The sequence below is a fragment of the Spermophilus citellus genome, assembly GCF_964194105.1.
Source record: "Spermophilus citellus genome assembly, chromosome: 8".
In the NCBI taxonomy this organism is placed as follows: domain Eukaryota; kingdom Metazoa; phylum Chordata; class Mammalia; order Rodentia; family Sciuridae; genus Spermophilus; species Spermophilus citellus.
The window spans coordinates 78,547,522-78,691,700 of NC_138189.1; positions in this window are offsets into that span (position 1 = coordinate 78,547,522).

Below are 144,179 nucleotides of genomic sequence, written 5' to 3' on the forward strand. Positions count from 1 at the left end.
CAGTACACTAAGGCGACTTGGTTCCTCAAATTTAGTTCTTCTATGTTGAAGCATTCGTTTCCAGTAACAGTTTGAATTTTTAGGTTTCACTCTGTTTTCTTCTATATTGATAGATGTATTTGGAACTCTAATTCCAACACGGTTTCTGCTAGCTTCTTGAAACTTGACACAATAAAGTAGTTTTACGTTCTATCTCTATGTTTTGTTTCCTCTTGATGTAGCCCTAAGCAGTGACTGGCGAGAAACACTTTCATGGAAAGGGGTTCGCAAGCTTCCAAAAATTACGAATCTCCAGAAATATCAGCAAATACTTTTTCACCCAAACTGGATGATACTTTCAGGTAATGATCTGTACACTAAGGCAACTTGGTTTCCCAAATTTCGTTCTTCTATGTTGAAGCATTCGTTTCCAGTACCAGTTTGAATTTTTAGGTTTCACTCTGTTTTCTCCTATATTAATAGATGTATTTGGAACTCTAAATCCAACACGGTTTGTGCTAGCTTCTTGAAACTTGACACAATAAAGTAGTTTCACGTTCTATCTCTATGTTTTGTTTCCTCTTGCTGTAGCCCTAAGCAGTGACTGGCGAGAAACACTTTCATGGAAAGGGGTTGCCAAGCTTCCAAAAATTACGAATCTCCAGAAATCTCAGCAAATATTTTTTCACCCAAACTGGATGATACTTTCAGGTAATGATCAGTACACTAAGGCGACTTGGTTCCCCAAATTTAGTTCTTCTATGTTGAAGCATTCGTTGGCAGTAACAGTTTGAATTTTTAGGTTTCACTCTGTTTTCTCCTATATTGATAGATGTATTTGGAACTCTAAATCCAACACGGTTTGTGCTAGCTTCTTGAAACTTGACACAATAAAATAGTTTCACGTTCTATCTCTATGTTTTGTTTCCTCTTGATGTAGCCCTAAGCAGTGACTGGCGAGAAACACTTTCATGGAAAGGGGTTGCCAAGCTTCCAAAAATTACGAATCTCCAGAAATCTCAGCAAATACTTTTTCACCCAAACTGGATGATACTTTCAGGTAATGATCAGTACACTAAGGCGACTTGGTTTCCCACATTTCGTTCTTCTATGTTGAAGCGTTCGTTTCCAGTAACAGTTTGAATTTTTAGGTTTCACTCTGTTTACTCCTATATTGATAGATGTATTTGGAACTCTAAATCCAACACGGTTTGTGCTAGCTTCTTGAAACTTGACACAATGAATTAGTTTCACGTTCTATCTCTGTGTTTTGTTTCCTCTTGATGTAGCCCTAAGCAGTGACTGGCGAGAAACACTTTCATGGAAAGGGGTTGCCAAGCTTCCAAAAATTACGAATCTCCAGAAATCTCAGCAAATACTTTTTCACCCAAACTGGATGATACTTTCAGGTAATGATCAGTACACTAAGGCGACTTGGTTTCCCAAATTTCGTTCTTCTATGTTGAAGCGTTCGTTTCCAGTAACAGTTTGAATTTTTAGGTTTCACTCTGTTTACTCCTATATTGATAGATGTATTTGGAAATCTAAATCCAACACGGTTTGTGCTAGCTTCTTGAAACTTGACAAAATAAATTAGTTTCACGTTCTATCTCTATGTTTTGTTTCCTCTTCATGTAGCCCTAAGCAGTGACTGGCGAGAAACACTTTCATGGAAAGGGGTTGCCAAGCTTCCAAAAATTACGAATCTCCAGAAATCTCACCAAATACTTTTTCACCCAAACTGGATGATACTTTCAGGTAATGATCAGTACACTAAGCCCACTTGCTTCACCAAATTTCGTTCTTCTACGTTGAAGCGTTCGTTTCCAGTAACAGTTTGAATTTTTAGGTTTCACTCTGTTTACTCCTATATTGATAGATGTATTTGGAACTCTAAATCCAACACGGTTTGTGCTAGCTTCTTGAAACTTGACACAATGAATTAGTTTCACGTTCTATCTCTATGTTTTGTTTCATCTTGATGTAGCACTAAGCAGTGACTGGCGAGAAACACTTTCATGGAAAGGGGTTGCCAAGCTTCCAAAAATTACGAATCTCCAGAAATCTCAGCAAATACTTTTTCACCCAAACTGGATGATACATTCAGGTAATGATCAGTACACTAAGGCGACTTGGTTCCCCAAATTTAGTTCTTCTATGTTGAAGCATTCGTTTCCAGTAACAGTTTGAATTTTTAGGTTTCACTCTGTTTTCTCCTATATTGATAGATGTATTTGGAACTCTAATTCCAACACGGTTTCTGCTAGCTTCTTGAAACTTGACACAATAAAGTAGTTTTACGTTCTATCTCTATGTTTTGTTTCCTCTTGATGTAGCCCTAAGCAGTGACTGGCGAGAAACACTTTCATGGAAAGGGGTTGCCAAGCTTCCAAAAATTACGAATCTCCAGAAATCTCAGCAAATACTTTTTCACCCAAACTGGATGATACTTTCAGGTAATGATGAGTACACTAAGCCCACTTGCTTCACCAAATTTCGTTCTTCTACGTTGAAGCGTTCGTTTCCAGTAACAGTTTGAATTTTTAGGTTTCACTCTGTTTACTCCTATATTGATAGATGTATTTGGAACTCTAAATCCAACACGGTTTGTGCTAGCTTCTTCAAACTTGACAGAATGAATTAGTTTCACGTTCTATCTCTATGTTTTGTTTCCTCTTGATGTAGCCCTAAGCAGTGACTGGCGAGAAACACTTTCATGGAAAGGGGTTGCCAAGCTTCCAAAAATTACGAATCTCCAGAAATCTCAGCAAATATTTTTTCACCCAAACTGGATGATACTTTCAGGTAATGATCAGTACACTAAGGCGACTTGGTTCCCCAAATTTAGTTCTTCTATGTTGAAGCATTCGTTTCCAGTAACAGTTTGAATTTTTAGGTTTCACTCTGTTTTCTCCTATATTGATAGATGTATTTGGAACTCTAATTCCAACACGGTTTCTGCTAGCTTCTTGAAACTTTACACAATAAAGTAGTTTTACGTTCTATCTCTATGTATTGTTTCCTCTTGATGTAGCCCTAAGCAGTGACTGGCGAGAAACACTTTCATGGAAAGGGGTTGCCAAGCTTCCAAAAATTACGAATCTCCAGAAATCTCAGCAAATATTTTTTCACCCAAACTGGATGATACTTTCAGGTAATGATCAGTACACTAAGGCGACTTGGTTCCCAAAATTTCGTTCTTCTATGTTGAAGCATTCGTTTCCAGTAACAGTTTGAATTTTTAGGTTTCACTCTGTTTTCTCCTATATTAATAGATGTATTTGGAACTCTAAATCCAACACGGTTTGTGCTAGCTTCTTGAAACTTGACACAATAAAGTAGTTTCACGTTCTATCTCTATGTTTTGTTTCCTCTTGCTGTAGCCCTAAGCACTGACTGGCGAGAAACACTTTCATGGAAAGGGGTTGCCAAGCTTCCAAAAATTACGAATCTCCAGAAATCTCAGCAAATATTTTTTCACCCAAACTGGATGATACTTTCCGGTAATGATCAGTACACTAAGGCGACTTGGTTCCCCAAATTTAGTTCTTCTATGTTGAAGCATTCGTTTCCAGTAACAGTTTGAATTTTTAGGTTTCACTCTGTTTTCTCCTATATTGATAGATGTATTTGGAACTCTAAATCCAACACGGTTTGTGCTAGCTTCTTGAAACTTGACACAATAAAATAGTTTCACGTTCTATCTCTATGTTTTGTTTCCTCCTGATGTAGCCCTAAGCAGTGACTGGCGAGAAACATTTTCATGGAAAGGGGTTGCCAAGCTTTCAAAAATTACGAATCTCCAGAAATCTCAGCAAATATTTTTTCACCCAAACTGGATGATACTTTCAGGTAATGATCAGTACACTAAGGCGACTTGGTTCCCAAAATTTCGTTCTTGATGTTGAAGCATTCGTTTCCAGTAACAGTTTGAATTTTTAGGTTTCACTCTGTTTTCTCCTATATTAATAGATGTATTTGGAACTCTAAATCCAACACGGTTTGTGCTAGCTTCTTGAAACTTGACACAATAAAGTAGTTTCACGTTCTATCTCTATGTTTTGTTTCCTCTTGCTGTAGCCCTAAGCAGTGACTGGCGAGAAACACTTTCATGGAAAGGGGTTGCCAAGCTTCCAAAAATTACGAATCTCCAGAAATCTCAGCAAATATTTTTTCACCCAAACTGGATGATACTTTCAGGTAATGATCAGTACACTAAGGCGACTTGGTTCCCCAAATTTAGTTCTTCTATGTTGAAGCATTCGTTTCCAGTAACAGTTTGAATTTTTAGGTTTCACTCTGTTTTCTCCTATATTGATAGATGTATTTGGAACTCTAAATCCAACACGGTTTGTGCTAGCTTCTTGAAACTTGACACAATGAATTAGTTTCACGTTCTATCTCTATGTTTTGTTTCCTCTTGATGTAGCCCTAAGCAGTGACTGGCGAGAAACACTTTCATGGAAAGGGGTTGCCAAGCTTCCAAAAATTACGAATCTCCAGAAATCTCAGCAAATACTTTTTCACCCAAACTGGATGATACTTTCAGGTAATGATGAGTACACTAAGCCCACTTGCTTCACCAAATTTCGTTCTTCTACGTTGAAGCGTTCGTTTCCAGTAACAGTTTGAATTTTTAGGTTTCACTCTGTTTACTCCTATATTGATAGATGTATTTGGAACTCTAAATCCAACACGGTTTGTGCTAGCTTCTTCAAACTTGACAGAATGAATTAGTTTCACGTTCTATCTCTATGTTTTGTTTCCTCTTGATGTAGCCCTAAGCAGTGACTGGCGAGAAACACTTTCATGGAAAGGGGTTGCCAAGCTTCCAAAAATTACGAATCTCCAGAAATCTCAGCAAATACTTTTTCACCCAAACTGGATGATACTTTCAGGTAATGATGAGTACACTAAGCCCACTTGCTTCACCAAATTTCGTTCTTCTACGTTGAAGCGTTCGTTTCCAGTAACAGTTTTAATTTTTAGGTTTCACTCTGTTTACTCCTATATTGATAGATGTATTTGGAACTCTAAATCCAACACGGTTTGTGCTAGCTTCTTCAAACTTGACAGAATGAATTAGTTTCACGTTCTATCTCTATGTTTTGTTTCCTCTTGATGTAGCCCTAAGCAGTGACTGGCGAGAAACACTTTCATGGAAAGGGGTTGCCAAGCTTCCAAAAATTACGAATCTCCAGAAATCTCAGCAAATATTTTTTCACCCAAACTGGATGATACTTTCAGGTAATGATCAGTACACTAAGGCGACTTGGTTCCCCAAATTTAGTTCTTCTATGTTGAAGTATTCGTTTCCAGTAACAGTTTGAATTTTTAGGTTTCACTCTGTTTTCTCCTATATTGATAGATGTATTTGGAACTCTAATTCCAACACGGTTTCTGCTAGCTTCTTGAAACTTTACACAATAAAGTAGTTTTACGTTCTATCTCTATGTATTGTTTCCTCTTGATGTAGCCCTAAGCAGTGACAGGCGAGAAACACTTTCATGGAAAGGGGTTGCCAAGCTTCCAAAAATTACGAATCTCCAGAAATCTCAGCAAATATTTTTTCACCCAAACTGGATGATACTTTCAGGTAATGATCAGTACACTAAGGCGACTTGGTTCCCAAAATTTCGTTCTTCTATGTTGAAGCATTCGTTTCCAGTAACAGTTTGAATTTTTAGGTTTCACTCTGTTTTCTCCTATATTAATAGATATATTTGGAACTCTAAATCCAACACGGTTTGTGCTAGCTTCTTGAAACTTGACACAATAAAGTAGTTTCACGTTCTATCTCTATGTTTTGTTTCCTCTTGCTGTAGCCCTAAGCAGTGACTGGCGAGAAACACTTTCATGGAAAGGGGTTGCCAAGGTTCCAAAAATTACGAATCTCCAGAAATCTCAGCAAATATTTTTTCACCCAAACTGGATGATACTTTCAGGTAATGATCAGTACACTAAGGCGACTTGGTTCCCCAAATTTAGTTCTTCTATGTTGAAGCATTCGTTTCCAGTAACAGTTTGAATTTTTAGGTTTCACTCTGTTTTCTCCTATATTGATAGATGTATTTGGAACTCTAAATCCAACACGGTTTGTGCTAGCTTCTTGAAACTTGACACAATAAAATAGTTTCACGTTCTATCTCTATGTTTTGTTTCCTCCTGATGTAGCCCTAAGCAGTGACTGGCGAGAAACACTTTCATGGAAAGGGGTTGCCAAGCTTCCAAAAATTACGAACCTCCAGAAATCTCAGCAAATATTTTTTCACCCAAACTGGATGATACTTTCAGGTAATGATCAGTACACTAAGGCGACTTGGTTCCCCAAATTTAGTTCTTCTATGTTGAAGCATTCGTTTCCAGTAACAGTTTGAATTTTTAGGTTTCACTCTGTTTTCTCCTATATTGATAGATGTATTTGGAACTCTAATTCCAACACGGTTTCTGCTAGCTTCTTGAAACTTGACACAATAAAGTAGTTTTACGTTCTATCTCTATGTTTTGTTTCCTCTTGATGTAGCCCTAAGCAGTGACTGGCGAGAAACACTTTCATGGAAAGGGGTTGCCAAGCTTCCAAAAATTACGAATCTCCAGAAATCTCAGCAAATACTTTTTCACCCAAACTGGATGATACTTTCAGGTAATGATCAGTACACTAAGCCCACTTGCTTCACCAAATTTCGTTCTTCTACGTTGAAGCGTTCGTTTCCAGTAACAGTTTGAATTTTTAGGTTTCACTCTGTTTACTCCTATATTGATAGATGTATTTGGAACTCTAAATCCAACACGGTTTGTGCTAGCTTCTTCAAACTTGACACAATAAAGTAGTTTCACGTTCTATCTCTATGTTTTGTTTCCTCTTGCTGTAGCCCTAAGCAGTGACTGGCGAGAAACACTTTCATGGAAAGGGGTTGCCAAGCTTCCAAAAATTACGAATCTCCAGAAATCTCAGCAAATATTTTTTCACCCAAACTGGATGATACTTTCAGGTAATGATCAGTACACTAAGGCGACTTGGTTCCCCAAATTTAGTTCTTCTATGTTGAAGCATTCGTTTCCAGTAACAGTTTGAATTTTTAGGTTTCACTCTGTTTTCTCCTATATTGATAGATGTATTTGGAACTCTAAATCCGACACGGTTTGTGCTAGCTTCTTGAAACTTGACACAATGAATTAGTTTCACGTTCTATCTCTATGTTTTGTTTCCTCTTGATGTAGCCCTAAGCAGTGACTGGCGAGAAACACTTTCATGGAAAGGGGTTGCCAAGCTTCCAAAAATTACGAATCTCCAGAAATCTCAGCAAATACTTTTTCACCCAAACTGGATGATACTTTCAGGTAATGATGAGTACACTAAGCCCACTTGCTTCACCAAATTTCGTTCTTCTACGTTGAAGCGTTCGTTTCCAGTAACAGTTTGAATTTTTAGGTTTCACTCTGTTTACTCCTATATTGATAGATGTATTTGGAACTCTAAATCCAACACGGTTTGTGCTAGCTTCTTCAAACTTGACAGAATGAATTAGTTTCACGTTCTATCTCTATGTTTTGTTTCCTCTTGATGTAGCCCTAAGCAGTGACTGGCGAGAAACACTTTCATGGAAAGGGGTTGCCAAGCTTCCAAAAATTATGAATCTCCAGAAATCTCAGCAAATACTTTTTCACCCAAACTGGATGATACTTTCAGGTAATGATGAGTACACTAAGCCCACTTGCTTCACCAAATTTCGTTCTTCTACGTTGAAGCGTTCGTTTCCAGTAACAGTTTGAATTTTTAGGTTTCACTCTGTTTACTCCTATATTGATAGATGTATTTGGAACTCTAAATCCAACACGGTTTGTGCTAGCTTCTTGAAACTTGACACAATGAATTAGTTTCACGTTCTATCTCTATGTTTTGTTTCATCTTGATGTAGCCCTAAGCAGTGACTGGCGAGAAACACTTTCATGGAAAGGGGTTGCCAAGCTTCCAAAAATTACGAATCTCCAGAAATCTCAGCAAATATTTTTTCACCCAAACTGGATGATACATTCAGGTAATGATCAGTACACTAAGGCGACTTGGTTCCCCAAATTTAGTTCTTCTATGTTGAAGCATTCGTTTCCAGTAACAGTTTGAATTTTTAGGTTTCACTCTGTTTTCTCCTATATTGATAGATGTATTTGGAACTCTAATTCCAACACGGTTTCTGCTAGCTTCTTGAAACTTGACACAATAAAGTAGTTTTACGTTCTATCTCTATGTTTTGTTTCCTCTTGATGTAGCCCTAAGCAGTGACTGGCGAGAAACACTTTCATGGAAAGGGGTTGCCAAGCTTCCAAAAATTACGAATCTCCAGAAATCTCAGCAAATACTTTTTCACCCAAACTGGATGATACTTTCAGGTAATGATGAGTACACTAAGCCCACTTGCTTCACCAAATTTCGTTCTTCTACGTTGAAGCGTTCGTTTCCAGTAACAGTTTGAATTTTTAGGTTTCACTCTGTTTACTCCTATATTGATAGATGTATTTGGAACTCTAAATCCAACACGGTTTGTGCTAGCTTCTTCAAACTTGACAGAATGAATTAGTTTCACGTTCTATCTCTATGTTTTGTTTCCTCTTGATGTAGCCCTAAGCAGTGACTGGCGAGAAACACTTTCATGGAAAGGGGTTGCCAAGCTTCCAAAAATTACGAATCTCCAGAAATCTCAGCAAATATTTTTTCACCCAAACTGGATGATACTTTCAGGTAATGATCAGTACACTAAGGCGACTTGGTTCCCCAAATTTAGTTCTTCTATGTTGAAGTATTCGTTTCCAGTAACAGTTTGAATTTTTAGGTTTCACTCTGTTTTCTCCTATATTGATAGATGTATTTGGAACTCTAATTCCAACACGGTTTCTGCTAGCTTCTTGAAACTTTACACAATAAAGTAGTTTTACGTTCTATCTCTATGTATTGTTTCCTCTTGATGTAGCCCTAAGCAGTGACAGGCGAGAAACACTTTCAAGGAAAGGGGTTGCCAAGCTTCCAAAAATTACGAATCTCCAGAAATCTCAGCAAATATTTTTTCACCCAAACTGGATGATACTTTCAGGTAATGATCAGTACACTAAGGCGACTTGGTTCCCAAAATTTCGTTCTTCTATGTTGAAGCATTCGTTTCCAGTAACAGTTTGAATTTTTAGGTTTCACTCTGTTTTCTCCTATATTAATAGATATATTTGGAACTCTAAATCCAACACGGTTTGTGCTAGCTTCTTGAAACTTGACACAATAAAGTAGTTTCACGTTCTATCTCTATGTTTTTTTTCCTCTTGCTGTAGCCCTAAGCAGTGACTGGCGAGAAACACTTTCATGGAAAGGGGTTGCCAAGCTTCCAAAAATTACGAATCTCCAGAAATCTCAGCAAATATTTTTTCACCCAAACTGGATGATACTTTCAGGTAATGATCAGTACACTAAGGCGACTTGGTTCCCCAAATTTAGTTCTTCTATGTTGAAGCATTCGTTTCCAGTAACAGTTTGAATTTTTAGGTTTCACTCTGTTTTCTCCTATATTGATAGATGTATTTGGAACTCTAAATCCAACACGGTTTGTGCTAGCTTCTTGAAACTTGACACAATAAAATAGTTTCACGTTCTATCTCTATGTTTTGTTTCCTCCTGATGTAGCCCTAAGCAGTGACTGGCGAGAAACACTTTCATGGAAAGGGGTTGCCAAGCTTCCAAAAATTACGAACCTCCAGAAATCTCAGCAAATATTTTTTCACCCAAACTGGATGATACTTTCAGGTAATGATCAGTACACTAAGGCGACTTGGTTCCCCAAATTTAGTTCTTCTATGTTGAAGCATTCGTTTCCAGTAACAGTTTGAATTTTTAGGTTTCACTCTGTTTTCTCCTATATTGATAGATGTATTTGGAACTCTAATTCCAACACGGTTTCTGCTAGCTTCTTGAAACTTGACACAATAAAGTAGTTTTACGTTCTATCTCTATGTTTTGTTTCCTCTTGATGTAGCCCTAAGCAGTGACTGGCGAGAAACACTTTCATGGAAAGGGGTTGCCAAGCTTCCAAAAATTACGAATCTCCAGAAATCTCAGCAAATACTTTTTCACCCAAACTGGATGATACTTTCAGGTAATGATCAGTACACTAAGCCCACTTGCTTCACCAAATTTCGTTCTTCTACGTTGAAGCGTTCGTTTCCAGTAACAGTTTGAATTTTTAGGTTTCACTCTGTTTACTCCTATATTGATAGATGTATTTGGAACTCTAAATCCAACACGGTTTGTGCTAGCTTCTTCAAACTTGACACAATAAAGTAGTTTCACGTTCTATCTCTATGTTTTGTTTCCTCTTGCTGTAGCCCTAAGCAGTGACTGGCGAGAAACACTTTCATGGAAAGGGGTTGCCAAGCTTCCAAAAATTACGAATCTCCAGAAATCTCAGCAAATATTTTTTCACCCAAACTGGATGATACTTTCAGGTAATGATCAGTACACTAAGGCGACTTGGTTCCCCAAATTTAGTTCTTCTATGTTGAAGCATTCGTTTCCAGTAACAGTTTGAATTTTTAGGTTTCACTCTGTTTTCTCCTATATTGATAGATGTATTTGGAACTCTAAATCCGACACGGTTTGTGCTAGCTTCTTGAAACTTGACACAATGAATTAGTTTCACGTTCTATCTCTATGTTTTGTTTCCTCTTGATGTAGCCCTAAGCAGTGACTGGCGAGAAACACTTTCATGGAAAGGGGTTGCCAAGCTTCCAAAAATTACGAATCTCCAGAAATCTCAGCAAATACTTTTTCACCCAAACTGGATGATACTTTCAGGTAATGATGAGTACACTAAGCCCACTTGCTTCACCAAATTTCGTTCTTCTACGTTGAAGCGTTCGTTTCCAGTAACAGTTTGAATTTTTAGGTTTCACTCTGTTTACTCCTATATTGATAGATGTATTTGGAACTCTAAATCCAACACGGTTTGTGCTAGCTTCTTCAAACTTGACAGAATGAATTAGTTTCACGTTCTATCTCTATGTTTTGTTTCCTCTTGATGTAGCCCTAAGCAGTGACTGGCGAGAAACACTTTCATGGAAAGGGGTTGCCAAGCTTCCAAAAATTATGAATCTCCAGAAATCTCAGCAAATACTTTTTCACCCAAACTGGATGATACTTTCAGGTAATGATGAGTACACTAAGCCCACTTGCTTCACCAAATTTCGTTCTTCTACGTTGAAGCGTTCGTTTCCAGTAACAGTTTGAATTTTTAGGTTTCACTCTGTTTACTCCTATATTGATAGATGTATTTGGAACTCTAAATCCAACACGGTTTGTGCTAGCTTCTTCAAACTTGACAGAATGAATTAGTTTCACGTTCTATCTCTATGTTTTGTTTCCTCTTGATGTAGCCCTAAGCAGTGACTGGCGAGAAACACTTTCATGGAAAGGGGTTGCCAAGCTTCCAAAAATTACGAATCTCCAGAAATCTCAGCAAATATTTTTTCACCCAAACTGGATGATACTTTCAGGTAATGATCAGTACACTAAGGCGACTTGGTTCCCCAAATTTAGTTCTTCTATGTTGAAGTATTCGTTTCCAGTAACAGTTTGAATTTTTAGGTTTCACTCTGTTTTCTCCTATATTGATAGATGTATTTGGAACTCTAATTCCAACACGGTTTCTGCTAGCTTCTTGAAACTTTACACAATAAAGTAGTTTTACGTTCTATCTCTATGTATTGTTTCCTCTTGATGTAGCCCTAAGCAGTGACTGGCGAGAAACACTTTCATGGAAAGGGGTTGCCAAGCTTCCAAAAATTACGAATCTCCAGAAATCTCAGCAAATATTTTTTCACCCAAACTGGATGATACTTTCAGGTAATGATCAGTACACTAAGGCGACTTGGTTCCCAAAATTTCGTTCTTCTATGTTGAAGCATTCGTTTCCAGTAACAGTTTGAATTTTTAGGTTTCACTCTGTTTTCTCCTATATTAATAGATATATTTGGAACTCTAAATCCAACACGGTTTGTGCTAGCTTCTTGAAACTTGACACAATAAAGTAGTTTCACGTTCTATCTCTATGTTTTGTTTCCTCTTGCTGTAGCCCTAAGCAGTGACTGGCGAGAAACACTTTCATGGAAAGGGGTTGCCAAGCTTCCAAAAATTACGAATCTCCAGAAATCTCAGCAAATATTTTTTCACCCAAACTGGATGATACTTTCAGGTAATGATCAGTACACTAAGGCGACTTGGTTCCCCAAATTTAGTTCTTCTATGTTGAAGCATTCGTTTCCAGTAACAGTTTGAATTTTTAGGTTTCACTCTGTTTTCTCCTATATTGATAGATGTATTTGGAACTCTAAATCCAACACGGTTTGTGCTAGCTTCTTGAAACTTGACACAATAAAATAGTTTTACGTTCTATCTCTATGTTTTGTTTCCTCTTGATGTAGCCCTAAGCAGTGACTGGCGAGAAACACTTTCATGGAAAGGGGTTGCCAAGCTTCCAAAAATTACGAATCTCCAGAAATCTCAGCAAATACTTTTTCACCCAAACTGGATGATACTTTCAGGTAATGATCAGTACACTAAGCCCACTTGCTTCACCAAATTTCGTTCTTCTACGTTGAAGCGTTCGTTTCCAGTAACAGTTTGAATTTTTAGGTTTCACTCTGTTTACTCCTATATTGATAGATGTATTTGGAACTCTAAATCCAACACGGTTTGTGCTAGCTTCTTCAAACTTGACACAATAAAGTAGTTTCACGTTCTATCTCTATGTTTTGTTTCCTCTTGATGTAGCCCTAAGCAGTGACTGGCGAGAAACACTTTCATGGAAAGGGGTTGCCAAGCTTCCAAAAATTACGAATCTCCAGAAATCTCAGCAAATATTTTTTCACCCAAACTGGATGATACTTTCAGGTAATGATCAGTACACTAAGGCGACTTGGTTCCCCAAATTTAGTTCTTCTATGTTGAAGCATTCGTTTCCAGTAACAGTTTGAATTTTTAGGTTTCACTCTGTTTTCTCCTATATTGATAGATGTATTTGGAACTCTAAATCCAACACGGTTTGTGCTAGCTTCTTGAAACTTGACACAATAAAATAGTTTCACGTTCTATCTCTATGTTTTGTTTCCTCTTGATGTAGCCCTAAGCAGTGACTGGCGAGAAACACTTTCATGGAAAGGGGTTGCCAAGCTTCCAAAAATTACGAACCTCCAGAAATCTCAGCAAATATTTTTTCACCCAAACTGGATGATACTTTCAGGTAACGATCAGTACACTAAGGCGACTTGGTTCCCCAAATTTAGTTCTTCTATGTTGAAGCATTCGTTTCCAGTAACAGTTTGAATTTTTAGGTTTCACTCTGTTTTCTCCTATATTGATAGATGTATTTGGAACTCTAATTCCAACACTCTTTCTGCTAGCTTCTTGAAACTTGACACAATAAAGTAGTTTTACGTTCTATCTCTATGTTTTGTTTCCTCTTGATGTAGCCCTAAGCAGTGACTGGCGAGAAACACTTTCATGGAAAGGGGTTGCCAAGCTTCCAAAAATTACGAATCTCCAGAAATCTCAGCAAATACTTTTTCACCCAAACTGGATGATACTTTCAGGTAATGATCAGTACACTAAGCCCACTTGCTTCACCAAATTTCGTTCTTCTACGTTGAAGCGTTCGTTTCCAGTAACAGTTTGAATTTTTAGGTTTCACTCTGTTTACTCCTATATTGATAGATGTATTTGGAACTCTAAATCCAACACGGTTTGTGCTAGCTTCTTGAAACTTGACACAATAAAGTAGTTTCACGTTCTATCTCTATGTTTTGTTTCCTCTTGCTGTAGCCCAAAGCAGTGACTGGCGAGAAACACTTTCATGGAAAGGGGTTGCCAAGCTTCCAAAAATTACGAATCTCCAGAAATCTCAGCAAATATTTTTTCACCCAAACTGGATGATACTTTCAGGTAATGATCAGTACACTAAGGCGACTTGGTTCCCCAAATTTAGTTCTTCTATGTTGAAGCATTCGTTTGCAGTAACAGTTTGAATTTTTAGGTTTCACTCTGTTTTCTCCTATATTGATAGATGTATTTGGAACTCTAAATCCAACACGGTTTGTGCTAGCTTCTTGAAACTTGACACAATAAAATAGTTTCACGTTCTATCTCTATGTTTTGTTTCCTCTTGATGTAGCCCTAAGCAGTGACTGGCGAGAAACACTTTCATGGAAAGGGGTTGCCAAGCTTCCAAAAATTACGAATCTCCAGAAATCGCAGCAAATACTTTTTCACCCAAACTGGATGATACTTTCAGGTAATGATCAGTACACTAAGGCGACTTGGTTTCCCACATTTCGTTCTTCTATGTTGAAGCGTTCGTTTCCAGTAACAGTTTGAATTTTTAGGTTTCACTCTGTTTACTCCTATATTGATAGATGTATTTGGAACTCTAAATCCAACACGGTTTGTGCTAGCTTCTTGAAACTTGACACAATGAATTAGTTTCACGTTCTATCTCTATGTTTTGTTTCATCTTGATGTAGCCCTAAGCAGTGACTGGCGAGAAACACTTTCATGGAAAGGGGTTGCCAAGCTTCCAAAAATTACGAATCTCCAGAAATCTCAGCAAATACTTTTTCACCCAAACTGGATGATACTTTCAGGTAATGATCAGTACACTAAGGCGACTTGGTTCCCCAAATTTAGTTCTTCTATGTTGAAGCATTCGTTTCCAGTAACAGTTTGAATTTTTAGGTTTCACTCTGTTTTCTCCTATATTGATAGATGTATTTGGAACTCTAATTCCAACACGGTTTCTGCTAGCTTCTTGAAACTTGACAGAATAAAGTAGTTTTACGTTCTATCTCTATGTTTTGTTTCCTCTTGATGTAGCCCTAAGCAGTGACTGGCGAGAAACACTTTCATGGACAGGGGTTGCCAAGCTTCCAAAAATTACGAATCTCCAGAAATCTCAGCAAATACTTTTTCACCCAAACTGGATGATACTTTCAGGTAATGATCAGTACACTAAGCCCACTTGCTTCACCAAATTTCGTTCTTCTACGTTGAAGCGTTCGTTTCCAGTAACAGTTTGAATTTTTAGGTTTCACTCTGTTTACTCCTATATTGATAGATGTATTTGGAACTCTAAATGCAACACGGTTTGTGCTAGCTTCTTCAAACTTGACAGAATGAATTAGTTTCACGTTCTATCTCTATGTTTTGTTTCCTCTTGATGTAGCCCTAAGCAGTGACTGGCGAGAAACACTTTCATGGAAAGGGGTTGCCAAGCTTCCAAAAATTACGAATCTCCAGAAATCTCAGCAAATATTTTTTCACCCAAACTGGATGATACTTTCAGGTAATGATCAGTACACTAAGGCGACTTGGTTCCCAAAATTTCGTTCTTCTATGTTGAAGCATTCGTTTCCAGTAACAGTTTGAATTTTTAGGTTTCACTCTGTTTTCTCCTATATTGATAGATGTATTTGGAACTCTAAATCCAACACGGTTTGTGCTAGCTTCTTGAAACTTGACACAATAAAATAGTTTTACGTTCTATCTCTATGTTTTGTTTCCTCTTGATGTAGCCCTAAGCAGTGACTGGCGAGAAACACTTTCATGGAAAGGGGTTGCCAAGCTTCCAAAAATTACGAATCTCCAGAAATCTCAGCAAATACTTTTTCACCCAAACTGGATGATACTTTCAGGTAATGATCAGTACACTAAGCCCACTTGCTTCACCAAATTTCGTTCTTCTACGTTGAAGCGTTCGTTTCCAGTAACAGTTTGAATTTTTAGGTTTCACTCTGTTTACTCCTATATTGATAGATGTATTTGGAACTCTAAATCCAACACGGTTTGTGCTAGCTTCTTCAAACTTGACACAATAAAGTAGTTTCACGTTCTATCTCTATGTTTTGTTTCCTCTTGATGTAGCCCTAAGCAGTGACTGGCGAGAAACACTTTCATGGAAAGGGGTTGCCAAGCTTCCAAAAATTACGAATCTCCAGAAATCTCAGCAAATATTTTTTCACCCAAACTGGATGATACTTTCAGGTAATGATCAGTACACTAAGGCGACTTGGTTCCCCAAATTTAGTTCTTCTATGTTGAAGCATTCGTTTCCAGTAACAGTTTGAATTTTTAGGTTTCACTCTGTTTTCTCCTATATTGATAGATGTATTTGGAACTCTAAATCCAACACGGTTTGTGCTAGCTTCTTGAAACTTGACACAATAAAATAGTTTCACGTTCTATCTCTATGTTTTGTTTCCTCTTGATGTAGCCCTAAGCAGTGACTGGCGAGAAACACTTTCATGGAAAGGGGTTGCCAAGCTTCCAAAAATTACGAACCTCCAGAAATCTCAGCAAATATTTTTTCACCCAAACTGGATGATACTTTCAGGTAACGATCAGTACACTAAGGCGACTTGGTTCCCCAAATTTAGTTCTTCTATGTTGAAGCATTCGTTTCCAGTAACAGTTTGAATTTTTAGGTTTCACTCTGTTTTCTCCTATATTGATAGATGTATTTGGAACTCTAATTCCAACACTCTTTCTGCTAGCTTCTTGAAACTTGACACAATAAAGTAGTTTTACGTTCTATCTCTATGTTTTGTTTCCTCTTGATGTAGCCCTAAGCAGTGACTGGCGAGAAACACTTTCATGGAAAGGGGTTGCCAAGCTTCCAAAAATTACGAATCTCCAGAAATCTCAGCAAATACTTTTTCACCCAAACTGGATGATACTTTCAGGTAATGATCAGTACACTAAGCCCACTTGCTTCACCAAATTTCGTTCTTCTACGTTGAAGCGTTCGTTTCCAGTAACAGTTTGAATTTTTAGGTTTCACTCTGTTTACTCCTATATTGATAGATGTATTTGGAACTCTAAATCCAACACGGTTTGTGCTAGCTTCTTGAAACTTGACACAATAAAGTAGTTTCACGTTCTATCTCTATGTTTTGTTTCCTCTTGCTGTAGCCCAAAGCAGTGACTGGCGAGAAACACTTTCATGGAAAGGGGTTGCCAAGCTTCCAAAAATTACGAATCTCCAGAAATCTCAGCAAATATTTTTTCACCCAAACTGGATGATACTTTCAGGTAATGATCAGTACACTAAGGCGACTTGGTTCCCCAAATTTAGTTCTTCTATGTTGAAGCATTCGTTTGCAGTAACAGTTTGAATTTTTAGGTTTCACTCTGTTTTCTCCTATATTGATAGATGTATTTGGAACTCTAAATCCAACACGGTTTGTGCTAGCTTCTTGAAACTTGACACAATAAAATAGTTTCACGTTCTATCTCTATGTTTTGTTTCCTCTTGATGTAGCCCTAAGCAGTGACTGGCGAGAAACACTTTCATGGAAAGGGGTTGCCAAGCTTCCAAAAATTACGAATCTCCAGAAATCGCAGCAAATACTTTTTCACCCAAACTGGATGATACTTTCAGGTAATGATCAGTACACTAAGGCGACTTGGTTTCCCACATTTCGTTCTTCTATGTTGAAGCGTTCGTTTCCAGTAACAGTTTGAATTTTTAGGTTTCACTCTGTTTACTCCTATATTGATAGATGTATTTGGAACTCTAAATCCAACACGGTTTGTGCTAGCTTCTTGAAACTTGACACAATGAATTAGTTTCACGTTCTATCTCTATGTTTTGTTTCATCTTGATGTAGCCCTAAGCAGTGACTGGCGAGAAACACTTTCATGGAAAGGGGTTGCCAAGCTTCCAAAAATTACGAATCTCCAGAAATCTCAGCAAATACTTTTTCACCCAAACTGGATGATACTTTCAGGTAATGATCAGTACACTAAGGCGACTTGGTTCCCCAAATTTAGTTCTTCTATGTTGAAGCATTCGTTTCCAGTAACAGTTTGAATTTTTAGGTTTCACTCTGTTTACTCCTATATTGATAGATGTATTTGGAACTCTAATTCCAACACGGTTTCTGCTAGCTTCTTGAAACTTGACAGAATAAAGTAGTTTTACGTTCTATCTCTATGTTTTGTTTCCTCTTGATGTAGCCCTAAGCAGTGACTGGCGAGAAACACTTTCATGGACAGGGGTTGCCAAGCTTCCAAAAATTACGAATCTCCAGAAATCTCAGCAAATACTTTTTCACCCAAACTGGATGATACTTTCAGGTAATGATCAGTACACTAAGCCCACTTGCTTCACCAAATTTCGTTCTTCTACGTTGAAGCGTTCGTTTCCAGTAACAGTTTGAATTTTTAGGTTTCACTCTGTTTACTCCTATATTGATAGATGTATTTGGAACTCTAAATGCAACACGGTTTGTGCTAGCTTCTTCAAACTTGACAGAATGAATTAGTTTCACGTTCTATCTCTATGTTTTGTTTCCTCTTGATGTAGCCCTAAGCAGTGACTGGCGAGAAACACTTTCATGGAAAGGGGTTGCCAAGCTTCCAAAAATTACGAATCTCCAGAAATCTCAGCAAATATTTTTTCACCCAAACTGGATGATACTTTCAGGTAATGATCAGTACACTAAGGCGACTTGGTTCCCAAAATTTCGTTCTTCTATGTTGAAGCATTCGTTTCCAGTAACAGTTTGAATTTTTAGGTTTCACTCTGTTTTCTCCTATATTGATAGATGTATTTGGAACTCTAAATCCAACACGGTTTGTGCTAGCTTCTTGAAACTTGACACAATAAAATAGTTTCACGTTCTATCTCTATGTTTTGTTTCCTCCTGATGTAGCCCTAAGCAGTGACTGGCGAGAAACACTTTCATGGAAAGGGGTTGCCAAGCTTCCAAAAATTACGAACCTCCAGAAATCTCAGCAAATATTTTTTCACCCAAACTGGATGATACTTTCAGGTAATGATCAGTACACTAAGGCGACTTGGTTCCCCAAATTTAGTTCTTCTATGTTGAAGCATTCGTTTCCAGTAACAGTTTGAATTTTTAGGTTTCACTCTGTTTTCTCCTATATTAATAGATGTATTTGGAACTCTAAATCCAACACGGTTTGTGCTAGCTTCTTGAAACTTGACACAATAAAGTAGTTTCACGTTCTATCTCTATGTTTTGTTTCCTCTTGCTGTAGCCCTAAGCAGTGACTGGCGAGAAACACTTTCATGGAAAGGGGTTTCCAAGCTTCCAAAAATTACGAATCTCCAGAAATCTCAGCAAATATTTTTTCACCCAAACTGGATGATACTTTCAGGTAATGATCAGTACACTAAGGCGACTTGGTTCCCCAAATTTAGTTCTTCTATGTTGAAGCATTCGTTTGCAGTAACAGTTTGAATTTTTAGGTTTCACTCTGTTTTCTCCTATATTGATAGATGTATTTGGAACTCTAAATCCAACACGGTTTGTGCTAGCTTCTTGAAACTTGACACAATAAAATAGTTTCACGTTCTATCTCTATGTTTTGTTTCCTCTTGATGTAGCCCTAAGCAGTGACTGGCGAGAAACACTTTCATGGAAAGGGGTTGCCAAGCTTCCAAAAATTACGAATCTCCAGAAATCTCAGCAAATACTTTTTCACCCAAACTGGATGATACTTTCAGGTAATGATCAGTACACTAAGGCGACTTGGTTTCCCACATTTCGTTCTTCTATGTTGAAGCGTTCGTTTCCAGTAACAGTTTGAATTTTTAGGTTTCACTCTGTTTACTCCTATATTGATAGATGTATTTGGAACTCTAAATCCAACACGGTTTGTGCTAGCTTCTTGAATCTTGACACAATGAATTAGTTTCACGTTCTATCTCTATGTTTTGTTTCCTCTTGATGTAGCCCTAAGCAGTGACTGGCGAGAAACACTTTCATGGAAAGGGGTTGCCAAGCTTCCAAAAATTACGAATCTCCAGAAATCTCAGCAAATATTTTTTCACCCAAACTGGATGATACTTTCAGGTAATGATCAGTACACTAAGGCGACTTGGTTCCCAAAATTTCGTTCTTCTATGTTGAAGCATTCGTTTCCAGTAACAGTTTGAATTTTTAGGTTTCACTCTGTTTTCTCCTATATTAATAGATGTATTTGGAACTCTAAATCCAACACGGTTTGTGCTAGCTTCTTGAAACTTGACACAATAAAATAGTTTCACATTCTATCTCTATATTTTGTTTCCTCCTGATGTAGCCCTAAGCAGTGACTGGCGAGAAACACTTTCATGGAAAGGGGTTGCCAAGCTTCCAAAAATTACGAACCTCCAGAAATCTCAGCAAATATTTTTTCACCCAAACTGGATGATACTTTCAGGTAATGATCAGTACACTAAGGCGACTTGGTTCCCCAAATTTAGTTCTTCTATGTTGAAGCATTCGTTTCCAGTAACAGTTTGAATTTTTAGGTTTCACTCTGTTTTCTCCTATATTGATAGATGTATTTGGAACTCTAATTCCATCACGGTTTCTGCTAGCTTCTTGAAACTTGACACAATAAAGTAGTTTTACGTTCTATCTCTATGTTTTGTTTCCTCTTGATGTAGCCCTAAGCAGTGACTGGCGAGAAACACTTTCATGGAAAGGGGTTGCCAAGCTTCCAAAAATTACGAATCTCCAGAAATCTCAGCAAATACTTTTTCACCCAAACTGGATGATACTTTCAGGTAATGATCAGTACACTAAGCCCACTTGCTTCACCAAATTTCGTTCTTCTACGTTGAAGTGTTCGTTTCCAGTAACAGTTTGAATTTTTAGGTTTCACTCTGTTTTCTCCTATATTGATAGATGTATTTGGAACTCTAAATCCAACACGGTTTGTGCTAGCTTCTTGAAACTTGACACAATAAAATAGTTTCACGTTCTATCTCTATGTTTTGTTTCCTCTTGATGTAGCCCTAAGCAGTGACTGGCGAGAAACACTTTCATGGAAAGGGGTTGCCAAGCTTCCAAAAATTACGAACCTCCAGAAATCTCAGCAAATATTTTTTCACCCAAACTGGATGATACTTTCAGGTAACGATCAGTACACTAAGGCGACTTGGTTCCCCAAATTTAGTTCTTCTATGTTGAAGCATTCGTTTCCAGTAACAGTTTGAATTTTTAGGTTTCACTCTGTTTTCTCCTATATTGATAGATGTATTTGGAACTCTAATTCCAACACTCTTTCTGCTAGCTTCTTGAAACTTGACACAATAAAGTAGTTTTACGTTCTATCTCTATGTTTTGTTTCCTCTTGATGTAGCCCTAAGCAGTGACTGGCGAGAAACACTTTCATGGAAAGGGGTTGCCAAGCTTCCAAAAATTACGAATCTCCAGAAATCTCAGCAAATACTTTTTCACCCAAACTGGATGATACTTTCAGGTAATGATCAGTACACTAAGCCCACTTGCTTCACCAAATTTCGTTCTTCTACGTTGAAGCGTTCGTTTCCAGTAACAGTTTTAATTTTTAGGTTTCACTCTGTTTACTCCTATATTGATAGATGTATTTGGAACTCTAAATCCAACACGGTTTGTGCTAGCTTCTTGAAACTTGACACAATGAATTAGTTTCACGTTCTATCTCTATGTTTTGTTTCCTTTGGATGTAGCCCTAAGCAGTGACTGGCGAGAAACACTTTCATGGAAAGGGGTTGCCAAGCTTCCAAAAATTACGAATCTCCAAAAATCTCAGCAAATATTTTTTCACCCAAACTGCATGATACTTTCAGGTAATGATCAGTACACTAAGGCGACTTGGTTCCCCAAATTTAGTTCTTCTATGTTGAAGCATTCGTTTCCAGTAACAGTTTGAATTTTTAGGTTTCACTCTGTTTTCTCCTATATTGATAGATGTATTTGGAACTCTAATTCCAACACGGTTTCTGCTAGCTTCTTGAAACTTTACACAATAAAGTAGTTTTACGTTCTATCTCAATGTATTGTTTCCTCTTGATGTAGCCCTAAGCAGTGACTTTCGAGAAACACTTTCATGGAAAGGGGTTGCCAAGCTTCCAAAAATTACGAATCTCCAGAAATCTCAGCAAATATTTTTTCACCCAAACTGGATGATACTTTCAGGTAATGATCAGTACACTAAGGCGACTTGGTTCCCAAAATTTCGTTCTTCTATGTTGAAGCGTTCGTTTCCAGTAACAGTTTGAATTTTTAGGTTTCACTCTGTTTTCTCCTATATTAATAGATGTATTTGGAACTCTAAATCCAACACGGTTTGTGCTAGCTTCTTGAAACTTGACACAATAACGTAGTTTCACGTTCTATCTCTATGTTTTGTTTCCTCTTGCTATAGCCCTAAGCAGTGACTGGCGAGAAACACTTTCATGGAAAGGGTTGCCAAGCTTCCAAAAATTACGAATCTCCAGAAATCTCAGCAAATATTTTTTCACCCAAACTGGATGATACTTTCAGGTAATGATCAGTACACTAAGGCGACTTGGTTCCCCAAATTTAGTTCTTCTATGTTGAAGCATTCGTTTCCAGTAACAGTTTGAATTTTTAGGTTTCACTCTGTTTTCTCCTATATTAATAGATGTATTTGGAACTCTAAATCCAACACGGTTTGTGCTAGCTTCTTGAAACTTGACACAATAAAGTAGTTTCACGTTCGATCTCTATGTTTTGTTTCCTCTTGCTGTAGCCCTAAGCAGTGACTGGCGAGAAACACTTTCATGGAAAGGGGTTGCCAAGCTTCCAAAAATTACGAATCTCCAGAAATCTCAGCAAATATTTTTTCACCCAAACTGGATGATACTTTCAGGTAATGACCAGTACACTAAGGCGACTTGGTTCCCCAAATTTAGTTCTTCTATGTTGAAGCATTCGTTTCCAGTAACAGTTTGAAATTTTAGGTTTCACTCTGTTTTCTACTATATTGATAGATGTAGTTGGAACTCTAAATCCAACACGGTTTGTGCTAGCTTCTTGAAACTTGACACAATAAATTAGTTTCACGTTCTATCTCTATGTTTTGTTTCCTCTTGATGTAGCCCTAAGCAGTGACTGGCGAGAAACACTTTCATGGAAAGGGGTTGCCAAGCTTCCAAAAATTACGAATCTCCAGAAATCTCAGCAAATACTTTTTCACCCAAACTGGATGATACTTTCAGGTAATGATCAGTACACTAAGGCGACTTGGTTTCCCAAGTTTCGTTCTTCTATGTTGAAGCGTTCGTTTCCAGTAACAGTTTGAATTTTTAGGTTTCACGCTGCTTAATCCTATACTGATAGATGTATTTGGAACTCTAAATCCAACACGGTGTATGCTAGCTTCTTGAAACTTGACACAGTACAGTAGTTTCACGTTCTATCTCTATGTATTGTTTCCTCTTGATGCAGCCCTAAGCAGTGACTGGCGAGAAACACTTTCATGGAAAGGGGTTGCCAAGCTTCCAAAAATTACGAATCTCCAGAAATCTCAGAAAATACTTTTTCACCCAAACTGGATGATACTTTCAGGTAATGATCAGTACACTAAGCCCACTTGCTTCACCAAATTTCGTTCTTCTACGTTGAAGCGTTCGTTTCCAGTAACAGTTTGAATTTTTAGGTTTCACTCTGTTTACTCCTATATTGATAGATGTATTTGGAACTCTAAATCCAACACGGTTTGTGCTAGCTTCTTGAAACTTGACACAATGAATTAGTTTCACGTTCTATCTCTATGTTTTGTTTCCTCTTGATGTAGCCCTAAGCAGTGACTGGCGAGAAACACTTTCATGGAAAGGGGTTGCCAAGCTTCCAAAAATTACGAATCTCCAGAAATCTCAGCAAATATTTTTTCACCCAAACTGGATGAAACTTTCAGGTAATGATCAGTACACTAAGGCGACTTGGTTCCCCAAATTTATTTCTTCTATGTTGAAGCATTCGTTTCCAGTAACAGTTTGAATTTTTAGGTTTCACTCTGTTTTCTCCTATATTGATAGATGTATTTGGAACTCTAATTCCAACACGGTTTCTGCTAGCTTCTTGAAACTTGACACAATAAAGTAGTTTTACGTTCTATCTCTATGTTTTGTTTCCTCTTGATGTAGCCCTAAGCAGTGACTGGCGAGAAACACTTTCATGGAAAGGGGTTGCCAAGCTTCCAAAAATTACGAATCTCCAGAAATCTCAGCAAATATTTTTTCACCCAAACTGGATGATACTTTCAGGTAATGATCAGTACACTAAGGCGACTTGGTTCCCCAAATTTAGTTCTTCTATGTTGAAGCATTCGTTTCCAGTAACAGTTTGAATTTTTAGGTTTCACTCTGTTTTCTCCTATATTGATAGATGTATTTGGAACTCTAAAACCAACACGGTTTGTGCTAGCTTCTTGAAACTTGACACAATAAAGTAGTTTTACGTTCTATCTCTATGTTTTGTTTCCTCTTGATGTAGCCCTAAGCAGTGACTGGCGAGAAACACTTTCATGGAAAGGGGTTGCCAAGCTTCCAAAAATTACGAATCTCCAGAAATCTCAGCAAATACTTTTTCACCCAAACTGTATGATACTTTCAGGTAATGATCAGTACACTAAGCCCACTTGCTTCACCAAATTTCGTTCTTCTACGTTGAAGCGTTCGTTTCCAGTAACAGTTTGAATTTTTAGGTTTCACTCTGTTTACTCCTATATTGATAGATGTATTTGGAACTCTAATTCCAACACGGTTTCTGCTAGCTTCTTGAAACTTGACACAATAAAGTAGTTTTACGTTCTATCTCTATGTTTTGTTTCCTCTTGATGTAGCCCTAAGCAGTGACTGGCGAGAAACACTTTCATGGAAAGGGGTTGCCAAGCTTCCAAAAATTACGAATCTCCAGAAATCTCAGCAAATATTTTTTCACCCAAACTGGATGATACTTTCAGGTAATGATCAGTACACTAAGGAGACTTGGTTTCCCAAATTTCGTTCTTCTATGTTGAAGCATTCGTTTCCAGTAACAGTTTGAATTTTTAGGTTTCACTCTGTTTTCTCCTATATTGATAGATGTATTTGGAACTCTAAATCCAACACGGTTTGTGCTAGCTTCTTGAAACTTGACACAATGAATTAGTTTCAGGTTCTATCTCTATGTTTTGTTTCCTCTTGATGTAGCCCTAAGCAGTGACTGGCGAGAAACACTTTCATGGAAAGGGGTTGCCAAGCTTCCAAAAATTACGAATCTCCAGAAATCTCAGCAAATACTTTTTCACCCAAACTGGATGATACTTTCAGGTAATGATCAGTACACTAAGGCGACTTGGTTCCCCAAATTTCGTTCTTCTATGATGAAGCGTTCGTTTCCAGTAACAGTTTGAATTTTTAGGTTTCACGCTGTTTACTCCTATATTGATAGATGTATTTGGAACTCTAAATCCAACACGGTTTGTGCTAGCTTCTTGAAACTTGACACAATGAATTAGTTTCACGTTCTATCTCTATGTTTTGCTTCCTCTTGATGTAGCCCTAAGCAGTGACTGGCGAGAAACACTTTCATGGAAAGGGGTTGCCAAGCTTCCAAAAATTACGAATCTCCAGAAATCTCAGCAAATACTTTTTCACCCAAACTGGATGATACTTTCAGGTAATGATCAGTACACTAAGGCGACTTGGTTTCCCAAATTTCGTTCTTCTATGTTGAAGCGTTCGTTTCCAGTAACAGTTTGAATTTTTAGGTTTCACGCTGTTTACTCCTATATTGATAGATGTATTTGGAACTCTAAATCCAACACGGTTTCTGCTAGCTTCTTGAAACTTGACACAATAAATTAGTTTCACGTTCTATCTCTATGTTTTGTTTCCTCTTGATGTAGCCCTAAGCAGTGACTGGCGAGAAACACTTTCATGGAAAGGGGTTGCCAAGCTTCCAAAAATTACGAATCTCCAGAAATCTCAGCAAATACTTTTTCACCCAAACTGGATGATACTTTCAGGTAATGATCAGTACACTAAGCCCACTTGCTTCACCAAATTTCGTTCTTCTACGTTGAAGCGTTCGTTTCCAGTAACAGTTTGAATTTTTAGGTTTCACTCTGTTTACTCCTATATTGATAGATGTATTTGGAACTCTAAATCCAACACGGTTTGTGCTAGCTTCTTCAAACTTGACACAATAAAGTAGTTTCACGTTCTATCTCTATGTTTTGTTTCCTCTTGATGTAGCCCTAAGCAGTGACTGGCGAGAAACACTTTCATGGAAAGGGGTTGCCAAGCTTCCAAAAATTACGAATCTCCAGAAATCTCAGCAAATACTTTTTCACCCAAACTGGATGATACTTTCAGGTAATGATCAGTACACTAAGCCCACTTGCTTCACCAAATTTCGTTCTTCTACGTTGAAGCGTTCGTTTCCAGTAACAGTTTGAATTTTTAGGTTTCACTCTGTTTACTCCTATATTGATAGATGTATTTGGAACTCTAAATCCAACACGGTTTGTGCTAGCTTCTTCAAACTTGACACAATAAAGTAGTTTCACGTTCTATCTCTATGTTTTGTTTCCTCTTTCTGTAGCCCTAAGCAGTGACTGGCGAGAAACACTTTCATGGAAAGGGGTTGCCAAGCTTCCAAAAATTACGAATCTCCAGAAATCTCAGCAAATATTTTTTCACCCAAACTGGATGATACTTTCAGGTAATGATCAGTACACTAAGGCGACTTGGTTCCCCAGATTTCGTTCTTCTACGTTGACGGTTCGTTTCCAGTAACAGTTTTAATTTTTAGGTTTCACTCTGTTTACTCCTATATTGATAGATGTATTTGGAACTCTAAATCCAACACGGTTTGTGCTAGCTTCTTGAAACTTGACACAATGAATTAGTTTCACGTTCTATCTCTATGTTTTGTTTCCTTTGGATGTAGCCCTAAGCAGTGACTGGCGAGAAACACTTTCATGGAAAGGGGTTGCCAAGCTTCCAAAAATTACGAATCTCCAAAAATCTCAGCAAATATTTTTTCACCCAAACTGCATGATACTTTCAGGTAATGATCAGTACACTAAGGCGACTTGGTTCCCCAAATTTAGTTCTTCTATGTTGAAGCATTCGTTTCCAGTAACAGTTTGAATTTTTAGGTTTCACTCTGTTTTCTCCTATATTGATAGATGTATTTGGAACTCTAATTCCAACACGGTTTCTGCTAGCTTCTTGAAACTTTACACAATAAAGTAGTTTTACGTTCTATCTCAATGTATTGTTTCCTCTTGATGTAGCCCTAAGCAGTGACTGGCGAGAAACACTTTCATGGAAAGGGGTTGCCAAGCTTCCAAAAATTACGAATCTCCAGAAATCTCAGCAAATATTTTTTCACCCAAACTGGATGATACTTTCAGGTAATGATCAGTACACTAAGGCGACTTGGTTCCCAAAATTTCGTTCTTCTATGTTGAAGCGTTCGTTTCCAGTAACAGTTTGAATTTTTAGGTTTCACTCTGTTTTCTCCTATATTAATAGATGTATTTGGAACTCTAAATCCAACACGGTTTGTGCTAGCTTCTTGAAACTTGACACAATAACGTAGTTTCACGTTCTATCTCTATGTTTTGTTTCCTCTTGCTATAGCCCTAAGCAGTGACTGGCGAGAAACACTTTCATGGAAAGGGGTTGCCAAGCTTCCAAAAATTACGAATCTCCAGAAATCTCAGCAAATATTTTTTCACCCAAACTGGATGATACTTTCAGGTAATGATCAGTACACTAAGGCGACTTGGTTCCCCAAATTTAGTTCTTCTATGTTGAAGCATTCGTTTCCAGTAACAGTTTGAATTTTTAGGTTTCACTCTGTTTTCTCCTATATTGATAGATGTATTTGGAACTCTAAATCCAACACGGTTTGTGCTAGCTTCTTGAAACTTGACACAATAAAATAGTTTCACGTTCTATCTCTATGTTTTGTTTCCTCTTGATGTAGCCCTAAGCAGTGACTGGCGAGAAACACTTTCATGGAAAGGGGTTGCCAAGCTTCCAAAAATTACGAATCTCCAGAAATCTCAGCAAATATTTTTTCACCCAAACTGGATGATACTTTCAGGTAATGATCAGTACACTAAGGCGACTTTGTTCCCCAAATTTAGTTCTTCTATGTTGAAGCATTCGTTTCCAGTAACAGTTTGAATTTTTAGGTTTCACTCTGTTTTCTCCTATATTAATAGATGTATTTGGAACTCTAAATCCAACACGGTTTGTGCTAGCTTCTTGAAACTTGACACAATAAAGTAGTTTCACGTTCGATCTCTATGTTTTGTTTCCTCTTGCTGTAGCCCTAAGCAGTGACTGGCGAGAAACACTTTCATGGAAAGGGGTTGCCAAGCTTCCAAAAATTACGAATCTCCAGAAATCTCAGCAAATATTTTTTCACCCAAACTGGATGATACTTTCAGGTAATGACCAGTACACTAAGGCGACTTGGTTCCCCAAATTTAGTTCTTCTATGTTGAAGCATTCGTTTCCAGTAACAGTTTGAATTTTTAGGTTTCACTCTGTTTTCTACTATATTGATAGATGTAGTTGGAACTCTAAATCCAACACGGTTTGTGCTAGCTTCTTGAAACTTGACACAATAAATTAGTTTCACGTTCTATCTCTATGTTTTGTTTCCTCTTGATGTAGCCCTAAGCAGTGACTGGCGAGAAACACTTTCATGGAAAGGGGTTGCCAAGCTTCCAAAAATTACGAATCTCCAGAAATCTCAGCAAATACTTTTTCACCCAAACTGGATGATACTTTCAGGTAATGATCAGTACACTAAGGCGACTTGGTTTCCCAAGTTTCGTTCTTCTATGTTGAAGCGTTCGTTTCCAGTAACAGTTTGAATTTTTAGGTTTCACGCTGCTTAATCCTATATTGATAGATGTATTTGGAACTCTAAATCCAACACGGTGTATGCTAGCTTCTTGAAACTTGACACAGTACAGTAGTTTCACGTTCTATCTCTATGTATTGTTTCCTCTTGATGTAGCCCTAAGCAGTGACTGGCGAGAAACACTTTCATGGAAAGGGGTTGCCAAGCTTCCAAAAATTACGAATCTCCAGAAATCTCAGAAAATACTTTTTCACCCAAACTGGATGATACTTTCAGGTAATGATCAGTACACTAAGCCCACTTGCTTCACCAAATTTCGTTCTTCTACGTTGAAGCGTTCGTTTCCAGTAACAGTTTGAATTTTTAGGTTTCACTCTGTTTACTCCTATATTGATAGATGTATTTGGAACTCTAAATCCAACACGGTTTGTGCTAGCTTCTTGAAACTTGACACAATGAATTAGTTTCACGTTCTATCTCTATGTTTTGTTTCCTCTTGATGTAGCCCTAAGCAGTGACTGGCGAGAAACACTTTCATGGAAAGGGGTTGCCAAGCTTCCAAAAATTACGAATCTCCAGAAATCTCAGCAAATATTTTTTCACCCAAACTGGATGAAACTTTCAGGTAATGATCAGTACACTAAGGCGACTTGGTTCCCCAAATTTATTTCTTCAATGTTGAAGCATTCGTTTCCAGTAACAGTTTGAATTTTTAGGTTTCACTCTGTTTTCTCCTATATTGATAGATGTATTTGGAACTCTAATTCCAACACGGTTTCTGCTAGCTTCTTGAAACTTGACACAATAAAGTAGTTTTACGTTCTATCTCTATGTTTTGTTTCCTCTTGATGTAGCCCTAAGCAGTGACTGGCGAGAAACACTTTCATGGAAAGGGGTTGCCAAGCTTCCAAAAATTACGAATCTCCAGAAATCTCAGCAAATATTTTTTCACCCAAACTGGATGATACTTTCAGGTAATGATCAGTACACTAAGGCGACTTGGTTCCCCAAATTTAGTTCTTCTATGTTGCAGCATTCGTTTCCAGTAACAGTTTGAATTTTTAGGTTTCACTCTGTTTTCTCCTATATTGATAGATGTATTTGGAACTCTAAATCCAACACGGTTTGTGCTAGCTTCTTGAAACTTGACACAATAAAATAGTTTCACGTTCTATCTCTATGTTTTGTTTCCTCTTGATGTAGCCCTAAGCAGTGACTGGCGAGAAACACTTTAATGGAAAGGGGTTGCCAAGCTTCCAAAAATTACGAATCTCCAGAAATCTCAGCAAATATTTTTTCACCCAAACTGGATGATACTTTTAGGTAATGATCAGTACACTAAGGCGACTTGGTTCCCCAAATTTAGTTCTTATATGTTGAAGCATTCGTTTCCAGTAACATTTTGAATTTTTAGGTTTCACTCTGTTTTCTCCTATATTGATAGATGTATTTGGAACTCTAATTCCAACACGGTTTCTGCTAGCTTCTTGAAACTTGACACAATAAAGTAGTTTTACGTTCTATCTCTATGTTTTGTTTCCTCTTGATGTAGCCCTAAGCAGTGACTGGCGAGAAACACTTTCATGGAAAGGGGTTGCCAAGCTTCCAAAAATTACGAATCTCCAGAAATCTCAGCAAATACTTTTTCACCCAAACTGGATGATACTTTCAGGTAATGATCAGTACACTAAGCCCACTTGCTTAACCAAATTTCGTTCTTCTACGTTGAAGCGTTCGTTTCCAGTAACAGTTTGAATTTTTAGGTTTCACTCTGTTTACTCCTATATTGATAGATGTATTTGGAACTCTAAATCCAACACGGTTTGTGCTAGCTTCTTGAAACTTGACACAATGAATTAGTTTCACGTTCTATCTCTATGTTTTGTTTCCTCTTGATGTAGCCCTAAGCAGTGACTGGCGAGAAACACTTTCATGGAAATGGGTTGCCAAGCTTCCAAAAATTATGAATCTCCAGAAATCTCAGCAAATATTTTTTCACCCAAACTGGATGATACTTTCAGGTAATGATCAGTACACTAAGGCGACTTGGTTCCCCAAATTTAGTTCTTCTATGTTGAAGCATTCGTTTCCAGTAACAGTTTGAATTTTTAGGTTTCACTCTGTTTTCTCCTATATTGATAGATGTATTTGGAACTCTAATTCCAACACGGTTTCTGCTAGCTTCTTGAAACTTGACACAATAAAGTAGTTTTACGTTCTATCTCTATGTTTTGTTTCCTCTTGATGTAGCCCTAAGCAGTGACTGGCGAGAAACACTTTCATGGAAAGGGGTTGCCAAGCTTCCAAAAATTACGAATCTCCAGAAATCTCAGCAAATAATTTTTCACCCAAACTGGATGATACTTTCAGGTAATGATCAGTACACTAAGCCCACTTGCTTCACCAAATTTCCATCTTCTACATTGAAGCGTTCGTTTCCAGTAACAGTTTGAATTTTTAGGTTTCACTCTGTTTACTCCTATATAGATAGATGTATTTGGAACTCTAAATCCAACACGGTTTGTGCTAGCTTCTTCAAACTTGACACAATAAAGTAGTTTCACGTTCTATCTCTATGTTTTGTTTCCTCTTGATGTAGCAGCCCTAAGCAGTGACTGGCGAGAAACACTTTCATGGAAAGGGGTTGCCAAGCTTCCAAAAATTACGAATCTCCAGAAATCTCAGCAAATATTTTTTCACCCAAACTGGATGATACTTTCAGGTAATGATCAGTACACTAAGGCGACTTGGTTCCCCAAATTTAGTTCTTCTATGTTGAAGCATTCGTTTCCAGTAACAGTTTGAATTTTTAGGTTTCACTCTGTTTTCTCCTATATTGATAGATGTATTTGGAACTCTAAATCCAACACGGTTTGTGCTAGCTTCTTGAAACTTGACACAATAAAATAGTTTCACGTTCTATCTCTATGTTTTGTTTCCTCTTGATGTAGCCCTAAGCAGTGACTGGCGAGAAACACTTTCATGGAAAGGGGTTGCCAAGCTTCCAAAAATTACGAACCTCCAGAAATCTCAGCAAATATTTTTTCACCCAAACTGGATGATACTTTCAGGTAACGATCAGTACACTAAGGCGACTTGGTTCCCCAAATTTAGTTCTTCTATGTTGAAGCATTCGTTTCCAGTAACAGTTTGAATTTTTAGGTTTCACTCTGTTTTCTCCTATATTGATAGATGTATTTGGAACTCTAATTCCAACACGGTTTCTGCTAGCATCTTGAAACTTGACACAATAAAGTAGTTTTACGTTCTATCTCTATGTTTTGTTTCCTCTTGATGTAGCCCTAAGCAGTGACTGGCGAGAAACACTTTCATGGAAAGGGGTTGCCAAGCTTCCAAAAATTACGAATCTCCAGAAATCTCAGCAAATACTTTTTCACCCAAACTGGATGATACTTTCAGGTAATGATCAGTACACTAAGCCCACTTGCTTCACCAAATTTCGTTCTTCTACGTTGAAGCGTTCGTTTCCAGTAACAGTTTTAATTTTTAGGTTTCACTCTGTTTACTCCTATATTGATAGATGTATTTGGAACTCTAAATCCAACACGGTTTGTGCTAGCTTCTTGAAACTTGACACAATGAATTAGTTTCACGTTCTATCTCTATGTTTTGTTTCCTCTTGCTGTAGCCCTAAGCAGTGACTGGCGAGAAACACTTTCATGGAAAGGGGTTGCCAAGCTTCCAAAAATTACGAATCTCCAGAAATCTCAGCAAATATTTTTTCACCCAAACTGCATGATACTTTCAGGTAATGATCAGTACACTAAGGCGACTTGGTTCCCCAAATTTAGTTCTTCTATGTTGAAGCATTCGTTTCCAGTAACAGTTTGAATTTTTAGGTTTCACTCTGTTTTCTCCTATATTGATAGATGTATTTGGAACTCTAATTCCAACACGGTTTCTGCTAGCTTCTTGAAACTTTACACAATAAAGTAGTTTTACGTTCTATCTCTATGTATTGTTTCCTCTTGATGTAGCCCTAAGCAGTGACTGGCGAGAAACACTTTCATGGAAAGGGGTTGCCAAGCTTCCAAAAATTACGAATCTCCAGAAATCTCAGCAAATATTTTTTCACCCAAACTGGATGATACTTTCAGGTAATGATCAGTACACTAAGGAGACTTGGTTTCCCAAATTTCGTTCTTCTATGTTGAAGCATTCGTTTCCAGTAACAGTTTGAATTTTTAGGTTTCACTCTGTTTTCTCCTATATTGATAGATGTATTTGGAACTCTAAATCCAACACGGTTTGTGCTAGCTTCTTGAAACTTGACACAATGAATTAGTTTCAGGTTCTATCTCTATGTTTTGTTTCCTCTTGATGTACCCCTAAGCAGTGACTGGCGAGAAACACTTTCATGGAAAGGGGTTGCCAAGCTTCCAAAAATTACGAATCTCCAGAAATCTCAGCAAATACTTTTTCACCCAAACTGGATGATACTTTCAGGTAATGATCAGTACACTAAGCCCACTTGCTTCACCAAATTTCGTTCTTCTACGTTGAAGCGTTCGTTTCCAGTAACTGTTTGAATTTTTAGGTTTCACTCTGTTTACTCCTATATTGATAGATGTATTTGGAACTCTAAATCCAACACGGTTTGTGCTAGCTTCTTGAAACTTGACACAATGAATTAGTTTCACGTTCTATCTCTATGTTTTGTTTCCTCTTGATGTAGCCCTAAGCAGTGACTGGCGAGAAACACTTTCATGGAAAGGGGTTGCCAAGCTTCCAAAAATTACGAATCTCCAGAAATCTCAGCAAATATTTTTTCACCCAAACTGGATGATACTTTCAGGTAATGATCAGTACACTAAGGCGACTTGGTTCCCCAAATTTATTTCTTCTATGTTGAAGCATTCGTTTCCAGTAACAGTTTGAATTTTTAGGTTTCACTCTGTTTTCTCCTATATTGATAGATGTATTTGGAACTCTAATTCCAACACGGTTTCTGCTAGCTTCTTGAAACTTGACACAATAAAGTAGTTTTACGTTCTATCTCTATGTTTTGTTTCCTCTTGATGTAGCCCTAAGCAGTGACTGGCGAGAGACACTTTCATGGAAAGGGGTTGCCAAGCTTCCAAAAATTACGAATCTCCAGAAATCTCAGCAAATACTTTTTCACCCAAACTGGATGATACTTTCAGGTAATGATCAGTACACTAAGCCCACTTGCTTCACCAAATTTCGTTCTTCTACGTTGAAGCGTTCGTTTCCAGTAACAGTTTGAATTTTTAGGTTTCACTCTGTTTACTCCTATATTGATAGATGTATTTGGAACTCTAAATCCAACACGGTTTGTGCTAGCTTCTTGAAACTTGACACAATGAATTAGTTTCACGTTCTATCTCTATGTTTTGTTTCCTCTTGATGTAGCCCTAAGCAGTGACTGGCGAGAAACACTTTCATGGAAAGGGGTTGCCAAGCTTCCAAAAATTACGAATCTCCAGAAATCTCAGCAAATATTTTTTCACCCAAACTGGATGATACTTTCAGGTAATGATCAGTACACTAAGGCGACTTGGTTCCCCAAATTTAGTTCTTCTATGTTGAAGCATTCGTTTCCAGTAACAGTTTGAATTTTTAGGTTTCACTCTGTTTTCTCCTATATTGATAGATGTATTTGGAACTCTAAATCCAACACGGTTTGTGCTAGCTTCTTGAAACTTGACACAATAAAATAGTTTCACGTTCTATCTCTATGTTTTGTTTCCTCTTGATGTAGCCCTAAGCAGTGACTGGCGAGAAACACTTTCATGGAAAGGGGTTGCCAAGCTTCCAAAAATTACGAATCTCCAGAAATCTCAGCAAATATTTTTTCACCCAAACTGGATGATACTTTCAGGTAATGATCAGTACACTAAGGCGACTTGGTTCCCCAAATTTAGTTCTTCTATGTTGAAGCATTCGTTTCCAGTAACAGTTTGAATTTTTAGGTTTCACTCTGTTTTCTCCTATATTAATAGATGTATTTGGAACTCTAAATCCAACACGGTTTGTGCTAGCTTCTTGAAACTTGACACAATAAAGTAGTTTCACGTTCGATCTCTATGTTTTGTTTCCTCTTGCTGTAGCCCTAAGCAGTGACTGGCGAGAAACACTTTCATGGAAAGGGGTTGCCAAGCTTCCAAAAATTACGAATCTCCAGAAATCTCAGCAAATATTTTTTCACCCAAACTGGATGATACTTTCAGGTAATGACCAGTACACTAAGGCGACTTGGTTCCCCAAATTTAGTTCTTCTATGTTGAAGCATTCGTTTCCAGTACCAGTTTGAATTTTTAGGTTTCACTCTGTTTTCTCCTATATTGATAGATGTATTTGGAACTCTAAGTCCAACACGGTTTGTGCTAGCTTCTTGAAACTTGACACAATAAAATAGTTTCACGTTCTATGTCTATGTTTTGTTTCCTCTTGATGTAGCCCTAAGCAGTGACTGGCGAGAAACACTTTCATGGAAAGGGGCTGCCAAGCTTCCAAAAATTACGAATCTCCAGAAATCTCAGCAAATACTTTTTCACCCAAACTGGATGATACTTTCAGGTAATGATCAGTACACTAAGGCGACTTGGTTTCCCAAGTTTCGTTCTTCTATGTTGAAGCGTTCGTTTCCAGTAACAGTTTGAATTTTTAGGTTTCACTCTGTTTTCTCCTATATTGATAGATGTATTTGGAACTCTAATTCCAACACGGTTTCTGCTAGCTTCTTGAAACTTGACACAATAAAGTAGTTTTACGTTCTATCTCTATGTTTTGTTTCCTCTTGATGTAGCCCTAAGCAGTGACTGGCGAGAAACACTTTCATGGAAAGGGGTTGCCAAGCTTCCAAAAATTACGAATCTCCAGAAATCTCAGCAAATACTTTTTCACCCAAACTGGATGATACTTTCAGGTAATGATCAGTACACTAAGCCCACTTGCTTCACCAAATTTCGTTCTTCTACGTTGAAGCGTTCGTTTCCAGTAACAGTTTGAATTTTTAGGTTTCACTCTGTTTACTCCTATATTGATAGATGTATTTGGAACTCTAAATCCAACACGGTTTGTGCTAGCTTCTTGAAACTTGACACAATGAATTAGTTTCACGTTCTATCTCTATGTTTTGTTTCCTCTTGATGTAGCCCTAAGCAGTGACTGGCGAGAAACACTTTCATGGAAATGGGTTGCCAAGCTTCCAAAAATTATGAATCTCCAGAAATCTCAGCAAATATTTTTTCACCCAAACTGGATGATACTTTCAGGTAATGATCAGTACACTAAGGCGACTTGGTTCCCCAAATTTAGTTCTTCTATGTTGAAGCATTCGTTTCCAGTAACAGTTTGAATTTTTAGGTTTCACTCTGTTTTCTCCTATATTGATAGATGTATTTGGAACTCTAATTCCAACACGGTTTCTGCTAGCTTCTTGAAACTTGACACAATAAAGTAGTTTTACGTTCTATCTCTATGTTTTGTTTCCTCTTGATGTAGCCCTAAGCAGTGACTGGCGAGAAACACTTTCATGGAAAGGGGTTGCCAAGCTTCCAAAAATTACGAATCTCCAGAAATCTCAGCAAATAATTTTTCACCCAAACTGGATGATACTTTCAGGTAATGATCAGTACACTAAGCCCACTTGCTTCACCAAATTTCCATCTTCTACATTGAAGCGTTCGTTTCCAGTAACAGTTTGAATTTTTAGGTTTCACTCTGTTTACTCCTATATAGATAGATGTATTTGGAACTCTAAATCCAACACGGTTTGTGCTAGCTTCTTCAAACTTGACACAATAAAGTAGTTTCACGTTCTATCTCTATGTTTTGTTTCCTCTTGATGTAGCAGCCCTAAGCAGTGACTGGCGAGAAACACTTTCATGGAAAGGGGTTGCCAAGCTTCCAAAAATTACGAATCTCCAGAAATCTCAGCAAATATTTTTTCACCCAAACTGGATGATACTTTCAGGTAATGATCAGTACACTAAGGCGACTTGGTTCCCCAAATTTAGTTCTTCTATGTTGAAGCATTCGTTTCCAGTAACAGTTTGAATTTTTAGGTTTCACTCTGTTTTCTCCTATATTGATAGATGTATTTGGAACTCTAAATCCAACACGGTTTGTGCTAGCTTCTTGAAACTTGACACAATAAAATAGTTTCACGTTCTATCTCTATGTTTTGTTTCCTCTTGATGTAGCCCTAAGCAGTGACTGGCGAGAAACACTTTCATGGAAAGGGGTTGCCAAGCTTCCAAAAATTACGAACCTCCAGAAATCTCAGCAAATATTTTTTCACCCAAACTGGATGATACTTTCAGGTAACGATCAGTACACTAAGGCGACTTGGTTCCCCAAATTTAGTTCTTCTATGTTGAAGCATTCGTTTCCAGTAACAGTTTGAATTTTTAGGTTTCACTCTGTTTTCTCCTATATTGATAGATGTATTTGGAACTCTAATTCCAACACGGTTTCTGCTAGCATCTTGAAACTTGACACAATAAAGTAGTTTTACGTTCTATCTCTATGTTTTGTTTCCTCTTGATGTAGCCCTAAGCAGTGACTGGCGAGAAACACTTTCATGGAAAGGGGTTGCCAAGCTTCCAAAAATTACGAATCTCCAGAAATCTCAGCAAATACTTTTTCACCCAAACTGGATGATACTTTCAGGTAATGATCAGTACACTAAGCCCACTTGCTTCACCAAATTTCGTTCTTCTACGTTGAAGCGTTCGTTTCCAGTAACAGTTTTAATTTTTAGGTTTCACTCTGTTTACTCCTATATTGATAGATGTATTTGGAACTCTAAATCCAACACGGTTTGTGCTAGCTTCTTGAAACTTGACACAATGAATTAGTTTCACGTTCTATCTCTATGTTTTGTTTCCTCTTGCTGTAGCCCTAAGCAGTGACTGGCGAGAAACACTTTCATGGAAAGGGGTTGCCAAGCTTCCAAAAATTACGAATCTCCAGAAATCTCAGCAAATATTTTTTCACCCAAACTGCATGATACTTTCAGGTAATGATCAGTACACTAAGGCGACTTGGTTCCCCAAATTTAGTTCTTCTATGTTGAAGCATTCGTTTCCAGTAACAGTTTGAATTTTTAGGTTTCACTCTGTTTTCTCCTATATTGATAGATGTATTTGGAACTCTAAATCCAACACGGTTTGTGCTAGCTTCTTGAAACTTGACACAATAAAATAGTTTCACGTTCTATCTCTATGTTTTGTTTCCTCTTGATGTAGCCCTAAGCAGTGACTGGCGAGAAACACTTTCATGGAAAGGGGTTGCCAAGCTTCCAAAAATTACGAATCTCCAGAAATCTCAGCAAATATTTTTTCACCCAAACTGGATGATACTTTCAGGTAATGATCAGTACACTAAGGCGACTTGGTTCCCCAAATTTAGTTCTTCTATGTTGAAGCATTCGTTTCCAGTAACAGTTTGAATTTTTAGGTTTCACTCTGTTTTCTCCTATATTAATAGATGTATTTGGAACTCTAAATCCAACACGGTTTGTGCTAGCTTCTTGAAACTTGACACAATAAAGTAGTTTCACGTTCGATCTCTATGTTTTGTTTCCTCTTGCTGTAGCCCTAAGCAGTGACTGGCGAGAAACACTTTCATGGAAAGGGGTTGCCAAGCTTCCAAAAATTACGAATCTCCAGAAATCTCAGCAAATATTTTTTCACCCAAACTGGATGATACTTTCAGGTAATGACCAGTACACTAAGGCGACTTGGTTCCCCAAATTTAGTTCTTCTATGTTGAAGCATTCGTTTCCAGTACCAGTTTGAATTTTTAGGTTTCACTCTGTTTTCTCCTATATTGATAGATGTATTTGGAACTCTAAGTCCAACACGGTTTGTGCTAGCTTCTTGAAACTTGACACAATAAAATAGTTTCACGTTCTATGTCTATGTTTTGTTTCCTCTTGATGTAGCCCTAAGCAGTGACTGGCGAGAAACACTTTCATGGAAAGGGGCTGCCAAGCTTCCAAAAATTACGAATCTCCAGAAATCTCAGCAAATACTTTTTCACCCAAACTGGATGATACTTTCAGGTAATGATCAGTACACTAAGGCGACTTGGTTTCCCAAGTTTCGTTCTTCTATGTTGAAGCGTTCGTTTCCAGTAACAGTTTGAATTTTTAGGTTTCACGCTGCTTACTCCTATATTGATAGATGTATTTGGAACTCTAAATCCAACACGGTTTATGCTAGCTTCTTGAAACTTGACACAGTACAGTAGTTTCACGTTCTATCTCTATGTATTGTTTCCTCTTGATGTAGCCCTAAGCAGTGACTGGCGAGAAACACTTTCATGGAAAGGGGTTGCCAAGCTTCCAAAAATTACGAATCTCCAGAAATCTCAGCAAATACTTTTTCACCCAAACTGGATGATACTTTCAGGTAATGATCCGTACACTTAGCCCACTTGCTTCACCAAATTTCGTTCTTCTACGTTGAAGCGTTCGTTTCCAGTAACAGTTTGAATTTTTAGGTTTCACTCTGTTTACTCCTATATTGATAGATGTATTTGGAACTCTAAATCCAACACGGTTTGTGCTAGCTTCTTGAAACTTGACACAATGAATTAGTTTCACGTTCTATCTCTATGTTTTGTTTCCTCTTGATGTAGCCCTAAGCAGTGACTGGCGAGAAACACTTTCATGGAAAGGGGTTGCCAAGCTTCCAAAAATTACGAATCTCCAGAAATCTCAGCAAATATTTTTTCACCCAAACTGGATGATACTTTCAGGTAATGATCAGTACACTAAGCCCACTTGCTTCACCAAATTTCGTTCTTCTACGTTGAAGCGTTCGTTTCCAGTAACAGTTTGAATTTTTAGGTTTCACTCTGTTTACTCCTATATTGATAGATGTATTTGGAACTCTAAATCCAACACGGTTTGTGCTAGCTTCTTGAAACTTAACACAATGAATTAGTTTCACGTTCTATCTCTATGTTTTGTTTCCTCTTGATGTAGCCCTAAGCAGTGACTGGCGAGAAACACTTTCATGGAAAGGGGTTGCCAAGCTTCCAAAAATTACGAATCTCCAGAAATCTCAGCAAATATTTTTTCAACCAAACTGGATGAAACTTTCAGGTAATGATCAGTACACTAAGGCGACTTGGTTCCCCAAATTTATTTCTTCTATGTTGAAGCATTCGTTTCCAGTAACAGTTTGAATTTTTAGGTTTCACTCTGTTTTCTCCTATATTGATAGATGTATTTGGAACTCTAATTCCAACACGGTTTCTGCTAGCTTCTTGAAACTTGACACAATAAAGTAGTTTTACATTCTATCTCTATGTTTTGTTTCCTCTTGATGTAGCCCTAAGCAGTGACTGGCGAGAAACACTTTCATGGAAAGGGGTTGCCAAGCTTCCAAAAATTACGAATCTCCAGAAATCTCAGCAAATACTTTTTCACCCAAACTGGATGATACTTTCAGGTAAAGATCAGTACACTAAGCCCACTTGCTTCACCAAATTTCGTTCTTCTACGTTGAAGCGTTCGTTTCCAGTAACAGTTTTAATTTTTAGGTTTCACTCTGTTTACTCCTATATTGATAGATGTATTTGGAACTCTAAATCCAACACGGTTTGTGCTAGCTTCTTGAAACTTGACACAATGAATTAGTTTCACGTTCTATCTCTATGTTTTGTTTCCTCTTGCTGTAGCCCTAAGCAGTGACTGGCGAGAAACACTTTCATGGAAAGGGGTTGCCAAGCTTCCAAAAATTACGAATCTCCAGAAATCTCAGCAAATATTTTTTCACCCAAACTGCATGATACTTTCAGGTAATGATCAGTACACTAAGGCGACTTGGTTCCCCAAATTTAGTTCTTCTATGTTGAAGCATTCGTTTCCAGTAACAGTTTGAATTTTTAGGTTTCACTCTGTTTTCTCCTATATTGATAGATGTATTTGGAACTCTAAATCCAACACGGTTTGTGCTAGCTTCTTGAAACTTGACACAATAAAATAGTTTCACGTTCTATCTCTATGTTTTGTTTCCTCTTGATGTAGCCCTAAGCAGTGACTGGCGAGAAACACTTTCATGGAAAGGGGTTGCCAAGCTTCCAAAAATTACGAATCTCCAGAAATCTCAGCAAATATTTTTTCACCCAAACTGGATGATACTTTCAGGTAATGATCAGTACACTAAGGCGACTTGGTTCCCCAAATTTAGTTCTTCTATGTTGAAGCATTCGTTTCCAGTAACAGTTTGAATTTTTAGGTTTCACTCTGTTTTCTCCTATATTAATAGATGTATTTGGAACTCTAAATCCAACACGGTTTGTGCTAGCTTCTTGAAACTTGACACAATAAAGTAGTTTCACGTTCGATCTCTATGTTTTGTTTCCTCTTGCTGTAGCCCTAAGCAGTGACTGGCGAGAAACACTTTCATGGAAAGGGGTTGCCAAGCTTCCAAAAATTACGAATCTCCAGAAATCTCAGCAAATATTTTTTCACCCAAACTGGATGATACTTTCAGGTAATGACCAGTACACTAAGGCGACTTGGTTCCCCAAATTTAGTTCTTCTATGTTGAAGCATTCGTTTCCAGTACCAGTTTGAATTTTTAGGTTTCACTCTGTTTTCTCCTATATTGATAGATGTATTTGGAACTCTAAGTCCAACACGGTTTGTGCTAGCTTCTTGAAACTTGACACAATAAAATAGTTTCACGTTCTATGTCTATGTTTTGTTTCCTCTTGATGTAGCCCTAAGCAGTGACTGGCGAGAAACACTTTCATGGAAAGGGGCTGCCAAGCTTCCAAAAATTACGAATCTCCAGAAATCTCAGCAAATACTTTTTCACCCAAACTGGATGATACTTTCAGGTAATGATCAGTACACTAAGGCGACTTGGTTTCCCAAGTTTCGTTCTTCTATGTTGAAGCGTTCGTTTCCAGTAACAGTTTGAATTTTTAGGTTTCACGCTGCTTACTCCTATATTGATAGATGTATTTGGAACTCTAAATCCAACACGGTTTATGCTAGCTTCTTGAAACTTGACACAGTACAGTAGTTTCACGTTCTATCTCTATGTATTGTTTCCTCTTGATGTAGCCCTAAGCAGTGACTGGCGAGAAACACTTTCATGGAAAGGGGTTGCCAAGCTTCCAAAAATTACGAATCTCCAGAAATCTCAGCAAATACTTTTTCACCCAAACTGGATGATACTTTCAGGTAATGATCCGTACACTTAGCCCACTTGCTTCACCAAATTTCGTTCTTCTACGTTGAAGCGTTCGTTTCCAGTAACAGTTTGAATTTTTAGGTTTCACTCTGTTTACTCCTATATTGATAGATGTATTTGGAACTCTAAATCCAACACGGTTTGTGCTAGCTTCTTGAAACTTGACACAATGAATTAGTTTCACGTTCTATCTCTATGTTTTGTTTCCTCTTGATGTAGCCCTAAGCAGTGACTGGCGAGAAACACTTTCATGGAAAGGGGTTGCCAAGCTTCCAAAAATTACGAATCTCCAGAAATCTCAGCAAATATTTTTTCACCCAAACTGGATGATACTTTCAGGTAATGATCAGTACACTAAGCCCACTTGCTTCACCAAATTTCGTTCTTCTACGTTGAAGCGTTCGTTTCCAGTAACAGTTTGAATTTTTAGGTTTCACTCTGTTTACTCCTATATTGATAGATGTATTTGGAACTCTAAATCCAACACGGTTTGTGCTAGCTTCTTGAAACTTAACACAATGAATTAGTTTCACGTTCTATCTCTATGTTTTGTTTCCTCTTGATGTAGCCCTAAGCAGTGACTGGCGAGAAACACTTTCATGGAAAGGGGTTGCCAAGCTTCCAAAAATTACGAATCTCCAGAAATCTCAGCAAATATTTTTTCAACCAAACTGGATGAAACTTTCAGGTAATGATCAGTACACTAAGGCGACTTGGTTCCCCAAATTTAGTTCTTCTATGTTGAAGCATTCGTTTCCAGTAACAGTTTGAATTTTTAGGTTTCACTCTGTTTTCTCCTATATTAATAGATGTATTTGGAACTCTAAATCCAACACGGTTTGTGCTAGCTTCTTGAAACTTGACACGATAAAGTAGTTTCACGTTCTATCTCTATGTTTTGTTTCCTCTTGCTGTAGCCCTAAGCAGTGACTGGCGAGAAACACTTTCATGGAAAGGGGTTGCCAAGCTTCCAAAAATTACGAATCTCCAGAAATCTCAGCAAATATTTTTTCACCCAAACTGGATGATACTTTCAGGTAATGATCAGTACACTAAGGCGACTTGGTTCCCCAAATTTAGTTCTTCTATGTTGAAGCATTCGTTTCCAGTAACAGTTTGAATTTTTAGGTTTCACTCTGTTTTCTCCTATATTGATAGATGTATTTGGAACTCTAAATCCAACACGGTTTGTGCTAGCTTCTTGAAACTTGACACAATAAAATAGTTTCACGTTCTATCTCTATGTTTTGTTTCCTCTTGATGTAGCCCTAAGCAGTGACTGGCGAGAAACACTTTAATGGAAAGGGGTTGCCAAGCTTCCAAAAATTACGAATCTCCAGATATCTCAGCAAATATTTTTTCACCCAAACTGGATGATACTTTCAGGTAATGATCAGTACACTAAGGCGACTTGATTCCCCAAATTTAGTTCTTCTATGTTGAAGCATTCGTTTCCAGTAACAGTTTGAATTTTTAGGTTTCACTCTGTTTTCTCCTATATTGATAGATGTATTTGGAACTCTAAATCCAACACGGTTTATGCTAGCTTCTTGAAACTTGACACAGTACAGTAGTTTCACGTTCTATCTCTATGTATTGTTTCCTCTTGATGTAGCCCTAAGCAGTGACTGGCGAGAAACACTTTCATGGAAAGGGGTTGCCAAGCTTCCAAAAATTACGAATCTCCAGAAATCTCAGCAAATATTTTTTCACCCAAACTGGATGATACTTTCAGGTAATGATCAGTACACTAAGGCGACTTGGTTCCCAAAATTTCGTACTTCTATGTTGAAGCATTCGTTTCCAGTAACATTTTGAATTTTTAGGTTTCACTCTGTTTTCTCCTATATTGATAGATGTATTTGGAACTCTAAATCCAACACGGTTTGTGCTAGCTTCTTGAAACTTGACACAAGAAAGTAGTTTCACCTTCTATCTCTATGTTTTGTTTCCTCTTGCTGTAGCCCTAAGCAGTGACTGGCGAGAAACACTTTCATGGAAAGGGGTTGCCAAGCTTCCAAAAATTACGAATCTCCAGAAATCTCAGCAAATATTTTTTCACCCAAACTGGATGATACTTTCAGGTAATGATCAGTACACTAAGGCGACTTGGTTCCCCAAATTTAGTTCTTCTATGTTGAAGCATTCGTTTGCAGTAACAGTTTGAATTTTTAGGTTTCACTCTGTTTTCTAATATATTGATAGATGTATTTGGAACTCTAAATCCAACACGGTTTGTGCTAGCTTCTTGAAACTTGACACAATAAAATAGTTTCACGTTCTATCTCTATGTTTTGTTTCCTCTTGATGTAGCCCTAAGCAGTGACTGGCGAGAAACACTTTCATGGAAAGGGGTTGCCAAGCTTCCAAAAATTACGAATCTCCAGAAATCTCAGCAAATACTTTTTCACCCAAACTGGATGATACTTTCAGGTAATGATCAGTACACTAAGGCGACTTGGTTTCCCACATTTCGTTCTTCTATGTTGAAGCGTTCGTTTCCAGTAACAGTTTGAATTTTTAGGTTTCACTCTGTTTACTCCTATATTGATAGATGTATTTGGAACTCTAAATCCAACACGGTTTGTGCTAGCTTCTTGAAACTTGACACAATGAATTAGTTTCACGTTCTATCTCTATGTTTTGTTTCCTCTTGATGTAGCCCTAAGCAGTGACTGGCGAGAAACACTTTCATGGAAAGGGGTTGCCAAGCTTCAAAAAATTACGAATCTCCAGAAATGTCAGCAAATACTTTTTCACCCAAACTGGATGATACTTTCAGGTAATGATCAGTACACTAAGGCGACTTGGTTTCCCAAATTTCGTTCTTCTATGTTGAAGCGTTCGTTTCCAGTAACAGTTTGAATTTTTAGGTTTCACTCTGTTTACTCCTATATTGATAGATGTATTTGGAACTCTAAATCCAACACGGTTTGTGCTAGCTTCTTCAAACTTGACAGAATGAATTAGTTTCACGTTCTATCTCTATGTTTTGTTTCCTCTTGCTATAGCCCTAAGCAGTGACTGGCGAGAAACACTTTCATGGAAAGGGGTTGCCAAGCTTCCAAAAATTACGAATCTCCAGAAATCTCAGCAAATATTTTTTCACCCAAACTGGATGATACTTTCAGGTAATGATCAGTATACTAAGGCGACTTGGTTCCCCAAATTTAGTTCTTCTATGTTGAAGCATTCGTTTCCAGTAACAGTTTGAATTTTTAGGTTTCACTCTGTTTTCTCCTATATTGATAGATGTATTTGGAACTCTAATTCCAACACGGTTTCTGCTAGCTTCTTGAAACTTTACACAATAAAGTAGTTTTACGTTCTATCTCTATGTATTGTTTCCTCTTGATGTAGCCCTAAGCAGTGACTGGCGAGAAACACTTTCATGGAAAGGGGTTGCCAAGCTTCCAAAAATTACGAATCTCCAGAAATCTCAGCAAATATTTTTTCACCCAAACTGGATGATACTTTCAGGTAATGATCAGAACACTAAGGCGACTTGGTTTCCCAAGTTTCGTTCTTCTATGTTGAAGCGTTCGTTTCCAGTAATAGTTTGAATTTTTAGGTTTCACGCTGTTTACTCCTATATTGATAGATGTATTTGGAACTCTAAATCCAACACGGTTTATGCTAGCTTCTTGAAACTTGACACAGTACAGTAGTTTCACGTTCTATCTGTATGTATTGTTTCCTCTTTACGTAGCCCTAAGGAGTGACTGGCGAGAAACACTTTCATGGAAAGGGGTTGCCAAGCTTCCAAAAATGACGAATCTCCAGAAATCTCAGCAAATACTTTTTCACCCAAACTGGATGATACTTTTAGGTAATGATCAGTACAATAAGGCGACTTGGTTTCCCAAGTTTCGTTCTTCTATGTTGAAGCGTTCGTTTCCAGTAACAGTTTGAATTTTTAGGTTTCACGCTGTTTACTCCTATATTGATAGATGTATTTGGAACTCTAAATCCAACACGGTTTATGCTAGCTTCTTGAAACTTGACACAGTACAGTAGTTTCACGTTCTATCTCTATGTATTGTTTCCTCTTGATGTAGCCCTAAGCAGTGACTGGCGAGAAACACTTTCATGGAAAGGGGTTGCCAAGCTTCCAAAAATTACGAATCTCCAGAAATCTCAGCAAATATTTTTTCACCCAAACTGGATGATACTTTCAGGTAATGATCAGTACACTAAGGCGACTTGGTTCCCAAAATTTCGTTCTTCTATGTTGAAGCATTCGTTTCCAGTAACATTTTGAATTTTTAGGTTTCACTCTGTTTTCTCCTATATTAATAGATGTATTTGGAACTCTAAATCCAACACGGTTTGTGCTAGCTTCTTGAAACTTGACACAATAAAGTAGTTTCACGTTCTATCTCTATGTTTTGTTTCCTCTTGCTGTAGCCCTAAGCAGTGACTGGCGAGAAACACTTTCATGGAAAGGGGTTGCCAAGCTTCCAAAAATTACGAATCTCCAGAAATCTCAGCAAATATTTTTTCACCCAAACTGGATGATACTTTCAGGTAATGATCAGTACACTAAGGCGACTTGGTTCCCCAAATTTAGTTCTTCTATGTTGAAGCATTCGTTTGCAGTAACAGTTTGAATTTTTAGGTTTCACTCTGTTTTCTCCTATATTGATAGATGTATTTGGAACTCTAAATCCAACACGGTTTGTGCTAGCTTCTTGAAACTTGACACAATAAAATAGTTTCACGTTCTATCTCTATGTTTTGTTTCCTCTTGATGTAGCCCTAAGCAGTGACTGGCGAGAAACACTTTCATGGAAAGGGGTTGCCAAGCTTCCAAAAATTACGAATCTCCAGAAATCTCAGCAAATACTTTTTCACCCAAACTGGATGATACTTTCAGGTAATGATCAGTACACTAAGGCGACTTGGTTTCCCACATTTCGTTCTTCTATGTTGAAGCGTTCGTTTCCAGTAACAGTTTGAATTTTTAGGTTTCACTCTGTTTACTCCTATATTGATAGATGTATTTGGAACTCTAAATCCAACACGGTTTGTGCTAGTTTCTTGAAACTTGACAAAATGAATTAGTTTCACGTTCTATCTCTATGTTTTGTTTCCTCTTGATGTAGCCCTAAGCAGTGACTGGCGAGAAACACTTTCATGGAAAGGGGTTGCCAAGCTTCAAAAAATTACGAATCTCCAGAAATGTCAGCAAATACTTTTTCACCCAAACTGGATGATACTTTCAGGTAATGATCAGTACACTAAGGCGACTTGGTTTCCCAAATTTCGTTCTTCTATGTTGAAGCGTTCGTTTCCAGTAACAGTTTGAATTTTTAGGTTTCACTCTGTTTACTCCTATATTGATAGATGTATTTGGAACTCTAAATCCAACACGGTTTGTGCTAGCTTCTTCAAACTTGACAGAATGAATTAGTTTCACGTTCTATCTCTATGTTTTGTTTCCTCTTGATGTAGCCCTAAGCAGTGACTGGCGAGAAACACTTTCATGGAAAGGGGTTGCCAAGCTTCCAAAAATTACGAATCTCCAGAAATCTCAGCAAATATTTTTTCACCCAAACTGGATGATACTTTCAGGTAATGATCAGTACACTAAGGCGACTTGGTTCCCCAAATTTAGTTCTTCTATGTTGAAGCATTCGTTTCCAGTAACAGTTTGAATTTTTAGGTTTCACTCTGTTTTCTCCTATATTGATAGATGTATTTGGAACTCTAATTCCAACACGGTTTCTGCTAGCTTCTTGAAACTTTACACAATAAAGTAGTTTTACGTTCTATCTCTATGTATTGTTTCCTCTTGATGTAGCCCTAAGCAGTGACTGGCGAGAAACACTTTCATGGAAAGGGGTTGCCAAGCTTCCAAAAATTACGAATCTCCAGAAATCTCAGCAAATATTTTTTCACCCAAACTGGATGATACTTTCAGGTAATGATCAGTACACTAAGGCGACTTGGTTCCCAAAATTTCGTTCTTCTATGTTGAAGCATTCGTTTCCAGTAACAGTTTGAATTTTTAGGTTTCACTCTGTTTTCTCCTATATTAATAGATGTATTTGGAACTCTAAATCCAACACGGTTTGTGGTAGCTTCTTGAAACTTGACACAATAAAGTAGTTTCACGTTCCATCTCTATGTTTTGTTTCCTCTTGCTGTAGCCCTAAGCAGTGACTGGCGAGAAACACTTTCATGGAAAGGGGTTGCCAAGCTTCCAAAAATTACGAATCCCCAGAAATCTCAGCAAATAATTTTTCACCCAAACTGGATGATACTTTCAGGTAATGATCAGTACACTAAGCCCACTTGCTTCACCAAATTTCCATCTTCTACATTGAAGCGTTCGTTTCCAGTAACAGTTTGAATTTTTAGGTTTCACTCTGTTTACTCCTATATAGATAGATGTATTTGGAACTCTAAATCCAACACGGTTTGTGCTAGCTTCTTCAAACTTGACACAATAAAGTAGTTTCACGTTCTATCTCTATGTTTTGTTTCCTCTTGATGTAGCAGCCCTAAGCAGTGACTGGCGAGAAACACTTTCATGGAAAGGGGTTGCCAAGCTTCCAAAAATTACGAATCTCCAGAAATCTCAGCAAATATTTTTTCACCCAAACTGGATGATACTTTCAGGTAATGATCAGTACACTAAGGCGACTTGGTTCCCCAAATTTAGTTCTTCTATGTTGAAGCATTCGTTTCCAGTAACAGTTTGAATTTTTAGGTTTCACTCTGTTTTCTCCTATATTGATAGATGTATTTGGAACTCTAAATCCAACACGGTTTGTGCTAGCTTCTTGAAACTTGACACAATAAAATAGTTTCACGTTCTATCTCTATGTTTTGTTTCCTCTTGATGTAGCCCTAAGCAGTGACTGGCGAAAAACACTTTCATGGAAAGGGGTTGCCAAGCTTCCAAAAATTACGAACCTCCAGAAATCTCAGCAAATATTTTTTCACCCAAACTGGATGATACTTTCAGGTAACGATCAGTACACTAAGGCGACTTGGTTCCCCAAATTTAGTTCTTCTATGTTGAAGCATTCGTTTCCAGTAACAGTTTGAATTTTTAGGTTTCACTCTGTTTTCTCCTATATTGATAGATGTATTTGGAACTCTAATTCCAACACGGTTTCTGCTAGCATCTTGAAACTTGACACAATAAAGTAGTTTTACGTTCTATCTCTATGTTTTGTTTCCTCTTGATGTAGCCCTAAGCAGTGACTGGCGAGAAACACTTTCATGGAAAGGGGTTGCCAAGCTTCCAAAAATTACGAATCTCCAGAAATCTCAGCAAATACTTTTTCACCCAAACTGGATGATACTTTCAGGTAATGATCAGTACACTAAGCCCACTTGCTTCACCAAATTTCGTTCTTCTACGTTGAAGCGTTCGTTTCCAGTAACAGTTTTAATTTTTAGGTTTCACTCTGTTTACTCCTATATTGATAGATGTATTTGGAACTCTAAATCCAACACGGTTTGTGCTAGCTTCTTGAAACTTGACACAATGAATTAGTTTCACGTTCTATCTCTATGTTTTGTTTCCTCTTGCTGTAGCCCTAAGCAGTGACTGGCGAGAAACACTTTCATGGAAAGGGGTTGCCAAGCTTCCAAAAATTACGAATCTCCAGAAATCTCAGCAAATATTTTTTCACCCAAACTGCATGATACTTTCAGGTAATGATCAGTACACTAAGGCGACTTGGTTCCCCAAATTTAGTTCTTCTATGTTGAAGCATTCGTTTCCAGTAACAGTTTGAATTTTTAGGTTTCACTCTGTTTTCTCCTATATTGATAGATGTATTTGGAACTCTAATTCCAACACGGTTTCTGCTAGCTTCTTGAAACTTTACACAATAAAGTAGTTTTACGTTCTATCTCTATGTATTGTTTCCTCTTGATGTAGCCCTAAGCAGTGACTGGCGAGAAACACTTTCATGGAAAGGGGTTGCCAAGCTTCCAAAAATTACGAATCTCCAGAAATCTCAGCAAATATTTTTTCACCCAAACTGGATGATACTTTCAGGTAATGATCAGTACACTAAGGAGACTTGGTTTCCCAAATTTCGTTCTTCTATGTTGAAGCATTCGTTTCCAGTAACAGTTTGAATTTTTAGGTTTCACTCTGTTTTCTCCTATATTGATAGATGTATTTGGAACTCTAAATCCAACACGGTTTGTGCTAGCTTCTTGAAACTTGACACAATGAATTAGTTTCAGGTTCTCTCTCTATGTTTTGTTTCCTCTTGATGTACCCCTAAGCAGTGACTGGCGAGAAACACTTTCATGGAAAGGGGTTGCCAAGCTTCCAAAAATTACGAATCTCCAGAAATCTCAGCAAATACTTTTTCACCCAAACTGGATGATACTTTCAGGTAATGATCAGTACACTAAGCCCACTTGCTTCACCAAATTTCGTTCTTCTACGTTGAAGCGTTCGTTTCCAGTAACTGTTTGAATTTTTAGGTTTCACTCTGTTTACTCCTATATTGATAGATGTATTTGGAACTCTAAATCCAACACGGTTTGTGCTAGCTTCTTGAAACTTGACACAATGAATTAGTTTCAAGTTCTATCTCTATGTTTTGTTTCCTCTTGATGTAGCCCTAAGCAGTGACTGGCGAGAAACACTTTCATGGAAAGGGGTTGCCAAGCTTCCAAAAATTACGAATCTCCAGAAATCTCAGCAAATATTTTTTCACCCAAACTGGATGATACTTTCAGGTAATGATCAGTACACTAAGGCGACTTGGTTCCCCAAATTTATTTCTTCTATGTTGAAGCATTCGTTTCCAGTAACAGTTTGAATTTTTAGGTTTCACTCTGTTTTCTCCTATATTGATAGATGTATTTGGAACTCTAATTCCAACACGGTTTCTGCTAGCTTCTTGAAACTTGACACAATAAAGTAGTTTTACGTTCTATCTCTATGTTTTGTTTCCTCTTGATGTAGCCCTAAGCAGTGACTGGCGAGAGACACTTTCATGGAAAGGGGTTGCCAAGCTTCCAAAAATTACGAATCTCCAGAAATCTCAGCAAATACTTTTTCACCCAAACTGGATGATACTTTCAGGTAATGATCAGTACACTAAGCCCACTTGCTTCACCAAATTTCGTTCTTCTACGTTGAAGCGTTCGTTTCCAGTAACAGTTTGAATTTTTAGGTTTCACTCTGTTTACTCCTATATTGATAGATGTATTTGGAACTCTAAATCCAACACGGTTTGTGCTAGCTTCTTGAAACTTGACACAATGAATTAGTTTCACGTTCTATCTCTATGTTTTGTTTCCTCTTGATGTAGCCCTAAGCAGTGACTGGCGAGAAACACTTTCATGGAAAGGGGTTGCCAAGCTTCCAAAAATTACGAATCTCCAGAAATCTCAGCAAATATTTTTTCACCCAAACTGGATGATACTTTCAGGTAATGATCAGTACACTAAGGCGACTTGGTTCCCAAAATTTCGTTCTTCTATGTTGAAGCATTCGTTTCCAGTAACAGTTTGAATTTTTAGGTTTCACTCTGTTTTCTCCTATATTAATAGATGTATTTGGAACTCTAAATCCAACACGGTTTGTGCTAGCTTCTTGAAACTTGACACGATAAAGTAGTTTCACGTTCTATCTCTATGTTTTGTTTCCTCTTGCTGTAGCCCTAAGCAGTGACTGGCGAGAAACACTTTCATGGAAAGGGGTTGCCAAGCTTCCAAAAATTACGAATCTCCAGAAATCTCAGCAAATATTTTTTCACCCAAACTGGATGATACTTTCAGGTAATGATCAGTACACTAAGGCGACTTGGTTCCCCAAATTTAGTTCTTCTATGTTGAAGCATTCGTTTCCAGTAACAGTTTGAATTTTTAGGTTTCACTCTGTTTTCTCCTATATTGATAGATGTATTTGGAACTCTAAATCCAACACGGTTTGTGCTAGCTTCTTGAAACTTGACACAATAAAATAGTTTCACGTTCTATCTCTATGTTTTGTTTCCTCTTGATGTAGCCCTAAGCAGTGACTGGCGAGAAACACTTTAATGGAAAGGGGTTGCCAAGCTTCCAAAAATTACGAATCTCCAGATATCTCAGCAAATATTTTTTCACCCAAACTGGATGATACTTTCAGGTAATGATCAGTACACTAAGGCGACTTGATTCCCCAAATTTAGTTCTTCTATGTTGAAGCATTCGTTTCCAGTAACAGTTTGAATTTTTAGGTTTCACTCTGTTTTCTCCTATATTGATAGATGTATTTGGAACTCTAATTCCAACACGGTTTCTGCTAGCTTCTTGAAACTTGACACAATAAAGTAGTTTTACGTTCTATCTCTATGTTTTGTTTCCTCTTGATGTACCCCTAAGCAGTGACTGGCGAGAGACACTTTCATGGAAAGGGGTTGCCAAGCTTCCAAAAATTACGAATCTCCAGAAATCTCAGCAAATACTTTTTCACCCAAACTGGATGATACTTTCAGGTAATGATCAGTACACTAAGCCCACTTGCTTCACCAAATTTCGTTCTTCTACGTTGAAGCGTTCGTTTCCAGTAACTGTTTGAATTTTTAGGTTTCACTCTGTTTACTCCTATATTGATAGATGTATTTGGAACTCTAAATCCAACACGGTTTGTGCTAGCTTCTTGAAACTTGACACAATGAATTAGTTTCACGTTCTATCTCTATGTTTTGTTTCCTCTTGATGTAGCCCTAAGCAGTGACTGGCGAGAAACACTTTCATGGAAAGGGGTTGCCAAGCTTCCAAAAATTACGAATCTCCAGAAATCTCAGCAAATATTTTTTCACCCAAACTGGATGATACTTTCAGGTAATGATCAGTACACTAAGGCGACTTGATTCCCCAAATTTAGTTCTTCTATGTTGAAGCATTCGTTTCCAGTAACAGTTTGAATTTTTAGGTTTCACTCTGTTTTCTCCTATATTGATAGATGTATTTGGAACTCTAATTCCAACACGGTTTCTGCTAGCTTCTTGAAACTTGACACAATAAAGTAGTTTTACGTTCTATCTCTATGTTTTGTTTCCTCTTGATGTAGCCCTAAGCAGTGACTGGCGAGAAACACTTTCATGGAAAGGGGTTGCCAAGCTTCCAAAAATTACGAATCTCCAGAAATCTCAGCAAATATTTTTTCACCCAAACTGGATGATACTTTCAGGTAATGATCAGTACACTAAGGAGACTTGGTTTCCCAAATTTCGTTCTTCTATGTTGAAGCATTCGTTTCCAGTAACAGTTTGAATTTTTAGGTTTCACTCTGTTTTCTCCTATATTGATAGATGTATTTGGAACTCTAAATCCAACACGGTTTGTGCTAGCTTCTTGAAACTTGACACAATGAATTAGTTTCAGGTTCTATCTCTATGTTTTGTTTCCTCTTGATGTACCCCTAAGCAGTTTCTGGCGAGAAACACTTTCATGGAAAGGGGTTGCCAAGCTTCCAAAAATTACAAATCTCCAGAAATCTCAGCAAATACTTTTTCACCCAAACTGGATGATACTTTCAGGTAATGATCAGTACACTAAGCCCACTTGCTTCACCAAATTTCGTTCTTCTACGTTGAAGCGTACGTTTCCAGTAACTCTTTGAATTTTTAGGTTTCACTCTGTTTACTCCTATATTGATAGATGTATTTGGAACTCTAAATCCAACACGGTTTGTGCTAGCTTCTTGAAACTTGACACAATGAATTAGTTTCACGTTCTATCTCTATGTTTTGTTTCCTCTTGATGTAGCCCTAAGCAGTGACTGGCGAGAAACACTTTCATGGAAAGGGGTTGCCAAGCTTCCAAAAATTACGAATCTCCAGAAATCTCAGCAAATATTTTTTCACCCAAACTGGATGATACTTTCAGGTAATGATCAGTACACTAAGGCGACTTGGTTCCCCAAATTTAGTTCTTCTATGTTGAAGCATTCGTTTCCAGTAACAGTTTGAATTTTTAGGTTTCACTCTGTTTTCTCCTATATTGATAGATGTATTTGGAACTCTAATTCCAACACGGTTTCTGCTAGCTTCTTGAAACTTGACACAATAAAGTAGTTTTACGTTCTATCTCTATGTTTTGTTTCCTCTTGATGTAGCCCTAAGCAGTGACTGGCGAGAGACACTTTCATGGAAAGGGGTTGCCAAGCTTCCAAAAATTACGAATCTCCAGAAATCTCAGCAAATACTTTTTCACCCAAACTGGATGATACTTTCAGGTAATGATCAGTACACTAAGCCCACTTGCTTCACCAAATTTCGTTCTTCTACGTTGAAGCGTTCGTTTCCAGTAACAGTTTGAATTTTTAGGTTTCACTCTGTTTACTCCTATATTGATAGATGTATTTGGAACTCTAAATCCAACACGGTTTGTGCTAGCTTCTTGAAACTTGACACAATGAATTAGTTTCACGTTCTATCTCTATGTTTTGTTTCCTCTTGATGTAGCCCTAAGCAGTGACTGGCGAGAAACACTTTCATGGAAAGGGGTTGCCAAGCTTCCAAAAATTACGAATCTCCAGAAATCTCAGCAAATATTTTTTCACCCAAACTGGATGATACTTTCAGGTAATGATCAGTACACTAAGGCGACTTGATTCCCGAAATTTAGTTCTTCTATGTTGAAGCATTCGTTTCCAGTAACAGTTTGAATTTTTAGGTTTCACTCTGTTTTCTCCTATATTGATAGATGTATTTGGAACTCTAATTCCAACACGGTTTCTGCTAGCTTCTTGAAACTTGACACAATAAAGTAGTTTTACGTTCTATCTCTATGTTTTGTTTCCTCTTCATGTAGCCCTAAGCAGTGACTGGTGAGAAACACTTTCATGGAAAGGGGTTGCCAAGCTTCCAAAAATTACGAATCTCCAGAAATCTCAGCAAATATTTTTTCACCCAAACTGGATGATACTTTCAGGTAATGATCAGTACACTAAGGAGACTTGGTTTCCCAAATTTCGTTCTTCTATGTTGAAGCATTCGTTTCCAGTAACAGTTTGAATTTTTAGGTTTCACTCTGTTTTCTCCTATATTGATAGATGTATTTGGAACTCTAAATCCAACACGGTTTGTGCTAGCTTCTTGAAACTTGACACAATGAATTAGTTTCAGGTTCTATCTCTATGTTTTGTTTCCTCTTGATGTACCCCTAAGCAGTGACTGGCGAGAAACACTTTCATGGAAAGGGGTTGCCAAGCTTCCAAAAATTACGAATCTCCAGAAATCTCAGCAAATACTTTTTCACCCAAACTGGATGATACTTTCAGGTAATGATCAGTACACTAAGCCCACTTGCTTCACCAAATTTCGTTCTTCTACGTTGAAGCGTTCGTTTCCAGTAACAGTTTGAATTTTTAGGTTTCACTCTGTTTACTCCTATATTGATAGATGTATTTGGAACTGTAAATCCAACACGGTTTGTGCTAGCTTCTTGAAACTTGACACAATGAATTAGTTTCACGTTCTATCTCTATGTTTTGTTTCCTCTTGATGTAGCCCTAAGCAGTGACTGGCGAGAAACACTTTCATGGAAAGGGGTTGCCAAGCTTCCAAAAATTACGAATCTCCAGAAATCTCAGCAAATATTTTTTCACCCAAACTGGATGATACTTTCAGGTAATGATCAGTACACTAAGGCGACTTGGTTCCCCAAATTTAGTTCTTCTATGTTGAAGCATTCGTTTCCAGTAACAGTTTGAATTTTTAGGTTTCACTCTGTTTTCTCCTATATTGATAGATGTATTTGGAACTCTAATTCCAACACGGTTTCTGCTAGCTTCTTGAAACTTGACACAATAAAGTAGTTTTACGTTCTATCTCTATGTATTGTTTCCTCTTGATGTAGCCCTAAGCAGTGACTGGCGAGAGACACTTTCATGGAAAGGGGTTGCCAAGCTTCCAAAAATTACGAATGTCCAGAAATCTCAGCAAATACTTTTTCACCCAAACTGGATGATACTTTCAGGTAATGATCAGTACACTAAGCCCACTTGCTTCACCAAATTTCGTTCTTCTACGTTGAAGCGTTCGTTTCCAGTAACAGTTTGAATTTTTAGGTTTCACTCTGTTTACTCCTATATTGATAGATGTATTTGGAACTCTAAATCCAACACGGTTTGTGCTAGCTTCTTGAAACTTGACACAATGAATTAGTTTCACGTTCTATCTCTATGTTTTGTTTCCTCTTGATGTAGCCCTAAGCAGTGACTGGCGAGAAACACTTTCATGGAAAGGGGTTGCCAAGCTTCCAAAAATTACGAATCTCCAGAAATCTCAGCAAATATTTTTTCACCCAAACTGGATGATACTTTCAGGTAATGATCAGTACACTAAGGAGACTTGGTTTCCCAAATTTCGTTCTTCTATGTTGAAGCATTCGTTTCCAGTAACAGTTTGAATTTTTAGGTTTCACTCTGTTTTCTCCTATATTGATAGATGTATTTGGAACTCTAAATCCAACACGGTTTGTGCTAGCTTCTTGAAACTTGACACAATGAATTAGTTTCAGGTTCTATCTCTATGTTTTGTTTCCTCTTGATGTACCCCTAAGCAGTGACTGGCGAGAAACACTTTCATGGAAAGGGGTTGCCAAGCTTCCAAAAATTACGAATCTCCAGAAATCTCAGCAAATACTTTTTCACCCAAACTGGATGATACTTTCAGGTAATGATCAGTACACTAAGCCCACTTGCTTCACCAAATTTCGTTCTTCTACGTTGAAGCGTTCGTTTCCAGTAACAGTTTGAATTTTTAGGTTTCACTCTGTTTACTCCTATATTGATAGATGTATTTGGAACTGTAAATCCAACACGGTTTGTGCTAGCTTCTTGAAACTTGACACAATGAATTAGTTTCACGTTCTATCTCTATGTTTTGTTTCCTCTTGATGTAGCCCTAAGCAGTGACTGGCGAGAAACACTTTCATGGAAAGGGGTTGCCAAGCTTCCAAAAATTACGAATCTCCAGAAATCTCAGCAAATATTTTTTCACCCAAACTGGATGATACTTTCAGGTAATGATCAGTACACTAAGGCGACTTGGTTCCCCAAATTTAGTTCTTCTATGTTGAAGCATTCGTTTCCAGTAACAGTTTGAATTTTTAGGTTTCACTCTGTTTTCTCCTATATTGATAGATGTATTTGGAACTCTAATTCCAACACGGTTTCTGCTAGCTTCTTGAAACTTGACACAATAAAGTAGTTTTACGTTCTATCTCTATGTTTTGTTTCCTCTTGATGTAGCCCTAAGCAGTGACTGGCGAGAGACACTTTCATGGAAAGGGGTTGCCAAGCTTCCAAAAATTACGAATGTCCAGAAATCTCAGCAAATACTTTTTCACCCAAACTGGATGATACTTTCAGGTAATGATCAGTACACTAAGCCCACTTGCTTCACCAAATTTCGTTCTTCTACGTTGAAGCGTTCGTTTCCAGTAACAGTTTGAATTTTTAGGTTTCACTCTGTTTACTCCTATATTGATAGATGTATTTGGAACTCTAAATCCAACACGGTTTGTGCTAGCTTCTTGAAACTTGACACAATGAATTAGTTTCACGTTCTATCTCTATGTTTTGTTTCCTCTTGATGTAGCCCTAAGCAGTGACTGGCGAGAAACACTTTCATGGAAAGGGGTTGCCAAGCTTCCAAAAATTACGAATCTCCAGATATCTCAGCAAATATTTTTTCACCCAAACTGGATGATACTTTCAGGTAATGATCAGTACACTAAGCCCACTTGCTTCACCAAATTTCGTTCTTCTACGTTGAAGCGTTCGTTTCCAGTAACAGTTTGAATTTTTAGGTTTCACTCTGTTTACTCCTATATTGATAGATGTATTTGGAACTCTAAATCCAACACGGTTTGTGCTAGCTTCTTGAAACTTGACACAATGAATTAGTTTCACGTTCTATCTCTATGTTTTGTTTCCTCTTGATGTAGCCCTAAGCAGTGACTGGCGAGAAACACTTTCATGGAAAGGGGTTGCCAAGCTTCCAAAAATTACGAATCTCCAGAAATCTCAGCAAACACTTTTTCACCCAAACTGGATGATACTTTCAGGTAATGATCAGTACACTAAGCCCACTTGCTTCACCAAATTTCGTTCTTCTACGTTGAAGCGTTCGTTTCCAGTAACAGTTTGAATTTTTAGGTTTCACTCTGTTTACTCCTATATTGATAGATGTATTTGGAACTCTAAATCCAACACGGTTTGTGCTAGCTTCTTGAAACTTGACACAATGAATTAGTTTCACGTTCTATCTCTATGTTTTGTTTCCTCTTGATGTAGCCCTAAGCAGTGACTGGCGAGAAACACTTTCATGGAAAGGGGTTGCCAAGCTTCCAAAAATTACGAATCTCCAGAAATCTCAGCAAATATTTTTTCACCCAAACTGGATGATACTTTCAGGTAATGATCAGTACACTAAGGCGACTTGATTCCCCAAATTTAGTTCTTCTATGTTGAAGCATTCGTTTCCAGTAACAGTTTGAATTTTTAGGTTTCACTCTGTTTTCTCCTATATTGATAGATGTATTTGGAACTCTAATTCCAACACGGTTTCTGCTAGCTTCTTGAAACTTGACACAGTACAGTAGTTTCACGTTCTATCTCTATGTATTGTTTCCTCTTGATGTAGCCCTAAGCAGTGACTGGCGAGAAACACTTTCATGGAAAGGGGTTGCCAAGCTTCCAAAAATTACGAATCTCCAGAAATCTCAGCAAATATTTTTTCACCCAAACTGGATGATACTTTCAGGTAATGATCAGTACACTAAGGTGACTTGGTTTCCCAAATTTCGTTCTTCTATGTTGAAGCGTTCGTTTCCAGTAACAGTTTGAATTTTTAGGTTTCACTCTGTTTTCTCCTATATTGATAGATGTATTTGGAACTCTAAATCCAACACGGTTTGTGCTAGCTTCTTGAAACTTGACACAATGAATTAGTTTCAGGTTCTATCTCTATGTTTTGTTTCCTCTTGATGTACCCCTAAGCAGTGACTGGCGAGAAACACTTTCATGGAAAGGGGTTGCCAAGCTTCCAAAAATTACGAATCTCCAGAAATCTCAGCAAATACTTTTTCACCCAAACTGGATGATACTTTCAGGTAATGATCAGTACACTAAGCCCACTTGCTTCACCAAATTTCGTTCTTCTACGTTGAAGCGTTCGTTTCCAGTAACAGTTTGAATTTTTAGGTTTCACTCTGTTTACTCCTATATTGATAGATGTATTTGGAACTCTAAATCCAACATGGTTTGTGCTAGCTTCTTGAAACTTGACACAATGAATTAGTTTTACGTTCTATCTCTATGTTTTGTTTCCTCTTGATGTAGCCCTAAGCAGTGACTGGCGAGAAACACTTTCATGGAAAGGGGTTGCCAAGCTTCCAAAAATTACGAATCTCCAGAAATCTCAGCAAATATTTTTTCACCCAAACTGGATGATACTTTCAGGTAATGATCAGTACACTAAGGCGACTTGGTTCCCCAAATTTAGTTCTTCTATGTTGAAGCATTCGTTTCCAGTAACAGTTTGAATTTTTAGGTTTCACTCTGTTTTCTCCTATATTGATAGATGTATTTGGAACTCTAATTCCAACACGGTTTCTGCTAGCTTCTTGAAACTTGACACAATAAAGTAGTTTTACGTTCTATCTCTATGTTTTGTTTCCTCTTGATGTAGCCCTAAGCAGTGACTGGCGAGAAACACTTTCATGGAAAGGGGTTGCCAAGCTTCCAAAAATTACGAATCTCCAGAAATCTCAGCAAATATTTTTTTCACCCAAACTGGATGATACTTTCAGGTAATGATCAGTACACTAAGGAGACTTGGTTTCCCAAATTTCGTTCTTCTATGTTGAAGCATTCGTTTCCAGTAACAGTTTGAATTTTTAGGTTTCACTCTGTTTTCTCCTATATTGATAGATGTATTTGGAACTCTAAATCCAACACGGTTTGTGCTAGCTTCTTGAAACTTGACACAATGAATTAGTTTCAGGTTCTATCTGTATGTTTTGTTTCCTCTTGATGTAGCCCTAAGCAGTGACTGGCGAGAAACACTTTCATGGAAATGGGTTGCCAAGCTTCCAAAAATTACGAATCTCCAGAAATCTCAGCAAATACTTTTTCACCCAAACTGGATGATACTTTCAGGTAATGATCAGTACACTAAGGCGACTTGGTTTCCCAAATTTCGTTCTTCTATGTTGAAGCGTTCGTTTCCAGTAACAGTTTGAATTTTTAGGTTTCACGCTGTTTACTCCTATATTGATAGATGTATTTGGAACTCTAAATCCAACACGGTTTGTGCTAGCTTCTTGAAACTTGACACAATGAATTAGTTTCACGTTCTATCTCTATGTTTTGCTTCCTCTTGATGTAGCCCTAAGCAGTGACTGGCGAGAAACACTTTCATGGAAAGGGGTTGCCAAGCTTCCAAAAATTACGAATCTCCAGAAATCTCAGCAAATACTTTTTCACCCAAACTGGATGATACTTTCAGGTAATGATCAGTACACTAAGGCGACTTGGTTTCCCAAATTTCGTTCTTCTATGTTGAAGCGTTCGTTTCCGGTAACAGTTTGAATTTTTAGGTTTCACGCTGTTTACTCCTATATTGATAGATGTATTTGGAACTCTAAATCCAACACGGTTTCTGCTAGCTTCTTGAAACTTGACACAGTACAGTAGTTTCACGTTCTATCTCTATGTATTGTTTCCTCTTGATGTAGCCCTAAGCAGTGACTGGCGAGAAACACTTTCATGGAAAGGGGTTGCCAAGCTTCCAAAAATTACGAATCTCCAGAAATCTCAGAAAATACTTTTTCACCCAAACTGGATGATACTTTCAGGTAATGATCAGTACACTAAGCCCACTTGCTTCACCAAATTTCGTTCTTCTACGTTGAAGCGTTCGTTTCCAGTAACAGTTTGAATTTTTAGGTTTCACTCTGTTTACTCCTATATTGATAGATGTATTTGGAACTCTAAATCCAACACGGTTTGTGCTAGCTTCTTGAAACTTGACACAATGAATTAGTTTCACGTTCTATCTCTATGTTTTCTTTCCTCTTGATGTAGCCCTAAGCAGTGACTGGCGAGAAACACTTTCATGGAAAGGGGTTGCCAAGCTTCCAAAAATTACGAATCTCCAGAAATCTCAGCAAATATTTTTTCACCCAAACTGGATGAAACTTTCAGGTAATGATCTGTACAGTAAGGCGACTTCGTTCCCCAAATTTATTTCTTCTATGTTGAAGCATTCGTTTCCAGTAACAGTTTGAATTTTTAGGTTTCACTCTGTTTTCTCCTATATTGATAGATGTATTTGGAACTCTAATTCCAACACGGTTTCTGCTAGCTTCTTGAAACTTGACACAATAAAGTAGTTTTACGTTCTATCTCTATGTTTTGTTTCCTCTTGATGTAGCCCTAAGCAGTGACTGGCGAGAAACACTTTCATGGAAAGGGGTTGCCAAGCTTCCAAAAATTACGAATCTCCAGAAATCTCAGCAAATATTTTTTCACCCAAACTGGATGATACTTTCAGGTAATGATCAGTACACTAAGGTGACTTGGTTCCCCAGATTTCGTTCTTCTATGTTGAAGCGTTCGTTTCCAGTAACAGTTTGAATTTTTAGGTTTCACTCTGTTTTCTCCTATATTGATAGATTTATTTGGAACTCTAAATTCAACACGGTTTGTGCTAGCTTCTTGAAACTTGACACAATAAAGTAGTTTCACGTTCTTTCTCTATGTTTTGTTTCCTCTTGATGTAGCCCTAAGCAGTGACTGGCGAGAAACACTTTCATGGAAAGGGGTTGCCAAGCTTCCAAAAATTACGAATCTCCAGAAATCTCAGCAAATATTTTTTCACCCAAACTGGATGATACTTTCAGGTAATGATCAGTACACTAAGGCGACTTGGTTTCCCAAGTTTCGTTCTTCTATGTTGAAGCGTTCGTTTCCAGTAACAGTTTGAATTTTTAGGTTTCACTCTGTTTTCTCCTATATTGATAGATGTATTTGGAACTCTAATTCCAACACGGTTTCTGCTAGCTTCTTGAAACTTGACACAATAAAGTAGTTTTACGTTCTATCTCTATGTTTTGTTTCCTCTTGATGTAGCCCTAAGCAGTGACTGGCGAGAAACACTTTCATGGAAAGGGGTTGCCAAGCTTCCAAAAATTACGAATCTCCAGAAATCTCAGCAAATATTTTTTCACCCAAACTGGATGATACTTTCAGGTAATGATCAGTACACTAAGGAGACTTGGTTTCCCAAATTTCGTTCTTCTATGTTGAAGCATTCGTTTCCAGTAACAGTTTGAATTTTTAGGTTTCACTCTGTTTTCTCCTATATTGATAGATGTATTTGGAACTCTAAATCCAACACGGTTTGTGCTAGCTTCTTGAAACTTGACACAATGAATTAGTTTCAGGTTCTATCTCTATGTTTTGTTTCCTCTTGATGTACCCCTAAGCAGTTTCTGGCGAGAAACACTTTCATGGAAAGGGGTTGCCAAGCTTCCAAAAATTACAAATCTCCAGAAATCTCAGCAAATACTTTTTCACCCAAACTGGATGATACTTTCAGGTAATGATCAGTACACTAAGCCCACTTGCTTCACCAAATTTCGTTTTTCTACGTTGAAGCGTACGTTTCCAGTAACTCTTTGAATTTTTAGGTTTCACTCTGTTTACTCCTATATTGATAGATGTATTTGGAACTCTAAATCCAACACGGTTTGTGCTAGCTTCTTGAAACTTGACACAATGAATTAGTTTCACGTTCTATCTCTATGTTTTGTTTCCTCTTGATGTAGCCCTAAGCAGTGACTGGCGAGAAACACTTTCATGGAAAGGGGTTGCCAAGCTTCCAAAAATTACGAATCTCCAGAAATCTCAGCAAATATTTTTTCACCCAAACTGGATGATACTTTCAGGTAATGATCAGTACACTAAGGCGACTTGATTCCCGAAATTTAGTTCTTCTATGTTGAAGCATTCGTTTCCAGTAACAGTTTGAATTTTTAGGTTTCACTCTGTTTTCTCCTATATTGATAGATGTATTTGGAACTCTAATTCCAACACGGTTTCTGCTAGCTTCTTGAAACTTGACACAATAAAGTAGTTTTACGTTCTATCTCTATGTTTTGTTTCCTCTTCATGTAGCCCTAAGCAGTGACTGGTGAGAAACACTTTCATGGAAAGGGGTTGCCAAGCTTCCAAAAATTACGAATCTCCAGAAATCTCAGCAAATATTTTTTCACCCAAACTGGATGATACTTTCAGGTAATGATCAGTACACTAAGGAGACTTGGTTTCCCAAATTTCGTTCTTCTATGTTGAAGCATTCGTTTCCAGTAACAGTTTGAATTTTTAGGTTTCACTCTGTTTTCTCCTATATTGATAGATGTATTTGGAACTCTAAATCCAACACGGTTTGTGCTAGCTTCTTGAAACTTGACACAATGAATTAGTTTCAGGTTCTATCTCTATGTTTTGTTTCCTCTTGATGTACCCCTAAGCAGTGACTGGCGAGAAACACTTTCATGGAAAGGGGTTGCCAAGCTTCCAAAAATTACGAATCTCCAGAAATCTCAGCAAATACTTTTTCACCCAAACTGGATGATACTTTCAGGTAATGATCAGTACACTAAGCCCACTTGCTTCACCAAATTTCGTTCTTCTACGTTGAAGCGTTCGTTTCCAGTAACAGTTTGAATTTTTAGGTTTCACTCTGTTTACTCCTATATTGATAGATGTATTTGGAACTGTAAATCCAACACGGTTTGTGCTAGCTTCTTGAAACTTGACACAATGAATTAGTTTCACGTTCTATCTCTATGTTTTGTTTCCTCTTGATGTAGCCCTAAGCAGTGACTGGCGAGAAACACTTTCATGGAAAGGGGTTGCCAAGCTTCCAAAAATTACGAATCTCCAGAAATCTCAGCAAATATTTTTTCACCCAAACTGGATGATACTTTCAGGTAATGATCAGTACACTAAGGCGACTTGGTTCCCCAAATTTAGTTCTTCTATGTTGAAGCATTCGTTTCCAGTAACAGTTTGAATTTTTAGGTTTCACTCTGTTTTCTCCTATATTGATAGATGTATTTGGAACTCTAATTCCAACACGGTTTCTGCTAGCTTCTTGAAACTTGACACAATAAAGTAGTTTTACGTTCTATCTCTATGTTTTGTTTCCTCTTGATGTAGCCCTAAGCAGTGACTGGCGAGAGACACTTTCATGGAAAGGGGTTGCCAAGCTTCCAAAAATTACGAATGTCCAGAAATCTCAGCAAATACTTTTTCACCCAAACTGGATGATACTTTCAGGTAATGATCAGTACACTAAGCCCACTTGCTTCACCAAATTTCGTTCTTCTACGTTGAAGCGTTCGTTTCCAGTAACAGTTTGAATTTTTAGGTTTCACTCTGTTTACTCCTATATTGATAGATGTATTTGGAACTCTAAATCCAACACGGTTTGTGCTAGCTTCTTGAAACTTGACACAATGAATTAGTTTCACGTTCTATCTCTATGTTTTGTTTCCTCTTGATGTAGCCCTAAGCAGTGACTGGCGAGAAACACTTTCATGGAAAGGGGTTGCCAAGCTTCCAAAAATTACGAATCTCCAGAAATCTCAGCAAATATTTTTTCACCCAAACTGGATGATACTTTCAGGTAATGATCAGTACACTAAGGCGACTTGGTTCCCCAAATTTAGTTCTTCTATGTTGAAGCATTCGTTTCCAGTAACAGTTTGAATTTTTAGGTTTCACTCTGTTTTCTCCTATATTGATAGATGTATTTGGAACTCTATTTCCAACACGGTTTCTGCTAGCTTCTTGAAACTTGACACAGTACAGTAGTTTCACGTTCTATCTCTATGTATTGTTTCCTCTTGATGTAGCCCTAAGCAGTGACTGGCGAGAAACACTTTCATGGAAAGGGGTTGCCAAGCTTCCAAAAATTACGAATCTCCAGATATCTCAGCAAATATTTTTTCACCCAAACTGGATGATACTTTCAGGTAATGATCAGTACACTAAGCCCACTTGCTTCACCAAATTTCGTTCTTCTACGTTGAAGCGTTCGTTTCCAGTAACAGTTTGAATTTTTAGGTTTCACTCTGTTTACTCCTATATTGATAGATGTATTTGGAACTCTAAATCCAACACGGTTTGTGCTAGCTTCTTGAAACTTGACACAATGAATTAGTTTCACGTTCTATCTCTATGTTTTGTTTCCTCTTGATGTAGCCCTAAGCAGTGACTGGCGAGAAACACTTTCATGGAAAGGGGTTGCCAAGCTTCCAAAAATTACGAATCTCCAGAAATCTCAGCAAACACTTTTTCACCCAAACTGGATGATACTTTCAGGTAATGATCAGTACACTAAGCCCACTTGCTTCACCAAATTTCGTTCTTCTACGTTGAAGCGTTCGTTTCCAGTAACAGTTTGAATTTTTAGGTTTCACTCTGTTTACTCCTATATTGATAGATGTATTTGGAACTCTAAATCCAACACGGTTTGTGCTAGCTTCTTGAAACTTGACACAATGAATTAGTTTCACGTTCTATCTCTATGTTTTGTTTCCTCTTGATGTAGCCCTAAGCAGTGACTGGCGAGAAACACTTTCATGGAAAGGGGTTGCCAAGCTTCCAAAAATTACGAATCTCCAGAAATCTCAGCAAATATTTTTTCACCCAAACTGGATGATACTTTCAGGTAATGATCAGTACACTAAGGCGACTTGATTCCCCAAATTTAGTTCTTCTATGTTGAAGCATTCGTTTCCAGTAACAGTTTGAATTTTTAGGTTTCACTCTGTTTTCTCCTATATTGATAGATGTATTTGGAACTCTAATTCCAACACGGTTTCTGCTAGCTTCTTGAAACTTGACACAGTACAGTAGTTTCACGTTCTATCTCTATGTATTGTTTCCTCTTGATGTAGCCCTAAGCAGTGACTGGCGAGAAACACTTTCATGGAAAGGGGTTGCCAAGCTTCCAAAAATTACGAATCTCCAGAAATCTCAGCAAATATTTTTTCACCCAAACTGGATGATACTTTCAGGTAATGATCAGTACACTAAGGTGACTTGGTTTCCCAAATTTCGTTCTTCTATGTTGAAGCGTTCGTTTCCAGTAACAGTTTGAATTTTTAGGTTTCACTCTGTTTTCTCCTATATTGATAGATGTATTTGGAACTCTAAATCCAACACGGTTTGTGCTAGCTTCTTGAAACTTGACACAATGAATTAGTTTCAGGTTCTATCTCTATGTTTTGTTTCCTCTTGATGTACCCCTAAGCAGTGACTGGCGAGAAACACTTTCATGGAAAGGGGTTGCCAAGCTTCCAAAAATTACGAATCTCCAGAAATCTCAGCAAATACTTTTTCACCCAAACTGGATGATACTTTCAGGTAATGATCAGTACACTAAGCCCACTTGCTTCACCAAATTTCGTTCTTCTACGTTGAAGCGTTCGTTTCCAGTAACAGTTTGAATTTTTAGGTTTCACTCTGTTTACTCCTATATTGATAGATGTATTTGGAACTCTAAATCCAACATGGTTTGTGCTAGCTTCTTGAAACTTGACACAATGAATTAGTTTTACGTTCTATCTCTATGTTTTGTTTCCTCTTGATGTAGCCCTAAGCAGTGACTGGCGAGAAACACTTTCATGGAAAGGGGTTGCCAAGCTTCCAAAAATTACGAATCTCCAGAAATCTCAGCAAATATTTTTTCACCCAAACTGGATGATACTTTCAGGTAATGATCAGTACACTAAGGCGACTTGGTTCCCCAAATTTAGTTCTTCTATGTTGAAGCATTCGTTTCCAGTAACAGTTTGAATTTTTAGGTTTCACTCTGTTTTCTCCTATATTGATAGATGTATTTGGAACTCTAATTCCAACACGGTTTCTGCTAGCTTCTTGAAACTTGACACAATAAAGTAGTTTTACGTTCTATCTCTATGTTTTGTTTCCTCTTGATGTAGCCCTAAGCAGTGACTGGCGAGAAACACTTTCATGGAAAGGGGTTGCCAAGCTTCCAAAAATTACGAATCTCCAGAAATCTCAGCAAATATTTTTTTCACCCAAACTGGATGATACTTTCAGGTAATGATCAGTACACTAAGGAGACTTGGTTTCCCAAATTTCGTTCTTCTATGTTGAAGCATTCGTTTCCAGTAACAGTTTGAATTTTTAGGTTTCACTCTGTTTTCTCCTATATTGATAGATGTATTTGGAACTCTAAATCCAACACGGTTTGTGCTAGCTTCTTGAAACTTGACACAATGAATTAGTTTCAGGTTCTATCTGTATGTTTTGTTTCCTCTTGATGTAGCCCTAAGCAGTGACTGGCGAGAAACACTTTCATGGAAATGGGTTGCCAAGCTTCCAAAAATTACGAATCTCCAGAAATCTCAGCAAATACTTTTTCACCCAAACTGGATGATACTTTCAGGTAATGATCAGTACACTAAGGCGACTTGGTTTCCCAAATTTCGTTCTTCTATGTTGAAGCGTTCGTTTCCAGTAACAGTTTGAATTTTTAGGTTTCACGCTGTTTACTCCTATATTGATAGATGTATTTGGAACTCTAAATCCAACACGGTTTGTGCTAGCTTCTTGAAACTTGACACAATGAATTAGTTTCACGTTCTATCTCTATGTTTTGCTTCCTCTTGATGTAGCCCTAAGCAGTGACTGGCGAGAAACACTTTCATGGAAAGGGGTTGCCAAGCTTCCAAAAATTACGAATCTCCAGAAATCTCAGCAAATACTTTTTCACCCAAACTGGATGATACTTTCAGGTAATGATCAGTACACTAAGGCGACTTGGTTTCCCAAATTTCGTTCTTCTATGTTGAAGCGTTCGTTTCCGGTAACAGTTTGAATTTTTAGGTTTCACGCTGTTTACTCCTATATTGATAGATGTATTTGGAACTCTAAATCCAACACGGTTTCTGCTAGCTTCTTGAAACTTGACACAGTACAGTAGTTTCACGTTCTATCTCTATGTATTGTTTCCTCTTGATGTAGCCCTAAGCAGTGACTGGCGAGAAACACTTTCATGGAAAGGGGTTGCCAAGCTTCCAAAAATTACGAATCTCCAGAAATCTCAGAAAATACTTTTTCACCCAAACTGGATGATACTTTCAGGTAATGATCAGTACACTAAGCCCACTTGCTTCACCAAATTTCGTTCTTCTACGTTGAAGCGTTCGTTTCCAGTAACAGTTTGAATTTTTAGGTTTCACTCTGTTTACTCCTATATTGATAGATGTATTTGGAACTCTAAATCCAACACGGTTTGTGCTAGCTTCTTGAAACTTGACACAATGAATTAGTTTCACGTTCTATCTCTATGTTTTCTTTCCTCTTGATGTAGCCCTAAGCAGTGACTGGCGAGAAACACTTTCATGGAAAGGGGTTGCCAAGCTTCCAAAAATTACGAATCTCCAGAAATCTCACCAAATATTTTTTCACCCAAACTGGATGAAACTTTCAGGTAATGATCTGTACAGTAAGGCGACTTCGTTCCCCAAATTTATTTCTTCTATGTTGAAGCATTCGTTTCCAGTAACAGTTTGAATTTTTAGGTTTCACTCTGTTTTTTCCTATATTGATAGATGTATTTGGAACTCTAATTCCAACACGGTTTCTGCTAGCTTCTTGAAACTTGACACAATAAAGTAGTTTTACGTTCTATCTCTATGTTTTGTTTCCTCTTGATGTAGCCCTAAGCAGTGACTGGCGAGAAACACTTTCATGGAAAGGGGTTGCCAAGCTTCCAAAAATTACGAATCTCCAGAAATCTCAGCAAATATTTTTTCACCCAAACTGGATGATACTTTCAGGTAATGATCAGTACACTAAGGTGACTTGGTTCCCCAGATTTCGTTCTTCTATGTTGAAGCGTTCGTTTCCAGTAACAGTTTGAATTTTTAGGTTTCACTCTGTTTTCTCCTATATTGATAGATTTATTTGGAACTCTAAATTCAACACGGTTTGTGCTAGCTTCTTGAAACTTGACACAATAAAGTAGTTTCACGTTCTTTCTCTATGTTTTGTTTCCTCTTGATGTAGCCCTAAGCAGTGACTGGCGAGAAACACTTTCATGGAAAGGGGTTGCCAAGCTTCCAAAAATTACGAATCTCCAGAAATCTCAGCAAATATTTTTTCACCCAAACTGGATGATACTTTCAGGTAATGATCAGTACACTAAGGCGACTTGGTTTCCCAAGTTTCGTTCTTCTATGTTGAAGCGTTCGTTTCCAGTAACAGTTTGAATTTTTAGGTTTCACTCTGTTTACTCCTATATTGATAGATGTATTTGGAACTCTAAATCCAACACGGTTTATGCTAGCTTCTTGAAACTTGACACAGTACAGTAGTTTCACGTTCTATCTCTATGTATTGTTTCCTCTTGACGTAGCCCTAAGGAGTGACTGGCGAGAAACACTTTCATGGAAAGGGGTTGCCAAGCTTCCAAAAATGACGAATCTCCAGAAATCTCAGCAAATACTTTTTCACCCAAACTGGATGATACTTTTAGGTAATGATCAGTACACTAAGGCGACTTGGTTTCCCAAGTTTCGTTCTTCTATGTTGAAGCGTTCGTTTCCAGTAACAGTTTGAATTTTTAGGTTTCACGCCGTTTACTCCTATATTGATAGATGTATTTGGAACTCTAAATCCAACACGGTTTATGCTAGCTTCTTGAAACTTGACACAGTACAGTAGTTTCACGTTCTTTCTCTATGTATTGTTTCCTCTTGATGTAGCCCTAAGCAGTGACTGGCGAGAAACACTTTCATGGAAAGGGGTTGCCAAGCTTCCAAAAATTACGAATCTCCAGAAATCTCAGCAAATATTTTTTCACCCAAACTGGATGATACTTTCAGGTAATGATCAGTACACTAAGGCGACTTGGTTCCCAAAATTTCGTTCTTCTATGTTGAAGCATTCGTTTCCAGTAACAGTTTGAATTTTTAGGTTTCACTCTGTTTTCTCCTATATTGATAGATGTATTTGGAACTCTAAATCCAACACGGTTTGTGCTAGCTTCTTGAAACTTGACACAATAAAGTAGTTTCACGTTCTATCTCTATGTTTTGTTTCCTCTTGCTGTAGCCCTAAGCAGTGACTGGCGAGAAACACTTTTATGGAAAGGGGTTGCCAAGCTTCCAAAAATTACGAATCTCCAGAAATCTCAGCAAATATTTTTTCACCCAAACTGGATGATACTTTCAGGTAATGATCAGTACACTAAGGCGACTTGGTTCCCCAAATTTAGTTCTTCTATGTTGAAGCATTCGTTTGCAGTAACAGTTTGAATTTTTAGGTTTCACTCTGTTTTCTCCTATATTGATAGATGTATTTGGAACTCTAAATCCAACACGGTTTGTGCTAGCTTCTTGAAACTTGACACAATAAAATAGTTTCACGTTCTATCTCTATGATTTGTTTCCTCTTGATGTAGCCCTAAGCAGTGACTGGCGAGAAACACTTTCATGGAAAGGGGTTGCCAAGCTTCCAAAAATTACGAATCTCCAGAAATCTCAGCAAATACTTTTTCACCCAAACTGGATGATACTTTCAGGTAATGATCAGTACACTAAGGCGACTTGGTTTCCCACATTTCGTTCTTCTATGTTGAAGCGTTCGTTTCCAGTAACAGTTTGAATTTTTAGGTTTCACTCTGTTTACTCCTATATTGATAGATGTATTTGGAACTCTAAATCCAACACGGTTTGTGCTAGCTTCTTGAAACTTGACACAATGAATTAGTTTCACGTTCGATCTCTATGTTTTGTTTCCTCTTGATGTAGCCCTAAGCAGTGACTGGCGAGAAACACTTTCATGGAAAGGAGTTGCCAAGCTTCCAAAAATTACGAATCTCCAGAAATCTCAGCAAATACTTTTTCACCCAAACTGGATGATACTTTCAGGTAATGATCAGTACACTAAGGCGACTTGGTTTCCCAAATTTCGTTCTTCTATGTTGAAGCGTTCGTTTCCAGTAACAGTTTGAATTTTTAGGTTTCACTCTGTTTACTCCTATATTGATAGATGTATTTGGAAATCTAAATCCAACACGGTTTGTGCTAGCTTCTTGAAACTTGACAAAATAAATTAGTTTCACGTTCTATCTCTATGTTTTGTTTCCTCTTCATGTAGCCCTAAGCAGTGACTGGCGAGAAACACTTTCATGGAAAGGGGTTGCCAAGCTTCCAAAAATTACGAATCTCCAGAAATCTCACCAAATACTTTTTCACCCAAACTGGATGATACTTTCAGGTAATGATCAGTACACTAAGCCCACTTGCTTCACCAAATTTCGTTCTTCTACGTTGAAGCGTTCGTTTCCAGTAACAGTTTGAATTTTTAGGTTTCACTCTGTTTACTCCTATATTGATAGATGTATTTGGAACTCTAAATCCAACACGGTTTTTGCTAGCTTCTTGAAACTTGACACAATGAATTAGTTTCACGTTCTATCTCTATGTTTTGTTTCATCTTGATGTAGCCCTAAGCAGTGACTGGCGAGAAACACTTTCATGGAAAGGGGTTGCCAAGCTTCCAAAAATTACGAATCTCCAGAAATCTCAGCAAATACTTTTTCACCCAAACTGGATGATACTTTCAGGTAATGATCAGTACACTAAGGCGACTTGGTTCCCCAAATTTAGTTCTTCTATGTTGAAGCATTCGTTTCCAGTAACAGTTTGAATTTTTAGGTTTCACTCTGTTTTCTCCTATATTGATAGATGTATTTGGAACTCTAATTCCAACACGGTTTCTGCTAGCTTCTTGAAACTTGACACAATAAAGTAGTTTTACGTTCTATCTCTATGTTTTGTTTCCTCTTGCTGTAGCCCTAAGCAGTGACTGGCGAGAAACACTTTCATGGAAAGGGGTTGCCAAGGTTCCAAAAATTACGAATCTCCAGAAATCTCAGCAAATACTTTTTCACCCAAACTGGATGATACTTTCAGGTAATGATCAGTACACTAAGCCCACTTGCTTCACCAAATTTCGTTCTTCTACGTTGAAGCGTTCGTTTCCAGTAACAGTTTGAATTTTTAGGTTTCACTCTGTTTACTCCTATATTGATAGATGTATTTGGAACTCTAAATCCAACACGGTTTGTGCTAGCTTCTTCAAACTTGACAGAATGAATTAGTTTCACGTTCTATCTCTATGTTTTGTTTCCTCTTGATGTAGCCCTAAGCAGTGACTGGCGAGAAACACTTTCATGGAAAGGGGTTGCCAAGCTTCCAAAAATTACGAATCTCCAGAAATCTCAGCAAATATTTTTTCACCCAAACTGGATGATACTTTCAGGTAATGATCAGTACACTAAGGCGACTTGGTTCCCCAAATTTAGTTCTTCTATGTTGAAGCATTCGTTTCCAGTAACAGTTTGAATTTTTAGGTTTCACTCTGTTTTCTCCTATATTGATAGATGTATTTGGAACTCTAAATCCAACACGGTTTGTGCTAGCTTCTTGAAACTTGACACAATAAAGTAGTTTCACGTTCTATCTCTATGTTTTGTTTCCTCTTGCTGTAGCCCTAAGCAGTGACTGGCGAGAAACACTTTCATGGAAAGGGGTTGCCAAGCTTCCAAAAATTACGAACCTCCAGAAATCTCAGCAAACATTTTTTCACCCAAACTGGATGATACTTTCAGGTAATGATCTGTACAGTAAGGCGACTTGGTTCCCAAAATTTATTTCTTCTATGTTGAAGCATTCATTTCCAGTAACAGTTTGAATTTTTAGGTTTCACTCTGTTTTCTCCTATATTGATAGATGTATTTGGAACTCTAATTCCAACACGGTTTCTGCTAGCTTCTTGAAACTTGACACAATAAAGTAGTTTTACGTTCTATCTCTATGTTTTGTTTCCTCTTGCTGTAGCCCTAAGCAGTGACTGGCGAGAAACACTTTCATGGAAAGGGGTTGCCAAGCTTCCAAAAATTACGAATCTCCAGAAATCTCAGCAAATATTTTTTCACCCAAACTGGATGATACTTTCAGGTAATGATCAGTACACTAAGGTGACTTGGTTCCCCAGATTTCGTTCTTCTATGTTGAAGCGTTCGTTTCCAGTAACAGTTTGAATTTTTAGGTTTCACTCTGTTTTCTCCTATATTGATAGATTTATTTGGAACTCTAAATTCAACACGGTTTGTGCTAGCTTCTTGAAACTTGACACAATAAAGTAGTTTCACGTTCTTTCTCTATGTTTTGTTTCCTCTTGATGTAGCCCTAAGCAGTGACTGGCGAGAAACACTTTCATGGAAAGGGGTTGCCAAGCTTCCAAAAATTACGAATCTCCAGAAATCTCAGCAAATATTTTTTCACCCAAACTGGATGATACTTTCAGGTAATGATCAGTACACTAAGGCGACTTGGTTTCCCAAGTTTCGTTCTTCTATGTTGAAGCGTTCGTTTCCAGTAATAGTTTGAATTTTTAGGTTTCACGCTGTTTACTCCTATATTGATAGATGTATTTGGAACTCTAAATCCAACACGGTTTATGCTAGCTTCTTGAAACTTGACACAGTACAGTAGTTTCACGTTCTATCTCTATGTATTGTTTCCTCTTGACGTAGCCCTAAGGAGTGACTGGCGAGAAACACTTTCATGGAAAGGGGTTGCCAAGCTTCCAAAAATGACGAATCTCCAGAAATCTCAGCAAATACTTTTTCACCCAAACTGGATGATACTTTTAGGTAATGATCAGTACACTAAGGCGACTTGGTTTCCCAAGTTTCGTTCTTCTATGTTGAAGCGTTCGTTTCCAGTAACAGTATGAATTTTTAGGTTTCACTCTGTTTTCTCCTATATTGATAGATGTATTTGGAACTCTAATTCCAACACGGTTTCTGCTAGCTTCTTGAAACTTTACACAATAAAGTAGTTTTACGTTCTATCTCTATGTATTGTTTCCTCTTGATGTAGCCCTAAGCAGTGACTGGCGAGATACACTTTCATGGAAAGGGGTTGCCAAGCTTCCAAAAATTACGAATCTCCAGAAATCTCAGCAAATATTTTTTCACCCAAACTGGATGATACTTTCAGGTAATGATCAGTACACTAAGGCGACTTGGTTCCCAAAATTTCGTTCTTCTATGTTGAAGCATTCGTTTCCAGTAACAGTTTGAATTTTTAGGTTTCACTCTGTTTTCTCCTATATTAATAGATGTATTTGGAACTCTAAATCCAACACGGTTTGTGCTAGCTTCTTGAAACTTGACACAATAAAGTAGTTTCACGTTCTATCTCTATGTTTTGTTTCCTCTTCATGTAGCCCTAAGCAGTGACTGGCGAGAAACACTTTCATGGAAAGGGGTTGCCAAGCTTCCAAAAATTACGAATCTCCAGAAATCTCAGCAAATATTTTTTCACCCAAACTGGATGATACTTTCAGGTAATGATCAGTACACTAAGGCAACTTGGTTCCCCAAATTTAGTTCTTCTATGTTGAAGCATTCGTTTCCAGTAACAGTTTGAATTTTTAGGTTTCACTCTGTTTTCTCCTATATTGATAGATGTATTTGGAACTCTAAATCCAACACGGTTTGTGCTAGCTTCTTGAAACTTGACACAATAAAATAGTTTCACGTTCTATCTCTATGTTTTGTTTCCTCTTGATGTAGCCCTAAGCAGTGACTGGCGAGAAACACTTTCATGGAAAGGGGTTGCCAAGCTTCCAAAAATTACGAATCTCCAGAAATCTCAGCAAATATTTTTTCACCCAAACTGGATGATACTTTCAGGTAATGATCAGTACACTAAGGCGACTTGGTTCCCCAAATTTAGTTCTTGTATGTTGAAGCATTCGTTTCCAGTAACAGTTTGAATTTTTAGGTTTCACTCTGTTTTCTCCTATATTAATAGATGTATTTGGAACTCTAAATCCAACACGGTTTGTGCTAGCTTCTTGAAACTTGACACAATAAAGTAGTTTCACGTTCGATCTCTATGTTTTGTTTCCTCTTGCTGTAGCCCTAAGCAGTGACTGGCGAGAAACACTTTCATGGAAAGGGGTGGCCAAGCTTCCAAAAATTACGAATCTCCAGAAATCTCAGCAAATACTTTTTCACCCAAACTGGATGATACTTTCAGGTAATGACCAGTACACTAAGGCGACTTGGTTCCCCAAATTTAGTTCTTCTATGTTGAAGCATTCGTTTCCAGTACCAGTTTGAATTTTTAGGTTTCACTCTGTTTTCTCCTATATTGATAGATGTATTTGGAACTCTAAGTCCAACACGGTTTGTGCTAGCTTCTTGAAACTTGACACAATAAAATAGTTTCACGTTCTATCTCTATGTTTTGTTTCCTCTTGATGTAGCCCTAAGCAGTGACTGGCGAGAAACACTTTCATGGAAAGGGGTTGCCAAGCTTCCAAAAATTACGAATCTCCAGAAATCTCAGCAAATACTTTTTCACCCAAACTGGATGATACTTTCAGGTAATGTTCAGTACACTAAGGCGACTTGGTTTCCCAAGTTTCGTTCTTCTATGTTGAAGCGTTCGTTTCCAGTAACAGTTTGAATTTTTAGGTTTCACGCTGCTTACTCCTATATTGATAGATGTATTTGGAACTCTAAATCCAACACGGTTTATGCTAGCTTCTTGAAACTTGACACAGTACAGTAGTTTCACGTTCTATCTCTATGTATTGTTTCCTCTTGATGTAGCCCTAAGCAGTGACTGGCGAGAAACACTTTCATGGAAAGGGGTTGCCAAGCTTCCAAAAATTACGAATCTCCAGAAATCTCAGCAAATACTTTTTCACCCAAACTGGATGATACTTTCAGGTAATGATCCGTACACTTAGCCCACTTGCTTCACCAAATTTCGTTCTTCTATGTTGAAGCGTTCGTTTCCAGTAACAGTTTGAATTTTTAGGTTTCACTCTGTTTACTCCTATATTGATAGATGTATTTGGAACTCTAAATCCAACACGGTTTGTGCTAGCTTCTTGAAACTTGACACAATGAATTAGTTTCACGTTCTATCTCTATGTTTTGTTTCCTCTTGATGTAGCCCTAAGCAGTGACTGGCGAGAAACACTTTCATGGAAAGGGGTTGCCAAGCTTCCAAAAATTACGAATCTCCAGAAATCTCAGCAAATATTTTTTCACCCAAACTGGATGATACTTTCAGGTAATGATCAGTACACTAAGGCGACTTGGTTCCCCAAATTTAGTTCTTCTATGTTGAAGCATTCGTTTCCAGTAACAGTTTGAATTTTTAGGTTTCACTCTGTTTTCTCCTATATTGATAGATGTATTTGGAACTCTAATTCCAACACGGTTTCTGCTAGCTTCTTGAAACTTGACACAATAAAGTAGTTTTACGTTCTATCTCTATGTTTTGTTTCCTCTTGATGTAGCCCTAAGCAGTGACTGGCGAGAAACACTTTCATGGAAAGGGGTTGCCAAGGTTCCAAAAATTACGAATCTCCAGAAATCTCAGCAAATACTTTTTCACCCAAACTGGATGATACTTTCAGGTAATGATCAGTACACTAAGCCCACTTGCTTCACCAAATTTCGTTCTTCTACGTTGAAGCGTTCGTTTCCAGTAACAGTTTGAATTTTTAGGTTTCACTCTGTTTACTCCTATATTGATAGATGTATTTGGAACTCTAAATCCAACACGGTTTGTGCTAGCTTCTTGAAACTTGACACAATGAATTAGTTTCACGTTCTATCTCTATGTTTTGTTTCCTCTTGATGTAGCCCTAAGCAGTGACTGGCGAGAAACACTTTCATGGAAAGGGGTTGCCAAGCTTCCAAAAATTACGAATCTCCAGAAATCTCAGCAAATATTTTTTCAACCAAACTGGATGAAACTTTCAGGTAATGATCAGTACACTAAGGCGACATGGTTCCCCAAATTTATTTCTTCTATGTTGAAGCATTCGTTTCCAGTAACAGTTTGAATTTTTAGGTTTCACTCTGTTTTCTCCTATATTGATAGATGTATTTGGAACTCTAATTCCAACACGGTTTCTGCTAGCTTCTTGAAACTTGACACAATAAAGTAGTTTTACATTCTATCTCTATGTTTTGTTTCCTCTTGATGTAGCCCTAAGCAGTGACTGGCGAGAAACACTTTCATGGAAAGGGGTTGCCAAGCTTCCAAAAATTACGAATCTCCAGAAATCTCAGCAAATATTTTTTCACCCAAACTGGATGATACTTTCAGGTAATGATCAGTACACTAAGGCGACTTGGTTCCCCAAATTTAGTTCTTCTATGTTGAAGCATTCGTTTCCAGTAACAGTTTGAATTTTTAGGTTTCATTCTGTTTTCTCCTATATTAATAGATGTATTTGGAACTCTAAATCCAACACGGTTTGTGCTAGCTTCTTGAAACTTGACACGATAAAGTAGTTTCACGTTCTATCTCTATGTTTTGTTTCCTCTTGCTGTAGCCCTAAGCAGTGACTGGCGAGAAACACTTTCATGGAAAGGGGTTGCCAAGCTTCCAAAAATTACGAATCTCCAGAAATCTCAGCAAATATTTTTTCACCCAAACTGGATGATACTTTCAGGTAATGATCAGTACACTAAGGCGACTTGGTTCCCCAAATTTAGTTCTTCTATGTTGAAGCATTCGTTTCCAGTAACAGTTTGAATTTTTAGGTTTCACTCTGTTTTCTCCTATATTGATAGATGTATTTGGAACTCTAAATCCAACACGGTTTGTGCTAGCTTCTTGAAACTTGACACAATAAAATAGTTTCACGTTCTATCTCTATGTTTTGTTTCCTCTTGATGTAGCCCTAAGCAGTGACTGGCGAGAAACACTTTAATGGAAAGGGGTTGCCAAGCTTCCAAAAATTACGAATCTCCAGATATCTCAGCAAATATTTTTTCACCCAAACTGGATGATACTTTCAGGTAATAATCAGTACACTAAGGCGACTTGGTTCCACGAATTTAGTTCTTATATGTTGAAGCATTCGTTTCCAGTAACAGTTTGAATTTTTAGGTTTCACTCTGTTTTCTCCTATATTGATAGATGTATTTGGAACTCTAATTCCAACACGGTTTCTGCTAGCTTCTTGAAACTTGACACAATAAAGTAGTTTTACGTTCTATCTCTATGTTTTGTTTCCTCTTGATGTACCCCTAAGCAGTGACTGGCGAGAGACACTTTCATGGAAAGGGGTTGCCAAGCTTCCAAAAATTACGAATCTCCAGAAATCTCAGCAAATACTTTTTCACCCAAACTGGATGATACTTTCAGGTAATGATCAGTACACTAAGCCCACTTGCTTCACCAAATTTCGTTCTTCTACGTTGAAGCGTTCGTTTCCAGTAACAGTTTGAATTTTTAGGTTTCACGCTGCTTACTCCTATATTGATAGATGTATTTGGAACACTAAATCCAACACGGTTTCTGCTAGCTTCTTGAAACTTGACACAGTACAGTAGTTTCACGTTCTATCTCTATGTTTTGTTTCCTCTTGATGTAGCCCTAAGCAGTGACTGGCGAGAAACACTTTCATGGAAAGGGGTTGCCAAGCTTCCAAAAATTACGAATCTCCAGAAATCTCAGCAAATACTTTTTCACCCAAACTGGATGATACTTTCAGGTAATGATCAGTACACTAAGGGGACTTGGTTTCCCACATTTCGTTCTTCTATGTTGAAGCGTTCGTTTCCAGTAACAGTTTGAATTTTTAGGTTTCACTCTGTTTACTCCTATATTGATAGATGTATTTGGAACTCTAAATCCAACACGGTTTGTGCTAGCTTCTTGAAACTTGACACAATGAATTAGTTTCACGTTCTATCTCTATGTTTTGTTTCCTCTGATGTAGCCCTAAGCAGTGACTGGCAAGAAACACTTTCATGGAAAGGAGTTGCCAAGCTTCCAAAAATTACGAATCTCCAGAAATCTCAGCAAATACTTTTTCACCCAAACTGGATGATACTTTCAGGTAATGATCAGTACACTAAGGCGACTTGGTTTCCCAAATTTCGTTCTTCTATGTTGAAGCGTTCGTTTCCAGTAACAGTTTGAATTTTTAGGTTTCACTCTGTTTACTCCTATATTGATAGATGTATTTGGAAATCTAAATCCAACACGGTTTGTGCTAGCTTCTTGAAACTTGACAAAATAAATTAGTTTCACGTTCTATCTCTATGTTTTGTTTCCTCTTGATGTAGCCCTAAGCAGTGACTGGCGAGAAACACTTTCATGGAAAGGGGTTGCCAAGCTTCCAAAAATTACGAATCTCCAGAAATCTCACCAAATACTTTTTCACCCAAACTGGATGATACTTTCAGGTAATGATCAGTACACTAAGCCCACTTGCTTCACCAAATTTCGTTCTTCTACGTTGAAGCGTTCGTTTCCAGTAACAGTTTGAATTTTTAGGTTTCACTCTGTTTACTCCTATATTGATAGATGTATTTGGAACTCTAAATCCAACACGGTTTGTGCTAGCTTCTTGAAACTTGACACAATGAATTAGTTTCACGTTCTATCTCTATGTTTTGTTTCATCTTGATGTAGCCCTAAGCAGTGACTGGCGAGAAACTCTTTCATGGAAAGGGGTTGCCAAGCTTCCAAAAATTACGAATCTCCAGAAATCTCAGCAAATACTTTTTCACCCAAACTGGATGATACTTTCAGGTAATGATCAGTACACTAAGGCGACTTGGTTCCCCAAATTTAGTTCTTCTATGTTGAAGCATTCGTTTCCAGTAACAGTTTGAATTTTTAGGTTTCACTCTGTTTTCTCCTATATTGATAGATGTATTTGGAACTCTAATTCCAACACGGTTTCTGCTAGCTTCTTGAAACTTGACACAATAAAGTAGTTTTACGTTCTATCTCTATGTTTTGTTTCCTCTTGATGTAGCCCTAAGCAGTGACTGGCGAGAAACACTTTCATGGAAAGGGGTTGCCAAGCTTCCAAAAATTACGAATCTCCAGAAATCTCAGCAAATACTTTTTCACCCAAACTGGATGATACTTTCAGGTAATGATCAGTACACTAAGCCCACTTGCTTCACCAAATTTCGTTCTTCTACGTTGAAGCGTTCGTTTCCAGTAACAGTTTGAATTTTTAGGTTTCACTCTGTTTACTCCTATATTGATAGATGTATTTGGAACTCTAAATCCAAAATGGTTTGTGCTAGCTTCTTCAAACTTGACAGAATGAATTAGTTTCACGTTCTATCTCTATGTTTTGTTTCCTCTTGATGTAGCCCTAAGCAGTGACTGGCGAGAAACACTTTCATGGAAAGGGGTTGCCAAGCTTCCAAAAATTACGAATCTCCAGAAATCTCAGCAAATATTTTTTCACCCAAACTGGATGATACTTTCAGGTAATGATCAGTACACTAAGGCGACTTGGTTCCCCAAATTTAGTTCTTCTATGTTGAAGCATTCGTTTCCAGTAACAGTTTGAATTTTTAGGTTTCACTCTGTTTTCTCCTATATTGATAGATGTATTTGGAACTCTAATTCCAACACGGTTTCTGCTAGCTTCTTGAAACTTTACACAATAAAGTAGTTTTACGTTCTATCTCTATGTATTGTTTCCTCTTGATGTAGCCCTAAGCAGTGACTGGCGAGAAACACTTTCATGGAAAGGGGTTGCCAAGCTTCCAAAATTTACGAATCTCCAGAAATCTCAGCAAATATTTTTTCACCCAAACTGGATGATACTTTCAGGTAATGATCAGTACACTAAGGCGACTTGGTTCCCAAAATTTCGTTCTTCTATGTTGAAGCATTCGTTTCCAGTAACAGTTTGAATTTTTAGGTTTCACTCTGTTTTCTCCTATATTAATAGATGTATTTGGAACTCTAAATCCAACACGGTTTGTGCTAGCTTCTTGAAACTTGACACAATAAAGTAGTTTCACGTTCTATCTCTATGTTTTGTTTCCTCTTGCTGTAGCCCTAAGCAGTGACTGGCGAGAAACACTTCCATGGAAAGGGGTTGCCAAGCTTCCAAAAATTACGAATCTCCAGAAATCTCAGCAAATATTTTTTCACCCAAACTGGGTGATACTTTCAGGTAATGATCAGTACACTAAGGCGACTTGGTTCCCCAAATTTAGTTCTTCTATGTTGAAGCATTCGTTTCCAGTAACAGTTTGAATTTTTAGGTTTCACTCTGTTTTCTCCTATATTGATAGATGTATTTGGAACTCTAATTCCAACACGGTTTCTGCTAGCTTCTTGAAACTTGACACAATAAAGTAGTTTTACGTTCTATCTCTATGTTTTGTTTCCTCTTGATGTAGCCCTAAGCAGTGACTGGCGAGAAACACTTTCATGGAAAGGGGTTGCCAAGCTTCCAAAAATTACGAATCTCCAGAAATCTCAGCAAATATTTTTTCACCCAAACTGGATGATACTTTCAGGTAATGATCAGTACACTAAGGTGACTTGGTTCCCCAGATTTCGTTCTTCTATGTTGAAGCGTTCGTTTCCAGTAACAGTTTGAATTTTTAGGTTTCACTCAGTTTTCTCCTATATTGATAGATTTATTTGGAACTCTAAATTCAACACGGTTTGTGCTAGCTTCTTGAAACTTGACACAATAAAGTAGTTTCACGTTCTTTCTCTATGTTTTGTTTCCTCTTGATGTAGCCCTAAGCAGTGACTGGCGAGAACCACTTTCATGGAAAGTGGTTGCCAAGCTTCCAAAAATTACGAATCTCCAGAAATCTCAGCAAATATTTTTTCACCCAAACTGGATGATACTTTCAGGTAATGATCAGTACACTAAGGCGACTTGGTTTCCCAAGTTTCGTTCTTCTATGTTGAAGCGTTCGTTTCCAGTAATAGTTTGAATTTTTAGGTTTCACGCTGTTTACTCCTATATTGATAGATGTATTTGGAACTCTAAATCCAACACGGTTTGTGCTAGCTTCTTGAAACTTGACACAATGAATTAGTTTCACGTTCTATCTCTATGTTTTGTTTCCTCTTGATGTAGCCCTAAGCAGTGACTGGCGAGAAACACTTTCATGGAAAGGGGTTGCCAAGCTTCCAAAAATTACGAATCTCCAGAAATCTCAGCAAATATTTTTTCACCCAAACTGATGATACTTTCAGGTAATGATCAGTACACTAAGGCGACTTGGTTCCCCAAATTTAGTTCTTCTATGTTGAAGCATTCGTTTCCAGTAACAGTTTGAATTTTTAGGTTTCACTCTGTTTTCTCCTATATTGATAGATGTATTTGGAACTCTAATTCCATCACGGTTTCTGCTAGCTTCTTGAAACTTGACACAATAAAGTAGTTTTACGTTCTATCTCTATGTTTTGTTTCCTCTTGATGTAGCCCTAAGCAGTGACTGGCGAGAAACACTTTCATGGAAAGGGGTTGCCAAGCTTCCAAAAATTACGAATCTCCAGAAATCTCAGCAAATATTTTTTCACCCAAACTGGATGATACTTTCAGGTAATGATCAGTACACTAAGGAGACTTGGTTTCCCAAATTTCGTTCTTCTATGTTGAAGCATTCGTTTCCAGTAACAGTTTGAATTTTTAGGTTTCACTCTGTTTTCTCCTATATTGATAGATGTATTTTGAACTCTAAATCCAACACGGTTTGTGCTAGCTTCTTGAAACTTGACACAATGAATTAGTTTCAGGTTCTATCTCTATGTTTTGTTTCCTCTTGATGTAGCCCTAAGCAGTGACTGGCGAGAAACACTTTCATGGAAAGGGGTTGCCAAGCTTCCAAAAATTACGAATCTCCAGAAATCTCAGCAAATATTTTTTCACCCAAACTGGATGATACTTTCAGGTAATGATCAGTACACTAAGCCCACTTGCTTCACCAAATTTCGTTCTTCTACGTTGAAGCGTTCGTTTCCAGTAACAGTTTGAATTTTTAGGTTTCACTCTGTTTACTCCTATATTGATAGATGTATTTGGAACTCTAAATCCAACACGGTTTGTGCTAGCTTCTTGAAACTTGACACAATGAATTAGTTTCACATTCTATCTCTATGTTTTGTTTCCTCTTGATGTAGCCCTAAGCAGTGACTGGCGAGAAACACTTTCATGGAAAGGGGTTGCCAAGCTTCCAAAAATTACGAATCTCCAGAAATCTCAGCAAATATTTTTTCACCCAAACTGGATGATACTTTCAGGTAATGATCAGTACACTAAGGCGACTTGGTTCCCCAAATTTAGTTCTTCTATGTTGAAGCATTCGTTTCCAGTAACAGTTTGAATTTTTAGGTTTCACTCTGTTTTCTCCTATATTGATAGATGTATTTGGAACTCTAATTCCAACACGGTTTCTGCTAGCTTCTTGAAACTTGACACAATAAAGTAGTTTTACGTTCTATCTCTATGTTTTGTTTCCTCTTGCTGTAGCCCTAAGCAGTGACTGGCGAGAAACACTTTCATGGAAAGGGGTTGCCAAGCTTCCAAAAATTACGAATCTCCAGAAATCTCAGCAAATATTTTTTCACCCAAACTGGATGATACTTTCAGGTAATGATCAGTACACTAAGGAGACTTGGTTTCCCAAATTTCGTTCTTCTATGTTGAAGCATTCGTTTCCAGTAACAGTTTGAATTTTTAGGTTTCACTCTGTTTTCTCCTATATTGATAGATGTATTTTGAACTCTAAATCCAACACGGTTTGTGCTAGCTTCTTGAAACTTGACACAATGAATTAGTTTCAGGTTCTATCTCTATGTTTTGTTTCCTCTTGATGTAGCCCTAAGCAGTGACTGGCGAGAAACACTTTCATGGAAAGGGGTTGCCAAGCTTCCAAAAATTACGAATCTCCAGAAATCTCAGCAAATATTTTTTCACCCAAACTGGATGATACTTTCAGGTAATGATCAGTACACTAAGGAGACTTGGTTTCCCAAATTTCGTTCTTCTATGTTGAAGCATTCGTTTCCAGTAACAGTTTGAATTTTTAGGTTTCACTCTGTTTTCTCCTATATTGATAGATGTATTTGGAACTCTAAATCCAACACGGTTTGTGCTAGCTTCTTGAAACTTGACACAATGAATTAGTTTCAGGTTCTATCTCTATGTTTTGTTTCCTCTTGATGTACCCCTAAGCAGTGACTGGCGAGAAACACTTTCATGGAAAGGGGTTGCCAAGCTTCCAAAAATTACGAATCTCCAGAAATCTCAGCAAATACTTTTTCACCCAAACTGGATGATACTTTCAGGTAATGATCAGTACACTAAGCCCACTTGCTTCACCAAATTTCGTTCTTCTACGTTGAAGCGTTCGTTTCCAGTAACAGTTTGAATTTTTAGGTTTCACTCTGTTTACTCCTATATTGATAGATGTATTTGGAACTCTAAATCCAACACGGTTTGTGCTAGCTTCTTGAAACTTGACACAATGAATTAGTTTCACATTCTATCTCTATGTTTTGTTTCCTCTTGATGTAGCCCTAAGCAGTGACTGGCGAGAAACACTTTCATGGAAAGGGGTTGCCAAGCTTCCAAAAATTACGAATCTCCAGAAATCTCAGCAAATATTTTTTCACCCAAACTGGATGATACTTTCAGGTAATGATCAGTACACTAAGGCGACTTGGTTCCCCAAATTTAGTTCTTCTATGTTGAAGCATTCGTTTCCAGTAACAGTTTGAATTTTTAGGTTTCACTCTGTTTTCTCCTATATTGATAGATGTATTTGGAACTCTAATTCCAACACGGTTTCTGCTAGCTTCTTGAAACTTGACACAATAAAGTAGTTTTACGTTCTATCTCTATGTTTTGTTTCCTCTTGCTGTAGCCCTAAGCAGTGACTGGCGAGAAACACTTTCATGGAAAGGGGTTGCCAAGCTTCCAAAAATTACGAATCTCCAGAAATCTCAGCAAATATTTTTTCACCCAAACTGGATGATACTTTCAGGTAATGATCAGTACACTAAGGAGACTTGGTTTCCCAAATTTCGTTCTTCTATGTTGAAGCATTCGTTTCCAGTAACAGTTTGAATTTTTAGGTTTCACTCTGTTTTCTCCTATATTGATAGATGTATTTGGAACTCTAAATCCAACACGGTTTGTGCTAGCTTCTTGAAACTTGACACAATGAATTAGTTTCAGGTTCTATCTGTATGTTTTGTTTCCTCTTGATGTAGCCCTAAGCAGTGACTGGCGAGAAACACTTTCATGGAAAGGGGTTGCCAAGCTTCCAAAAATTACGAATCTCCAGAAATCTCAGCAAATACTTTTTCACCCAAACTGGATGATACTTTCAGGTAATGATCAGTACACTAAGGCGACTTGGTTTCCCAAATTTTGTTCTTCTATGTTGAAGCGTTCGTTTCCAGTAACAGTTTGAATTTTTAGGTTTCACGCTGTTTACTCCTATATTGATAGATGTATTTGGAACTCTAAATCCAACACGGTTTGTGCTAGCTTCTTGAAACTTGACACAATGAATTAGTTTCACGTTCTATCTCTATGTTTTGCTTCCTCTTGATGTAGCCCTAAGCAGTGACTGGCGAGAAACACTTTCATGGAAAGGGGTTGCCAAGCTTCCAAAAATTACGAATCTCCAGAAATCTCAGCAAATACTTTTTCACCCAAACTGGATGATACTTTCAGGTAATGATCAGTACACTAAGCCCACTTGCTTCACCAAATTTCGTTCTTCTACGTTGAAGCGTTCGTTTCCAGTAACAGTTTGAATTTTTAGGTTTCACTCTGTTTACTCCTATATTGATAGATGTATTTGGAACTCTAAATCCAACACGGTTTGTGCTAGCTTCTTGAAACTTGACACAATGAATTAGTTTCACGTTCTATCTCTATGTTTTGTTTCCTCTTGATGTAGCCTTAAGCAGTGACTGGCGAGAAACACTTTCATGGAAAGGGGTTGCCAAGCTTCCAAAAATTACGAATCTCCAGAAATCTCAGCAAATATTTTTTCACCCAAACTGGATGATACTTTCAGTTAATGATCAGTACACTAAGGCGACTTGGTTCCCCAAATTTAGTTCTTCTATGTTGAAGCATTCGTTTCCAGTAACAGTTTGAATTTTTAGGTTTCACTCTGTTTTCTCCTATATTGATAGATGTATTTGGAACTCTAATTCCAACACGGTTTCTGCTAGCTTCTTGAAACTTGACACAATAAAGTAGTTTTACGTTCTATCTCTATGTTTTGTTTCCTCTTGATGTAGCCCTAAGCAGTGACTGGCGAGAAACACTTTCATGGAAAGGGGTTGCCAAGCTTCCAAAAATTACGAATCTCCAGAAATCTCAGCAAATATTTTTTCACCCAAACTGGATGATACTTTCAGGTAATGATCAGTACACTAAGCAGACTTGGTTTCCCAAATTTCGTTCTTCTATGTTGAAGCATTCGTTTCCAGTAACTGTTTGAATTTTTAGGTTTCACTCTGTTTTCTCCTATATTGATAGATGTATTTTGAACTCTAAATCCAACACGGTTTGTGCTAGCTTCTTGAAACTTGACACAATGAATTAGTTTCAGGTTCTATCTCTATGTTTTGTTTCCTCTTGATGTAGCCCTAAGCAGTGACTGGCGAGAAACACTTTCATGGAAAGGGGTTGCCAAGCTTCCAAAAATTACGAATCTCCAGAAATCTCAGCAAATACTTTTTCACCCAAACTGGATGATACTTTCAGGTAATGATCAGTACACTAAGGCGACTTGGTTCCCCAAATTTCGTTCTTCTATGTTGAAGCGTTCGTTTCCAGTAACAGTTTGAATTTTTAGGTTTCACGCTGTTTACTCCTATATTGATAGATGTATTTGGAACTCTAAATCCAACACGGTTTGTGCTAGCTTCTTGAAACTTGACACAATGAATTAGTTTCACGTTCTATCTCTATGTTTTGCATCCTCTTGATGTAGCCCTAAGCAGTGACTGGCGAGAAACACTTTCATGGAAAGGGGTTGCCAAGCTTCCAAAAATTACGAATCTCCAGAAATCTCAGCAAATACTTTTTCACCCAAACTGGATGATACTTTCAGGTAATGATCAGTACACTAAGGCGAGTTGGTTTCCCAAATTTCGTTCTTCTATGTTGAAGCGTTCGTTTCCAGTAACAGTTTGAATTTTTAGGTTTCACGCTGTTTACTCCTATATTGATAGATGTATTTGGAACTCTAAATCCAACACGGTTTCTGCTAGCTTCTTGAAACTTGACACAATAAATTAGTTTCAGGTTCTATCTCTATGTTTTGTTTCCTCTTGATGTAGCCCTAAGCAGTGACTGGCGAGAAACACTTTCATGGAAAGGGGTTGCCAAGCTTCCAAAAATTACGAATCTCCAGAAATCTCAGCAAATACTTTTTCACCCAAACTGGATAATACTTTCAGGTAATGATCAGTACACTAAGCCCACTTGCTTCACCAAATTTCGTTCTTCTACGTTGAAGCGTTCGTTTCCAGTAACAGTTTGAATTTTTAGGTTTCACTCTGTTTACTCCTATATTGATAGATGTATTTAGAACTCTAAATCCAACACGGTTTGTGCTAGCTTCTTCAAACTTGACACAATAAAGTAGTTTCACGTTCTATCTCTATGTTTTGTTTCCTCTTGATGTAGCCCTAAGCAGTGACTGGCGAGAAACACTTTCATGGAAAGGGGTTGCCAAGCTTCCAAAAATTACGAATCTCCAGAAATCTCAGCAAATATTTTTTCACCCAAACTGGATGATACTTTCAGGTAATGATCAGTACACTAAGGCGACTTGGTTCCCCAGATTTCGTTCTTCTACGTTGACGGTTCGTTTCCAGTAACAGTTTGAATTTTTAGGTTTCACTCTGTTTTCTCCTATATTGATAGATGTATTTGGAACTCTAAATCCAACACGGTTTGTGCTAGCTTCTTGAAACTTGACACAATAAAGTAGTTTTACGTTCTATCTCTATGCTTTGTTTCCTCTTGATGTAGCCCTAAGCAGTGACTGGCGAGAAACACTTTCATGGAAAGGGGTTGCCAAGCTTCCAAAAATTACGAATCTCCAGAAATCTCAGCAAATACTTTTTCACCCAAACTGGATGATACTTTCAGGTAATGATCAGTACACTAAGGCGACTTGGTTTCCCAAGTTTCGTTCTTCTATGTTGAAGCGTTCGCTTCCAGTAACAGTTTGAATTTTTAGGTTTCACGCTGTTTACTCCTATATTGATAGATGTATTTGGAACTCTAAATCCAACACGGTTTATGCTAGCTTCTTGAAACTTGACACAGTACAGTAGTTTCACGTTCTATCTCCATGTATTGTTTCCTCTTGATGTAGCCCTAAGCAGTGACTGGCGAGAAACACTTTCATGGAAAGGGGTTGCCAAGCTTCCAAAAATTACGAATCTCCAGAAATATCAGCAAATACTTTTTCACCCAAACTGGATGATACTTTCAGGTAATGATCAGTACACTAAGCCCACTTGCTTCACCAAATTTCGTTCTTCTACGTTGAAGCGTTTGTTTTCAGTAACAGTTTGAATTTTTATGTTTCACTCTGTTTACTCCTATATTGATAGATGTATTTGGAAATCTAAATCCAACACGGTTTTTGCTAGCTTCTTGAAACTTGACACAGTACAGTAGTTTCACGTTCTATCTCTATGTTTTGTTTCCTCTTGATGTAGCCCTAAGCAGTGACTGGCGAGAAACACTTTCATTGAAAGGGGTTGCCAAGCTTCCAAAAATTACGAATCTCCAGAAATCTCAGCAAATACTTTTTCACCCAAACTGGATGTTACTTTCAGGTAATGATCAGTACACTAAGGCGACTTGGTTTCCCAAATTTCGTTCTTCTATGTTGAAGCGTTCGTTTCCAGTAACAGTTTGAATTTTTAGGTTTCACACTGTTTACTCCTATATTGATAGATGTATTTGGAACTCTAAATCCAACACGGTTTGTGCTAGCTTCTTGAAACTTGACACAATAAATTAGTTTCACGTTCTATCTCTATGTTTTGTTTCCTCTTGATGTAGCCCTAAGCAGTGACTGGCGAGAAACACTTTCATGGAAAGGGGTTGCCAAGCTTCCAAAAATTACGAATCTCCAGAAATCTCAGCAAATACTTTTTCACCCAAACTGGATGATACTTTCAGGTAATGATCAGTACACTAAGGCGACTTGGTTTCCCAAGTTTCGTTCTTCTATGTTGAAGCGTTCATTTCCAGTAACAGTTTGAATTTTTAGGTTTCACGCTGCTTACTCCTATATTGATAGATGTATTTGGAACACTAAATCCAACACGGTTTATGCTAGCTTCTTGAAACTTGACACAGTACAGTAGTTTCACGTTCTATCTCTATGTATTGTTTCCTCTTGATGTAGCCCTAAGCAGTGACTGGCGAGAAACACTTTCATGGAAAGGGGTTGCCAAGCTTCCAAAAATTACGAATCTCCAGAAATCTCAGCAAATACTTTTTCACCCAAACTGGATGATACTTTCAGGTAATGATCAGTACACTAAGGCGACTTGGTTCCCCAAATTTAGTTCTTCTATGTTGAAGCATTCGTTTCCAGTAACAGTTTGAATTTTTAGGTTTCACTCTGTTTTCTCCTATATTGATAGATGTATTTGGAAGTCTAATTCCAACACGGTTTCTGCTAGCTTCTTGAAACTTGACACAGTACAGTAGTTTCACGTTCTATCTCTATGTTTTGTTTCCTCTTGATGTAGCCCTAAGCAGTGACTGGCGAGAAACACTTTCATGGAAAGGGATTGCCAAGCTTCCAAAAATTACGAATCTCCAGAAATCTCAGCAAATACTTTTTCACCCAAACTGGATGATACTTTCAGGTAATGATCAGTACACTAAGGCGACTTGGTTCCCCAAATTTAGTTCTTCTATGTTGAAGCATTCGTTTCCAGTAACAGTTTGAATTTTTAGGTTTCACTCTGTTTTCTCCTATATTGATAGATGTATTTGGAACTCTAAATCCAACACGGTTTGTGCTAGCTTCTTGAAACTTGACACAATAAAATAGTTTCACGTTCTATCTCTATGTTTTGTTTCCTCTTGATGTAGCCCTAAGCAGTGACTGGCGAGAAACACTTTCATGGAAAGGGGTTGCCAAGCTTCCAAAAATTACGAATCTCCAGAAATCTCAGCAAATATTTTTTCACCCAAACTGGATGATACTTTCAGGTACTGATCAGTACAATAAGGCGACTTGGTTCCCCAAATTTAGTTCTTCTATGTTGAAGCATTCGTTTCCAGTAACAGTTTGAATTTTTAGGTTTCACTCTGTTTTCTCCTATATTGATAGATGTATTTGGAACTCTAATTCCAACACGGTTTCTGCTAGCTTCTTGAAACTTGACACAATAAAGTAGTTTTATGTTCTATCTCTATGTTTTGTTTCCTCTTGATGTAGCCCTAAGCAGTGACTGGCGAGAAACACTTTCATGGAAAGGGGTTGCCAAGCTTCCAAAAATTACGAATCTCCAGAAATCTCAGCAAATACTTTTTCACCCAAACTGGATGATACTTTCAGGTAATGATCAGTACACTAAGCCCACTTGCTTCACCAAATTTCGTTCTTCTACGTTGAAGCGTTCGTTTCCAGTAACAGTTTGAATTTTTAGGTTTCACTCTGTTTACTCCTATATTGATAGATGTATTTGGAACTCTAAATCCAACACGGTTTGTGCTAGCTTCTTGAAACTTGACACAATGAATTAGTTTCACGTTCTATCTCTATGTTTTGTTTCCTCTTGATGTAGCCTTAAGCAGTGACTGGCGAGAAACACTTTCATGGAAAGGGGTTGCCAAGCTTCCAAAAATTACGAATCTCCAGAAATCTCAGCAAATATTTTTTCACCCAAACTGGATGATACTTTCAGGTAATGATCAGTACACTAAGGCGACTTGGTTCCCCAAATTTAGTTCTTCTATGTTGAAGCATTCGTTTCCAGTAACAGTTTGAATTTTTAGGTTTCACTCTGTTTTCTCCTATATTGATAGATGTATTTGGAACTCTAATTCCAACACGGTTTCTGCTAGCTTCTTGAAACTTGACACAATAAAGTAGTTTTACGTTCTATCTCTATGTTTTGTTTCCTCTTGATGTAGCCCTAAGCAGTGACTGGCGAGAAACACTTTCATGGAAAGGGGTTGCCAAGCTTCCAAAAATTATGAATCTCCAGAAATCTCAGCAAATATTTTTTCACCCAAACTGGATGATACTTTCAGGTAATGATCAGTACACTAAGGAGACTTGGTTTCCCAAATTTCGTTCTTCTATGTTGAAGCATTCGTTTCCAGTAACTGTTTGAATTTTTAGGTTTCACTCTGTTTTCTCCTATATTGATAGATGTATTTTGAACTCTAAATCCAACACGGTTTGTGCTAGCTTCTTGAAACTTGACACAATGAATTAGTTTCAGGTTCTATCTCTATGTTTTGTTTCCTCTTGATGTAGCCCTAAGCAGTGACTGGCGAGAAACACTTTCATGGAAAGGGGTTGCCAAGCTTCCAAAAATTACGAATCTCCAGAAATCTCAGCAAATACTTTTTCACCCAAACTGGATGATACTTTCAGGTAATGATCAGTACACTAAGGCGACTTGGTTCCCCAAATTTCGTTCTTCTATGTTGAAGCGTTCGTTTCCAGTAACAGTTTGAATTTTTAGGTTTCACGCTGTTTACTCCTATATTGATAGATGTATTTGGAACTCTAAATCCAACACGGTTTGTGCTAGCTTCTTGAAACTTGACACAATGAATTAGTTTCACGTTCTATCTCTATGTTTTGCATCCTCTTGATGTAGCCCTAAGCAGTGACTGGCGAGAAACACTTTCATGGAAAGGGGTTGCCAAGCTTCCAAAAATTACGAATCTCCAGAAATCTCAGCAAATACTTTTTCACCCAAACTGGATGATACTTTCAGGTAATGATCAGTACACTAAGGCGACTTGGTTTCCCAAATTTCGTTCTTCTATGTTGAAGCGTTCGTTTCCAGTAACAGTTTGAATTTTTAGGTTTCACGCTGTTTACTCCTATATTGATAGATGTATTTGGAACTCTAAATCCAACACGGTTTCTGCTAGCTTCTTGAAACTTGACACAATAAATTAGTTTCAGGTTCTATCTCTATGTTTTGTTTCCTCTTGATGTAGCCCTAAGCAGTGACTGGCGAGAAACACTTTCATGGAAAGGGGTTGCCAAGCTTCCAAAAATTACGAATCTCCAGAAATCTCAGCAAATACTTTTTCACCCAAACTGGATGATACTTTCAGGTAATGATCAGTACACTAAGCCCACTTGCTTCACCAAATTTCGTTCTTCTACGTTGAAGCGTTCGTTTCCAGTAACAGTTTGAATTTTTAGGTTTCACTCTGTTTACTCCTATATTGATAGATGTATTTGGAACTCTAAATCCAACACGGTTTGTGCTAGCTTCTTCAAACTTGACACAATAAAGTAGTTTCACGTTCTATCTCTATGTTTTGTTTCCTCTTGATGTAGCCCTAAGCAGTGACTGGCGAGAAACACTTTCATGGAAAGGGGTTGCCAAGCTTCCAAAAATTACGAATCTCCAGAAATCTCAGCAAATATTTTTTCACCCAAACTGGATGATACTTTCAGGTAATGATCAGTACACTAAGGCGACTTGGTTCCCCAGATTTCGTTCTTCTACGTTGACGGTTCGTTTCCAGTAACAGTTTGAATTTTTAGGTTTCAATCTGTTTTCTCCTATATTGATAGATGTATTTGGAACTCTAAATCCAACACGGTTTGTGCTAGCTTCTTGAAACTTGACACAATAAAGTAGTTTTACGTTCTATCTCTATGCTTTGTTTCCTCTTGATGTAGCCCTAAGCAGTGACTGGCGAGAAACACTTTCATGGAAAGGGGTTGCCAAGCTTCCAAAAATTACGAATCTCCAGAAATCTCAGCAAATATATTTCACCCAAACTGGATGATACTTTCAGGTAATGATCAGTACACTAAGGCGACTTGGTTCCCCAAATTTAGTTCTTCTATGTTGAAGCATTCGTTTCCAGTAACAGTTTGAATTTTTAGGTTTCACTCTGTTTTCTCCTATATTGATAGATGTATTTGGAAGTCTAATTCCAACACGGTTTCTGCTAGCTTCTTGAAACTTGACACAGTACAGTAGTTTCACGTTCTATCTCTATGTTTTGTTTCCTCTTGATGTAGCCCTAAGCAGTGACTGGCGAGAAACACTTTCATGGAAAGGGATTGCCAAGCTTCCAAAAATTACGAATCTCCAGAAATCTCAGCAAATACTTTTTCACCCAAACTGGATGATACTTTCAGGTAATGATCAGTACACCAAGGCGACTTGGTTTCCCAAATTTCGTTCTTCTATGTTGAAGCTTTCGTTTCCAGTAACAGTTTGAATTTTTAGGTTTCACTCTGTTTACTCCTATATTGATAGATGTATTTGGAACTCTAAATCCAACACGGTTTGTGCTAGCTTCTTGAAACTTGACACAACAAATTAGTTTCACGTTCTATCTCTATGTTTTGTTTCCTCTTGATGTAGCCCTAAGCAGTGACTGGCGAGAAACACTTTCATGGAAAGGGGTTGCCAAGCTTCCAAAAATTACGAATCTCCAGAAATCTCAGCAAATACTTTTTCACCCAAACTGGATGATACTTTCAGGTAATGATCAGTACACTAAGGCGACTTGGTTTCCCAAGTTTCGTTCTTCTATGTTGAAGCGTTCGTTTCCAGTAACAGTTTGAATTTTTAGGTTTCACGCTGTTTACTCCTATATTGATAGATGTATTTGGAACTCTAAATCCAACACGGTTTATGCTAGCTTCTTGAAACTTGACACAGTACAGTAGTTTCACGTTCTATCTCCATGTATTGTTTCCTCTTGATGTAGCCCTAAGCAGTGACTGGCGAGAAACACTTTCATGGAAAGGGGTTGCCAAGCTTCCAAAAATTACGAATCTCCAGAAATCTCAGCAAATACTTTTTCACCCAAACTGGATGATACTTTCAGGTAATGATCAGTACACTAAGCCCACTTGCTTCACCAAATTTCGTTCTTCTACGTTGAAGCGTTTGTTTTCAGTAACAGTTTGAATTTTTAGGTTTCACTCTGTTTACTCCTATATTGATAGATGTATTTGGAAATCTAAATCCAACACGGTTTTTGCTAGCTTCTTGAAACTTGACACAGTACAGTAGTTTCACGTTCTATCTCTATGTTTTGTTTCCTCTTGATGTAGCCCTAAGCAGTGACTGGCGAGAAACACTTTCATTGAAAGGGGTTGCCAAGCTTCCAAAAATTACGAATCTCCAGAAATCTCAGCAAATACTTTTTCACCCAAACTGGATGTTACTTTCAGGTAATGATCAGTACACTAAGGCGACTTGGTTTCCCAAATTTCGTTCTTCTATGTTGAAGCGTTCGTTTCCAGTAACAGTTTGAATTTTTAGGTTTCACACTGTTTACTCCTATATTGATAGATGTATTTGGAACTCTAAATCCAACACGGTTTGTGCTAGCTTCTTGAAACTTGACACAATAAATTAGTTTCACGTTCTATCTCTATGTTTTGTTTCCTCTTGATGTAGCCCTAAGCAGTGACTGGCGAGAAACACTTTCATGGAAAGGGGTTGCCAAGCTTCCAAAAATTACGAATCTCCAGAAATCTCAGCAAATACTTTTTCACCCAAACTGGATGATACTTTCAGGTAATGATCAGTACACTAAGGCGACTTGGTTTCCCAAGTTTCGTTCTTCTATGTTGAAGCGTTCATTTCCAGTAACAGTTTGAATTTTTAGGTTTCACGCTGCTTACTCCTATATTGATAGATGTATTTGGAACACTAAATCCAACACGGTTTATGCTAGCTTCTTGAAACTTGACACAGTACAGTAGTTTCACGTTCTATCTCTATGTATTGTTTCCTCTTGATGTAGCCCTAAGCAGTGACTGGCGAGAAACACTTTCATGGAAAGGGGTTGCCAAGCTTCCAAAAATTACGAATCTCCAGAAATCTCAGCAAATACTTTTTCACCCAAACTGGATGATACTTTCAGGTAATGATCAGTACACTAAGCCCACTTGCTTCACCAAATTTCGTTCTTCTACGTTGAAGCGTTCGTTTCCAGTAACAGTTTGAATTTTTAGGTTTCACTCTGTTTACTCCTATATTGATAGATGTATTTGGAACTCTAAATCCAACACGGTTTGTGCTAGCTTCTTCAAACTTGACACAATAAAGTAGTTTCACGTTCTATCTCTATGTTTTGTTTCCTCTTGATGTAGCCCTAAGCAGTGACTGGCGAGAAACACTTTCATGGAAAGGGGTTGCCAAGTCCAAAAATTACGAATCTCCAGAAATCTCAGCAAATATTTTTTCATCCAAACTGGATGATACTTTCAGGTAATGATCGGTACACTAAGGCGACTTGGTTCCCCACATTTCGTTCTTCTACGTTGAAGCGTTCGTTTCCAGTAACAGTTTGAATTTTTAGGTTTCACTCTGTTTTCTCCTATATTGATAGATGTATTTGGAACTCTAAATCCAACACGGTTTGTGCTAGCTTCTTGAAACTTGACACAATAAAGTAGTTTCACGTTCTATCTCTATGTTTTGTTTCCTCTTGATGTAGCCCTAAGCAGTGACTGGCGAGAAACACTTTCATGGAAAGGGGTTGCCAAGCTTCCAAAAATTACGAATCTCCAGAAATCTCAGCAAATACTTTTTCACCCAAACTGGATGATACTTTCAGGTAATGATCAGTACACTAAGGCGACTTGGTTTCCCACATTTCGTTCCTCTATGTTGAAGCGTTCGTTTCCAGTAACAGTTTGAATTTTTAGGTTTCACGCTGTTTACTCCTATATAGATAGATGTATTTGGAACTCTAAATCCAACACGGTTTGTGCTAGCTTCTTGAAACTTGACACAATAAATTAGTTTCACGTTCTATCTCTATGTTTTGTTTCCTCTTGATGTAGCCCTAAGCAGTGACTGGCGAGAAACACTTTCATGGAAAGGGGTTGCCAAGCTTCCAAAAATTACGAATCTCCAGAAATCTCAGCAAATACTTTTTCACCCAAACTGGATGATACTTTCAGGTAATGATCAGTACACTAAGGTGACTTGGTTTCCCAAATTTCGTTCTTCTATGTTGAAGCGTTCGTTTCCAGTAACAGTTTGAATTTTTAGGTTTCACTCTGTTTACTCCTATATTGATAGATGTATTTGGAACTCTAAATCCAGCACGGTTTGTGCTAGCTTCTTGAAACTTGACACAATAAATTAGTTTCACGTTCTATCTCTATGTTTTGTTTCCTCTTGATGTAGCCCTAAGCAGTGACTGGCGAGAAACACTTTCATGGAAAGGGGTTGCCAAGCTTCCAAAAATTACGAATCTCCAGAAATCTCAGCAAATACTTTTTCACCCAAACTGGATGATACTTTCAGGTAATGATCAGTACACTAAGGCGACTTGGTTCCCCAAATTTAGTTCTTCTATGTTGAAGCATTCGTTTCCAGTAACAGTTTGAATTTTTAGGTTTCACTCTGTTTTCTCCTATATTGATAGATGTATTTGGAAGTCTAATTCCAACACGGTTTCTGCTAGCTTCTTGAAACTTGACACAGTACAGTAGTTTCACGTTCTATCTCTATGTTTTGTTTCCTCTTGATGTAGCCCTAAGCAGTGACTGGCGAGAAACACTTTCATGGAAAGGGGTTGCCAAGCTTCCAAAAATTACGAATCTCCAGAAATCTCAGCAAATACTTTTTCACCCAAACTGGATGATACTTTCAGGTAATGATCAGTACACCAAGGCGACTTGGTTTCCCAAATTTCGTTCTTCTATGTTGAAGCTTTCGTTTCCAGTAACAGTTTGAATTTTTAGGTTTCACTCTGTTTACTCCTATATTGATAGATGTATTTGGAACTCTAAATCCAACACGGTTTGTGCTAGCTTCTTGAAACTTGACACAACAAATTAGTTTCACGTTCTATCTCTATGTTTTGTTTCCTCTTGATGTAGCCCTAAGCAGTGACTGGCGAGAAACACTTTCATGGAAAAAGGTTGCCAAGCTTCCAAAAATTACGAATCTCCAGAAATCTCAGCAAATACTTTTTCACCCAAACTGGATGATACTTTCAGGTAATGATCAGTACACTAAGGCGACTTGGTTTCCCAAATTTCGTTCTTCTATGTTGAAGCGTTCGTTTCCAGTAACAGTTTGAATTTTTAGGTTTCACACTGTTTACTCCTATATTGATAGATGTATTTGGAACTCTAAATCCAACACGGTTTGTGCTAGCTTCTTGAAACTTGACACAATAAAGTAGTTTCACGTTCTATCTCTATGTTTTGTTTCCTCTTGATGTAGCCCTAAGCAGTGACTGGCGAGAAACACTTTCATGGAAAGGGGTTGCCAAGCTTCCAAAAATTACGAATCTCCAGAAATCTCAGCAAATACTTTTTGACCCAAACTGGATGATACTTTCAGGTAATGATCAGTACACTAAGGCGACTTGGTTTCCCAAGTTTCGTTCTTCTATGTTGAAGCGTTCATTTCCAGTAACAGTTTGAATTTTTAGGTTTCACGCTGCTTACTCCTATATTGATAGATGTATTTGGAACACTAAATCCAACACGGTTTATGCTAGCTTCTTGAAACTTGACACAGTACAGTAGTTTCACGTTCTATCTCTATGTATTGTTTCCTCTTGATGTAGCCCTAAGCAGTGACTGGCGAGAAACACTTTCATGGAAAGGGGTTGCCAAGCTTCCAAAAATTACGAATCTCCAGAAATCTCAGCAAATACTTTTTCACCCAAACTGGATGATACTTTCAGGTAATGATCAGTACACTAAGCCCACTTGCTTCACCAAATTTCGTTCTTCTACGTTGAAGCGTTCGTTTCCAGTAACAGTTTGAATTTTTAGGTTTCACTCTGTTTACTCCTATATTGATAGATGTATTTGGAACTCTAAATCCAACACGGTTTGTGCTAGCTTCTTCAAACTTGACACAATAAAGTAGTTTCACGTTCTATCTCTATGTTTTGTTTCCTCTTGATGTAGCCCTAAGCAGTGACTGGCGAGAAACACTTTCATGGAAAGGGGTTGCCAAGTCCAAAAATTACGAATCTCCAGAAATCTCAGCAAATATTTTTTCATCCAAACTGGATGATACTTTCAGGTAATGATCGGTACACTAAGGCGACTTGGTTCCCCACATTTCGTTCTTCTACGTTGAAGCGTTCGTTTCCAGTAACAGTTTGAATTTTTAGGTTTCACTCTGTTTTCTCCTATATTGATAGATGTATTTGGAACTCTAAATCCAACACGGTTTGTGCTAGCTTCTTGAAACTTGACACAATAAAGTAGTTTCACGTTCTATCTCTATGTTTTGTTTCCTCTTGATGTAGCCCTAAGCAGTGACTGGCGAGAAACACTTTCATGGAAAGGGGTTGCCAAGCTTCCAAAAATTACGAATCTCCAGAAATCTCAGCAAATACTTTTTCACCCAAACTGGATGATACTTTCAGGTAATGATCAGTACACTAAGGCGACTTGGTTTCCCACATTTCGTTCCTCTATGTTGAAGCGCTCTTTTCCAGTAACAGTTTGAATTTTTAGGTTTCACGCTGTTTACTCCTATATAGATAGATGTATTTGGAACTCTAAATCCAACACGGTTTGTGCTAGCTTCTTGAAACTTGACACAATAAATTAGTTTCACGTTCTATCTCTATGTTTTGTTTCCTCTTGATGTAGCCCTAAGCAGTGACTGGCGAGAAACACTTTCATGGAAAGGGGTTGCCAAGCTTCCAAAAATTACGAATCTCCAGAAATCTCAGCAAATACTTTTTCACCCAAACTGGATGATACTTTCAGGTAATGATCAGTACACTAAGGTGACTTGGTTTCCCAAATTTCGTTCTTCTATGTTGAAGCGTTCGTTTCCAGTAACAGTTTGAATTTTTAGGTTTCACTCTGTTTACTCCTATATTGATAGATGTATTTGGAACTCTAAATCCAGCACGGTTTGTGCTAGCTTCTTGAAACTTGACAAAATAAATTAGTTTCACTTTATATCTCTATGTATTGTTTCCTCTTGATGTAGCTCTAAGCAGTGACTGGCGAGAAACACTTTCATGGAAAGGGGTTGCCAAGCTTCCAAAAATTACGAATCTCCAGAAATCTCAGCAAATACTTTTTCACCCAAACTGGATGATACTTTCAGGTAATGATCAGTACACTAAGGCGACTTGGTTTCCCAAATTTCCTTCTTCTATGTTGAAGCGTTCGTTTCCAGTAACAGTTTGAATTTTTAGGTTTCACGCTGGTTACTCCTATATTGATAGATGTATTTGGAACTCTAAATCCAACACGGTTTGTGCTAGCTTCTTGAAACTTGACACAATAAAGTAGTTTCACGTTCTATCTCTATGTTTTGTTTCCTCTTGATGTAGCCCTAAGCAGTGACTGGCGAGAAACACTTTCATGGAAAGGGGTTGCCAAGCTTCCAAAAATTACGAATCTCCAGAAATCTCAGCAAATACTTTTTGACCCAAACTGGATGATACTTTCAGGTAATGATCAGTACACTAAGGCGACTTGGTTTCCCAAGTTTCGTTCTTCTATGTTGAAGCGTTCATTTCCAGTAACAGTTTGAATTTTTAGGTTTCACGCTGCTTACTCCTATATTGATAGATGTATTTGGAACACTAAATCCAACACGGTTTATGCTAGCTTCTTGAAACTTGACACAGTACAGTAGTTTCACGTTCTATCTCTATGTATTGTTTCCTCTTGATGTAGCCCTAAGCAGTGACTGGCGAGAAACACTTTCATGGAAAGGGGTTGCCAAGCTTCCAAAAATTACGAATCTCCAGAAATCTCAGCAAATACTTTTTCACCCAAACTGGATGATACTTTCAGGTAATGATCAGTACACTAAGCCCACTTGCTTCACCAAATTTCGTTCTTCTACGTTGAAGCGTTCGTTTCCAGTAACAGTTTGAATTTTTAGGTTTCACTCTGTTTACTCCTATATTGATAGATGTATTTGGAACTCTAAATCCAACACGGTTTGTGCTAGCTTCTTCAAACTTGACACAATAAAGTAGTTTCACGTTCTATCTCTATGTTTTGTTTCCTCTTGATGTAGCCCTAAGCAGTGACTGGCGAGAAACACTTTCATGGAAAGGGGTTGCCAAGTCCAAAAATTACGAATCTCCAGAAATCTCAGCAAATATTTTTTCATCCAAACTGGATGATACTTTCAGGTAATGATCGGTACACTAAGGCGACTTGGTTCCCCACATTTCGTTCTTCTACGTTGAAGCGTTCGTTTCCAGTAACAGTTTGAATTTTTAGGTTTCACTCTGTTTTCTCCTATATTGATAGATGTATTTGGAACTCTAAATCCAACACGGTTTGTGCTAGCTTCTTGAAACTTGACACAATAAAGTAGTTTCACGTTCTGTCTCTATGTTTTGTTTCCTCTTGATGTAGCCCTAAGCAGTGACTGGCGAGAAACACTTTCATGGAAAGGGGTTGCCAAGCTTCCAAAAATTACGAATCTCCAGAAATCTCAGCAAATACTTTTTCACCCAAACTGGATGATACTTTCAGGTAATGATCAGTACACTAAGGCGACTTGGTTTCCCACATTTCGTTCCTCTATGTTGAAGCGCTCTTTTCCAGTAACAGTTTGAATTTTTAGGTTTCACGCTGTTTACTCCTATATAGATAGATGTATTTGGAACTCTAAATCCAACACGGTTTGTGCTAGCTTCTTGAAACTTGACACAATAAATTAGTTTCACGTTCTATCTCTATGTTTTGTTTCCTCTTGATGTAGCCCTAAGCAGTGACTGGCGAGAAACACTTTCATGGAAAGGGGTTGCCAAGCTTCCAAAAATTACGAATCTCCAGAAATCTCAGCAAATACTTTTTCACCCAAACTGGATGATACTTTCAGGTAATGATCAGTACACTAAGGTGACTTGGTTTCCCAAATTTCGTTCTTCTATGTTGAAGCGTTCGTTTCCAGTAACAGTTTGAATTTTTAGGTTTCACTCTGTTTACTCCTATATTGATAGATGTATTTGGAACTCTAAATCCAGCACGGTTTGTGCTAGCTTCTTGAAACTTGACAAAATAAATTAGTTTCACTTTATATCTCTATGTATTGTTTCCTCTTGATGTAGCTCTAAGCAGTGACTGGCGAGAAACACTTTCATGGAAAGGGGTTGCCAAGCTTCCAAAAATTACGAATCTCCAGAAATCTCAGCAAATACTTTTTCACCCAAACTGGATGATACTTTCAGGTAATGATCAGTACACTAAGGCGACTTGGTTTCCCAAATTTCCTTCTTCTATGTTGAAGCGTTCGTTTCCAGTAACAGTTTGAATTTTTAGGTTTCACGCTGGTTACTCCTATATTGATAGATGTATTTGGAACTCTAAATCCAACACGGTTTGTGCTAGCTTCTTGAAACTTGACACAATAAATTATTTTCATGTTCTATCTCTATGTTTTGTTTCCTCTTGATGTAGCCCTAAGCAGTGACTGGCGAGAAACACTTTCATGGAAAGGGGTTGCCAAGCTTCCAAAAATTACGAATCTCCAGAAATCTCAGCAAATACTTTTTGACCCAAACTGGATGATACTTTCAGGTAATGATCAGTACACTAAGGCGACTTGGTTTCCCAAGTTTCCTTCTTCTATGTTGAAGCGTTCGTTTCCAGTAACAGTTTGAATTTTTAGGTTTCACGCTGCTTACTCCTATATTGAAAGATGTATTTGGAACACTAAATCCAACACGGTTTATGCAAGCTTCTTGAAACTTGACACAGTACAGTAGTTTCACGTTCTATCTCTATGTATTGTTTCCTCTTGATGTAGCCCTAAGCAGTGACTGGCGAGAAACACTTTCATGGAAAGGGGTTGCCAAGCTTCCAAAAATTACGAATCTCCAGAAATCTCAGCAAATACTTTTTCACCCAAACTGGATGATACTTTCAGGTAATGATCAGTACACTAAGCCCACTTGCTTCACCAAATTTCGTTCTTCTACGTTGAAGCGTTCGTTTCCAGTAACAGTTTGAATTTTTAGGTTTCACTCTTTTTACTCCTATATTGATAGATGTATTTGGAACTCTAAATCCAACACGGTTTGTGCTAGCTTCTTCAACCTTGACACAATAAAGTAGTTTCACGTTCTATCTCTATGTTTTGTTTCCTCTTGATGTATCCCTAAGCAGTGACTGGCAAGAAACACTTTCATGGAAAGGGGTTGCCAAGTCCAAAAATTACGAATCTCCAGAAATCTCAGCAAATATTTTTTCATCCAAACTGGATGATACTTTCAGGTAATGATCAGTACACTAAGGCGACTTGGTTCCCCACATTTCGTTCTTCTACGTTGAAGCGTTCGTTTCCAGTAACAGTTTGAATTTTTAGGTTTCACTCTCTTTTCTCCTATATTGATAGATGTATTTGGAACTCTAAATCCAACACGGTTTGTGCTAGCTTCTTGAAACTTGACACAATAAAGTAGTTTCACGTTCTATCTCTATGTTTTGTTTCCTCTTGATGTAGCCCTAAGCAGTGACTGGCGAGAAACACTTTCATGGAAAGGGGTTGCCAAGCTTCCAAAAATTACGAATCTCCAGAAATCTCAGCAAATACTTTTTCACCCAAACTGGATGATACTTTCAGGTAATGATCAGTACACTAAGGCGACTTGGTTTCCCACATTTCGTTCCTCTATGTTGAAGCGTTCATTTCCAGTAACAGTTTGAATTTTTAGGTTTCACGCTGTTTACTCCTATATTGATAGATGTATTTGGAACTCTAAATCCAACACGGTTTGTGGTAGCTTCTTGAAACTTGACACAATAAATTAGTTTCACGTTCTATCTCTATGTTTTGTTTCCTCTTGATGTAGCCCTAAGCAGTGACTGGCGAGAAACACTTTCATGGAACGGGGTTGCCAAGCTTCCAAAAATTACGAATCTCCAGAATTCTCAGCAAATACTTTTTCACCCAAACTGGATGATACTTTCAGGTAATGATCAGTACACTAAGGCGACTTGGTTTCCCACATTTCGTTCTTCTACGTTGAAGCGTTCGTTTCTAGTAACAGTTTGAATTTTTAGGTTTCACTCTGTTTTCTCCTATATTGATAGATGTATTTGGAACTCTAAATCCAACACGGTTTGTGCTAGCTTCTTGAAACTTGACACAATAAAGTAGTTTCACGTTCTGTCTCTATGTTTTGTTTCCTCTTGATGTAGCCCTAAGCAGTGACTGGCGAGAAACACTTTCATGGAAAGGGGTTGCCAAGCTTCCAAAAATTACGAATCTCCAGAAATCTCAGCAAATACTTTTTCACCCAAACTGGATGATACTTTCAGGTAATGATCAGTACACTAAGGCGACTTGGTTTCCCACATTTCGTTCCTCTATGTTGAAGCGCTCTTTTCCAGTAACAGTTTGAATTTTTAGGTTTCACGCTGTTTACTCCTATATAGATAGATGTATTTGGAACTCTAAATCCAACACGGTTTGTGCTAGCTTCTTGAAACTTGACACAATAAATTAGTTTCACGTTCTATCTCTATGTTTTGTTTCCTCTTGATGTAGCCCTAAGCAGTGACTGGCGAGAAACACTTTCATGGAAAGGGGTTGCCAAGCTTCCAAAAATTACGAATCTCCAGAAATCTCAGCAAATACTTTTTCACCCAAACTGGATGATACTTTCAGGTAATGATCAGTACACTAAGGTGACTTGGTTTCCCAAATTTCGTTCTTCTATGTTGAAGCGTTCGTTTCCAGTAACAGTTTGAATTTTTAGGTTTCACTCTGTTTACTCCTATATTGATAGATGTATTTGGAACTCTAAATCCAGCACGGTTTGTGCTAGCTTCTTGAAACTTGACAAAATAAATTAGTTTCACTTTATATCTCTATGTATTGTTTCCTCTTGATGTAGCTCTAAGCAGTGACTGGCGAGAAACACTTTCATGGAAAGGGGTTGCCAAGCTTCCAAAAATTACGAATCTCCAGAAATCTCAGCAAATACTTTTTCACCCAAACTGGATGATACTTTCAGGTAATGATCAGTACACTAAGGCGACTTGGTTTCCCAAATTTCCTTCTTCTATGTTGAAGCGTTCGTTTCCAGTAACAGTTTGAATTTTTAGGTTTCACGCTGGTTACTCCTATATTGATAGATGTATTTGGAACTCTAAATCCAACACGGTTTGTGCTAGCTTCTTGAAACTTGACACAATAAATTATTTTCACGTTCTATCTCTATGTTTTGTTTCCTCTTGATGTAGCCCTAAGCAGTGACTGGCGAGAAACACTTTCATGGAAAGGGGTTGCCAAGCTTCCAAAAATTACGAATCTCCAGAAATCTCAGCAAATACTTTTTGACCCAAACTGGATGATACTTTCAGGTAATGATCAGTACACTAAGGCGACTTGGTTTCCCAAGTTTCGTTCTTCTATGTTGAAGCGTTCGTTTCCAGTAACAGTTTGAATTTTTAGGTTTCACGCTGCTTACTCCTATATTGAAAGATGTATTTGGAACACTAAATCCAACACGGTTTATGCAAGCTTCTTGAAACTTGACACAGTACAGTAGTTTCACGTTCTATCTCTATGTATTGTTTCCTCTTGATGTAGCCCTAAGCAGTGACTGGCGAGAAACACTTTCATGGAAAGGGGTTGCCAAGCTTCCAAAAATTACGAATCTCCAGAAATCTCAGCAAATACTTTTTCACCCAAACTGGATGATACTTTCAGGTAATGATCAGTACACTAAGCCCACTTGCTTCACCAAATTTCGTTCTTCTACGTTGAAGCGTTCGTTTCCAGTAACAGTTTGAATTTTTAGGTTTCACTCTTTTTACTCCTATATTGATAGATGTATTTGGAACTCTAAATCCAACACGGTTTGTGCTAGCTTCTTGAAACTTGACACAATAAATTAGTTTCACGTTCCATCTCTATGTTTTGTTTCCTCTTGATGTAGCCCTAAGCAGTGACTGGCGAGAAACACTTTCATGGAAAGGGGTTGCCAAGCTTCCAAAAATTACGAATCTCCAGAAATCTCAGCAAATACTTTTTCACCCAAATTGGATGATACTTTCAGGTAATGATCAGTACACTAAGGTGACTTGGTTTCCCAAATTTCGTTCTTCTACGTTGAAGCGTTCGTTTCCAGTAACAGTTTGAATTTGTAGGTTTCACTCTGTTTACTCCTATATTGATAGATGTATTTGGAACTCTAAATCCAACACGGTTTGTGCTAGCTTCTTGAAACTTGACACAATAAATTAGTTTCACGTTCTATCTCTATGTTTTGTTTCCTCTTGATGTAGCCCTAAGCAGTGACTGGCGAGAAACACTTTCATGGAAAGGGGTTGCCAAGCTTCCAAAAATTACGAATCTCCAGAAATCTCAGCAAATACTTTTTCACCCAAACTGGATGATACTTTCAGGTAATGATCAGTACACTAAGGCGACTTGGTTTCCCACATTTCGTTCCTCTATGTTGAAGCGTTCGTTTCCAGTAACAGTTTGAATTTTTAGGTTTCACGCTGTTTACTCCTATATTGATAGATGTATTTGGAACTCTAAATCCAACACGGTTTGTGGTAGCTTCTTGAAACTTGACACAATAAATTAGTTTCACGTTCTATCTCTATGTTTTGTTTCCTCTTGATGTAGCCCTAAGCAGTGACTGGCGAGAAACACTTTCATGGAACGGGGTTGCCAAGCTTCCAAAAATTACGAATCTCCAGAATTCTCAGCAAATACTTTTTCACCCAAACTGGATGATACTTTCAGGTAATGATCAGTACACTAAGGCGACTTGGTTTCCCACATTTCGTTCTTCTACGTTGAAGCGTTCGTTTCCAGTAACAGTTTGAATTTTTAGGTTTCACTCTGTTTTCTCCTATATTGATAGATGTATTTGGAACTCTAAATCCAACGCGGTTTGTGCTAGCTTCTTGAAACTTGACACAATAAAGTAATTTCACGTTCTATCTCTGTGTTTTGTTTCCTCTTGATGTAGCCCTAAGCAGTGACTGGCGAGAAACACTTTCATGGAAAGGAGTTGCCAAGCTTCCAAATATTACGAATCTCCAGAAATCTCAGCAAATATTTTTTCACCCAAACTGGATGATACTTTCAGGTAATGATCAGTACACTAAGGCGACTTGGTTTCCCAAATTTCGTTCTTCTATGTTGAAGCATTCGTTTCCAGTAACAGTTTGAATTTTTAGGTTTCACTCTGTTTTCTCCTATATTGATAGATGTATTTGGAACTCTAAATCCAACACGGTTTGTGCTAGCTTCTTGAAACTTGACACAATAAAATAGTTTCACGTTCTATCTCTATGTTTTGTTTCCTCTTGATGTAGCCCTAAGCAGTGACTGGCGAGAAACACTTTCATGGAAAGGGGTTGCCAAGCTTCCAAAAATTACGAATCTCCAGAAATCTCAGCAAATACTTTTTCACCCAAACTGGATGATACTTTCAGGTAATGATCAGTACACTAAGGCGACTTGGTTTCCCAAGTTTCGTTCTTCTATGTTGAAGCGTTCGTTTCCAGTAACAGTTTGAATTTTTAGGTTTCACGCTGCTTACTCCTATATTGATAGATGTATTTGGAACTCTAAATCCAACACGGTTTATGCTAGCTTCTTGAAACTTGACACAGTACAGTAGTTTCACGTTCTATCTCTATGTGTTGTTTCCTCTTGATGTAGCCCTAAGCAGTGACTGGCGAGAAACACTTTCATGGAAAGGGGTTGCCAAGCTTCCAAAAATTACGAATCTCCAGAAATCTCAGCAAATACTTTTTCACCCAAACTGGATGATACTTTCAGGTAATGATCAGTACACTAAGCCCACTTGCTTCACCAAATTTCGTTCTTCTACGTTGAAGCATTCGTTTCCAGTAACAGTTTGAATTTTTATGTTTCACTCTGTTTTCTCCTATATTGATAGATGTATTTGGAAGTCTAATTCCAACACGGTTTCTGCTAGCTTCTTGAAACTTGACACAGTACAGTAGTTTCACGTTCTATCTCTATGTTTTGTTTCCTCTTGATGTAGCCCTAAGCAGTGACTGGCGAGAAACACTTTCAAGGAAAGGGGTTGCCAAGCTTCCAAAAATTACGAATCTCCAGAAATCTCAGCAAATACTTTTTCACCCAAACTGGATGATACTTTCAGGTAATGATCAGTACACTAAGGCGACTTGGTTTCCCAAATTTCGTTCTTCTATGTTGAAGCGTTCGTTTCCAGTAACAGTTTGAATTTTTAGGTTTCACTCAGTTTACTCCTATATTGATAGATGTATTTGGAACTCTAAATCCAACACGGTTTGTGCTAGCTTCTTGAAACTTGACACAATAAATTAGTTTCACGTTCCATCTCTATGTTTTGTTTCCTCTTGATGTAGCCCTAAGCAGTGACTGGCGAGAAACACTTTCATGGAAAGGGGTTGCCAAGCTTCCAAAAATTACGAATCTCCAGAAATCTCAGCAAATACTTTTTCACCCAAACTGGATGATACTTTCAGGTAATGATCAGTACACTAAGGCGACTTGGTTTCCCAAGTTTCGTTCTTCTATGTTGAAGCGTTCGTTTCCAGTAACAGTTTGAAATTTTAGGTTTCAATCTCTTTACTCCTATATTGATAGATGTATTTGGAACTCTAAATCCAACACGGTTTATGCTAGCTTCTTGAAACTTGACACAGTACAGTAGTTTCACGTTCTATCACTATGTATTGTTTCCTCTTGATGTAGCCCTAAGCAGTGACTGGCGAGAAACACTTTCATGGAAAGGGGTTGCCAAGCTTCCAAAAATTACGAATCTCCAGAAATCTCAGCAAATACTTTTTCACCCAAACTGGATGATACTTTCAGGTAATGATCAGTACACTAAGCGACTTGGTTTCCCAAGTTTCGTTCTTCTATGTTGAAGCGTTCATTTCCAGTAACAGTTTGAATTTTTAGGTTTCACGCTGCTTACTCCTATATTGATAGATGTATTTGGAACACTAAATCCAACACGGTTTATGCTAGCTTCTTGAAACTTGACACAGTACAGTAGTTTCACGTTCTATCTCTATGTATTGTTTCCTCTTGATGTAGCCCTAAGCAGTGACTGGCGAGAAACACTTTCATGGAAAGGGGTTGCCAAGCTTCCAAAAATTACGAATCTCCAGAAATCTCAGCAAATACTTTTTCACCCAAACTGGATGATACTTTCAGGTAATGATCAGTACACTAAGCCCACTTGCTTCACCAAATTTCGTTCTTCTACGTTGAAGCGTTCGTTTCCAGTAACAGTTTGAATTTTTAGGTTTCACTCTGTTTACTCCTATATTGATAGATGTATTTGGAACTCTAAATCCAACACGGTTTGTGCTAGCTTCTTCAAACTTGACACAATAAAGTAGTTTCACGTTCTATCTCTATGTTTTGTTTCCTCTTGATGTAGCCCTAAGCAGTGACTGGCGAGAAACACTTTCATGGAAAGGGGTTGCCAAGTCCAAAAATTACGAATCTCCAGAAATCTCAGCAAATATTTTTTCATCCAAACTGGATGATACTTTCAGGTAATGATCGGTACACTAAGGCGACTTGGTTCCCCACATTTCGTTCTTCTACGTTGAAGCGTTCGTTTCCAGTAACAGTTTGAATTTTTAGGTTTCACTCTGTTTTCTCCTATATTGATAGATGTATTTGGAACTCTAAATCCAACACGGTTTGTGCTAGCTTCTTGAAACTTGACACAATAAAGTAGTTTCACGTTCTATCTCTATGTTTTGTTTCCTCTTGATGTAGCCCTAAGCAGTGACTGGCGAGAAACACTTTCATGGAAAGGGGTTGCCAAGCTTCCAAAAATTACGAATCTCCAGAAATCTCAGCAAATACTTTTTCACCCAAACTGGATGATACTTTCAGGTAATGATCAGTACACTAAGGCGACTTGGTTTCCCACATTTCGTTCCTCTATGTTGAAGCGTTCGTTTCCAGTAACAGTTTGAATTTTTAGGTTTCACGCTGTTTACTCCTATATAGATAGATGTATTTGGAACTCTAAATCCAACACGGTTTGTGCTAGCTTCTTGAAACTTGACACAATAAATTAGTTTCACGTTCTATCTCTATGTTTTGTTTCCTCTTGATGTAGCCCTAAGCAGTGACTGGCGAGAAACACTTTCATGGAAAGGGGTTGCCAAGCTTCCAAAAATTACGAATCTCCAGAAATCTCAGCAAATACTTTTTCACCCAAACTGGATGATACTTTCAGGTAATGATCAGTACACTAAGGTGACTTGGTTTCCCAAATTTCGTTCTTCTATGTTGAAGCGTTCGTTTCCAGTAACAGTTTGAATTTTTAGGTTTCACTCTGTTTACTCCTATATTGATAGATGTATTTGGAACTCTAAATCCAGCACGGTTTGTGCTAGCTTCTTGAAACTTGACACAATAAATTAGTTTCACGTTCTATCTCTATGTTTTGTTTCCTCTTGATGTAGCCCTAAGCAGTGACTGGCGAGAAACACTTTCATGGAAAGGGGTTGCCAAGCTTCCAAAAATTACGAATCTCCAGAAATCTCAGCAAATACTTTTTCACCCAAACTGGATGATACTTTCAGGTAATGATCAGTACACTAAGGCGACTTGGTTCCCCAAATTTAGTTCTTCTATGTTGAAGCATTCGTTTCCAGTAACAGTTTGAATTTTTAGGTTTCACTCTGTTTTCTCCTATATTGATAGATGTATTTGGAAGTCTAATTCCAACACGGTTTCTGCTAGCTTCTTGAAACTTGACACAGTACAGTAGTTTCACGTTCTATCTCTATGTTTTGTTTCCTCTTGATGTAGCCCTAAGCAGTGACTGGCGAGAAACACTTTCATGGAAAGGGGTTGCCAAGCTTCCAAAAATTACGAATCTCCAGAAATCTCAGCAAATACTTTTTCACCCAAACTGGATGATACTTTCAGGTAATGATCAGTACACCAAGGCGACTTGGTTTCCCAAATTTCGTTCTTCTATGTTGAAGCTTTCGTTTCCAGTAACAGTTTGAATTTTTAGGTTTCACTCTGTTTACTCCTATATTGATAGATGTATTTGGAACTCTAAATCCAACACGGTTTGTGCTAGCTTCTTGAAACTTGACACAACAAATTAGTTTCACGTTCTATCTCTATGTTTTGTTTCCTCTTGATGTAGCCCTAAGCAGTGACTGGCGAGAAACACTTTCATGGAAAAAGGTTGCCAAGCTTCCAAAAATTACGAATCTCCAGAAATCTCAGCAAATACTTTTTCACCCAAACTGGATGATACTTTCAGGTAATGATCAGTACACTAAGGCGACTTGGTTTCCCAAATTTCGTTCTTCTATGTTGAAGCGTTCGTTTCCAGTAACAGTTTGAATTTTTAGGTTTCACACTGTTTACTCCTATATTGATAGATGTATTTGGAACTCTAAATCCAACACGGTTTGTGCTAGCTTCTTGAAACTTGACACAATAAAGTAGTTTCACGTTCTATCTCTATGTTTTGTTTCCTCTTGATGTAGCCCTAAGCAGTGACTGGCGAGAAACACTTTCATGGAAAGGGGTTGCCAAGCTTCCAAAAATTACGAATCTCCAGAAATCTCAGCAAATACTTTTTGACCCAAACTGGATGATACTTTCAGGTAATGATCAGTACACTAAGGCGACTTGGTTTCCCAAGTTTCGTTCTTCTATGTTGAAGCGTTCATTTCCAGTAACAGTTTGAATTTTTAGGTTTCACGCTGCTTACTCCTATATTGATAGATGTATTTGGAACACTAAATCCAACACGGTTTATGCTAGCTTCTTGAAACTTGATACAGTACAGTAGTTTCACGTTCTATCTCTATGTATTGTTTCCTCTTGATGTAGCCCTAAGCAGTGACTGGCGAGAAACACTTTCATGGAAAGGGGTTGCCAAGCTTCCAAAAATTACGAATCTCCAGAAATCTCAGCAAATACTTTTTCACCCAAACTGGATGATACTTTCAGGTAATGATCAGTACACTAAGCCCACTTGCTTCACCAAATTTCGTTCTTCTACGTTGAAGCGTTCGTTTCCAGTAACAGTTTGAATTTTTAGGTTTCACTCTGTTTACTCCTATATTGATAGATGTATTTGGAACTCTAAATCCAACACGGTTTGTGCTAGCTTCTTCAAACTTGACACAATAAAGTAGTTTCACGTTCTATCTCTATGTTTTGTTTCCTCTTGATGTAGCCCTAAGCAGTGACTGGCGAGAAACACTTTCATGGAAAGGGGTTGCCAAGTCCAAAAATTACGAATCTCCAGAAATCTCAGCAAATATTTTTTCATCCAAACTGGATGATACTGTCAGGTAATGATCGGTACACTAAGGCGACTTGGTTCCCCACATTTCGTTCTTCTACGTTGAAGCGTTCGTTTCCAGTAACAGTTTGAATTTTTAGGTTTCACTCTGTTTTCTCCTATATTGATAGATGTATTTGGAACTCTAAATCCAACACGGTTTGTGCTAGCTTCTTGAAACTTGACACAATAAAGTAGTTTCACGTTCTATCTCTATGTTTTGTTTCCTCTTGATGTAGCCCTAAGCAGTGACTGGCGAGAAACACTTTCATGGAAAGGGGTTGCCAAGCTTCCAAAAATTACGAATCTCCAGAAATCTCAGCAAATACTTTTTCACCCAAACTGGATGATACTTTCAGGTAATGATCAGTACACTAAGGCGACTTGGTTTCCCACATTTCGTTCCTCTATGTTGAAGCGCTCTTTTCCAGTAACAGTTTGAATTTTTAGGTTTCACGCTGTTTACTCCTATATAGATAGATGTATTTGGAACTCTAAATCCAACACGGTTTGTGCTAGCTTCTTGAAACTTGACACAATAAATTAGTTTCACGTTCTATCTCTATGTTTTGTTTCCTCTTGATGTAGCCCTAAGCAGTGACTGGCGAGAAACACTTTCATGGAAAGGGGTTGCCAAGCTTCCAAAAATTACGAATCTCCAGAAATCTCAGCAAATACTTTTTCACCCAAACTGGATGATACTTTCAGGTAATGATCAGTACACTAAGGTGACTTGGTTTCCCAAATTTCGTTCTTCTATGTTGAAGCGTTCGTTTCCAGTAACAGTTTGAATTTTTAGGTTTCACTCTGTTTACTCCTATATTGATAGATGTATTTGGAACTCTAAATCCAGCACGGTTTGTCCTAGCTTCTTGAAACTTGACAAAATAAATTAGTTTCACTTTATATCTCTATGTATTGTTTCCTCTTGATGTAGCTCTAAGCAGTGACTGGCGAGAAACACTTTCATGGAAAGGGGTTGCCAAGCTTCCAAAAATTACGAATCTCCAGAAATCTCAGCAAATACTTTTTCACCCAAACTGGATGATACTTTCAGGTAATGATCAGTACACTAAGGCGACTTGGTTTCCCAAATTTCCTTCTTCTATGTTGAAGCGTTCGTTTCCAGTAACAGTTTGAATTTTTAGGTTTCACGCTGGTTACTCCTATATTGATAGATGTATTTGGAACTCTAAATCCAACACGGTTTGTGCTAGCTTCTTGAAACTTGACACAATAAATTATTTTCACGTTCTATCTCTATGTTTTGTTTCCTCTTGATGTAGCCCTAAGCAGTGACTGGCGAGAAACACTTTCATGGAAAGGGGTTGCCAAGCTTCCAAAAATTACGAATCTCCAGAAATCTCAGCAAATACTTTTTGACCCAAACTGGATGATACTTTCAGGTAATGATCAGTACACTAAGGCGACTTGGTTTCCCAAGTTTCGTTCTTCTATGTTGAAGCGTTCGTTTCCAGTAACAGTTTGAATTTTTAGGTTTCACGCTGCTTACTCCTATATTGAAAGATGTATTTGGAACACTAAATCCAACACGGTTTATGCAAGCTTCTTGAAACTTGACACAGTACAGTAGTTTCACGTTCTATCTCTATGTATTGTTTCCTCTTGATGTAGCCCTAAGCAGTGACTGGCGAGAAACACTTTCATGGAAAGGGGTTGCCAAGCTTCCAAAAATTACGAATCTCCAGAAATCTCAGCAAATACTTTTTCACCCAAACTGGATGATACTTTCAGGTAATGATCAGTACACTAAGCCCACTTGCTTCACCAAATTTCGTTCTTCTACGTTGAAGCGTTCGTTTCCAGTAACAGTTTGAATTTTTAGGTTTCACTCTGTTTACTCCTATATTGATAGATGTATTTGGAACTCTAAATCCAACACGGTTTGTGCTAGCTTCTTAAACCTTGACACAATAAAGTAGTTTCACGTTCTATCTCTATGTTTTGTTTCCTCTTGATGTATCCCTAAGCAGTGACTGGCGAGAAACACTTTCATGGAAAGGGGTTGCCAAGTCCAAAAATTACGAATCTCCAGAAATCTCAGCAAATATTTTTTCATCCAAACTGGATGATACTTTCAGGTAATGATCAGTACACTAAGGCGACTTGGTTCCCCACATTTCGTTCTTCTACGTTGAAGCGTTCGTTTCCAGTAACAGTTTGTATTTTTAGGTTTCACTCTCTTTTCTCCTATATTGATAGATGTATTTGGAACTCTAAATCCAACACGGTTTGTGCTAGCTTCTTGAAACTTGACACAATAAAGTAGTTTCACGTTCTATCTCTATGTTTTGTTTCCTCTTGATGTAGCCCTAAGCAGTGACTGGCGAGAAACACTTTCATGGAAAGGGGTTGCCAAGCTTCCAAAAATTACGAATCTCCAGAAATCTCAGCAAATACTTTTTCACCCAAACTGGATGATACTTTCAGGTAATGATCAGTACACTAAGGCGACTTGGTTTCCCACATTTCGTTCCTCTATGTTGAAGCGTTCGTTTCCAGTAACAGTTTGAATATTTAGGTTTCACGCTGTTTACTCCTATATAGATAGATGTATTTGGAACTCTAAATCCAACACGGTTTGTGCTAGCTTCTTGAAACTTGACACAATAAATTAGTTTCACGTTCTATCTCTATGTTTTGTTTCCTCTTGATGTAGCCCTAAGCAGTGACTGGCGAGAAACACTTTCATGGAAAGGGGTTGCCAAGCTTCCAAAAATTACGAATCTCCAGAAATCTCAGCAAATACTTTTTCACCCAAACTGGATGATACTTTCAGGTAATGATCAGTACACTAAGGTGACTTGGTTTCCCAAATTTCATTCTTCTATGTTGAAGCGTTCGTTTCCAGTAACAGTTTGAATTTTTAGGTTTCACTCTGTTTACTCCTATATTGATAGATGTATTTGGAACTCTAAATCCAGCACGGTTTGTGCTAGCTTCTTGAAACTTGACACAATAAATTAGTTTCACGTTCTATCTCTATGTTTTGTTTCCTCTTGATGTAGCCCTAAGCAGTGACTGGCGAGAAACACTTTCATGGAAAGGGGTTGCCAAGCTTCCAAAAATTACGAATCTCCAGAAATCTCAGCAAATACTTTTTCACCCAAACTGGATGATACTTTCAGGTAATGATCAGTACACTAAGGCGACTTGGTTCCCCAAATTTAGTTCTTCTATGTTGAAGCATTCGTTTCCAGTAACAGTTTGAATTTTTAGGTTTCACTCTGTTTTCTCCTATATTGATAGATGTATTTGGAAGTCTAATTCCAACACGGTTTCTGCTAGCTTCTTGAAACTTGACACAGTACAGTAGTTTCACGTTCTATCTCTATGTTTTGTTTCCTCTTGATGTAGCCCTAAGCAGTGACTGGCGAGAAACACTTTCATGGAAAGGGGTTGCCAAGCTTCCAAAAATTACGAATCTCCAGAAATCTCAGCAAATACTTTTTCACCCAAACTGGATGATACTTTCAGGTAATGATCAGTACACCAAGGCGACTTGGTTTCCCAAATTTCGTTCTTCTATGTTGAAGCTTTCGTTTCCAGTAACAGTTTGAATTTTTAAGTTTCACTCTGTTTACTCCTATATTGATAGATGTATTTGGAACTCTAAATCCAACACGGTTTGTGCTAGCTTCTTGAAACTTGACACAACAAATTAGTTTCACGTTCTATCTCTATGTTTTGTTTCCTCTTGATGTAGCCCTAAGCAGTGACTGGCGAGAAACACTTTCATGGAAAAAGGTTGCCAAGCTTCCAAAAATTACGAATCTCCAGAAATCTCAGCAAATACTTTTTCACCCAAACTGGATGATACTTTCAGGTAATGATCAGTATACTAAGGCGACTTGGTTTCCCAAATTTCGTTCTTCTATGTTGAAGCGTTCGTTTCCAGTAACAGTTTGAATTTTTAGGTTTCACACTGTTTACTCCTATATTGATAGATGTATTTGGAACTCTAAATCCAACACGGTTTGTGCTAGCTTCTTGAAACTTGACACAATAAAGTAGTTTCACGTTCTATCTCTATGTTTTGTTTCCTCTTGATGTAGCCCTAAGCAGTGACTGGCGAGAAACACTTTCATGGAAAGGGGTTGCCAAGCTTCCAAAAATTACGAATCTCCAGAAATCTCAGCAAATACTTTTTGACCCAAACTGGATGATACTTTCAGGTAATGATCAGTACACTAAGGCGACTTGGTTTCCCAAGTTTCGTTCTTCTATGTTGAAGCGTTCATTTCCAGTAACAGTTTGAATTTTTAGGTTTCACGCTGCTTACTCCTATATTGATAGATGTATTTGGAACACTAAATCCAACACGGTTTATGCTAGCTTCTTGAAACTTGACACAGTACAGTAGTTTCACGTTCTATCTCTATGTATTGTTTCCTCTTGATGTAGCCCTAAGCAGTGACTGGCGAGAAACACTTTCATGGAAAGGGGTTGCCAAGCTTCCAAAAATTACGAATCTCCAGAAATCTCAGCAAATACTTTTTCACCCAAACTGGATGATACTTTCAGGTAATGATCAGTACACTAAGCCCACTTGCTTCACCAAATTTCGTTCTTCTACGTTGAAGCGTTCGTTTCCAGTAACAGTTTGAATTTTTAGGTTTCACTCTGTTTACTCCTATATTGATAGATGTATTTGGAACTCTAAATCCAACACGGTTTGTGCTAGCTTCTTCAAACTTGACACAATAAAGTAGTTTCACGTTCTATCTCTATGTTTTGTTTCCTCTTGATGTAGCCCTAAGCAGTGACTGGCGAGAAACACTTTCATGGAAAGGGGTTGCCAAGTCCAAAAATTACGAATCTCCAGAAATCTCAGCAAATATTTTTTCATCCAAACTGGATGATACTTTCAGGTAATGATCGGTACACTAAGGCGACTTGGTTCCCCACATTTCGTTCTTCTACGTTGAAGCGTTCGTTTCCAGTAACAGTTTGAATTTTTAGGTTTCACTCTGTTTTCTCCTATATTGATAGATGTATTTGGAACTCTAAATCCAACACGGTTTGTGCTAGCTTCTTGAAACTTGACACAATAAAGTAGTTTCACGTTCTATCTCTATGTTTTGTTTCCTCTTGATGTAGCCCTAAGCAGTGACTGGCGAGAAACACTTTCATGGAAAGGGGTTGCCAAGCTTCCAAAAATTACGAATCTCCAGAAATCTCAGCAAATACTTTTTCACCCAAACTGGATGATACTTTCAGGTAATGATCAGTACACTAAGGCGACTTGGTTTCCCACATTTCGTTCCTCTATGTTGAAGCGCTCTTTTCCAGTAACAGTTTGAATTTTTAGGTTTCACGCTGTTTACTCCTATATAGATAGATGTATTTGGAACTCTAAATCCAACACGGTTTGTGCTAGCTTCTTGAAACTTGACACAATAAATTAGTTTCACGTTCTATCTCTATGTTTTGTTTCCTCTTGATGTAGCCCTAAGCAGTGACTGGCGAGAAACACTTTCATGGAAAGGGGTTGCCAAGCTTCCAAAAATTACGAATCTCCAGAAATCACAGCAAATACTTTTTCACCCAAACTGGATGATACTTTCAGGTAATGATCAGTACACTAAGCCCACTTGCTTCACCAAATTTCGTTCTTCTACGTTGAAGCGTTCGTTTCCAGTAACAGTTTGAATTTTTAGGTTTCACTCTGTTTACTCCTATATTGATAGATGTATTTGGAACTCTAAATCCAACACGGTTTGTGCTAGCTTCTTCAAACTTGACACAATAAAGTAGTTTCACGTTCTATCTCTATGTTTTGTTTCCTCTTGATGTAGCCCTAAGCAGTGACTGGCGAGAAACACTTTCATGGAAAGGGGTTGCCAAGTCCAAAAATTACGAATCTCCAGAAATCTCAGCAAATATTTTTTCATCCAAACTGGATGATACTTTCAGGTAATGATCGGTACACTAAGGCGACTTGGTTCCCCACATTTCGTTCTTCTACGTTGAAGCGTTCGTTTCCAGTAACAGTTTGAATTTTTAGGTTTCACTCTGTTTTCTCCTATATTGATAGATGTATTTGGAACTCTAAATCCAACACGGTTTGTGCTAGCTTCTTGAAACTTGACACAATAAAGTAGTTTCACGTTCTATCTCTATGTTTTGTTTCCTCTTGATGTAGCCCTAAGCAGTGACTGGCGAGAAACACTTTCATGGAAAGGGGTTGCCAAGCTTCCAAAAATTACGAATCTCCAGAAATCTCAGCAAATACTTTTTCACCCAAACTGGATGATACTTTCAGGTAATGATCAGTACACTAAGGCGACTTGGTTTCCCACATTTCGTTCCTCTATGTTGAAGCGCTCTTTTCCAGTAACAGTTTGAATTTTTAGGTTTCACGCTGTTTACTCCTATATAGATAGATGTATTTGGAACTCTAAATCCAACACGGTTTGTGCTAGCTTCTTGAAACTTGACACAATAAATTAGTTTCACGTTCTATCTCTATGTTTTGTTTCCTCTTGATGTAGCCCTAAGCAGTGACTGGCGAGAAACACTTTCATGGAAAGGGGTTGCCAAGCTTCCAAAAATTACGAATCTCCAGAAATCTCAGCAAATACTTTTTCACCCAAACTGGATGATACTTTCAGGTAATGATCAGTACACTAAGGTGACTTGGTTTCCCAAATTTCGTTCTTCTATGTTGAAGCGTTCGTTTCCAGTAACAGTTTGAATTTTTAGGTTTCACTCTGTTTACTCCTATATTGATAGATGTATTTGGAACTCTAAATCCAGCACGGTTTGTGCTAGCTTCTTGAAACTTGACAAAATAAATTAGTTTCACTTTATATCTCTATGTATTGTTTCCTCTTGATGTAGCTCTAAGCAGTGACTGGCGAGAAACACTTTCATGGAAAGGGGTTGCCAAGCTTCCAAAAATTACGAATCTCCAGAAATCTCAGCAAATACTTTTTCACCCAAACTGGATGATACTTTCAGGTAATGATCAGTACACTAAGGCGACTTGGTTTCCCAAATTTCCTTCTTCTATGTTGAAGCGTTCGTTTCCAGTAACAGTTTGAATTTTTAGGTTTCACTCAGTTTACTCCTATATTGATAGATGTATTTGGAACTCTAAATCCAACACGGTTTGTGCTAGCTTCTTGAAACTTGACACAATAAATTATTTTCACGTTCTATCTCTATGTTTTGTTTCCTCTTGATGTAGCCCTAAGCAGTGACTGGCGAGAAACACTTTCATGGAAAGGGGTTGCCAAGCTTCCAAAAATTACGAATCTCCAGAAATCTCAGCAAATACTTTTTCACCCAAACTGGATGATACTTTCAGGTAATGATCAGTACACTAAGGCGACTTGGTTTCCCAAGTTTCGTTCTTCTATGTTGAAGCGTTCGTTTCCAGTAACAGTTTGAATTTTTAGGTTTCACGCTGCTTACTCCTATATTGAAAGATGTATTTGGAACACTAAATCCAACACGGTTTATGCAAGCTTCTTGAAACTTGACACAGTACAGTAGTTTCACGTTCTATCTCTATGTATTGTTTACTCTTGATGTAGCCCTAAGCAGTGACTGGCGAGAAACACTTTCATGGAAAGGGGTTGCCAAGCTTCCAAAAATTACGAATCTCCAGAAATCTCAGCAAATACTTTTTCACCCAAACTGGATGATACTTTCAGGTAATGATCAGTACACTAAGCCCACTTGCTTCACCAAATTTCGTTCTTCTACGTTGAAGCGTTCGTTTCCAGTAACAGTTTGAATTTTTAGGTTTCACTCTGTTTACTCCTATATTGATAGATGTATTTGGAACTCTAAATCCAACACGGTTTGTGCTAGCTTCTTAAACCTTGACACAATAAAGTAGTTTCACGTTCTATCTCTATGTTTTGTTTCCTCTTGATGTATCCCTAAGCAGTGACTGGCGAGAAACACTTTCATGGAAAGGGGTTGCCAAGTCCAAAAATTACGAATCTCCAGAAATCTCAGCAAATATTTTTTCATCCAAACTGGATGATACTTTCAGGTAATGATCAGTACACTAAGGCGACTTGGTTCCCCACATTTCGTTCTTCTACGTTGAAGCGTTCGTTTCCAGTAACAGTTTGAATTTTTAGGTTTCACTCTCTTTTCTCCTATATTGATAGATGTATTTGGAACTCTAAATCCAACACGGTTTGTGCTAGCTTCTTGAAACTTGACACAATAAAGTAGTTTCACGTTCTATCTCTATGTTTTGTTTCCTCTTGATGTAGCCCTAAGCAGTGACTGGCGAGAAACACTTTCATGGAAAGGGGTTGCCAAGCTTCCAAAAATTACGAATCTCCAGAAATCTCAGCAAATACTTTTTCACCCAAACTGGATGATACTTTCAGGTAATGATCAGTACACTAAGGCGACTTGGTTTCCCACATTTCATTCCTCTATGTTGAAGCGTTCGTTTCCAGTAACAGTTTGAATTTTTAGGTTTCACGCTGTTTACTCCTATATAGATAGATGTATTTGGAACTCTAAATCCAACACGGTTTGTGCTAGCTTCTTGAAACTTGACACAATAAATTAGTTTCACGTTCTATCTCTATGTTTTGTTTCCTCTTGATGTAGCCCTAAGCAGTGACTGGCGAGAAACACTTTCATGGAAAGGGGTTGCCAAGCTTCCAAAAATTACGAATCTCCAGAAATCTCAGCAAATACTTTTTCACCCAAACTGGATGATACTTTCAGGTAATGATCAGTACACTAAGGTGACTTGGTTTCCCAAATTTCGTTCTTCTATGTTGAAGCGTTCGTTTCCAGTAACAGTTTGAATTTTTAGGTTTCACTCAGTTTACTCCTATATTGATAGATGTATTTGGAACTCTAAATCCAGCACGGTTTGTGCTAGCTTCTTGAAACTTGACAAAATAAATTAGTTTCACGTTCTATCTCTATGTATTGTTTCCTCTTGATGTAGCTCTAAGCAGTGACTGGCGAGAAACACTTTCATGGAAAGGGGTTGCCAAGCTTCCAAAAATTACGAATCTCCAGAAATCTCAGCAAATACTTTTTCACCCAAACTGGATGATACTTTCAGGTAATGATCAGTACACTAAGGCGACTTGGTTTCCCAAATTTCCTTCTTCTATGTTGAAGCGTTCGTTTCCAGTAACAGTTTGAATTTTTAGGTTTCACGCTTTTTACTCCTATATTGATAGATGTATTTGGAACTCTAAATCCAACACGGTTTGTGCTAGCTTCTTGAAACTTGACACAATAAATTATTTTCACGTTCTATCTCTATGTTTTGTTTCCTCTTGATGTAGCCCTAAGCAGTGACTGGCGAGAAACACTTTCATGGAAAGGGGTTGCCAAGCTTCCAAAAATTACGAATCTCCAGAAATCTCAGCAAATACTTTTTGACCCAAACTGGATGATACTTTCAGGTAATGATCAGTACACTAAGGCGACTTGGTTTCCCAAGTTTCGTTCTTCTATGTTGAAGCGTTCGTTTCCAGTAACAGTTTGAATTTTTAGGTTTCACGCTGCTTACTCCTATATTGAAAGATGTATTTGGAACACTAAATCCAACACGGTTTATGCAAGCTTCTTGAAACTTGACACAGTACAGTAGTTTCACGTTCTATCTCTATGTATTGTTTCCTCTTGATGTAGCCCTAAGCAGTGACTGGCGAGAAACACTTTCATGGAAAGGGGTTGCCAAGCTTCCAAAAATTACGAATCTCCAGAAATCTCAGCAAATACTTTTTCACCCAAACTGGATGATACTTTCAGGTAATGATCAGTACACTAAGCCCACTTGCTTCACCAAATTTCGTTCTTCTACGTTGAAGCGTTCGTTTCCAGTAACAGTTTGAATTTTTAGGTTTCACTCTGTTTACTCCTATATTGATAGATGTATTTGGAACTCTAAATCCAACACGGTTTGTGCTAGCTTCTTCAACCTTGACACAATAAAGTAGTTTCACGTTCTATCTCTATGTTTTGTTTCCTCTTGATGTATCCCTAAGCAGTGACTGGCGAGAAACACTTTCATGGAAAGGGGTTGCCAAGTCCAAAAATTACGAATCTCCAGAAATCTCAGCAAATATTTTTTCATCCAAACTGGATGATACTTTCAGGTAATGATCAGTACACTAAGGCGACTTGGTTCCCCACATTTCGTTCTTCTACGTTGAAGCGTTCGTTTCCAGTAACAGTTTGAATTTTTAGGTTTCACTCTCTTTTCTCCTATATTGATAGATGTATTTGGAACTCTAAATCCAACACGGTTTGTGCTAGCTTCTTGAAACTTGACACAATAAAGTAGTTTCACGTTCTATCTCTATGTTTTGTTTCCTCTTGATGTAGCCCTAAGCAGTGACTGGCGAGAAACACTTTCATGGAAAGGGGTTGCCAAGCTTCCAAAAATTACGAATCTCCAGAATTCTCAGCAAATACTTTTTCACCCAAACTGGATGATACTTTCAGGTAATGATCAGTACACTAAGGCGACTTGGTTTCCCACATTTCGTTCTTCTACGTTGAAGCGTTCGTTTCTAGTAACAGTTTGAATTTTTAGGTTTCACTCTGTTTTCTCCTATATTGATAGATATATTTGGAACTCTAAATCCAACGCGGTTTGTGCTAGCTTCTTGAAACTTGACACAATAAAGTAATTTCACGTTCTATCTCTATGTTTTGTTTCCTCTTGATGTAGCCCTAAGCAGTGACTGGCGAGAAACACTTTCATGGAAAGGAGTTGCCAAGCTTCCAAATATTACGAATCTCCAGAAATCTCAGCAAATATTTTTTCACCCAAACTGGATGATACTTTCAGGTAATGATCAGTACACTAAGGCGACTTGGTTCCCCAAATTTAGTTCTTCTATGTTGAAGCATTCGTTTCCAGTAACAGTTTGAATTTTTAGGTTTCACTCTGTTTTCTCCTATATTGATAGATGTATTTGGAACTCTAAATCCAACACGGTTTGTGCTAGCTTCTTGAAACTTGACACAATAAAATAGTTTCACGTTCTATCTCTATGTTTTGTTTCCTCTTGATGTAGCCCTAAGCAGTGACTGGCGAGAAACACTTTCATGGAAAGGGGTTGCCAAGCTTCCAAAAATTACGAATCTCCAGAAATCTCAGCAAATACTTTTTCAGCCAAACTGGATGATACTTTCAGGTAATGATCAGTACACTAAGGCGACTTGGTTTCCCAAGTTTCGTTCTTCTATGTTGAAGCGTTCGTTTCCAGTAACAGTTTGAATTTTTAGGTTTCACGCTGCTTACTCCTATATTGATAGATGTATTTGGAACTCTAAATCCAACTCGGTTTATGCTAGCTTCTTGAAACTTGACACAGTACAGTAGTTTCACGTTCTATCTCTATGTGTTGTTTCCTCTTGATGTAGCCCTAAGCAGTGACTGGCGAGAAACACTTTCATGGAAAGGGGTTGCCAAGCTTCCAAAAATTACGAATCTCCAGAAATCTCAGCAAATACTTTTTCACTCAAACTGGATGATACTTTCAGGTAATGATCAGTACACTAAGCCCACTTGCTTCACCAAATTTCGTTCTTCTACGTTGAAGCATTCGTTTCCAGTAACAGTTTGAATTTTTAGGTTTCACTCTGTTTTCTCCTATATTGATAGATGTATTTGGAAGTCTAATTCCAACACGGTTTCTGCTAGCTTCTTGAAACTTGACACAGTACAGTAGTTTCACGTTCTATCTCTATGTTTTGTTTCCGCTTGATGTAGCCCTAAGCAGTGACTGGCGAGAAACACTTTCAAGGAAAGGGGTTGCCAAGCTTCCAAAAATTACGAATCTCCAGAAATCTCAGCAAATACTTTTTCACCCAAACTGGATGATACTTTCAGGTAATGATCAGTACACTAAGGCGACTTGGTTTCCCAAATTTCGTTCTTCTATGTTGAAGCGTTCGTTTCCAGTAACAGTTTGAATTTTTAGGTTTCACTCAGTTTACTCCTATATTGATAGATGTATTTGGAACTCTAAATCCAACACGGTTTGTGCTAGCTTCTTGAAACTTGACACAATAAATTAGTTTCACGTTCCATCTCTATGTTTTGTTTCCTCTTGATGTAGCCCTAAGCAGTGACTGGCGAGAAACACTTTCATGGAAAGGGGTTGCCAAGCTTCCAAAAATTACGAATCTCCAGAAATCTCAGCAAATACTTTTTCACCCAAACTGGATGATACTTTCAGGTAATGATCAGTACACTAAGGCGACTTGGTTTCCCAAGTTTCGTTCTTCTATGTTGAAGCGTTCGTTTCCAGTAACAGTTTGAAATTTTAGGTTTCAATCTCTTTACTCCTATATTGATAGATGTATTTGGAACTCTAAATCCAACACGGTTTATGCTAGCTTCTTGAAACTTGACACAGTACAGTAGTTTCACGTTCTATCACTATGTATTGTTTCCTCTTGATGTAGCCCTAAGCAGTGACTGGCGAGAAACACTTTCATGGAAAGGGGTTGCCAAGCTTCCAAAAATTACGAATCTCCAGAAATCTCAGCAAATACTTTTTCACCCAAACTGGATGATACTTTCAGGTAATGATCAGTACACGAAGCCCACTTGCTTCACCAAATTTCGTTCTTCTACGTTAAAGCGTTCTTTTCCAGTAACAGTTTGAATTTTTAGGTTTCACTCTGTTTACTCCTATATTGATAGATGTATTTGGAACTCTAAATCCAACACGGTTTGTGCTAGCTTCTTCAAACTTGACACAATAAAGTAGTTTCACGTTCTATCTCTATGTTTTGTTTCCTCTTGATGTAGCCCTAAGCAGTGACTGGCGAGAAACACTTTCATGGAAAGGGGTTGCCAAGCTTCCAAGAATAACGAATCTCCAGAAATCTCAGCAAATACTTTTTCACCCAAACTGGATGATACTTTCAGGTAATGATCAGTACACTAAGCCCACTTGCTTCACCAAATTTCGTTCTTCTACGTTGAAGCATTCGTTTCCAGTAACAGTTTGAATTTTTAGGTTTCACTCTGTTTACTCCTATATTGATAGATGTATTTGGAACTCTAAATCCAACACGGTTTGTGCTAGCTTCTTCAAACTTGACACAATAAAGTAGTTTTACGTTCTATCTCTATGTTTTGTTTCCTCTTGATGTAGCCCTAAGCAGTGACTGGCGAGAAACACTTTCATGGAAAGGGGTTGCCAAGCTTCCAAAAATTACGAATCTCCAGAAATCTCAGCAAATACTTTTTCACCCAAATTGGATGATACTTTCAGGTAATGATCAGTACACTAAGGTGACTTGGTTTCCCAAATTTCATTCTTCTATGTTAAAGCGTTCGTTTCCAGTAACAGTTTGAATTTGTAGGTTTCACTCTGTTTACTCCTATATTGATAGATGTATTTGGAACTCTAAATCCAACACGGTTTGTGCTAGCTTCTTGAAACTTGACACAATAAATTAGTTTCACGTTCTATCTCTATGTTTTGTTTCCTCTTGATGTAGCCCTAAGCAGTGACTGGCGAGAAACACTTTCATGGAAAGGGGTTGACAAGCTTCCAAAAATTACGAATCTCCAGAAATCTCAGCAAATATTTTTTCACCCAAACTGGATGATACTTTCAGGTAATGATCAGTACACTAAGGCGACTTGGTTTCCCACATTTCGTTCCTCTATGTTGAAGCGTTCGTTTCCAGTAACAGTTTGAATTTTTAGGTTTCACGCTGTTTACTCCTATATTGATAGATGTATTTGGAACTCTAAATCCAACACGGTTTGTGGTAGCTTCTTGAAACTTGACACAATAAATTAGTTTCACGTTCTATCTCTATGTTTTGTTTCCTCTTGATGTAGCCCTAAGCAGTGACTGGCGAGAAACTCTTTCATGGAACGGGGTTGCCAAGCTTCCAAAAATTACGAATCTCCAGAATTCTCAGCAAATACTTTTTCACCCAAACTGGATGATACTTTCAGGTAATGATCAGTACACTAAGGCGACTTGGTTTCCCACATTTCGTTCTTCTACGTTGAAGCGTTCGTTTCCAGTAACAGTTTGAATTTTTAGGTTTCACTCTGTTTTCTCCTATATTGATAGATGTATTTGGAACTCTAAATCCAACGCGGTTTGTGCTAGCTTCTTGAAACTTGACACAATAAAGTAATTTCACGTTCTATCTCTATGTTTTGTTTCCTCTTGATGTAGCCCTAAGCAGTGACTGGCGAGAAACACTTTCATGGAAAGGAGTTGCCAAGCTTCCAAATATTACGAATCTCCAGAAATCTCAGCAAATATTTTTTCACCCAAACTGGATGATACTTTCAGGTAATGATCAGTACACTAAGGCGACTTGGTTCCCCAAATTTAGTTCTTCTATGTTGAAGCATTCGTTTCCAGTAACAGTTTGAATTTTTAGGTTTCACTCTGTTTTCTCCTATATTGATAGATGTATTTGGAACTCTAAATCCAACAAGGTTTGTGCTAGCTTCTTGAAACTTGACACAATAAAATAGTTTCACGTTCTATCTCTATGTTTTGTTTCCTCTTGATGTAGCCCTAAGCAGTGACTGGCGAGAAACACTTTCATGGAAAGGGGTTGCCAAGCTTCCAAAAATTACGAATCTCCAGAAATCTCAGCAAATACTTTTTCACCCAAACTGGATGATACTTTCAGGTAATGATCAGTACACTAAGGCGACTTGGTTTCCCAAGTTTCGTTCTTCTATGTTGAAGCGTTCGTTTCCAGTAACAGTTTGAATTTTTAGGTTTCACGCTGCTTACTCCTATATTGATAGATGTATTTGGAACTCTAAATCCAACACGGTTTATGCTAGCTTCTTGAAACTTGACACAGTACAGTAGTTTCACGTTCTATCTCTATGTGTTGTTTCCTCTTGATGTAGCCCTAAGCAGTGACTGGCGAGAAACACTTTCATGGAAAGGGGTTGCCAAGCTTCCAAAAATTACGAATCTCCAGAAATCTCAGCAAATACTTTTTCACCCAAACTGGATGATACTTTCAGGTAATGATCAGTACACTAAGCCCACTTGCTTCACCAAATTTCGTTCTTCTACGTTGAAGCATTCGTTTCCAGTAACAGTTTGAATTTTTATGTTTCACTCTGTTTTCTCCTATATTGATAGATGTATTTGGAAGTCTAATTCCAACACGGTTTCTGCTAGCTTCTTGAAACTTGACACAGTACAGTAGTTTCACGTTCTATCTCTATGTTTTGTTTCCTCTTGATGTAGCCCTAAGCAGTGACTGGCGAGAAACACTTTCAAGGAAAGGGGTTGCCAAGCTTCCAAAAATTACGAATCTCCAGAAATCTCAGCAAATACTTTTTCACCCAAACTGGATGATACTTTCAGGTAATGATCCGTACACTAAGGCGACTTGGTTTCCCAAATTTCGTTCTTCTATGTTGAAGCGTTCGTTTCCAGTAACAGTTTGAATTTTTAGGTTTCACTCAGTTTACTCCTATATTGATAGATGTATTTGGAACTCTAAATCCAACACGGTTTGTGCTAGCTTCTTGAAACTTGACACAATAAATTAGTTTCACGTTCCATCTCTATGTTTTGTTTCCTCTTGATGTAGCCCTAAGCAGTGACTGGCGAGAAACACTTTCATGGAAAGGGGTTGCCAAGCTTCCAAAAATTACGAATCTCCAGAAATCTCAGCAAATACTTTTTCACCCAAACTGGATGATACTTTCAGGTAATGATCAGTACACTAAGGCGACTTGGTTTCCCAAGTTTCGTTCTTCTATGTTGAAGCGTTCGTTTCCAGTAACAGTTTGAAATTTTAGGTTTCACTCTGTTTACTCCTATATTGATAGATGTATTTGGAACTCTAAATCCAACACGGTTTATGCTAGCTTCTTGAAACTTGACACAGTACAGTAGTTTCACGTTCTATCACTATGTATTGTTTCCTCTTGATGTAGCCCTAAGCAGTGACTGGCGAGAAACACTTTCATGGAAAGGGGTTGCCAAGCTTCCAAAAATTACGAATCTCCAGAAATCTCAGCAAATACTTTTTCACCCAAACTGGATGATACTTTCAGGTAATGATCAGTACACGAAGCCCACTTGCTTCACCAAATTTCGTTCTTCTACGTTAAAGCGTTCTTTTCCAGTAACAGTTTGAATTTTTAGGTTTCACTCTGTTTACTCCTATATTGATAGATGTATTTGGAACTCTAAATCCAACACGGTTTGTGCTAGCTTCTTCAAACTTGACACAATAAAGTATTTTCACGTTCTATCTCTATGTTTTGTTTCCTCTTGATGTAGCCCTAAGCAGTGACTGGCGAGAAACACTTTCATGGAAAGGGGTTGCCAAGCTTCCAAAAATAACGAATCTCCAGAAATCTCAGCAAATACTTTTTCACCCAAACTGGATGATACTTTCAGGTAATGATCAGTACACTAAGCCCACTTGCTTCACCAAATTTCGTTCTTCTACGTTGAAGCATTCGTTTCCAGTAACAGTTTGAATTTTTAGGTTTCACTCTGTTTACTCCTATATTGATAGATGTATTTGGAACTCTAAATCCAACACGGTTTGTGCTAGCTTCTTGAAACTTGACACAATGAATTAGTTTCACGTTCTATCTCTATGTTTTGTTTCCTCTTGATGTAGCCCTAAGCAGTGACTGGCGAGAAACACTTTCATGGAAAGGGGTTGCCAAGCTTCCAAAAATTACGAATCTCCAGAAATCTCAGCAAATATTTTTTCACCCAAACTGGATGATACTTTCAGGTAATGATCAGTACACTAAGGCGACTTGGTTCCCCAAATTTAGTTCTTCTATGTTGAAGCATTCGTTTCCAGTAACAGTTTGAATTTTTAGGTTTCACTCTGTTTACTCCTATATTGATAGATGTATTTGGAACTCTAATTCCAACACGGTTTCTGCTAGCTTCTTGAAACTTGACACAATAAAGTAGTTTTACGTTCTATCTCTATGTTTTGTTTCCTCTTGATGTAGCCCTAAGCAGTGACTGGCGAGAAACACTTTCATGGAAAGGGGTTGCCAAGCTTCCAAAAATTACGAATCTCCAGAAATCTCAGCAAATACTTTTTCACCCAAATTGGATGATACTTTCAGGTAATGATCAGTACACTAAGGTGACTTGGTTTCCCAAATTTCATTCTTCTATGTTAAAGCGTTCGTTTCCAGTAACAGTTTGAATTTGTAGGTTTCACTCTGTTTACTCCTATATTGATAGATGTATTTGGAACTCTAAATCCAACACGGTTTGTGCTAGCTTCTTGAAACTTGACACAATAAATTAGTTTCACGTTCTATCTCTATGTTTTGTTTCCTCTTGATGTAGCCCTAAGCAGTGACTGGCGAGAAACACTTTCATGGAAAGGGGTTGCCAAGCTTCCAAAAATTACGAATCTCCAGAAATCTCAGCAAATACTTTTTCACCCAAACTGGATGATACTTTCAGGTAATGATCAGTACACTAAGGCGACTTGGTTTCCCACATTTCGTTCCTCTATGTTGAAGCGTTCGTTTCCAGTAACAGTTTGAATTTTTAGGTTTCACGCTGTTTACTCCTATATTGATAGATGTATTTGGAACTCTATATCCAACACGGTTTGTGGTAGCTTCTTGAAACTTGACACAATAAATTAGTTTCACGTTCTATCTCTATGTTTTGTTTCCTCTTGATGTAGCCCTAAGCAGTGACTGGCGAGAAACACTTTCATGGAACGGGGTTGCCAAGCTTCCAAAAATTACGAATCTCCAGAATTCTCAGCAAATACTTTTTCACCCAAACTGGATGATACTTTCAGGTAATGATCAGTACACTAAGGCGACTTGGTTTCCCACATTTCGTTCTTCTACGTTGAAGCGTTCGTTTCCAGTAACAGTTTGAATTTTTAGGTTTCACTCTGTTTTCTCCTATATTGATAGATGTATTTGGAACTCTAAATCCAACGCGGTTTGTGCTAGCTTCTTGAAACTTGACACAATAAAGTAATTTCACGTTCTATCTCTATGTTTTGTTTCCTCTTGATGTAGCCCTAAGCAGTGACTGGCGAGAAACACTTTCATGGAAAGGAGATGCCAAGCTTCCAAATATTACGAATCTCCAGAAATCTCAGCAAATATTTTTTCACCCAAACTGGATGATACTTTCAGGTAATGATCAGTACACTAAGGCGACTTGGTTCCCCAAATTTAGTTCTTCTATGTTGAAGCATTCGTTTCCAGTAACAGTTTGAATTTTTAGGTTTCACTCTGTTTTCTCCTATATTGATAGATGTATTTGGAACTCTAAATCCAACACGGTTTGTGCTAGCTTCTTGAAACTTGACACAGTACAGTAGTTTCACGTTCTATCTCTATGTGTTGTTTCCTCTTGATGTAGCCCTAAGCAGTGACTGGCGAGAAACACTTTCATGGAAAGGGGTTGCCAAGCTTCCAAAAATTACGAATCTCCAGAAATCTCAGCAAATACTTTTTCACCCAAACTGGATGATACTTTCAGGTAATGATCAGTACACTAAGCCCACTTGCTTCACCAAATTTCGTTCTTCTACGTTGAAGCATTCGTTTCCAGTAACAGTTTGAATTTTTATGTTTCACTCTGTTTTCTCCTACATTGATAGATGTATTTGGAAGTCTAATTCCAACACGGTTTCTGCTAGCTTCTTGAAACTTGACACAGTACAGTAGTTTCACATTCTATCTCTATGTTTTGTTTCCTCTTGATGTAGCCCTAAGCAGTGACTGGCGAGAAACACTTTCAAGGAAAGGGGTTGCCAAGCTTCCAAAAATTACGAATCTCCAGAAATCTCAGCAAATACTTTTTCACCCAAACTGGATGATACTTTCAGGTAATGATCAGTACACTAAGGCGACTTGGTTTCCCAAATTTCGTTCTTCTATGTTGAAGCGTTCGTTTCCAGTAACAGTTTGAATTTTTAGGTTTCACTCAGTTTACTCCTAGATTGATAGATGTATTTGGAACTCTAAATCCAACACGGTTTGTGCTAGCTTCTTGAAACTTGACACAATAAATTAGTTTCACGTTCCATCTCTATGTTTTGTTTCCTCTTGATGTAGCCCTAAGCAGTGACTGGCGAGAAACACTTTCATGGAAAGAGGTTGCCAAGCTTCCAAAAATTACGAATCTCCAGAAATCTCAGCAAATACTTTTTCACCCAAACTGGATGATACTTTCAGGTAATGATCAGTACACTAAGGCGACTTGGTTTCCCAAGTTTCGTTCTTCTATGTTGAAGCGTTCGTTTCCAGTAACAGTTTGAAATTTTAGGTTTCAATCTCTTTACTCCTATATTGATAGATGTATTTGGAACTCTAAATCCAACACGGTTTATGCTAGCTTCTTGAAACTTGACACAGTACAGTAGTTTCACGTTCTATCACTATGTATTGTTTCCTCTTGATGTAGCCCTAAGCAGTGACTGGCGAGAAACACTTTCATGGAAAGGGGTTGCCAAGCTTCCAAAAATTACGAATCTCCAGAAATCTCAGCAAATACTTTTTCACCCAAACTGGATGATACTTTCAGGTAATGATCAGTACACGAAGCCCACTTGCTTCACCAAATTTCGTTCTTCTACGTTGAAGCATTTGTTTCCAGTAACAGTTTGAATTTTTAGGTTTCACTCTGTTTACTCCTATATTGATAGATGTATTTGGAACTCTAAATCCAACACGGTTTGTGCTAGCGTCTTGAAACTTGACACAATAAATTAGTTTCACGTTCTATCTCTATGTTTTGTTTCCTCTTGATGTAGCCCTAAGCAGTGACTGGCGAGAAACACTTTCATGGAAAGGGGTTGCCAAGCTTCCAAAAATTACGAATCTCCAGAAATCTCAGCAAATACTTTTTCACCCAAACTGGATGATACTTTCAGGTAATGATCAGTACACTAAGGCGACTTGGTTCCCCAAATTTAGTTCTTCTATGTTGAAGCGTTCGTTTCCAGTAACAGTTTGAATTTTTAGGTTTCACTCTGTTTACTCCTATATTGATAGATGTATTTGGAACTCTAATTCCAACACGGTTTCTGCTAGCTTCTTGAAACTTGACACAATAAAGTAGTTTTACGTTCTATCTCTATGTTTTGTTTCCTCTTGATGTAGCCCTAAGCAGTGACTGGCGAGAAACACTTTCATGGAAAGGGGTTGCCAAGCTTCCAAAAATTACGAATCTCCAGAAATCTCAGCAAATACTTTTTCACCCAAATTGGATGATACTTTCAGGTAATGATCAGTACACTAAGGTGACTTGGTTTCCCAAATTTCATTCTTCTATGTTAAAGCGTTCGTTTCCAGTAACAGTTTGAATTTGTAGGTTTCACTCTGTTTACTCCTATATTGATAGATGTATTTGGAACTCTAAATCCAACACGGTTTGTGCTAGCTTCTTGAAACTTGACACAATAAATTAGTTTCACGTTCTATCTCTATGTTTTGTTTCCTCTTGATGTAGCCCTAAGCAGTGACTGGCGAGAAACACTTTCATGGAAAGGGGTTGCCAAGCTTCCAAAAATTACGAATCTCCAGAAATCTCAGCAAATACTTTTTCACCCAAACTGGATGATACTTTCAGGTAATGATCAGTACACTAAGGCGACTTGGTTCCCCACATTTCGTTCCTCTATGTTGAAGCGTTCGTTTCCAGTAACAGTTTGAATTTTTAGGTTTCACGCTGTTTACTCCTATATTGATAGATGTATTTGGAACTCTATATCCAACACGGTTTGTGGTAGCTTCTTGAAACTTGACACAATAAATTAGTTTCACGTTCTATCTCTATGTTTTGTTTCCTCTTGATGTAGCCCTAAGCAGTGACTGGCGAGAAACACTTTCATGGAACGGGGTTGCCAAGCTTCCAAAAATTACGAATCTCCAGAATTCTCAGCAAATACTTTTTCACCCAAACTGGATGATACTTTCAGGTAATGATCAGTACACTAAGGCGACTTGGTTTCCCACATTTCGTTCTTCTACGTTGAAGCGTTCGTTTCCAGTAACAGTTTGAATTTTTAGGTTTCACTCTGTTTTCTCCTATATTGATAGATGTATTTGGAACTCTAAATCCAACGCGGTTTGTGCTAGCTTCTTGAAACTTGACACAATAAAGTAATTTCACGTTCTATCTCTATGTTTTGTTTCCTCTTGATGTAGCCCTAAGCAGTGACTGGCGAGAAACACTTTCATGGAAAGGAGATGCCAAGCTTCCAAATATTACGAATCTCCAGAAATCTCAGCAAATATTTTTTCACCCAAACTGGATGATACTTTCAGGTAATGATCAGTACACTAAGGCGACTTGGTTCCCCAAATTTAGTTCTTCTATGTTGAAGCATTCGTTTCCAGTAACAGTTTGAATTTTTAGGTTTCACTCTGTTTTCTCCTATATTGATAGATGTATTTGGAACTCTAAATCCAACACGGTTTGTGCTAGCTTCTTGAAACTTGACACAGTACAGTAGTTTCACGTTCTATCTCTATGTGTTGTTTCCTCTTGATGTAGCCCTAAGCAGTGACTGGCGAGAAACACTTTCATGGAAAGGGGTTGCCAAGCTTCCAAAAATTACGAATCTCCAGAAATCTCAGCAAATACTTTTTCACCCAAACTGGATGATACTTTCAGGTAATGATCAGTACACTAAGCCCACTTGCTTCACCAAATTTCGTTCTTCTACGTTGAAGCATTCGTTTCCAGTAACAGTTTGAATTTTTATGTTTCACTCTGTTTTCTCCTATATTGATAGATGTATTTGGAAGTCTAATTCCAACACGGTTTCTGCTAGCTTCTTGAAACTTGACACAGTACAGTAGTTTCACGTTCTATCTCTATGTTTTGTTTCCTCTTGATGTAGCCCTAAGCAGTGACTGGCGAGAAACACTTTCAAGGAAAGGGGTTGCCAAGCTTCCAAAAATTACGAATCTCCAGAAATCTCAGCAAATACTTTTTCACCCAAACTGGATGATACTTTCAGGTAATGATCAGTACACTAAGGCGACTTGGTTTCCCAAATTTCGTTCTTCTATGTTGAAGCGTTCGTTTCCAGTAACAGTTTGAATTTTTAGGTTTCACTCAGTTTACTCCTATATTGATAGATGTATTTGGAACTCTAAATCCAACACGGTTTGTGCTAGCTTCTTGAAACTTGACACAATAAATTAGTTTCACGTTCCATCTCTATGTTTTGTTTCCTCTTGATGTAGCCCTAAGCAGTGACTGGCGAGAAACACTTTCATGGAAAGGGGTTGCCAAGCTTCCAAAAATTACGAATCTCCAGAAATCTCAGCAAATACTTTTTCACCCAAACTGGATGATACTTTCAGGTAATGATCAGTACACTAAGGCGACTTGGTTTCCCAAGTTTCGTTCTTCTATGTTGAAGCGTTCGTTTCCAGTAACAGTTTGAAATTTTAGGTTTCAATCTCTTTACTCCTATATTGATAGATGTATTTGGAACTCTAAATCCAACACGGTTTATGCTAGCTTCTTGAAACTTGACACAGTACAGTAGTTTCACGTTCTATCACTATGTATTGTTTCCTCTTGATGTAGCCCTAAGCAGTGACTGGCGAGAAACACTTTCATGGAAAGGGGTTGCCAAGCTTCCAAAAATTACGAATCTCCAGAAATCTCAGCAAATACTTTTTCACCCAAACTGGATGATACTTTCAGGTAATGATCAGTACACGAAGCCCACTTGCTTCACCAAATTTCGTTCTTCTACGTTGAAGCATTCGTTTCCAGTAACAGTTTGAATTTTTAGGTTTCACTCTGTTTACTCCTATATTGATAGATGTATTTGGAACTCTAAATCCAACACGGTTTGTGCTAGCTTCTTGAAACTTGACACAATAAATTAGTTTCACGTTCTATCTCTATGTTTTGTTTCCTCTTGATGTAGCCCTAAGCAGTGACTGGCGAGAAACACTTTCATGGAAAGGGGTTGCCAAGCTTCCAAAAATTACGAATCTCCAGAAATCTCAGCAAATACTTTTTCACCCAAACTGGATGATACTTTCAGGTAATGATCAGTACACTAAGGCGACTTGGTTTCCCACATTTCGTTCCTCTATGTTGAAGCGTTCGTTTCCAGTAACAGTTTGAATTTTTAGGTTTCACGCTGTTTACTCCTATATTGATAGATGTATTTGGAACTCTAAATCCAACACGGTTTGTGGTAGCTTCTTGAAACTTGACACAATAAATTAGTTTCACGTTCTATCTCTATGTTTTGTTTCCTCTTGATGTAGCCCTAAGCAGTGACTGGCGAGAAACACTTTCATGGAACGGGGTTGCCAAGCTTCCAAAAATTACGAATCTCCAGAATTCTCAGCAAATACTTTTTCACCCAAACTGGATGATACTTTCAGGTAATGATCAGTACACTAAGGCGACTTGGTTTCCCACATTTCGTTCTTCTACGTTGAAGCGTTCGTTTCCAGTAACAGTTTGAATTTTTAGGTTTTACTCTGTTTTCTCCTATATTGATAGATGTATTTGGAACTCTAAATCCAACGCGGTTTGTGCTAGCTTCTTGAAACTTGACACAATAAAGTAATTTCACGTTCTATCTCTATGTTTTGTTTCCTCTTGATGTAGCCCTAAGCAGTGACTGGCGAGAAACACTTTCATGGAAAGGAGTTGCCAAGCTTCCAAATATTACGAATCTCCAGAAATCTCAGCAAATATTTTTTCACCCAAACTGGATGATACTTTCAGGTAATGATCAGTACACTAAGGCGACTTGGTTCCCCAAATTTAGTTCTTCTATGTTGAAGCATTCGTTTCCAGTAACAGTTTGAATTTTTAGGTTTCACTCTGTTTTCTCCTATATTGATAGATGTATTTGGAACTCTAAATCCAACACGGTTTGTGCTAGCTTCTTGAAACTTGACACAATAAAATAGTTTCACGTTCTATCTCTATGTTTTGTTTCCTCTTGATGTAGCCCTAAGCAGTGACTGGCGAGAAACACTTTCATGGAAAGGGGTTGCCAAGCTTCCAAAAATTACGAATCTCCAGAAATCTCAGCAAATACTTTTTCACCCAAACTGGATGATACTTTCAGGTAATGATCAGTACACTAAGGCGACTTGGTTTCCCAAGTTTCGTTCTTCTATGTTGAAGCGTTCATTTCCAGTAACAGTTTGAATTTTTAGGTTTCACGCTGCTTACTCCTATATTGATAGATGTATTTGGAACTCTAAATCCAACACGGTTTATGCTAGCTTCTTGAAACTTGACACAGTACAGTAGTTTCACGTTCTATCTCTATGTGTTGTTTCCTCTTGATGTAGCCCTAAGCAGTGACTGGCGAGAAACACTTTCATGGAAAGGGGTTGCCAAGCTTCCAAAAATTACGAATCTCCAGAAATCTCAGCAAATACTTTTTCACCCAAACTGGATGATACTTTCAGGTAATGATCAGTACACTAAGCCCACTTGCTTCACCAAATTTCGTTCTTCTACGTTGAAGCATTCGTTTCCAGTAACAGTTTGAATTTTTATGTTTCACTCTGTTTTCTCCTATATTGATAGATGTATTTGGAAGTCTAATTCCAACACGGTTTCTGCTAGCTTCTTGAAACTTGACACAGTACAGTAGTTTCACGTTCTATCTCTATGTTTTGTTTCCTCTTGATGTAGCCCTAAGCAGTGACTGGCGAGAAACACTTTCAAGGAAAGGGGTTGCCAAGCTTCCAAAAATTACGAATCTCCAGAAATCTCAGCAAATACTTTTTCACCCAAACTGGATGATACTTTCAGGTAATGATCAGTACACTAAGGCGACTTGGTTTCCCAAATTTCGTTCTTCTATGTTGAAGCGTTCGTTTCCAGTAACAGTTTGAATTTTTAGGTTTCACTCAGTTTACTCCTATATTGATAGATGTATTTGGAACTCTAAATCCAACACGGTTTGTGCTAGCTTCTTGAAACTTGACACAATAAATTAGTTTCACGTTCCATCTCTATGTTTTGTTTCCTCTTGATGTAGCCCTAAGCAGTGACTGGCGAGAAACACTTTCATGGAAAGGGGTTGCCAAGCTTCCAAAAATTACGAATCTCCAGAAATCTCAGCAAATACTTTTTCACCCAAACTGGATGATACTTTCAGGTAATGATCAGTACACTAAGGCGACTTGGTTTCCCAAGTTTCGTTCTTCTATGTTGAAGCGTTCGTTTCCAGTAACAGTTTGAAATTTTAGGTTTCAATCTCTTTACTCCTATATTGATAGATGTATTTGGAACTCTAAATCCAACACGGTTTATGCTAGCTTCTTGAAACTTGACACAGTACAGTAGTTTCACGTTCTATCACTATGTATTGTTTCCTCTTGATGTAGCCCTAAGCAGTGACTGGCGAGAAACACTTTCATGGAAAGCGGTTGCCAAGCTTCCAAAAATTACGAATCTCCAGAAATCTCAGCAAATACTTTTTCACCCAAACTGGATGATACTTTCAGGTAATGATCAGTACACGAAGCCCACTTGCTTCACCAAATTTCGTTCTTCTACGTTGAAGCGTTCTTTTCCAGTAACAGTTTGAATTTTTAGGTTTCACTCTGTTTACTCCTATATTGATAGATGTATTTGGAACTCTAAATCCAACACGGTTTGTGCTAGCTTCTTGAAACTTGACACAATAAAGTAGTTTCACGTTCTATCTCTATGTGTTGTTTCCTCTTGATGTAGCCCTAAGCAGTGACTGGCGAGAAACACTTTCATGGAAAGGGGTTGCCAAGCTTCCAAAAATAACGAATCTCCAGAAATCTCAGCAAATACTTTTTCACCCAAACTGGATGATACTTTCAGGTAATGATCAGTACACTAAGGCGACTTGGTTTCCCAAGTTTCGTTCTTCTATGTTGAAGCGTTCGTTTCCAGTAACAGTTTGAAATTTTAGGTTTCAATCTCTTTACTCCTATATTGATAGATGTATTTGGAACTCTAAATCCAACACGGTTTATGCTAGCTTCTTGAAACTTGACACAGTACAGTAGTTTCACGTTCTATCACTATGTATTGTTTCCTCTTGATGTAGCCCTAAGCAGTGACTGGCGAGAAACACTTTCATGGAAAGGGGTTGCCAAGCTTCCAAAAATTACGAATCTCCAGAAATCTCAGCAAATACTTTTTCACCCAAACTGGATGATACTTTCAGGTAATGATCAGTACACGAAGCCCACTTGCTTCACCAAATTTCGTTCTTCTACGTTGAAGCATTCATTTCCAGTAACAGTTTGAATTTTTAGGTTTCACTCTGTTTACTCCTATATTGATAGATGTATTTGGAACTCTAAATCCAACACGGTTTGTGCTAGCTTCTTGAAACTTGACACAATAAATTAGTTTCACGTTCTATCTCTATGTTTTGTTTCCTCTTGATGTAGCCCTATGCAGTGACTGGCGAGAAACACTTTCATGGAAAGGGGTTGCCAAGCTTCCAAAAATTACGAATCTCCAGAAATCTCAGCAAATACTTTTTCACCCAAACTGGATGATACTTTCAGGTAATGATCAGTACACTAAGGCGACTTGGTTTCCCACATTTCGTTCCTCTATGTTGAAGCGTTTGTTTCCAGTAACAGTTTGAATTTTTAGGTTTCACGCTGTTTACTCCTATATTGATAGATGTATTTGGAACTCTAAATCCAACACGGTTTGTGGTAGCTTCTTGAAACTTGACACAATAAATTAGTTTCACGTTCTATCTCTATGTTTTGTTTCCTCTTGATGTAGCCCTAAGCAGTGACTGGCGAGAAACACTTTCATGGAACGGGGTTGCCAAGCTTCCAAAAATTACGAATCTCCAGAATTCTCAGCAAATACTTTTTCACCCAAACTGGATGATACTTTCAGGTAATGATCAGTACACTAAGGCGACTTGGTTTCCCACATTTCGTTCTTCTACGTTGAAGCGTTCGTTTCCAGTAACAGTTTGAATTTTTAGGTTTCACTCTGTTTTCTCCTATATTGATAGATGTATTTGGAACTCTAAATCCAACGCGGTTTGTGCTAGCTTCTTGAAACTTGACACAATAAAGTAATTTCACGTTCTATCTCTATGTTTTGTTTCCTCTTGATGTAGCCCTAAGCAGTGACTGGCGAGAAACACTTTCATGGAAAGGAGTTGCCAAGCTTCCAAATATTACGAATCTCCAGAAATCTCAGCAAATATTTTTTCACCCAAACTGGATGATACTTTCAGGTAATGATCAGTACACTAAGGCGACTTGGTTCCCCAAATTTAGTTCTTCTATGTTGAAGCATTCGTTTCCAGTAACAGTTTGAATTTTTAGGTTTCACTCTGTTTTCTCCTATATTGATAGATGTATTTGGAACTCTAAATCCAACACGGTTTGTGCTAGCTTCTTGAAACTTGACACAATAAAATAGTTTCACGTTCTATCTCTATGTTTTGTTTCCTCTTGATGTAGCCCTAAGCAGTGACTGGCGAGAAACACTTTCATGGAAAGGGGTTGCCAAGCTTCCAAAAATTACGAATCTCCAGAAATCTCAGCAAATACTTTTTCACCCAAACTGGATGATACTTTCAGGTAATGATCAGTACACTAAGGCGACTTGGTTTCTCAAGTTTCGTTCTTCTATGTTGAAGCGTTCGTTTCCAGTAACAGTTTGAATTTTTAGGTTTCACGCTGCTTACTCCTATATTGATAGATGTATTTGGAACTCTAAATCCAACACGGTTTATGCTAGCTTCTTGAAACTTGACACAGTACAGTAGTTTCACGTTCTATCTCTATGTGTTGTTTCCTCTTGATGTAGCCCTAAGCAGTGACTGGCGAGAAACACTTTCATGGAAAGGGGTTGCCAAGCTTCCAAAAATTACGAATCTCCAGAAATCTCAGCAAATACTTTTTCACCCAAACTGGATGATACTTTCAGGTAATGATCAGTACACTAAGCCCACTTGCTTCACCAAATTTCGTTCTTCTACGTTGAAGCATTCGTTTCCAGTAACAGTTTGAATTTTTATGTTTCACTCTGTTTTCTCCTATATTGATAGATGTATTTGGAAGTCTAATTCCAACACGGTTTCTGCTAGCTTCTTGAAACTTGACACAGTACAGTAGTTTCACGTTCTATCTCTATGTTTTGTTTCCTCTTGATGTAGCCCTAAGCAGTGACTGGCGAGAAACACTTTCAAGGAAAGGGGTTGCCAAGCTTCCAAAAATTACGAATCTCCAGAAATCTCAGCAAATACTTTTTCACCCAAACTGGATGATACTTTCAGGTAATGATCAGTACACTAAGGCGACTTGGTTTCCCAAATTTCGTTCTTCTATGTTGAAGCGTTCGTTTCCAGTAACAGTTTGAATTTTTAGGTTTCACTCAGTTTACTCCTATATTGATAGATGTATTTGGAACTCTAAATCCAACACGGTTTGTGCTAGCTTCTTGAAACTTGACACAATAAATTAGTTTCACGTTCCATCTCTATGTTTTGTTTCCACTTGATGTAGCCCTAAGCAGTGACTGGCGAGAAACACTTTCATGGAAAGGGGTTGCCAAGCTTCCAAAAATTACGAATCTCCAGAAATCTCAGCAAATACTTTTTCACCCAAACTGGATGATACTTTCAGGTAATGATCAGTACACTAAGGCGACTTGGTTTCCCAAGTTTCGTTCTTCTATGTTGAAGCGTTCGTTTCCAGTAACAGTTTGAAATTTTAGGTTTCAATCTCTTTACTCCTATATTGATAGATGTATTTGGAACTCTAAATCCAACACGGTTTATGCTAGCTTCTTGAAACTTGACACAGTACAGTAGTTTCACGTTCTATCACTATGTATTGTTTCCTCTTGATGTAGCCCTAAGCAGTGACTGGCGAGAAACACTTTCATGGAAAGCGGTTGCCAAGCTTCCAAAAATTACGAATCTCCAGAAATCTCAGCAAATACTTTTTCACCCAAACTGGATGATACTTTCAGGTAATGATCAGTACACGAAGCCCACTTGCTTCACCAAATTTCGTTCTTCTACGTTGAAGCGTTCTTTTCCAGTAACAGTTTGAATTTTTAGGTTTCACTCTGTTTACTCCTATATTGATAGATGTATTTGGAACTCTAAATCCAACACGGTTTGTGCTAGCTTCTTGAAACTTGACACAATAAAGTAGTTTCACGTTCTATCTCTATGTTTTGTTTCCTCTTGATGTAGCCCTAAGCAGTGACTGGCGAGAAACACTTTCATGGAAAGGGGTTGCCAAGCTTCCAAAAATAACGAATCTCCAGAAATCTCAGCAAATACTTTTTCACCCAAACTGGATGATACTTTCAGGTAATGATCAGTACACTAAGCCCACTTGCTTCACCAAATTTCGTTCTTCTACTTTGAAGCATTCGTTTCCAGTAACAGTTTGAATTTTTAGGTTTCACTCTGTTTACTCCTATATTGATAGATGTATTTGGAACTCTAAATCCAACACGGTTTGTGCTAGCTTCTTGAAACTTGACACAATGAATTAGTTTCACGTTCTATCTCTATGTTTTGTTTCCTCTTGATGTAGCCCTAAGCAGTGACTGGCGAGAAACACTTTCATGGAAAGGGGTTGCCAAGCTTCCAAAAATTACGAATCTCCAGAAATCTCAGCAAATATTTTTTCACCCAAACTGGATGATACTTTCAGGTAATGATCAGTACACTAAGGCGACTTGGTTCCCCAAATTTAGTTCTTCTATGTTGAAGCATTCGTTTCCAGTAACAGTTTGAATTTTTAGGTTTCACTCTGTTTACTCCTATATTGATAGATGTATTTGGAACTCTAATTCCAACACGGTTTCTGCTAGCTTCTTGAAACTTGACACAATAAAGTAGTTTTACGTTCTATCTCTATGTTTTGTTTCCTCTTGATGTAGCCCTAAGCAGTGACTGGCGAGAAACACTTTCATGGAAAGGGGTTGCCAAGCTTCCAAAAATTACGAATCTCCAGAAATCTCAGCAAATACTTTTTCACCCAAATTGGATGATACTTTCAGGTAATGATCAGTACACTAAGGTGACTTGGTTTCCCACATTTCGTTCCTCTATGTTGAAGCGTTCGTTTCCAGTAACAGTTTGAATTTTTAGGTTTCACGCTGTTTACTCCTATATTGATAGATGTATTTGGAACTCTATATCCAACACGGTTTGTGGTAGCTTCTTGAAACTAGACACAATAAATTAGTTTCACGTTCTATCTCTATGTTTTGTTTCCTCTTGATGTAGCCCTAAGCAGTGACTGGCGAGAAACACTTTCATGGAACGGGGTTGCCAAGCTTCCAAAAATTACGAATCTCCAGAATTCTCAGCAAATACTTTTTCACCCAAACTGGATGATACTTTCAGGTAATGATCAGTACACTAAGGCGACTTGGTTTCCCACATTTCGTTCTTCTACGTTGAAGCGTTCGTTTCCAGTAACAGTTTGAATTTTAGGTTTCACTCTGTTTTCTCCTATATTGATAGATGTATTTGGAACTCTAAATCCAACGCGGTTTGTGCTAGCTTCTTGAAACTTGACACAATAAAGTAATTTCACGTTCTATCTCTATGTTTTGTTTCCTCTTGATGTAGCCCTAAGCAGTGACTGGCGAGAAACACTTTCATGGAAAGGAGATGCCAAGCTTCCAAATATTACGAATCTCCAGAAATCTCAGCAAATATTTTTTCACCCAAACTGGATGATACTTTCAGGTAATGATCAGTACACTAAGGCGATTGGTTCCCCAAATTTAGTTCTTCTATGTTGAAGCATTCGTTTCCAGTAACAGTTTGAATTTTTAGGTTTCACTCTGTTTTCTCCTATATTGATAGATGTATTTGGAACTCTAAATCCAACACGGTTTGTGCTAGCTTCTTGAAACATGACACAGTACAGTAGTTTCACGTTCTATCTCTATGTGTTGTTTCCTCTTGATGTAGCCCTAAGCAGTGACTGGCGAGAAACACTTTCATGGAAAGGGGTTGCCAAGGTTCCAAAAATTACGAATCTCCAGAAATCTCAGCAAATACTTTTTCACCCAAACTGGATGATACTTTCAGGTAATGATCAGTACACTAAGCCCACTTGCTTCACCAAATTTCGTTCTTCTACGTTGAAGCATTCGTTTCCAGTAACAGTTTGAATTTTTATGTTTCACTCTGTTTTCTCCTATATTGATAGATGTATTTGGGAGTCTAATTCCAACACGGTTTCTGCTAGCTTCTTGAAACTTGACACAGTACAGTAGTTTCACGTTCTATCTCTATGTTTTGTTTCCTCTTGATGTAGCCCTAAGCAGTGACTGGCGAGAAACACTTTCAAGGAAAGGGGTTGCCAAGCTTCCAAAAATTACGAATCTCCAGAAATCTCAGCAAATACTTTTTCACCCAAACTGGATGATACTTTCAGGTAATGATCAGTACACTAAGGCGACTTGGTTTCCCAAATTTCGTTCTTCTATGTTGAAGCGTTCGTTTCCAGTAACAGTTTGAATTTTTAGGTTTCACTCAGTTTACTCCTATATTGATAGATGTATTTGGAACTCTAAATCCAACACGGTTTGTGCTAGCTTCTTGAAACTTGACACAATAAATTAGTTTCACGTTCCATCTCTATGTTTTGTTTCCTCTTGATGTAGCCCTAAGCAGTGACTGGCGAGAAACACTTTCATGGAAAGGGGTTGCCAAGCTTCCAAAAATTACGAATCTCCAGAAATCTCAGCAAATACTTTTTCACCCAAACTGGATGATACTTTCAGGTAATGATCAGTACACTAAGGCGACTTGGTTTCCCAAGTTTCGTTCTTCTATGTTGAAGCGTTCGTTTCCAGTAACAGTTTGAAATTTTAGGTTTCAATCTCTTTACTCCTATATTGATAGATGTATTTGGAACTCTAAATCCAACACGGTTTATGCTAGCTTCTTGAAACTTGACACAGTACAGTAGTTTCACGTTCTATCACTATGTATTGTTTCCTCTTGATGTAGCCCTAAGCAGTGACTGGCGAGAAACACTTTCATGGAAAGGGGTTGCCAAGCTTCCAAAAATTACGAATCTCCAGAAATCTCAGCAAATACTTTTTCACCCAAACTGGATGATACTTTCAGGTAATGATCAGTACACGAAGCCCACTTGCTTCACCAAATTTCGTTCTTCTACGTTGAAGCATTCGTTTCCAGTAACAGTTTGAATTTTTAGGTTTCACTCTGTTTACTCCTATATTGATAGATGTATTTGGAACTCTAAATGCAACACGGTTTGTGCTAGCTTCTTGAAACTTGACACAATAAATTAGTTTCACGTTCTATCTCTATGTTTTGTTTCCTCTTGATGTAGCCCTAAGCAGTGACTGGCGAGAAACACTTTCATGGAAAGGGGTTGCCAAGCTTCCAAAAATTACGAATCTCCAGAAATCTCAGCAAATACTTTTTCACCCAAACTGGATGATACTTTCAGGTAATGATCAGTACACTAAGGCGACTTGGTTTCCCACATTTCGTTCCTCTATGTTGAAGCGTTCGTTTCCAGTAACAGTTTGAATTTTTAGGTTTCACGCTGTTTACTCCTATATTGATAGATGTATTTGGAACTCTAAATCCAACACGGTTTGTGGTAGCTTCTTGAAACTTGACACAATAAATTAGTTTCACGTTCTATCTCTATGTTTTGTTTCCTCTTGATGTAGCCCTAAGCAGTGACTGGCGAGAAACACTTTCATGGAACGGGGTTGCCAAGCTTCCAAAAATTACGAATCTCCAGAAATCTCAGCAAATACTTTTTCACCCAAACTGGATGATACTTTCAGGTAATGATCAGTACACTAAGGCGACTTGGTTTCCCACATTTCGTTCTTCTACGTTGAAGCGTTCGTTTCCAG